Consider the following 144,179-nt stretch of genomic DNA (forward strand, 5'->3'; position numbering starts at 1 on the left):
TTGCTGCTGCGACTCGAACCGGCGTCCGTGCGTCTGCTGGTTGGCAAGACAGCAGAGTTACCACGCAGCCACGACAGCTCCGTTGATACGATGTCTTCGGATGGAAACTTTCAACCTCGTCACGGAGAGCGCCAGATTTGGTGTACATGTGTAGACCTGCTGTCGCAATCGATAATCCTGGTGCCGCATTTCAGCCCACGCAACCCCAGTCCCCGACATGAACGGTAAAGTTCGTGATGTACACGAAGTCGTGTTTGACAACCCGACTCGGAGCTCGGAGTTTGTTCTATACTAAGATTGTTTTTGGCTTTACCCATGATATTAAAGAGTACAGGGGGATCAGAGGCGGTGCACAACAGGCGGGTTTTACTTTTAGCGAGACCAAAAGAGGAGAGAACAAAAAAATACAAAACATTCAAGTGTTTAATTACTGGCGGCGATTGCAGCCATGGGAATTTGGAGTAAAACATATATTTGGCAAATAATTCCGCCGAGGAGATATCGTTTTTCTACCGAACACGGTGAACAGGTGGTATGACGTGCTGTTGTACGGCCGGAAAAGCTACAGAATCAAAACAAGTTGGATCGTATTCATTGATAGGCCTGCTCTGTACGTTCCTAGTGAGATGACTTCGGATGCTTTTATTTTCATTTGGTTTTCCATTGAGATAACGTTTGGTTTCACCTTTGACGTTTTAGAGCACGATGACGTCCACAGCCGTTCACACCTCGGCGGTTTTAGTATTGAGTAGTCTTTACTCTTTCCAATGTCGACTGCGGACCGTATGAACATATGAACAGTCTTGAGAACCAAGGGCCCAAGATAGGAAAGGAGGGGCATAATGAGACAAAACGTGTGCCTGATAAAAGGAGTAGAGGTGACGCGACTTTTGTAAAAAAAAAAAAAAAATCAGAAGTTTTCTCTCTGCTAATCCCACCAAAAAGATGGCACATTTTGATGAAATGCAAGCCACACGGAGTTAGTTATAGCTCAATTTAAGTTCGAGATCTGTGGCACCAATATAAGGACTTTTAACTGAAGAGAAAGGAAATAAAATTGTCGACGCAGATGTAAACTTTCTAAAGTATACCGTATTATTATGCAAAAGGTAATTTGCTAGGTCCCACGGGCGCCCTCATTCGTTCTTGTCTGGTGACATCCCGATTCAGGGGCCAGGTCGTTGTCGTGATGGACTGACGTGCCTCATCCGGGACTCGAACCCGTGACTTTGCGTTACCAAGGTTGATGACGCTTTGGATGTCTCATTTACATCCATGCACGCTACCGACTGCTCCGTGACGGACCCGCCCACCCTCCGTACGTGCGAGTTTCCTCTTATAGTAATCAATCGCAATTTTTAATAAAAATCAATTCTGGCAAAAACACTCACACCGTTGCTGCTGCGACTCGAACCGGCGTCCGTGCGTCTGCTGGTTGGCAAGACAGCAGAGTTACCACGCAGCCACGACAGCTCCGTTGATACGATGTCTTCGGATGGAAACTTTCAACCTCGTCACGGAGAGCGCCAGATTTGGTGTACATGTGTAGACCTGCTGTCGCAATCGATAATCCTGGTGCCGCATTTCAGCCCACGCAACCCCAGTCCCCGACATGAACGGTAAAGTTCGTGATGTACACGAAGTCGTGTTTGACAACCCGACTCGGAGCTCGGAGTTTGTTCTATACTAAGATTGTTTTTGGCTTTACCCATGATATTAAAGAGTACAGGGGGATCAGAGGCGGTGCACAACAGGCGGGTTTTACTTTTAGCGAGACCAAAAGAGGAGAGAACAAAAAAATACAAAACATTCAAGTGTTTAATTACTGGCGGCGATTGCAGCCATGGGAATTTGGAGTAAAACATATATTTGGCAAATAATTCCGCCGAGGAGATATCGTTTTTCTACCGAACACGGTGAACAGGTGGTATGACGTGCTGTTGTACGGCCGGAAAAGCTACAGAATCAAAACAAGTTGGATCGTATTCATTGATAGGCCTGCTCTGTACGTTCCTAGTGAGATGACTTCGGATGCTTTTATTTTCATTTGGTTTTGCATTGAGATAACGTTTGGTTTCACCTTTGACGTTTTAGAGCACGATGACGTCCACAGCCGTTCACACCTCGGCGGTTTTAGTATTGAGTAGTCTTTACTCTTTCCAATGTCGACTGCGGACCGTATGAACATATGAACAGTCTTGAGAACCAAAGGCCCAAGATAGGAAAGGAGGGGCATAATGAGACAAAACGTGTGCCTGATAAAAGGAGTAGAGGTGACGCGACTTTTGTAAAAAAAAAAAAAAAAAAAATCAGAAGAAAGGAAATAAAATTGTCGACTCAGATGTAAACTTTGTAAAGTATACCGTATTATTATGCAAAAGGTAATTTGCTAGGTCCCACGGGCGCCCTCATTCGTTCTCGTCTGGTGACATCCCGATTCAGGGGCCAGGTCGTTGTCGTGATGGACTGACGTGCCTCATCCGGGACTCGAACCCGTGACTTTGCGTTACCAAGGTTGATGACGCTTTGGATGTCTCATTTGCATCCATGCACGCTACCGACTGCTCCGTGACGGACCCGCCCACCCTCCGTACGTGCGAGTTTCCTCTTATAGTAATCAATCGCAGTTTTTAATAAAAATCAATTCTGGCAAAAACACTCACACCGTTGCTGCTGCGACTCGAACCGGCGTCCGTGCGTCTGCTGGTTGGCAAGACAGCAGAGTTACCACGCAGCCACGACAGCTCCGTTGATACGATGTCTTCGGATGGAAACTTTCAACCTCGTCACGGAGAGCGCCAGATTTGGTGTACATGTGTAGACCTGCTGTCGCAATCGATAATCCTGGTGCCGCATTTCAGCCCACGCAACCCCAGTCCCCGACATGAACGGTAAAGTTCGTGATGTACACGAAGTCGTGTTTGACAACCCGACTCGGAGCTCGGAGTTTGTTCTATACTAAGATTGTTTTTGGCTTTACCCATGATATTAAAGAGTACAGGGGGATCAGAGGCGGTGCACAACAGGCGGGTTTTACTTTTAGCGAGACCAAAAGAGGAGAGAACAAAAAAATACAAAACATTCAAGTGTTTAATTACTGGCGGCGATTGCAGCCATGGGAATTTGGAGTAAAACATATATTTGGCAAATAATTCCGCCGAGGAGATATCGTTTTTCTACCGAACACGGTGAACAGGTGGTATGACGTGCTGTTGTACGGCCGGAAAAGCTACAGAATCAAAACAAGTTGGATCGTATTCATTGATAGGCCTGCTCTGTACGTTCCTAGTGAGATGACTTCGGATGCTTTTATTTTCATTTGGTTTTGCATTGAGATAACGTTTGGTTTCACCTTTGACGTTTTAGAGCACGATGACGTCCACAGCCGTTCACACCTCGGCGGTTTTAGTATTGAGTAGTCTTTACTCTTTCCAATGTCGACTGCGGACCGTATGAACATATGAACAGTCTTGAGAACCAAGGGCCCAAGATGGGAAAGGAGGGGCATAGTGAGACAAAACGTGAGCCTGATAAAAGGAGTAGAGGTGACGCGACTTTTGTAAAAAAAAAAAAATCAGAAGTTTTCTCTCTGCTAATCCCACCAAAAAGATGGCACATTTTGATGAAATGCAAGCCATACGGAGTTAGTTATAGCTCAATTTAAGTTCGAGATCTGTGGCACCAATATAAGGACTTTTAACTGAAGAGAAAGGAAATAAAATTGTCGACGCAGATGTAAACTTTCTAAAGTATACCGTATTATTATGCAAAAGGTAATTTGCTAGGTCCCACGAGCGCCCTCATTCGTTCTTGTCTGGTGACATCCCGATTCAGGGGCCAGGTCGTTGTCGTGATGGACTGACGTGCCTCATCCGGGACTCGAACCCGTGACTTTGCGTTACCAAGGTTGATGACGCTTTGGATGTCTCATTTGCATCCATGCACGCTACCGACTGCTCCGTGACGGACCCGCCCACCCTCCGTACGTGCGAGTTTCCTCTTATAGTAATCAATCGCAATTTTTAATAAAAATCAATTCTGGCAAAAACACTCACACCGTTGCTGCTGCGACTCGAACCGGCGTCCGTGCGTCTGCTGGTTGGCAAGACAGCAGAGTTACCACGCAGCCACGACAGCTCCGTTGATACGATGTCTTCGGATGGAAACTTTCAACCTCGTCACGGAGAGCGCCAGATTTGGTGTACATGTGTAGACCTGCTGTCGCAATCGATAATCCTGGTGCCGCATTTCAGCCCACGCAACCCCAGTCCCCGACATGAACGGTAAAGTTCGTGATGTACACGAAGTCGTGTTTGACAACCCGACTCGGAGCTCGGAGTTTGTTCTATACTAAGATTGTTTTTGGCTTTACCCATGATATTAAAGAGTACAGGGGGATCAGAGGCGGTGCACAACAGGCGGGTTTTACTTTTAGCGAGACCAAAAGAGGAGAGAACAAAAAAATACAAAACATTCAAGTGTTTAATTACTGGCGGCGATTGCAGCCATGGGAATTTGGAGTAAAACATATATTTGGCAAATAATTCCGCCGAGGAGATATCGTTTTTCTACCGAACACGGTGAACAGGTGGTATGACGTGCTGTTGTACGGCCGGAAAAGCTACAGAATCAAAACAAGATGGATCGTATTCATTGATAGGCCTGCTCTGTACGTTCCTAGTGAGATGACTTCGGATGCTTTTATTTTCATTTGGTTTTGCATTGAGATAACGTTTGGTTTCACCTTTGACGTTTTAGAGCACGATGACGTCCACAGCCGTTCACACCTCGGCGGTTTTAGTATTGAGTAGTCTTTACTCTTTCCAATGTCGACTGCGGACCGTATGAACATATGAACAGTCTTGAGAACCAAGGGCCCAAGATAGGAAAGGAGGGGCATAATGAGACAAAACGTGTGCCTGATAAAAGGAGTAGAGGTGACGCGACTTTTGTAAAAAAAAAAAAAAAATCAGAAGTTTTCTCTCTGCTAATCCCACCAAAAAGATGGCACATTTTGATGAAATGCAAGCCACACGGAGTTAGTTATAGCTCAATTTAAGTTCGAGATCTGTGGCACCAATATAAGGACTTTTAACTGAAGAGAAAGGAAATAAAATTGTAAACTTTCTAAAGTATACCGTATTATAATGCAAAAGGTAATTTGCTAGGTCCCACGGGCGCCCTCATTCGTTCTCGTCTGGTGACATCCCGATTCAGGGGCCAGGTCGTTGTCGTGATGGACTGACGTGCATTATCCGGGACTCGAACCCGTGACTTTGCGTTACCAAGGTTGATGACGCTTTGGATGTCTCATTTGCATCCATGCACGCTACCGACTGCTCTGTGACGGACCCGCCCACCCTTGTACGTGCGAGTTTCCTCTTATAGTAATCAATCGCAATTTTTAATAAAAATCAATTCTGGCAAAAACACTCACACCGTATTATTATGCAAAAGGTAATTTGCTAGGTCCCACGAGCGCCCTCATTCGTTCTCGTCTGGTGACATCCCGATTCAGGGGCCAGGTTGTTGTCCAATTTTGAGTATTTAAGTACTATTTTGGTTGGAAAGCGATTACAATGAATGATGATTTCTTTCACTTGTTTTATGTGTACCAACTGGTAAAATATGTTGTAATTACAATTGACAAGACATTGGTTTCTGATAGTGATACATGAGCATCGATTTCAATGACTGTTGAAAATTTGACTTTTTTAACGATTTCAATGATCGGTGAAAATTCAACTCCTTTAATTAATTACTTAATGTAGCGGAATAACACGAGGAAGAAAATTTATGTTTCTTCATAACTTTATTTCAATTCTGATCAAGTCGTATATACATTATATACATCTCCCCGTTAACTGACATAGCATGTGTATTGTACATTGCTGACATACAAAATAAACAACTTTTAATAGATAGTATAATGTGAATAATACACTGTTACTAAACTCACCATTCTTTCTAAGTGAAATATGAATAATGAGTACAGCATTATAAAAGCTCTGTGTAGATATGTAAACTGATAATACCTGAAGAGAATCAACTTTGAGAAAACGTGATCGGCAACAAAATATTTGGGACATATCTTAAATGTCCCTGGTCACAGTGATCTAATTATGAAACAACATGGAATAAAACTCAAATTGTGTGCGTAAAAGTTTCTCCGACTTCAATGCCCTCTTCTCATTTCAGCTTTAAAATGACTATAAAATATGCGGTGCAGTGATCTGGATGGTGAAATGTAAGTAGAGAAATGGCACCGTGTTTTTTAAAATCAAGTGTTTGTAGCTTAACATTCACTGGTAAATCAAAACAATGACTTACAAGACATTAAAATAGCATATCAGTTTCACTGTGTCGTGCACTTTTTGTCGCATACTTATGCACTGTTTGGCATTTTAAAAAGCAAGCAAATAAAAAAAAAATCAAGCAAAAATACATTAAATTTGTAAAAAAGACACACTTCTGAAAAAGAACTTGCAGCAGAACGCAAGGCATGTATTTTGACAGGCACCTGACTTCTTACATTTGAACCAAAATAAAACAGAACACAGTTCAAACGTGACCATAAGAATAAGAAATTACACATGATTACAATGGTATACTTTTCTACACATCTAACTGATGCAGCATTTCAACGAGCCCATTATAAATTTAATGAATAAAAGCAGGAGTTAGTATTTATTATGAAAATTGCCGTTTGACAACACTGCCCTCTTTCTTTATACAGCCCTCATAAAGCAAAATACAAAAACCAAATGAAGAAGTTGACTGCATTACAACATGCAGAGACGCTAATAAATTATTCTGCTAAAATCACATTAAAACCAAATGAATGCCACCTAGTTTTAGTTAAAAAACTGGATCGTGCTGAACGCCAGTTGCTGTAAGTGCAACACAGCAATAAAGTGTATGCCAGTCCTGGATAGATTAAGAAAAAAAAAAAAAAACACTTTGGTACAACACTACCTACAAATGGCGTATCAGTTGATAGCTCTACATATAATGTGCCAAGTCTTCTTTTATAAAGCAATGTGTCATGTTTTTTTCAATAAATCCACAATAACAATGGGACAGTTAAACATGGTCCATAGTAACCAATTATAGAAGAGACGTTCCACTGGCAATGTTGGATGGACACATGACTCTATAAAATATACCATAAAATATAATACCACCTAATAATGATAAGAATAATAAATCTATATTGAAATCAGCTTTGTTTACTAGAAGCTGAAGCACCACTGCAAGTTATCACCCAATATATCTTCATAACTATACAAATACTTGTATCAATCAATGATAAAATTAAATATAAGTTCTTGACTTCCAGTTACCTGCTGGTGTTATGAAACCAAATTTACCCACTTTGCAGGCGAGCTCACAATTTTTTTCTGAAACGTGGACTGCAATTTGTCTTTTTTATGCTCAGGGCCATTATCTTCACTGTTTATGTTTTAATGCAGTCTAAAGTATCCTGAATATCAGAGCACATTGCAGTTTGACTGTTCCCCATTTTCCAATCTTTGTTTTCAATCCTTGTTTTATATAAACCTGAGCTAGAGTGACAGCAGCTGCTAGTTAACTGTTACAAGGTAGATGAAGGAGACAGACTTGAAATTTTACTCGGTATGAGCAGGGCCCCATCCTCAGCATCTCTATTACCCTGACCCATCTCACCATTTAAACAGATACTTATTTCATAATTCAGAAACTTCATTGGCATATGTTGGTTCATATCATAGATTTTTTCTGCAATCCAAGCCCATCTTAATTTGCATGCAGAAACAATATTCTTGTAATGAAAAGACAGTGTAGCAAGCTTAGGCTTGTGTTGGTACTTTAATAAATGCAGAGCTTATGAAGCATTTGTGATTAGCTTTTGCCTACACTGTAAACCCCCACGTATGGGGTAGGATGCTGGGTAACATTACATTCTTTTATGGTGTTGCAGAATTATCAACACCATGGTCTGAATGCCTTGGGTTTTGAGACCTCAGTCCTGCTTTAGTGAAATGGTTTCACCACTACGAAGAGGGCTGTGTGCACACAAAGAAGCTGGTATATAGTTCGAAGCAGCATCAAATGTGATTTATCCTCTCCTGTTTTGTTCATTTTCAGCCTGCAGCAATACCTTGCCTTTCACCCATCATCCAAGATTGTAATGACTAGGCTTACCTCTTCACTCAAACAAGCAGACCCCATCAACAGTCTTACCAGTTCTTACAGGGCAGTTGTGCTCTTATTCACATCAGTTTGGCAAACATTTGACTGTCTTGTTATCACTAATTCACTAATTAAATGAATTCCACCAATCACTTACATATTTCCCATTTCCTGGACAGCAAGCAGGTTACTTGTTCTGCATCTCCAAAGGCAATCCAATTGGCTTAGATTTCAACCAATCATTTACCCATCTGACATTTTCTGCACACCACATGGCAAAGCATCAACACACAGGTAGCTTGTTCTGCATCATCTTTTCCTCCTTGGGATCATAACCCATACTCTTCCTCTGCAAGAACATGTGAATTTCCTTGAAAGCTGGACGTTCCGTTTCCACGCGGTTCCAGCACTCCTTCATCAAGTCATATATCTCCCGAGGACAACATGTCGGTTGAGGGAGATACTGGATTTTGCCATCGTTGCGGTAAAAGTGACCGCAATTTTCAATAACCTGTTCATCAGTGTACATTTCAAATGGTTGCTCTTTAGCAAATGTCAGAATTTCCCATAATGTAACTCCAAAGGACCAAACATCGCTCTTGGTGGTAAATTTGCCCTATAAATAGAAAAGTAATATTTGTGAAGTGCATGTTTACAACTTTCATAACTTCTGATCATAATCAACAATGAATGAACCCAATGAAGGTTTAAAATGCAAGTAAAAGGTTTAACACAGGATGTCAAACTGTAGTTAATCAGCATAAGATGATACACTTTAACATGTAAAAATAGCAAAGATGGAACTACATCAACCACAACAACAAAACACTTGTATCTTCATTATATAACAATAAAAATATTCATTTGCAACTTTTAGCTGGATGTTACAGTTAAATTTATACTAAAAAAACAACTTTGAATCTACAAGCGATAAAAGGAACACTTCTATTTCTGAACTTGTATAATGATAAAACATTTTCTCACGTACCAGCAAAATACTCTCCCATGCCATCCACCTAATGGGTAATACAGCCCTGCCCTCTATCCTGTAGTAGTCCGCACTGTACAAGCTGCGACTCATGCCAAAATCAGCTATTTTGATAGTGTAGTAGTTGCCAACTAGACAATTCCTGGTGGCTAAATCGCGGTGGACCATGTTCAAGGATTCCAGGTACTTCATCCCAGATGCAACCTGTGCTGCCATGTAGACCAGACCACCATAACTGGAAAGATAAAGAGGGAAACAATGGCAGTCAAACTGATAATTTATTGTCCAATTTGATTCTCATTTACTTTCTTAATTTTTTGATGATCAATTTATTATTTATCCAGTCTTTGAAATGACCCACATTTCTGCTGCTATGTTCAACTTTTACATCACTCAACTCTACGTAACATTCCAGAACTAAAAACATTTGATTTTAATTTGGCAATGTTCACAAGTTCCACATGACTTATTCATGATAAATGACACTTCCAGTAATGAGGTTTTAGACAATGTACCCAACTAACTGTATATATACATATCAGTTCTAGTTTACCTGATGGTCTTGGCATGGGTCTGCCTGGCCAAGGTGCTCTCTGCCACATGTTCTGCCAGGAACTGGTTCAGATCTCCATACTTCATGTACTCCACAATCATACACATGGGCTCATCATTGGTGCACACACCCAACACGTGGACAATGTTGGGGTCCTTGAGTCGGGACATGAGGTTTATTTCTTTCCTAAAGTCATTTCTGCAATGCACAAAAACCATATTGTTGTATTACTGCATTGAGCTAATTGTATATTAATATCGACGGCAAGTTTGTGCAGTTTTCATTCAGGTTGGCAGACGACAAATGCATTCTGTTCAAATGTTATTAAAATTTCAAACATTTTGCATCTGCTAGCCCAACCAGTAAATATATCACGCATCTGATTATTTTAATGACAATACTTGGAAATAACAAGAAAATAGTTCAAAATTGTTTGTTAACAAATAGTATTCAAGCAATTTAAAGTTCACATTGTTTTCTAAAGCATCCAATAAGAGGATGTTTAAGTTCTAAAATTTAGACCAACCCACTAATGAAAGGCATGCACATGTTCAACAAACAAAGTAAACAGGCCTTTTTGAAGACAAATTTAAATGATAAAAGATGACTTTTTTAGGAACTGGTAAGTGCAGGATATAACAAGATCTAAATACTTGCACCTGAAATTTTGAATGGGAACACAGCTAATTCTTACCTGGCTGTTTCATCAGCGGTCTTTCTTAGCACCTTGACAGCCACTAACAGAGACTTGGAGGCCGTTCTGTTGGAATGATAGTCATCGCCAAGCAGCTCATTCAGATGCATACACTCACACAGATGGACCTGGAACACAGGAAATTTAATAAATAAATCAAGGTTTCAAATGTAATTGGTTAAAATTGCTTACCATACAATATTTTAGTCTTAGATGAAAGAAATTTTAATCCATGTAAAACAAATTTTAACTTCAGTAATTAATATCTGAATTAATGTGAAGGTTCCTTACAAAAAATCTCTATTTGAATGCAAAGAACATCATATCGTCTGTACTCATTCTATTTTGTTTGATTAGGTAAAATTTTCAGTCAAGTAACATGACCAATAGCTGTTGACAAACTCTTTTCTCTCTGTAGATTATGCATCATCCATTTCTACATTTATTTTTCATCTCAGAACCCCTACCTCTCCAAACTGGCCTTCTCCCAGTTTTTCAATAAACTTCAAATTTTCTCTGGGTAGCTCCATGACCGTGACATCCTCCCTGTAGAGGAAGTCTGGATTGGGAGCAGCATACACATTGTTCCCGCTCACCCCCTGAATGTTCATGATGTCCGTCAAGTCAGCAGTAGCATAGAAATTGTTGTCATCTTCTGCAGACAGGTTGTTCTCTTTTTCTGGGGGGAGGGCGACGATAAGTGGCCGGGAAAGGTCTGGCACTGCATATTCTCGGGACGTGTTGGTGCAATCTAAGATATAAATAACAAATGGTTTATTTTTTAAAATTTTGAACATTAATAAGAATGTACCGTAACTGGACTTTTGAAAAATTGAGAGACAAATAATGTCAAAATCAAAGAGCTACATTAGGATTTTTACACATGCTAGTCTGCTTGTAGACATTTCTACATAACTTCACAGTTTTTTAACAAAATATCTTTTTCTAAATAAATAAATAAATAAATGAATAAATATAACAATACAGTGGGACTATACCTGAAGAATATTCCACATTATTTCTAGGTATATCTGGAAGTTTACGATTCTGTATACAATCCTTGGGCTCATTGTATATATCAGTTTTTGACTTCTCTGGGTCAGAGTCGGCGTCACATGGAGGGACACAATTATACACAATCCCATTCATTACTTTCCCATTGCCAAACGGCTGGCGCAGGTCGTTCAGGTTAACAGCCACTTGGCCGTTATTGCAGGGTTTGAGTTGGCGCTGAGCATTTCTTTGCTTCTGGCGCCGAGTGTGACAGATGATAATGGCGACTACTATTAAGATGAGCAGCAAGAGTGCCCCCAGAGCTCCACATATGCTCCCAATGAACTGGTCGTCGATGGTGTTTGTTGGACGATGGACAGTAGGGGTCTCTGTGGTGCCTGAACAAAGAACATCCAAAGAACATTAAAATGTTTGTTTACAAGATGACATATTTGAGCTGAAACCCCTTTTTAGACAGGTAAATAATGTCAATACAATTTCTCTAATATGAACGTTATTCTTTAACTGCATTCACTGAAAGATATCAAAACACTGTACACAACAAAAAAAATGTATCTGCAGAAATCTGTGTTTCTGATTACTGAACAGATAAAGTCTGAAATCATGGTAATAATTACCTCCTAGTGTATGGTCATCACTGGCACCCCCTTCACTGCCTTTGCCTCCATCTTTATCTCCAGCGTATGGAGTGGAATCAGATCCTTTGTGTCCTGCTACTGTGGTGCTGGGGACAGTTATAGACATGGGCCCCACCTCCTCACTGACATTGATTTTTACAATTTCTGAAAAAATATTGAAAATAATTAATATAATAAAAGATTAAATCTTAAATGTGCTGTGCACTGCAGGTACAGGAAAAGTGGTAGTGAAAGAAAATAGTTTTTCAAAGTAATTTGTGTATTAAGGACACAATAACAAAATTGAGGAGATGTTAAGATTTGTTTCACTAACAGACGTCAAATATAAAAGTTATTAGCTTCAGCTCATAATATCATCCATAACATAGGTTAAACCATTTAATTACCTGATGAGAATGAGATTTCACTTATCATGAGCCACTTGGCATCGAAAAACAGCTGCATTTTGACATATTTTCCAATACGGTTGTTGAGTTTGATAATAACAGGTCTGGCATACTCCATCAGCGTGTCTCTCATGTACTCGAACCTCACTGGTTCCTGGTTGTAATACTTCCCTCCAACGCTGAAATGAATCACTGCAGACTTGAACACACGGACTTCCTTAGAGAACATATTGTTACAGTGAAGCTGGACGGATGTAAAGTTCCGCACTGCGTCAAACCTGAACAGAAACTCCACAGGTCCTGGAGTCGTAGAGGTGGTATCGTTTTTCCAGCCCACCCACTCGTATCCCTTCATGCCCAGCTCCTGGGGGTCGAGGCGGAAGTTCGACTGACCTTCTTCACCATCAAATAACTGCCCCATTCCATTGGACAGGTAGTTGTTTTCTGTTTTACCATCATAGGTGAAGTCATACAGATCCACTTCCATTCCTCTTCGTTCGCCTTGAGCAACATTGTATGACACCACACCCTCTGAAAAATAAACACAACATTTAATACACCTTTTCATTTTACTTGACTTACGCCATGTCAATTTAAACTAAGTGCTGTATTCATGATATAAATTTTATCAAAATAACATTCGAGTACTACAAAAATGTAACATCAGGCTTTATTATTTGAAACTGAATTAAGATTTTATCAAAATTAGCAAACAGTATTAGTTCTTTCAACTGTAAAACAAGACAGCATTTAATGTGTGAAGCATTTCCATTTGTACTAGATCTTCTTGGTTGCATTTGATCAAATTATCAGCATCTCAGCACAATTTGTCTCAACCTGATTGCATTCCCCTCCACAACTAGCATCATTAACTGGCTCATTTTTCCCTCCAGGGTTTTTAAACTAAGTTTTGTTCTGCAGACTTGTATCTGCAGTATCATGGCTGACACATTTCCCCTAAAAACCGTCCATTATCAACATATCAATTTTTCAAGCAGCTGTTCCGAGGACAAATGATCTTAGTTAGGTTGTCTTAAATAACAAAATTGAATTTGCTTTATTTCCTTCACAGATATGGGTGACAGCTAATGTAAGCCCCTGAGCTTTTAGAGATGATAACGAAGTTACTGTTTTGAATAGACACCTGCTTTTAAGGGCTTTTTTCCTCTCATTTCCCATCAGCATCTATTGGAATCAAGAATAAAAACTGCTGGCTAAGATGCTAGGTCATGGGGAGACATTAACAAGTCACAGAAGTTGTAATAATTCTCTTCAGATCAGCAGATTGTGTTATTTGGATAGTTAATATTTGAAAGCAATTCTACATTTCAAAATTGACAAATCATTAAGTTCCTGTGTGTCACAGTGTTTACATACAATCCCAAATGTGTAACCCAAAACCAGCACCACAATGATGAACATCTTGGGTTATAATGACCAAATTTCTCTACATGTCAAATGGGCTATTTACATATTAAAATTATACACATAAGACTGTCTCCAAACAAAGCCCTCAATAGTATTTGCTGGTCAAGAATGCTGACTAAAATAATTCAAAATCCTTAAATCCAACTTCATCCTGAGCCAACTTTCCATCACTCTTCATCATCACAAAATTGTGATTTTCTTTCTAGCATGATGGATGAATGTAAGAATCAATACAGACAGCTTGGGTCCGTGGAGAGGCAGAGACTATGGAGAATGCCAATACCTTCTGGCAAATCCGAGCTGTTTATGTCAAATTTCTTCTTATACAACACAGTAGTCTATTAACCACAGAAAATTAAAATCAACATCATTTCTGAAGTTCTCTCTTTTCTTGCTGTGCGAGTACATAAAGAAAAACAAGTAGTTTAAGAGGCTGTTAAGTGATAGCCCTTATTTGATTTTAATGATGATCCCTATTTCACACAGCACCCCATTGTGACTGCATACCTTGAATTTGACAAAAAATTAGAATCAATACTATTGTCTGTCACTGTTGACGATGCCTCTTTTTTTCAATAACAGCAACTTTCCAAATAAACGGCAACTTTCCTAATAATCAATTTTTAAAAGCAAAATAATGAGATTGACTCTGTTACTAATTAAATAATTGGTTAAAATTTCTTCCTCAAATATTAAAAAAAGGACCTTTTACAGCAAGTGCCATGAAACCTTGCACCCATTCTGCTTCAGGTCAAGTCTGGCAACTTGTTTGTCTGGAACAGTTGTGACCACAAGACCAAGTGCCTTCAAAGTTACAATGAAATTTGACTGAGTAATCTTAGTGCTGAATAATGCATGTGTTTGTCTTGAGCAAATTTGATTTGATTTTTTTGAGGTTTGCTGTCTGCAGCATGGTGGTTTGCTGTCTCTTTCCTCTGGAGTTTTTTTAAGTGTAGTTTTGTTAGGACCTTTTACATAAGTGTGTTTTTTTTCTGCAAACAGCCTCAATGCTTGTATTTCATTGTAGGAAGCAATGCCTCCAAGTTACTATATAAGAAAAATCTTTTGCATGAATTTTTTTTTCAAATATCATACGAATCATATTTCTATTCAATAAAGGAACAGGTCAGGAAAGGTTGAGAAAACACAACCTTCAGTACTATTTATAAACTAATGAAAAAACTTATATGCCATGCAGACAACATGTTAAAGGTAATTCACAGAAACAAGAAACCTTAGTATCTTGGGCTATATAAGTGGCTATTAGGTGATTTAGCCTACCAGTGTGTTTAATGGACTGAGGATTCAAATATTAATGCAGAATTCACAGATCATTAGCCTGTTTGTCTAGTCTGGGCTGAAGCCAGGTCCAGGGCTATAGCACTCCCATTACAGAAGACATACACCTTAATATTCCTTCACTGGGGTCTCCTCAATAGCTGCCATGCCCATAAGCGTTGCAATAGTCATTTGGGTGTGGAAATCAAGTATGAAGATGCATGCAATTACAGCCATTTATTGGCTTGCGCTATTGAATGACATGAAAAACATCGAGCAGGATTAAGTTCTCAATGGCCCAAGATGTCCTTCATTCACATAAATTTAATCCAGAATTTCTTGACATTATCTAGGGATAATAATAGCCCCAAGATTAGAAGCAGCGCGGTTCCAGAGCTCCTCTGAAGAAGCTAAGAAAACAGGAGCCCGATCCAAAATCAGCAACCCCGGTGTCAGTGCCTCGCCTAAGTTCACCTCGGACTCTTTGTGAAAATATCAGCACGCTTAAGACAGTGAAACAGCAAATACAGGGAGTCGGTGGATCAGCTGTGCTCCTTGTGCCCGACTTCTCCCTGCATTATCAGACAGAATGCACATGTTTATGTTCCCTCCACACGATGTGGGAGGGCCCCTGATTAGATCATTGACTGGAGGCCGAGCATCCTCAAACACTTACCATCTATCATCTGAAACATGCTTTCCTTTCAAATGATCCAATTACCTACAAAATCTATTCCCCTCCCTTCCTCCTCCCCTACTTATTTTTTCAAATTGATTTTTCCTGGATGTCATGTCTGCCCCCTGTATCTGATCTGAAGATTCTTTCATCAAATATAAGGGTAAGCATCCCTGGGCTTAAAAAAGGTGACCAAATATTATAAGAAATACCATTCTGTAAAATGTTCAAATATGCCTTAGATTGTAATCGTAATGTACGCTTTTCATTTATTATATCAATCTTATTCATAACGTAAGACTGGTCAAGTTAGTTTAAATATTAACTATTCCAACGATCTTTTCAACATATAAATGAAACATATAAAATCTACAAAAAAAAAAAAAAAAAAAAAAGAATAAAAATGCATCAACCATAATGTTATTAGAAAAAAATTGCTCGGTTCACATTGGCATCACAGTCAAGACAAAATTCCTATGCCACCTTCTCTTTATAAAAAGGGTACAACAGCACACATCTACAAACTGACCCATCATGGCAGCAAGTGAGTCTCTGTGACAGGCATCACATTTATCATTTTAGAAAATACAAAACAAAACCAAAAAACTTTGTTCATAATCTTCATAATGTTTTCTCCTCCATACTGCAGTCTTTCCCCCTTGGGATACACTTCACTGTATTTCCAATTCATCTCAGTTTCTCCCCAATGCACTGAAGAACGATGCATCACCTCACGGCATATTGGCGCCTGCGGTCATAGAACGCTCTCTCACTGGGGAATGGGATTCTGGGTACTCTGCAGCCTTGTTCACCACAGAATTAAATGAACCACATAGTGTAATGAAATTCCTTATTTATTGTTCCCAAGATGCGTGGACTCGATAGCCCATGGCATATGTCCTTTGCCTACTTGTGAACTATGCAAGTTTCCACCCCCCCCCCTTTTCTCCCCAGGAGTGAACTAAAGCTAAGAAATGTTAACATCAATTTTTAACACAATGACATTATCAATTGTTCATGGTTATTCTTTAAAATACATATCCATCATAGTTCTCCAAACATATTCTTGAACAAGAACTTAGTGTTCAGTGATCAGTCAAAAGCTGATTGCATTAACTCATACAGAAACCTAGTGTGTTCCCTATAGGAAGTGACACATTCAATTTTGTCATTCACCAGTGCCAACTTCCATGAGATATTCTACAAAACAGCATCTTCAAATGAGCAAATATTATCTTTGGAAAACATAAGGCATAGAAAGTATTAAAAACATTTCTTTTTCCAAATATGAAAGCCCTAGTGAAATTAATCCTATTATCTGGCTTAATTTCTCCAGTGACTGACTCAGAGCAGCAGTTCCTATCACTGTTACATTCAATATTAGCCTCCCAGCCATAACACGGTGCATAACTAATCAAATTAGTGCTGCAAAAATAATCTGCCTTTTGGGAATCACGAAAAACAGAAAATCCAGTAGAAGTTAATGTTAACAGTAATGTCGTGAGGGGATGAGGGGGGGGGGGGAGAGGTGGGGGAGGGGGGGGTAGAGCGTTCTTTTCCTACCACACACACACACACACACACCCTTAACCATGTGCCTTGGTTACATATTGAATTACATGAAGACAGTTGCTCAATGGGCTTAAAAAAGGACCTCTATTTTTTAATGTATCTCCCCAACACCCACACACCAAATCATCATCCTGAGAAGGAACCTTTTCAACATTGTTCAACTTGCACAACCAGCGAAGCCCTAAAGATAGATGAGAGCACAAGATTGAAAGAAATTGAAAAGATATTTGGAAGCTGCTCATGCAAAGCCATGCATTTACAGAGAACCCAGTCTCCCATCTGAAAATCAATACAGCATTACAAAGCACGATTAAGTAAATTAAGTGAAATGGATATTGAAGCCTTCATAATTCCAGTTGTGAGTAAAGCCATTTATACAATTGCTTACACTTGTCAAAGGAATGCTTTGTTTTTTATTGGAACATATGATATTGTTGAATAATAAAAAAACAAAGTATTGGGTGACAGTCAGTGTGTTTGTCTTGTTCTGGCTGTTAGTTTGACGGACTTTGTGGGCAGCATTCAAAGCAAGCTAAAGAAGCTCAAATTAAGACAGTAACTGATGGCCAGTTATTGGGTTTCAGAGATGTTGAAGGTGGTATTCAAAGCAACATGAAGACAGGGAGGCAGGTACCCCCAGACTGGCAGCAATTGGTGAATCACAGATCAAATTCAGGAGACTAAGCTGTTAGGTAATTCAACATGGCTAGATGGTGAATCCCTAGCCCACAAAACGAGGTTTTGATTTTACCAGAATTGGTAATTGGACTGACATCTGCCGATCAAAATTAGAATATACATGGCTTTGATTTTGGAACCAACTGAGGATGGAAAAAATAGACATGGTGCATAAGTTGTAAACAAGGATTTGTCCACTAGCTTAAGTTTAATACTTTCCAATACTAATTATTGAACTTAGGTCTCTCTTGCAAATAAATATTTTTGAAGCTAATATAGTTCATGGTAATAAATGCTAGTAAAAATCACTTTGTCCCTGGCAACATTAGTTTCTGTGTTTCCAATACAAGTCTTGCAGTTTGGTGGCACAGTCAGGACCCACAACTTATCCAATTTCAAACCTGTCTGAACACGGCTATGCTTTCTCCCATCTATTTCTGTGCTACCAGCAATTGTGGATCTTTTTCTGTGTCAGGAGTCAGTCAGTCAGGAATATTTATCTTGCGATGGAGATAATGACTTGGCATGTTGTTGCATATTTAAATAACAGTATTGGCAAGTGGCTATCTCCGCTGGTCTCTCCTTAGGGAGGGTATGTTGCACATTATCAAATCAGCCCCAGATAAAGAAGGATCATCTCTCCACGAGGATCAGGGGGAAGACACTCTTTTTAGAAATTATCTGATTTGGTGAGGCAAAACAGGAGATGTGCCAAATTTTCTCTCCCGAGTTGCTCTCAATGATCATTTGTTTTATATATATTATGAAAAATGTATGAATGTGATAGAAAAAAATTTCAAAAATTATTTTGAAACAAAAAAGTATAAAAGTCAAAATGATTGGAACAGAAATAATATCAGAGAATTTGTCTACCATTCTCTTTTATCCTAGGTAAAAGAAAATCACACACACACACACACACATATATATATATAATTGTCTAGTATATGACTAATTTGGTAGAGATGTATTTAAAAAGAAATGGGGACTGCACAAAGGAAAAAATATTAATTTTTACCCTTGGTGTTGACAAAAACAAGGCACTAATCTAAAACTGTGAAAAGAAGCCCCAAAATGGCTGCCATGAAATGAAATCTCTGGCATATTGTAATGGGTTTTCTCAGTCCTGCCAGTCACTTATCTATCAACACTTGAAAGTTTCATATTGGTTACAGTGACAGGGGAATTGCTTCCTCTCATTCCCACATCCCTTAAAATCCCCTCATTTTTTATGCTTTCTAAATGTAAACATCAATATCAAAGAGAACAGATCCCTTTTTTTCCAATAATGACATAGACTAGGCCATCAGGCGAGGCCTCCAACAGTCTAAAAGTACATGACAGAGTTGTGGATGGTTAAATTTATCTGTACATTTATCAAATGTACAAATAATAAATTTTGCCCGTGACCCCTCAAACTTCTGGCTTTCCTAAATGTCAGATGCTTTTAATGCTCATGAGGTGCTATAACAACCATTTTTACTTCTTCATTAGCTAACACCTTGGTCTCTAAGAAACTTATCTAATCTTTCTATTAAATGTTTTCAAGTCATACTTGCAGTTTTTTCTTTTTGCCTGACGCAGAGCCAATTTATCTCCAATTCAATTATGAAATCACAGGAAGAAAAAAACAACCAACTCATTTTTGTTAAGGTTAATTGCATCGTCTTGGGGCATTTATAAAAATATATTTCTTCAAAAAAAGTGCTCTTTGCCAATAGCATTATCCTTTACTTGAAAATATTATACAGAGGGAGGGTGACGGCTCCCATGGCAATGCTGTCTGCAGCATTCTAGTGAGAGGAGTGGGTGACTGTAATCCAAAACATGTGATAAATACCCCCCATCCCCACCCTCTGGTGTCAACTGGATGGAGTCAAATAACAGGATGACACATTGATTAAAATTGACAGATGTTTCGATTCAATTAGCACTCACAGTTCAATACAAATGACATGTACTTTGAGGTATGGCAAGAGTTTTGGTGATGCTTTGATTCCAAAGTCAGTTGTCTGTGACCATCAGCCATTGTTTTCTCATTTGCCTGACAAAGAGGCAGCGGTGATCGATAAAGCTTTGCAAAGCTGTTCAGAAAACAATCTTTCTGCACTTTGGCATTAAGGTGGCCTGTCACAGCTGAATATAGTCATTAGTGATTTTTTTCTAAAAAAGTGGAGTCAGTTCAAGTTTTCAACAAAGTAAAGAAAAATTCTGCTCAAATCTGTAAAAAATGGGTTTCTAAACATTATTTTTCATTAGGACTGTAGAGGGCAAATGAATTTCACAGCGGGTTCCTATCACTGGATAATTTCAAATTCACATGCCACTGTGACACTATAATACAGGTTTGCATCAAAGTCCAAACCTTTCAATCACCATTTGCTCTGATACATTGGGAATGTCCGTCTGCCTCTAAATACAGCAGCAAACAAATCACAGCACGACCCTTTATGTGCCTGACTCTCACTGCTTGCTATCTAAAATATTTTGACATTCAAGTTTGGCATTTTTTGGGCTCCAATGCTAGCTACTGGATTTTCAAAGTTTTAAAGTGTGGTCACACTGGCAAAAAATAAAACAGTCTCTGAATTAAACAACTTGATGTTATGGTGTTAAGATAATTATAGTTAACAGCTCAGCAATAGTCCACCTGAACCCTTCGGAGTTTTAATCTCTCAAGTGAAGCCTTACTGGACAGCAGACTAACTGATCAAGACTAACTGATCACTAGACCTTCCACTCAGTACGGTTAAGAATTGGTTTTATCTTTGCCCATGTGAATGCACCTTTAAAACATCAATTCCGTCATCTTGGACTTTTTTTTACCTCTACAGCTGATCATATCACGCCTAATCAGATGTGCTCAGGTGCTCAGAGACAGTAGACGCTCACTCAATTACCTCCTTTTTGATACTGAGACCCTTCATTTCAGATTTTTCTTTTTTAATTTTGGAGGCAACAACTGCTCAGCTGTGCCATTATGGTTTGCAGGTGACTGCATTGAAAGATCGATGATGAGATTTCTTTCAAACGCACATAATGCCATAAGTAGTAGAGCTGCAATTAACAGAAGTCTAAGTAGTCTAAGTGCAGAAGGCAATGTTGAAAGGTTGCCTAGACACTTTTTGTGTTTTTTTTCCTTTCTCGCATTTGACATTTAAGAGCAGAAATGGATCTCCAGCAGAGAATCACTTGAACCAAGTGTAGTGTTTCTTAAAAGAGGGATTGGGACAATTGAATCTCATTCACTGCTCATGATATGAGTTTCTTCTGTAAATGTGTTTTAGCTTCATAAAAACTGAAATCAAATCTTTATCCAATCTTCCAATCTGTTGCCCCATCAACTTTGCGTAAAAGAACTTCTTCCTGTCAGCTCTTCAAAGTCAGTTTGCCAAAAACAGCAAGAATTATGTCTTTCACACAGCTATTTGACAATAGTAATAAAAATACGGATAAAAAATTTCCTCGTAATCTCCAGATTATCCAGGTGAACCCTAAATCAATATTTCTCCTTCTAATCCTCTTGGAGGTGTTACCTTTCCATGGGCATCCATACAGCTCCACCCTCATACAGACTGTGCGGACGTTGTCGCTGTACGGCACAAAGCGGATCTTCCTGGCTATGATAGGTGGATTCACCTCCCTTAGCTCTGCTATGTAGGTGTTGGTATTGCCTTGGAAAATCTAAAAGGCAAAATATGATTATTGTCATTATATCATTTACAAATTATCCAAAATTCTTTTTAGCATTGTATCGAATATGGAAATAAATTTCTATTGACATAGTGACTATGCGTTTAAGAAAATTTCAAAATGGCTATATATAATAATGGTTATAACAGAAATAGCTGAGTGCAATGCCTTGTGTATTGATGCACAAACTTGATTATTTCACAATTATATTCTGTTCATACACACTTTTTTCTCTGTACATCCATATATCTATCCTATTTAAATATTTGGTCTTCATCTCAATACAAGAAGGAACCCATCATACATTTACGAATAATGAAATGCGCTAAATAAAAATAATCAATAATCACCTTCATTAGACACGTTTCATGACAACAACATTAGGCACAAATCAATAAATCTTATATTCCCCACAGGTGACATTACATTCTGGGTACCTTAATTAAAGTCATAATAACTCTTCATTTTGGCCAAAAATTGGATTTTCCTGGAGTAAACGGCAATTTTCCCGTACTTACCAATGGTCAGCGACCCCATTCCTGCATTCAAAGTTAATCCAGGGTTTTTTTCCTAAACGTACGGTTTTTTGTTAAAATCTCTTAAGAGATTTTAACTGACGGAGCTCTCTCTGACATCGCATAGTCACTGTTGACCTACTTAAAACCGCGGGAAAAGCAGACAACAACAACACTATATAAGATTCATGAGATATATTCGTCTTTTTGTTAAAAATGCATTAATATCCACAATGTGTGCCGTTCTGGGCTTTTTGTTATCCGACGCACTGTACAAAAACTCGCAACTTACGTCTGCGTCCGCATTATAATGCATTTGGCGCCATATGTTATTTTGGTCTCGAATGAACGCGAGAATCCGCGTGACACCATTACGTCATTAGCAACGAATGCCTTGATGAAAGCTTCGAAAGCCCTATTGACAAGCACAGATTTTAGTTTTACTACAATAACGGCCGTTTTAGTGGTAAAATACAATAGAATATATTTCCATGCGTTGTTTACAATGTATTTCATGCGGAATTTTGAATCTCAAAGGAAGAGTTATTATTGCTTTAAATCAAGACGCATGGAATACAACACACGTTTTACTTACAAAGGTAAGTTTACAAAAGAGTAGAATCAAGCAGATATGCTGCATTCAGTTAAGCTTATAACTGAATCTGCTGTAGGTCTGAACTTTGAAACAGAAGAATCAGTTAAATTCAACAGTGTGAATTCCTACACCCAGTTTGCTTTACACCCCCCCCCCCCCCATCTCCCAATAAATGAATTTTGTAGCTTACATTCAAGACTAAAACCAGTTCAAAGTTTCGTCTTGTCTGAATGCGGTTAAAACAGATCGATACCTGAACAGGTAAGGGCGGTAAATCATCCATGACTTATTGTAACTGTAGGCAATACTTAAAGACAACACACCTACATAATGCTGTGTGTAATGGTGACAGGAGACACAGAGACATGATTTACACTAATGTGAAGCTTACTTCATATTGCATGATTACATGATTAGAAGAGTGGCATGTGGTTCTTTTTCTCTTTTTTTTCTGACACAGTGACAGATTCGTGATGTAGAGTATGACGGCAAGCAATTTTTCTGGGAATTTTCCCACATACTTCTGTGGGCCTCAGATGGTCTTTTCTCTTGTTTATGAGGGAAATGGGGTGACTTTGCTTCAATCTTTTTTGAAACCCCACCCTCCCTCTCCCCTGGATCAAATTAAGCATAAAATCACATTAGTTTCTGTAAAACTAGCACAGACCTTTGTGTTTGTTTTTTCATAATTCTTGGTGAACCTAACAAACAAACTGGTAATTGGAAGAGACACACCAATCTCTATACTGGAATGTGATCAGAGATCAGAAAGCATAATTTCATTCATTTCCAGCACAGCTTCAAACAGATAAAAGCTATGAGCAACACTGCTATTTACAATGCTAAACCCATCATTCTATCTCAGAGAGAAGGGATCCCCAGGGCCTCAGAGAAATGATATTTTCTAGAGAGAAAAAGGACCCTGCCAAATTGCTTTTTTACAGACTCGCTGGCTCCAAAGATGTCTACTGTGCACTGCGAACATCTTCAATTATTTGCAATGTCTGCAACCTCTCCAACAGACAGCATGGAATCAGCACTAATACCATGGAAAATTAGGAAGAATTGATTTTACACTTTCACTAAAGGTTAGAAAATGAAATATCAACACATTAGTTTGTAGCGAAGCACTGAGAAATGGAGAGACGCTAATGATAGAAATGGAATCTTCTGTTCCGTTATTACTCTTTGTCACCATTAACACATCTAGTGGGGCAAAACTAATGCACCAAATAAAGTTAGAACCTTCTAGATAACTAAGAGTAATGGGACTTTATGGGCCATTTCCTCTAGACTGCTGTCGTATCCGCTTCCACTCCCGGCTGTCATAATCATTATACAAACTTGTCTGCCGAATTAAACAAATTAGCCTACAGGATTCTGAATTTTTTTCTTCTTTGCTTGATTGCAGAGATATAATGAAGTAATTGAGCTAATTTCTCCATGATGAATGTTTCAAACTTGTTGGATTCAGCACAGCAAGTAAGCCTCTAACAAGTGTTGTGAGTCAATCCGCCAGGTGGGCGCCAACCAAAACACGAGACTGGCCGAGTCCAGAAATTAGGAGAGCATTTTGGATGCCTATCTCAACAAATGTCTTCAGGTTTAACAACATGTTCTTTCATTTCTTCACATGTCTATGCCCTACAGAAATGCTCGGACGTAACCCCTCCCAAGTAACCCCGGTCCTGATCTTAATTAAACACATTACTTGCCTGTAAGCAGAATTAATCTCTCTTTTATGATGACATTCTTTAAAGCAAATAATGATGTGTTCACAAATCAGCACCTGCAGCAATGACAGTGGAAGTAAACAACATGCTAACAGAAAATTTGCATTCTGGGAATCATGTTCATAGGGCAGCCCACACTTTGGAAGCGTGTATTTTCCAGCCAATCTCTTTGATCTATACAATATTGAAAACAAAAGAAACTCTTCATTTCATGAACGATGGACTTTACATGTGTGAAACAAAAATACTCATATTATGTTGGTGGTTGAGCCATGTCAACCCAATGTTGAAAGTCAATGCCAGCTGTTAGAAATCTAATGCTGAGTTGGGCCACTGTTGATCCAATGTTGAAAGCAAATGCCAGCTGCTGAAAGCTTATTTGTCACCACCAACCCAAAACAGCATGCACTTTTGTAAGAGACAAATAGCGACCTCTATGGTGAGAGTGCATGTTATCAGAGAGTTAGTCGCTAGGCCTACCTCGTGACCCTTTCTATCTCTGAAACGCATCCATGGGCCATCCTCCTCCCTCTTGTATTCCAACAGGTATTTTTCCATATACTCTTGACCCTAAAATAAAAAAGATGAAGAAATTGGTGAATAACATTAATCATCAATGTCACTTTCAACATACATAAATAATTATAAATTCTGGATTCAACAATAATAGTAACTACATGTATATAACAACCATTGAACAATTCTTTGCTCAATGATAACAATGTTTTTGGGCATAAATCAACAAGATAACATTGGATGTAATCAGCATCAACATCAGTATCATCATCCATAAAACGTTGCTTTTAACAAATCTGTTAAATGGTGTATTTACTAATTTGTATGGATTTTGACTGCCACTTATGTTTTTTATACTGTTGGCTGGTTATTCAATAATGGTATTCATCAATTATATGAAAAATTTTACCATGATGATTAAACAATAATTAGGTTGATCACATAACATTTGTCATTGTGTGAAAAATTCTACCACTCAAAAACATGCCACTGACACTTTAAGCATTATGTATCACTTATTTCATTCCGTCAGTGTTGCGATCACTGTACATTAAAGATAAAGTGATCTGTCCCACTCAGATGACTAACTCCATGACAGGAATGAGTTGGTTGCATGAGGACTGAATGAGGAAATTTAATTACTGGTAATATAGACAGACACAGCTATCGGGACAGGCACCTCTCCCTGGTGTTGCATTTGAACAACTTGTTTCTTTTTTTTCTATTTTTTTTTACTTCCTAATAATTCAGGGCTGGTGGACTCAAGATAACACTGTTTAGCAACACTGAAAATGTGGGTTCAGACCATTTTCAGCAAGAAAAGACAGGATTTTTTTCTTTCATTATAAAGCGATGGGTGTGATCATGTTTCAATACTGAAGGCATTGATTTACTGACAGTTTTCTGTGTTTTGTTCATCATTTTGCATGCAATGACTTTCAATGGTGATAAAGTCACAGCATGGTTATGTTGACATCTCATGTACTGACCTAGAACTACCTCTCAAATGCATTTCAGATTTTCTTACACAAAAATGGTTTTGCGGGGCATGATGTGTATGTCCATGCACATGTGGGGGCATGCATGCTTGTGTGTGTGGGCATACGTGCATGCTATTGCCTGGATGTGAGGTAAAGAACCAGAACATTTTTTAAAAAGATTTTTACTCTTTTTGTGTTATTTTAGAAACCTGAAAGTCTGAAATAACAGAAGCTTACCACACTTGCTCAAAATCATGGCTTATCAGCATGGCTGATTGATTTTTATTATTCTTTGTAGCAACATGTTGCAAAATGTGGAGGTTTTTCTTTGGGAATTAAGAAAGAGCAGGAAATTGCTCAAAGATCAAGATTCAACCTGCATTCAAAAGGAGGCAAGATCAGCGATTTGTTTGTTGTGATCAAATTTCTGGTCTTATAGAAGACTTCACTCATATTATCATTTTGACAACAGGAAATTCTTACAATAAGACATTTGTAGTTTCATGGTAATGAGTAAAACTAGCATTTGAAGTTACATCCACAATCATCTAAAATCTATATTAGAGTTTTAATATATTTCTGTGACATATGACCAGCTTTATGATATAATCTTAAATTTCTATGTACTCATTGAATCAACCTGATGAATAACTTCCAACATTTGAAATTTTAAGCTTCACCAGAAATAATGCATTTGGTCCAGCCATCTCCATAAAAATCCATTCCTCTGTTGCTATGATTAACTAAGCTGTGTTGTTTTTCATTTCCGTCCGTTTGATCCTCATTTTCTGAGCAAGAATTATGGATTTCCGCCTCAGGATTTGTGCTCCCAAAATATGCACAGAATCAATTCAGAACAACAGCACTGGTCAGCAAGGATATTGAGCCGAGAAATACTTCCTTCCCCACACCACATACTGATTCAAAATGCTCCAGGTCTTAATCTGCTTTTCAATATTTTTCTACTGGGGTTACAGAATTCTACAATGTACCCCATGTCACTGTGCAAGACAGAATTTGGATAGAAGTTGTATTTTTAAGCATCATCTAGTTGCTCCTTGGAAAACAATCTCATATTTCATTGTATCCCCAGTTATGTGGTCATACATGAAGTGAATTGGTGCTTAATCTCAGAAAGTTGAACTTGAGGAGGATTTTTAAAATTTGTCAGAATTTTAACTGATGAAATTGCAAAATTCATCATATTTTACTACATGCCCTCAACAGGAAAGAATGCATTCTGCATTGTTTTGCAATGTTATATAAAACAAATTGATACAGTCGCCATTACTGATTCAATACCCCACCTTCTGATCTTATTTTCCCTTTTTCAAAAACATTTTGAGCAATGTTTCCAGGTTTTCTGATAGTAAATTATGTTGTAATCTGATGCCTCATGTAATGTAGTTTTACTTCCAGATAATATATCGTCCAAACGGCAACAAAATTTCATGTAATCTGGCAAAATCCATTGTGGTGAAATAAAGCACTGGGATTTAATTTAAAGACATATTAGTCATTGTCTTGTATCAGTGAAACTATATATTTTCATGGCAAAATTACAGGATCTGTTTTAGATTCTTTCAATTATTCGGATAATTGTATCAACGGAGCATATGGCTGAGGCGCAGGGGAAGCTACTGCTGGCATGATAACTGTCAGATTTATGGTAGCGTAAATGTTATCGAACGCATAAAATTGTATTATTTTCAATAGGGGATGCTATCTCCTTTTCCAGTAGAGGTTTATCTTCTAACACTTGTGCTACACGGCATGAACTTTATCTGCTTACTGCAAGCAGACTCAGTGTTAAGAATCAGTCAGATGGAAATTCGTTTTCTTCTTAATAAAAAATCTTGATTTCTAAGATAATCATCTCCAAAGCAGCTGTTCTGAGAATTCTGCTGGGAAATAAACATATTTCTCAGAAGAGGTTTCAAAACACTGTTGAATACACAATGGAAAAGTAGTATTTATACACTGCTTACTTTTACCTAATCAAATTCAGCTTAAAGCTTTTTTTGAAAAACAAATACGATCTTGTATTGGCATTTTTGGATTAAAGGCTTCTTTCTTTTACAATTTCCTTATGGATACCATATAGGTTTCTTGTTAAACATGATGGATAATTTCAAATAAGGATACCAAAAATAAGAAAGGTGCCACATTATAGCACATTTGACACGGAGCGTTATACATTAGCAATTAATTCTGAACCAGTAAAATTACTTTTACCTAATCAAATTCAGCTTAAAGCTTTTTTTGAAAAACAAATACGATCTTGTATTGGCATTTTTGGATTAAAGGCTTCTTTCTTTTACAATTTCCCTATGGATACCATATAGGTTTCTTGTTAAACATGATGGTTAATTTCAAATAAGGATACCAAAAATAAGAAAGGTGCCACATTATAGCACATTTGACACGGAGCGTTATACATTAGCAATTAATTCTGAACCAGTAAAATTAGAGAGAATGAACTTCATTGTCTGGCTATAACTGTGGCCTCCATGCTCACTATGGCCAATTTTTTAATTATAAACTAAAAGCAAGAAGACCACTTATGGAAAATTTGGAAGGAAGTAAAACCCCTAGAACTGAATTAAATGTTAGGAGGTCTCAAAGTGTACCAGTATAGTCTTTATTGTGTACTAGTCAGAACTTGATGTAAAAAGGCATTCAATAAGAGGAATTCTTGTACCAGTACCCAAGTATCAAATGAATTCTATATAGGGACTGCACATATTTAAAACAAAATAAAACAAAAACATTTTCAACATATCCAGGGACGTTCCTGCATTATGTCTTTGCTGCACTCCTAAATAATGATAAGAAAAAGACATGGGTTTCCTTTTTGTGCCAAGACCTTGAGACCCTTGCAGGTGAGGCTTTGGTCTTGTCATGCGCACAGCTCCCCCTCAGGGGAGTTGGCACAAGCACTGGTAATCTGTACCAAGACAATTTCTATGTTCAAAGATGTCTCTAAGGACCCAAAGTTATTTTTCCAAATCCCAGTTGACATGCTAAGAATCCAGGGGCTCTTTATCAGAGAAATGTTTTATCACTATTGAGTTTTAACTGTTAAATTTTGAGTGTTTGTGTATAGGTATGGCATATGTATATGAACAAGTTTAATGGTCAATGCATAAGACAGAGATGCCCTTTGCATTTTGACAACTGTCATGCATAAATGTATAAGCAGTAACATAAATAAGGATGGAATAAAAGGAAAAAAGGTACAAAAAATATTATAAAACAGACAAATCCAGGAAAAATGAACACTGAAAATAAAAGCATCTTTCTAAAGCATTACATAAGAGTTATGACTAAATGTGAAAGAAATATGGCTCTTTTCAGTAAGAAAAATTCTGCAATACAATAAATAAAGAATAATTAAAACAACAACAACAACAATAGCATCTTTCCAGAGCGTGGCAGCTGTAAACTTCTGAAGGTTAATGCAGCTGGGTTCTTCTTCTATTGATTTTCCCCTGAAGCAATTCTGTTGCAATATTCCGTCCTGTAATATGCTGTCATTGACAGATGTGCTCAGAGCACAGACAACACTGGTAATTCACATTAAAACTCCCCCATCTATCAAGAAAATGTGGCATGTTTTCAGACTCTGGAACCCCTTGCCTGCAGACTTTTCTGTACTTTCTATCAAAGCAATGATTTTTTTTATGTTAAATGTTGGCCATTTCAATGCGCATGCATTTTCATTCCATGGTGCTATTTAAATTTCCACAAATTTAATCATTAAAATATAGTGTAAGAAGACCCATAATATTTAAATGTTCAAAGTATTTTATTGATAAGGTCAGAACTCAGAAGTTATCATGGAAAATCAACAGAATGTTTCACACAAAAAGAGATTTTCTACATGGTCATATTTGTTAAGTGTGTGTTAGCGGGTATCTGTGTGTATGTGCATGCATGTATCACTAACCTGCCCATTTCCAAACCGTCCCTGGGTCTCCACCAACGAAATCACGTGCAGAGACTGGAGGTCGATCTGAAGAAACTCATAAACGTCGGCCGAGATCTGATGGAGTGGACACCATGCGCCCCCTTTCTGGTCTGTACGAATTCTGAGAATACAGAAACAACAGAAATGGTTAAATCATAATTAATTTTGATAAAACAAATTAAAGCATTTACTCAAAAGTTTTTCAAACTATTGACTTATTGAATACATTCACATTTTATACTGGTTTCTTAAGGCAATATTGCATTTATATATAATACACAGAAATTATATATCAATATTTACAGAACAAATGTCAGAAAATATCGAGCCTTGACAAATTTCAGATCATACACATAAGGGACGTTGGTTTTCTTATACATCAGATCAGTCACTCATTCCATTATGATTCAAGAGCCGAAGCCGCTCAATCCATTAGGAGGAGGACGTCACGGCCCAAAACTGATTGGTGCCTAAACTCAATGAAAAAGCAATATCTTACTTATTCCAAGGAAGTTTCCAGGGATTTGCCTCATAATGAAAGAGGAAATCTATCTCACACTAAGGGATCCAGGGGTCAAGATAATAAGATCACCAACTGACCCTCAACTTCACTGAATTATCATTCTGCTACAAATTTGACACAGAATGTCAGGTCTAGAACTGACTACTAGCACAGATGGCCTCATGTTAGATTGTGGAGATCTGATGGAACAAGATGAAGATAGCGTAATCTCAATGAGATGAAAATAACCAACATTGGGATATTAGCCCAGGTGATACCAGAGTTATCTCCACACAGGGCATGTTATGTTATATAGTAATGTTATATCAAATTATTCAGAGAAAACTGCTCCTGAACTCGACTCATCTTCAATGCTCTACGAGATACAGTAAAAAAATGCTACGTGCAAAACAAATAAATGTATGTGTACCCTTACACATATGAAAATCACTTTTCAATCCAATTTTGTTTAGTGGCTATAAATTCATTGAAGTTTAAATTGGACCAGATTTGCTAATAAATCTAAGTGCCCATCTTCTGGGCCATCTCAGCCAATCAATAACCCTACTGAGACACTCGCCTCTGATAAAATGGCTTCCAAAACTCGATTATGATGAGCGGTGGAACCCCTGCCAATGTCAAAGCTCTGTGAATTCACCATCTCCATGTTCTAACTGATAGTGTGGCAATTGATTGGAAACTTGAGCCTAATATTATTGTCCGAAAGGTGAAACCAGGTAAACTATGCCCCATAAACAAGGACAGCTTGTGCTTTTTTTCTCTACAATTTGTAAACTGAATAATTATGGCTGGTTTTATGTATCACATCACAAAGAAATGTTCATAAAGGACTTTTTGTACAAGGAAAAAGACAAACAACATCAAAGTTATCGGCAGTAAACATGCAGTCCATACACATCAGTGAGGGATTCTGTTCACAGTATCATTTTAATTTTCATTACAGCCATTTTTTTTAGCAATCTCTAATTCTAAAAACCCTTCATACAATATTCTATCTCAGGGGAAGTACAGTATTTGGCCAAGTCACCAATTTTATGTATTTTTATTACCACGGAAATCAAGTTTATCATATTTATCATGAAAAAAAAAAATACTTGGCATGAAATTGTTTAAAGGAAGGAACTTGTACCAATTTAGTCACACATTAATCAAAATAAACAACATGAAAAGAAGTAAATGAGTGCACCTCTTTCATCCTCCATTATCGAAAAAAAAAAAAAAACAACAACAAAAGAAATGATATGAATTGTATCAAAATACTTAGACAAATAATTGTTGCAATCATTGCTGTAAATTGTTCATATCAAAGCCTTTGTGCAACAAACTCAATATTGCAAGCATGGAAGACTGCCATTGTATTCCCATTAATCACATAAAATGGCATAATCATTATCGATTAGTCATTAATACCATTATAATAATAATTATTGTTGTTATTATTCATTTCCCTCAGAAATCCCTGCCACTGATCAATGTACTTTTCTTTGAAATTAAGCTCTGGTCCTGGGCATTTCTGAGTCCACACAAAGAAGATAAAACCTAATCAGATATATATTGAATTTCTTGAAACCTGATAATCCATTTCATGTTTTTGAAAAAATATTGATAACTGATAGCAAAAATGCACTAGTGTATTCTTTGCATATCTAAACTCAACATTTGACCTGGTTTTTCTTACTCCTTTTTCAAGACAAAAAGAAATTGAAATGTATATCCATTTTAATTTGCTTTTATTTTGCTATACTTCATTTTTATTCACTGATAAAATTGGCATCATTTTTTTTTAATTTTTCACAAGGCAACTGGGTCTCCAGAGACAACACAGTCGGCACAGTTTTTACAACATTACAAGCATGACTTCCTACAACAACATAAAAATGTAATTATAAAGATAATTGCAACACTTGGCGAGGAAAGAGCAGCTGAGAAAATCCAGTTAGTTACATATCGGATGCCGTGCAAGGCATAACAAAAGGAAGTCCTTTAGTATCTCACCTGGGATGTACAGCTTCTGAGTCACGTTGACAGACAGATAATTGCATTTTTCAATTTTTCTCCTTTTTTCTTTTTTTTTCTTAGTTCTGTCCGAGAAAGTAACAGCCCTTTTCATTTAGCAGAAAACAGACTCTTTCTTCCCATCTTTGAAAACTGTGTTTATAACAACTGTTGAACTACCAAAAGGTCTTTACAAAAAAGTTTTCTATATGTCTTATTTTTGCTTTCTACAAAAGCTTCTCATATTCAGGATAACATCATACAGTCTCTATAAATAAACAATAGATCAGTAGCAATGACAGTAGCATCAAGTTCAATATTAACTGGGTTACTGTAGATTAATTTTGTTTATGGCGGCCCAGAGGGTTTGTAGCAAGAAAAGATGCATTCAGACAAGTTTTAAGTTACAACAGTCTAAATGACACCATACAGACCAAATTATACAGCAGAGACTAAAATGTTTGCATGACATTAGGTCTAAATGACAAAGCAATCCCACTTGATCTCCGGCATGCAAATCCCTGGTGAATTAATTCAGTTGTCTGCTTCCATGTAGAAACTGTTTTTAAGTTTGAAACACATCTAAATGCAGCTCAGTATACCATGAATTCCTAAAGCCACGGTGCTATTGATCATGAATAAATTGCATTTGGGGGACTCTACTGAGAAATCAGACATTGGGTGACACGTAAACCCAGACTTCCCCCTTAATCTGGTTGCGTATTAAACTGCTGACATGGGTGAGAACCTATCAAATCTCTGCAATTAGGAGGAAAGATTTACTCAAATAAAAAAGATACAGATTTTTGGGAGGCTTAAGGGCAGCAATGTCCGCAGTTTTATAAATATTTCCAGTTTCATGAAGGGTTTTACTTGGGATTCCTCCTTAATAGCAAACATTGATCATGCAAAACTGAAATTAATTTTTCATTTGTCATTTACACTGCTTGTCTGTCTTATCTAAGATGACTTACATCACAAATGTATTATTTAAAGAATTTAAGATAATTCCTTGAGTTAATACACAAAATGAGACATTCAGCAATCTTATGACTCATACCCTAAAAAGAGAATTTGAGCAAATACGAAAACACGAAAACATGAGCAAACAGACTGAGTGATAGCAGAGCCACAAATGCATCTCTTTTTGTAGGAAAAACAAACATGTCCTTTGCCTGGTTCCAAAGAGGTACTACTGATCAAAGAGGAGTATGTCAATTGCCTCCAGTTTATGTACATAGTGCACAAAACCTTATGGAGTAACAACAGCAAAACTCAGCAACAAAAACAAGCTTGAACATAAAAATTGCGTCTGGGGGTCCCTTTTTTGTGCGACTTAAACACCATGACCAGGGGGGAGGGTACCTTACTCTCGGTGGATTGTTCAAAATATGTCACCATGTCGTGGACGGTTGATCAAAGAGTTGGGAACATTAGTGAACATTCCATGACTTTTAAGCCACTGTTGTTCAACTTGTCCCATCTGATCTTCATTCAAGAAAAGATTTTATGTGATGGATGCGCCTCGGTTCTGCTTTCTGAACACAAGAGAAGAGATCACAATGTCATGGTACCCGCTGAAGAGATTCATATCAAAGTGTCTCTTCCCTTGCCCCCACATTCATCATGGAGATTTTTAATAGAAACTTTGGCCAGAATTCCCCCAAGCAAATCATCCAGGCACTTCAAAAGTCACTAGATTAAAATAATGATATATTTCATTCCAAGCACTTTGTGGTGAACTGTTTTCAAGCCAAATGATTGTCTTACTGCAAGTCCACGTCTTCTGGAAAAATACTACTTCATAAACACATTTTTTCAGACTGCGTATGTATGGTTTATAGCATTTTAGTGCTTTATATAAATCAAAGTTATTCTTTCTTTTAGATAATGCAATCTATTTTGCTGACATTCTGTCTCCCTAGTGAGCAGGAAAAAGCTAGTGAGAAGGCAAAAACAAATTTAAACGAAATCCATTTTTTTTAGCTCTTGGCTAAATTTTTACTGTGCGAATATAGAAGCCAAAATATAAATACGAAGAAAAATATGTTTTCTCTGCAGCAATACAAGTCAAGAATTGCACACACACTTATTGCACACAGACAAACATTAAGGTATCATCAGCCTTCTCAGTACAATGGGCCAAGCCAAATTAAATGCTGGAATTTAATGACCAGTTCTTATTTTTTTCTTGAGGCAACTGTAGAGATGAAAGCGATAGTTTGCTGTCATCAAAGTTGATAAAGCATAGCCATGACAATCTGATGCCCTCTTGGACAAAGGCTGGCTTTTCACTTAAACATCCCATAAGTAGCTTCCCCACTAACCCCAGGGCAGATCTGTGGCTCAACTACCTAATTTGCTGACCTTGGGTATTGGCACAGGTTAACTTCAGTAATGAAGGGTATGTCATTTTTTTCCACCAAAGTCAGCACACTTTGAGAGTGTTCCCATCATACAGCGCAGTATGTGGTCCTCTTTGAGGGACATCTTTGTTGAGTCTTTACCGGGTAAATGATGCATTCTTTCATCAGATATTTTATTCTCCTGTTTCACTTAGGCATTCAGAGCAGACATTTTGGAAGCTCCCTGTCAGACAAAACAGGCCTTTATTTGCAGTAAGGACCAGTCAATCAGTATTTAGTAAGGCAGGCTATTGTGCTAATCCTATCTGTTCTGTAGTACTCCTCTTCAAAGAACTTCCATCTCCCGTTACAAAATGAGCTTTTTACAAAGGTTAAAACTGATAGCTGAGGATCATGTGTGGGAGAAGGCTGGTCATGGGTGACTTCACAGTTTTCAGAACAGCACACAGATCTGTTTATCACTTTTCTCAGTACAGATCAAATGACACTTCTTTCTTTGGCTTTTTATGATGATGTCTACTAGGCCTAACAAGAGAAGTTTTTTTTTAAAGAAAAACTTGACTGAAACTGTGGGAAAGGGCCGCAGAAGAATATACCACCCTTCCCCTGTATTTTGTAATTCATCATCATCAACATTGTCTATAATAATTACACAGGTTAAGGCAAATTTCTTCTTGAAATAAATGACCCCATGGATCATTGACTTCTCAGACTTATCAATCTCCATATTCTAAAGAGTGCCGCCACTCTCTTGACACATGTAATCAATCCACTATTATCTTATTACAACAATGATCTACCTTAACACAACAACAGATGTACAAGAACTAAGCAGACTCATTAATACACAATTATTTCACAGTTCATGCAAAGAGCCATTTGTTTGGGAAAATTGCCATCTGATGTGAAGATTTAGGTGCCCATTAAGCTGCTGACCAGTCGGATTAACTCAGCTGGACGTGGGTTACCTGGGAAGATGGACTATAGACGACCATGTAGTCACCTTTCTGATATTTATTCTGGCAGTTGTGGACAACAGATTATGACAGTTTTGAGGTGGTTGCACTGTTGTCCTACCTGCAGTCTCTGAGACTTTCTGTCTCCTGTTTCACTTCCCCTATGACATATTGAGAATAACAAACTGGTGCTTCAGGTAAATGTATAAGAAATATCGGTCTGTAGAAATACTGCTTGTAGCTGTTTTCGATTTAACATGCCATACTGATAAGGAAAACTGTAGTACCTGTATATCATTTCCCATTTTATGTTATTTATGTGAAATTTTTTTTCTTGAAAAGAAAATCCATTTTACGCCATTACAAAAACAGACCTGTTTACATCCACTTTATGTTTTTTCTTGTCAAAAAATTCAATATACCAGCAGCAACAAGACATTTAAATGACAATCTGAAAATAAAAGATGGCATTGGTGCTCTACTGGTGTGGAAATGGGAAATGTCAAGGGGCCCAGTTTCCACATAAACCTTTTTATCTGCCTATTAATTCCCCACAAATTATGACCCCAGTGCAAGTGTAGGTGAAATAATAGGTAACCTTTCACTTGTCGCAATTACCAGCCCTTTATGAAGCAGATGTTTCACAAAGTCGGAACACATTTCCTTTTAGAAACTAGGGGCTTCAAAGACCAATGGGTGTAATTCTGCCATGAAATTGGCTCGGAAGGTATAATCTTGGCCCATTATGGAGAGATGGTTGCCCAGTCATACAAAGAATTATGGTTCCAGTGATTACCTCAATTGACTGCAGATAAAAAATACAGAGGACTTACAAATTTGTCAGACACTAGGGAAAAAAACTGTATTCAGCCCATATGTTCATTGCAAATTAATCTAATATTCACTTTTGTTTCATTAATTTATTACCTCATCAGATGGATAAATAAATCAGAAAAATATATTGCATTAAACCTAGGCATAATCAGAAAAGCTTTGCATAATTCTGAATCAAACGGCACACACAGTTTTTATTTTAAAACATTAATTTGAAATATTTTCCCATTTCAAAGTTAAACTACCCCTAAAAAGACTCCTAGCATTGTTAAAATGCTTACTGTTCTGTAAGAGAAAAGATATCATGTGTCAAGTCTGGGACAAGCAGCTGACATGCTGCTGATTACTTTGATGAGTTTCATACAAAATCATTGAACCAACTTAATTTCAAGAGGAGAAAAAAAACATAACCAGCTAGGACGGTGTTGAAAATACAGCAAGCATGATAAATGGGCAATTCAATGGGGAGGAAATTCTTCTCATTTTTACACTAATTAAAGTGGCAAAAGACTAGGGAATTTTTCTACCCTTTTTTCTCCCCTAATATTTGCAGCATGCCATGTACTGAAACAATGGCGTCTCACATACAAACTATTTTATGAAAAACATTCCTGTGGCCAAACGGAAGCCCATTAATTTTTCTTCAACTTGTAAGTTTTTTTTTTTTTTTGAATCTGCTTTGTCTTTATAATGCCAACATGGGACACACTGGGACTAAGACTCCTGACCTTCATAATATGTGAATCAAAATCTCACCCCTGATCTAGAAAACCCATGCCATTTTTTGCATCAATCTAATCATTGTGAACCCCATTTTTAACAATGCCTCAAAGCTTTGTATTTTAAGATCACATTCAATAGGCATGCACTAACAAACACCCAGGAAATATCATACATATCCTAACATACAGACATTTACACTATATATTGTATCACTGGATAGAAAACAGACCACCATGATAATATACACCCACGGTGATGTCATAGTGGATGTAATGACAGGGCTATCACAGCAAGTTAGCCTCTATACTGACCAGCACCTGCTGCCTAAGATGACCACTGTGCATCACTGAAGGCAATATGATGCAACATGCTACTTAATACAAAATTACCATGAGCTGGGAAATTACAGACAGAAGCTGGGACTCAAAACATGGAGATGACCAATTTCTTTTGTTTTTTTTTTTCTCCATTTTCCTCCCAGCATTTTAGTCATTTATTGCTGAGAAATAAACAATTCTGGTTATTTCTGAAGTCTGAATCAGTTGTGCCTGGCACCACAAATACATAAAACTCGCTCCCTTTCCAATAAATAATATGATTAATGAGATTCACTCTCCCTGCCTATCTATAAAACAGGTGTATGGGGATCACCTTATCTCCCCCTCCATCAATTACAACCTTTATCCATACCTCCTTCCACTGTGCACGCCAGCTCACTGCCAGAAAAATTATTTCTAATCTACAAATAATGTAGTTAGGATTTTCAACTTACAGATGGCAAACAGGCTGCTGATACTACAGAAAGAAAAAACTGCAGCTCACTCAGCAAAGAGGAATTATCCAGATGAAAATTCAACTCGGCAATATGCCATGAGATTTGAAAATTGTTTTGTCACCTGTTATGGGTTATCTTTAAGGTATCACTTGAAAGTCCAGATAAAAAAGATTTTTATCCTCTAGTATCCTGTGTAAGATATTCAGTAGAGTGGGCACCATTATGAAAGGTGTAAGGTGCCTTGGTGCATAGGAGTGAAATACGTAACCTGGGCCAGCAGGAGAGAGAGGAAAAAAACTGGAAGAAAAAGAAAAAAAACTAACAAGGCGGATATTCATTACATGCAGAAAAAGCAAATTACCCTACCTATCTGGATGAGGGATTTTACCTGTATTTTTCCTTATCTTTCATGGACCTTATGTACCTAAGGAAAGACCTCCATGATTTTTTTATCTTGGAATTAATGAAATTTATTATTTGCAGACTGATTCCGTCAGCGAGCTATCAGTACATTGCAGGTAGCTGAGAGGGTTAAAGCATGCCTGAGGTTGGGCAATCACTCTGTTATACAATCTCCACAGGATATTAGTTTCTATGCAGGAAGAAAGTGCATCTCCTTGATTTACACAAAATGCCTTTCCAAATGCATTTTGCAATTCTCTAAATGAAAATGTTCTCATATTTTTACTTGCTTTAATTTTATGTGATATGATGCAGGTAAATTTTTTTTGGAAATACCAAAATCTTAAAAAGTTCAAAATCTTTAGAACTTGTTAAATATCTGGAACACAAATGATACCCAAGTGTTAAATTAGTATATTATCTTCCAATGATCAAGATACAAAATCCATATTCAAGTTCTTTGTTTTCTTAAGTCTTGTCTGATTCAGATAAAGGTGTTGGCCATTCAGTGGCCATGTGTAATCTTCATACAGATTGGCACCTGTAACAAAGTGACCAGTCAGGAGATATCTACTGATCAAATTGTCATTCAACTCTCTTTTGCCAAACATTGTCCATCTTATTATATGCTTTATCGGTGACAGAAACTGGCCATGAGAAAAATTAAAATCTCAGCTTCTCTGACATACAGAGAGTTCATGAAAGTTGAAAAGATTCAGATTTCTGTAACTTCAGGAAGATGAAACACTACGCGCTTTTACTGGAACTGAAAATAACTGTTTCTCCTGTGACTGCACGAATACATGGTAATGTTACTGAAAAAAGAAAAGAAAAAAAGCCACAAAAATGTATTGATGGACAATTCATGACTGGTGCATCACATGCAAAGGAGTCATCAAAAACCAAAGAAATTGGAAAATAGCCTTTCATACCATGATTTATGGTTATGCATTCCCATGTTCTTAATTTACCAGTATACCAACTGACAATTACCTCAGAAAAAGAAAAGAAAAGGCCAACTTCTTCAGTCTTTATGCCGTAACATCCCACATCCTTCTTGGACTATTAAACTAACAATAGGAGAAGACATAGTAAGAAAGGATATCATGCAATATTCCATTAGGATGCATTCAGCTTAGTTCCTACTTCAGTATCTGTGGGTGCATTTCCACTGACAACGGAAAAATGGGTTCCAAAGAGTTCTCACAGATATAACACCCAACTGTCACCAGCTCAGCAGAAGTCTAACTTCAATTTTCAACTTTGTACCAGTTCTAAAGCTTGCAAGGTTTCTGAATGAAATTCACCTCTTTGTAGACATCTTCTTACATTATTTTTTATAAAACAATTCAGTTAAATGGGCTACCACTGGAGTGGTGACTACCAGTCATATTAATATGACAATCTGTGAGGTCACTTAAAATATTTCAAAACGTATGCATGGACCTTTACTATTGGATTTATCATATGTTCTATAAAGCTTCTGATGTAGTCAAGCACATTAACCAGGACACATCAGCTTCCAGGTGAATAAGTTATCAGATCCAGAAACATAAAGCTTGAGTGTTAACATGACATCAGATCCAAGATTGGTTCTATTATTACATGCCAGCCAGCCTTATCTGTGTTCAACACATAACATCTTTACCTTGTTACAATGTCATCTTTCTTCTGACAGGGTGACACCTAAGATAACCTGCAGTTTTAACTGCCATGGAAAAATGGTTTACCTAAAAACACCCATCTCTTCTGTCGCCATTTTCAGAACCATAGAAATATTATGCAGAGAGAGGCTTATATATATTTCGTATTAAAAAAGCAACCTAGACAAACATTTATCAACATTTTACTTTGGAGAGCCAATAAGGCTGACCAACAAGGAATTTTCTCTGCTGTTAATTTCTCTCACACTTCCTCAGAATTACTTAGACAATTTGTGCAATTAGACAAAAAGTGCACAAGCTTAAGAGATATATTTTCTCCACTATCATCAATGATACACGCGCGGTGACCTGTATGGTAAAAAACTAATAATAGATTCTCATTTGGGCTTTGATATTGCTTTTAATGTGTTATTGATAATGTTGATGTCGCCATTGTAATGGTATGGGAAGATTCTGACCATGACTTGGAGGCTCTTTATGGTTGATGTAAATCAGTCTTTGCCCAGACAGACTGACTAAAATGTTGCAATAATTAATTCTGTTTTCCTACAGACAGCTATAAAACTTCCACTGTGTCACAACATCTGGTGCGACGGGGTCGGTAAGACACCACTCCGCGGTAAGCGTACTTGACACATGTGAATGTAACATACGGACAATTTTTTTTCTAATTGAATCAAACTATGCTGAACCTACTGCGACAAGCTGTCCAATATTTAACATAATTGTACAATCATGACAGTAACGTGAGCCATGGTGGCAGTGACAGCACTGGTAGCATATTTCTTGATTATCAAAATACTGACACTGGTACTCATGAACACAACTATAAATCTTGATGATTTCATAATTACTATTATATCATCAAATTGGCCAGCATGAGACACTAAATTAATCACTTTACCATTACTGACTTTCCTTTTTAATTAATTACATTAACAGATGAAAACCAAATCTGGAAATTTTATGAAAAAATTTTTCATAAACTTCTAATTTCAGAACTAGAAGAGAGGAGTGAAAATTGTTCTCCTAGAGCATTTTTTATGCCTATGTTAACATCAAAGTAATCTATCATGTGTGGAGGCAAAGACAGTGTGGACATGGAGGAGGGATCCATCTACCACTAGCTAGACTCTGTTAATTAAACCCACCAAGAGATCAATACTCTCTGTTAATGGATCTCTCAGAACCAACCAGTCAAGCAATTATTTCGCAAAAAAAGGGAGGTCTGGAATGTTACTTAAACTTTACTTATATTAGGTTTCCACCTACGCTAATTATCATCTCTGTGGTAATTTTGAGAATAACACTTCTGCTTCTTTTTTTCTTTCATTTTAAAATAGCATGTTTGAATGTTTGATCGGACTTCAACCCAAAGGAAGGATAGTGTTAATCAGAAAACTCATTTGCTAATGTACTTCGATGAGCAAAATTCGACTTACCTTGCAAATTTTGCACCTACGCTCTCCTCTTCGAACGATGAGCTTGCTGTGACGGCAGAGTCTGGAATGGCACCCGACTGCATACCAAGAGGAACGCGGCAGTTTGCTGGAACAAAACGTGAAAAAAGTATGATCATTTTGATTGAAATTGTGAAACTGAGCTGCACTGCAGTTAGTGCATTATTCTGAGAGAAGTAAAAAGTTAAACTTAAGTTATTAGGCATTTAACTTTAAGAGTCAAGAATATGGAGATTTTGATCCAACCCCTCTCTCATTCAAGGACTAGCTGTATTAAAAAAATTTGGGAATCTCCAAAAGGGAATTTTGACACTTTGGCCTTTAAAAAAACAACAGTCATAGCTGTAATGATGTAAGGTTTACTGATTTTTGTTCCAGAATTGAATTATAATTTAAATATATTTATTTTAAAAATCTACAATTTAAGGAAATATGCCACCAATATGTTAACACATGCAACCAGCCTAAACTAGTCATATTCCATCAGAAACATAATGCCTTGGTCCATTTTCCCATCAGGCCATGGCACAAATCATACACAGCCACTCTCTAATTGATTTCTTATGTTGCCCAATACATACAAGGGCTACGGCAACATTTAGCCAATATTAAAACTCTTTCTCTCTTCTAAACACACAAATCCCCCTGCACTGCTTTTATAGACCTTCTTGTTCAGTCCCTCCCTGACCCAAACTCCCCACGTTCCGAACAACAGAGGCCCACACAGCCGAGACGAATTTCAATAATACCATACTAATGATTAAACAAACACAAGAAACATTATAAAAACAGGCAAATAATAGCAGAATTGCCGGCATCTAATTAAGCATGGACTTGCGACTGACTTGATTAATTTAAGCCGTGTTTTGATATCAACAGTGGTGTATTTATTTTCTAGAACGCCACCAGACCTATTTAGTACAGTTACCTTTTTCACGGTCAAAAGCTGATTAGACTAAAATTTAGGAGGAAAACCTGCTAGCGCACCCATGTATTATAAACTATACAAATATTCATTCCATACAAACTCGCAGGTTTTTTGGATTGAAAATCCTGAATAGGAGGTAATATGAATAGCTTATTAGTGCGCTTGAACGACTCATTTATACAAGAAGGTGAAATTTCATAAAAGAAACATGTCAACCAGAAGATGAACTGAAATCTTTTCAGACCAGGGGCGTTTTTTTTAGCCAAGCTCTTTCCCTGGTTGTCATTTACAAGGGTCGCTCATTTTTTCCTCGAAATATAAAACACAATAAAAACTTGGAAGTAAATGTCAGTCGAAAGAACTAATATGGAATTCATTTACATACAGTTGTGACTTCATGCTATTAATGCCCAGGTAATATGATCTGTTAGGGCCTAGGAGTACAATGCTTGCCAACACGAGTAATATTCCACGACCTTTTGTGCTGGCTTAATGCTATACTACCATACTACATCACACCCAGGATGACCGTTAACAATGTCCACTACTACTACTACACAATGATTTATATACATTTAATTACTTTATTTCCTACTGGCCACAATAGAATAATAACTGTGGTTGCAACATTGGAGAAATATCGGAACAAAATCTGTGCTCAAAACAGCAAATACTTGTCTCATGATTTTCATCGGAAAAATGCTCTCCCCACTTTCTGTTCATTTTTAGCCTTGCTGGTAGATTTTTGACATGGGAGAGCCATGAAAATGTGAATTTATATCCATTTTCACACAGAGCAGAAGGCAATCAGTAATGATATTGGAACTAAAAACATTTAACAATGTCAAAACACAATCACACCCGCCTCCTCTGGACAATGACAAATGCTACTGCACACTTTACGAGCCAAAGCATCTCATTAATTTTCCTCGGTCTCTGAAAGTGATGGAAGTACGAAGTACAGCCCTGTGAAACTTTTATGACACGTGGACTACAAAACTTAACGCATATCTCATTTGTCATGTAGATGAACTGAAGTAGGAAGATAAAATATTGACTGGAGTCTACTATTAAGTATACTTCATAGTGCTTTCTCCGCGGTATCAGAGTGGAAATCGGGGATTGCAGCATTGTCTAATATTCTCTCTGGCGTGTAAAGGCCTATATTGATCAAATTCATCTTTGTACCATTCTCCTAAGAGTTATGACTTTTTACTTGAAGGCTAAAATGATGGGACTTTCTAAAAGATGCCTGAAACATGATTAATTGTTTTTATATTGATAAACTGTATTCTCCTGATTTGCCTCATGCTTTTTTTTCAGTGTGTTCAACATGTACTGTTTGTATTGACTTCTGAGCTGGAATCCCAGCCAGCACATATGTCAGTCTCTCATATTGGATCATCCACGCCAGTGAACAGCATGAAAAAACCATACACAATGCTGATAATGGGGCATAACTGTGATCCCTTTTTTCTTCATGGTATTTTGCTTTAGAACAACTAAGATAATTTCTCATAAAAATTCTATTATCAAAATTCTATTTCTCCTGCATAATGAACGGAATAGAGTGGATTCAATATCAGAATTCTGAATATTCATAACATGTAATTGACTTCCTGTGAGAAGTATTTTTTTTTATTTTAAATTGGCTCTGTTAAAAGTTTGGATAATATATGTATCCGTCTACCCAATTATCTTCACAAAGGGCCTACAGTCTTCCTTTAATACCTAAATTTCTTTTTTCATTTTTTTTGCAATCTTCTGTTCTTTTTAAAGACCAATATCTCACTTTTATTTTTGGCGTGTCTGCTTTGCAGCCTGATTAAGATGATAAGACACGCAACCACAGGCTAAATTTTTCTGTCGCTTTCAAACAACTTTCATAAACACCCTGTGCATCATGTTGCCAATTTAGTAGAGGAATAAGCAGGAAGGTTTATTTCTATGAAGCAATGGCCTCCACTATAAATTCTTTATATCAGTTTGCTGGCCACAGTGGCTGACTCCATGGAAACCATCAAAAGGATGCATTACGCTCAGTGAAACTCAAGTCCAGTGCAAACTTATCAACAGCAGTTAAAAAACCATTACCACAAAGTTATAGTACTTAACTACTGAATAATGTTAATCAGGTTTTGTGGTTAGGGTTTTTGGGTGGTTGAAGCAACATTTTTCTAGCCTGTGTCATGTGCAATTTAGTGAACTGATCTAAATACCCTATGCTCTGAAAAAAAAAAAAAAAAAACTGCCAGATGGCTCAACTACAAATATACGCCAAACATGCAGAAGTCAGGAGGCAGGGCTGTACTAGGGGCAAAGCTGCAATGCAAAACACACTGAAAACCCAGATGCTTTGCCCCTGTGAACTTTCAAGCAGCTCATAAGATACCTAGCTTGTTTATAACTTACAGGTAACAAGATAACAAAATTCCTCGAAGAGAGGCCCTTGTGGCATCAAGGATGTGCTCACAACTGATCTAACTTAAACATGAAACAGTCTAAACGACATTATCAAACAACCTGGTTGTACAGGGATCCCCACCTTGCCACCCTGAGTTTCAGAGATAATAGAGAACCTTCACAGTTAGAGTGATGCTGAAGGTCAATTTCCAGTTATCACTGAGACTAAGGGTGCACCAACCACATATTTTAGTTCAAGTTACTCCAGTTGTGACAGGTAACTGAGGTGCCCCTATAGCAACTACTTGTAGAAGAAAACTGCCTTTGCTCGACCAGTTAAGCGAGGAATAATAAATCGTCGTTGTTATTCATCCCATCATCACATTGGCTCATGAGGAGACATGCTATCATCACATTAACCTAACATCTCATAAAGATGTCTCTATTATAACCAGGCATTTTGCTACATGGTTCCGTCACAGGTATGCTGAGTGAACACGCTGAACACAGGGCAAATAAATGGCAGCTGCACATGCGATGACAAATATTTGCTGTACGGTCTAGGTGATATTTGTATTGGAAGAAATTACCAATGTATGAGACCATAAGCGGATCTCTTTTCTCACTTTTCCCCCCTTGTTAATACCCTCAGGTGCCATACTCTCTGATCTTTCCTTGGTATGCAATCTAGGGTTCACATTAAGCAGCCTTAGAGGCTCATCTATTCATGAATACACTTTATCTTGCACGATGGAAATATGTACACATATTCCGCCTAGGGGAAATATGGGCAATAACCATATTGGTAAAGGAATATATTTATATTCTCCTCAATAGAGTGCTTACCATAAACTGAATTAAGGATATAGATTGATGATTCACTGACCTCATAAATTTAGTATTATCACGACGTCTACTAATTTTCCACTCGTAAGTAGATGATGTATTATCCACTTCTTGATCCCTAGCATGTTTTCTACTTTGTAAAGGCTTAAGGGGTACAGGGGTTATAAATGATGAATGGCAAAAAATAAATTACAACATATTTAACCAAAATGTTATCTACGCAAAATTCTACCTTATTTTCATTGAAGAAGAGAAGGATGAAAACATGATTTTCAGGTGCCATTCAAAATCAAAAATAAACTGAAGAACTAAAAACCTACAAAATTGAACCTCTGTACCATTTTCAATTATTTAACTAAGTAATTCAGAATTTCATGAAAGAAACTATTCCCATAAATCCATTTAGTAAATACCGGCAAAGAAAATATCAAACTGTTTCATTTCTAACCTCTTCCCTTGTACTCTGGCTTTCTACTCACCATATTTATTACAATTTCCAGGTTTCAAACTCAGTAGCACAAGCCCAAGGGCCAGAGCCAGCTGTATTTCCTCCTTTAATCTCCACATTCTGTTTACAAACTATGTACATCAGCGGTAGACAGCACAGTAAACACACGTTTCTTTTCTAATTGGATATCAAATATATCTGACATTCCACAGGACTCAAGTTCAGTGAGTTCGTAAGTGCACGAGGCACTGTCTTTAACTTTCCCTCAGTTCCTTTACTTAATGAGTAGATATTCCGTATCTCTAACACACCACTATTCCTCCGGCTTCCTGAGCCCACTGGTCCATTATCCAATTTGTGTCAATCTCTCCCCAACTTTATGAGAGCTGTCTCCCAGTTAGCGTGACAGTGGCTGCTTTGTTACACTGCCTGCCACGGCTTTCCTCACTAATGTGTTCACTCAGGTGTCCGCTGCCCCCTGTCAGTAAAAGGGGGAGCCACAAGCTGTCGGCACCTCTGTGTGTGGAATACTACAGTGACTGCCTGTCTTCACCTCAGGTTTCAATCCAGGCAACTTCCTAATCATAAAACCAGTGTTGAATCCACAAGTATTTCAAGCTGACTCCTGTGCTTCAGCAGAGACCTCTATGTTTTAGTATGGCCACTGTAAATTGGCTTTTCCTTTTGTAAAGCAGTTCCCTAAAGCTGATTCAAGTTGTAATGTTCTCTATCTTCTGCCCATCAATATACAAACTGAGCACCCTGTGGGTGAAGGGGTGTTTTTAAAACTGAAATGGAATCCGTGACACACGGGTTTGTAACAGTGCAGCTTCTGTGACTTGTACAAGAAGTGTGCTGAGTGTCAACAATACAGAGCTGACTATTGGGTAACTTATGCCAGCTCAGGAGAATGGAGAGAGAAATGCGGGTATTTTGATAACCGTTTCATGAAATGGTTGTGTCCTTGTCACAGTCTAAGCAAGGTGTGACAAAGCACAATACGACCTCAACCACAGTGTTGCTTTTGTCTGCCTGGATCAACAAACAGAAATTTTGGGATATTTACTTTGTTATCAATTGCTGACGGCAAATTATGAAAGGTTTTTTCACAACCTGTCACCCCTCAACTAGGTAATACTTCCTCCCAGTCCAGCATGACAAGAGAAGTCCCTCCACACAAAACCTTTCATATCACATACCAATGAAATTACTAATGAAAGACTCAGGAAGTGTAAACCCTCCTCGTGTCAAATTTGGGAAAATATTTCGTCTGTCTCGCTAGCCAATTACAAAATCAACTTAAATCACAGGTTGAATTTTCTCTTGACTTTTTCCACCCCAGAAGAAGGCCACCCATACCACGACAACAAAAGAAATGACAATGATCTACAAGCTGTCATTGTTCAAGAACATAACCCCTTTCAGTCACTCCCTTTAATTTTGTTCAATTATCTAAAATGTGTGTTTTGGAGGCGGTCCCTCAATGGGATGCGAGGAAGACTTTCTGTGAGTCGTCAACATGGATGATAATAATAAGCTGTTCTTGTCAAAGACCATAACACTTTCTGGTCACTCCCTTTAATTTTGTTCAATTATCTAAAATGTATGTTTAACAAAGTGGTAATAAAACATTAAACAGGTCACACAGATAAGGTATTTTAAAGCAGAGACGGGGGGGGGGGGGGGGTCACCTGGAGAAAGCAATCAAGGCACAGGTAGAAATAAATAATGACTGAGAAATAAAGGACAAACTGATAAGCAAAAGGGAGCACTCTACATTAATCAATGGAGTAAATATGTCATCAACAAAGAAAGGACAATCCATATCCATCATACCTGTGTGTGAGGGTGCTTTGAAGGACAGTAACAATGACAATTTCATTTCTATTGTCATCATAGGAAGTGGCCATTCCACAACAAGATGAAGATCACCCAAGTGAGCTTTTACATTAGCCTCCCCTTTATATACCTATTATCATTTAATACCCGCAGGAGGCATAAAAATATTCTGCCCACAAAATAGTAATTACAGTCATCACAGTGAATGTTTTATTCCTCTTTCTTGTCCATAAGCAAAGATTTAACTCCAATTTAAGAAAGTCCACTGGTAAGTGGGGTTTATTCATAGGATATTAAGCTGATAATATCTATGAAAAACAGAGTATACCTTCAACATGAGAGAGGGATAATGTCCTGCATCAGCTATCAGCCAGCGATGTAAACATTTGCCGTGTATCTGCCAGGTTCATTTCAATGTTTATGCAGAAGGGAAAGAAATGAGAAAGTTTGGCCATTTTCAAAGCAAAATTCCCAGTTGGTGTTTTCAAGCAAACATGCCGTTTCTCGCATACTAAGTTAAATGTTTAAACAGCCAAAATAACAGGAAATGGCACGTGATGATAATAATATCAGAAATCAGAAATTCAATGTCATTTTTTAAAATATTAGATGGCATAGATGCACCACAGCATGATTTACCAATGATGGTATCTGGATATTGGGATAAGGAATTTGTTTCACTTCATCAACACAAAAATTAGTTTTTTACTAGAAATTCTAATGGAAAAAAAATCTAGATTTTTCCAAATGGCAGTCTAAATGGGGTATAATATAAAAAGTGAACCATCTGCTGAGACATCTGTAACAGACACTTGAATATGAAACTGTAGCAAGCTGGCAATGATGACCAGGCTATAAAAATATATATAAAATTTCCATTCATAAGTTATGTAATGAAAAAGAAGTAAGGGGGGAGGGGCGGAGTTAACTTCAGGTGTGTTTCCAGTTTCAGGTCAAGCAATCAACTGACTGATAGCAATACACTACTATCACATTGTACAATATCCAATTTAATGTTTCAAAAACTATGTTCGCATGCATAACAATAAACTATACAGGGGCTGTGAAAAGTAAATCACTGGCAAACTTTAAATGTCTGTCATATAAATGGCCCATAATTCATACCAGATTATCCCTGCAGGTGGCTAATTATTTATTCATATCAATCCAAGGTGCTGGGGAAGTCTGCGTAATCCGACAGCAGATCTCTAGAGCAATAATTCATAGTGAAACGTGTACCACTGTGTCCAATTCCACGTATTAAATCAGAATGCAGGTTTGTGAAACCAGGGAGAAAATGTCTTTGTTAACCTTTATAATAAATTTCCAAATGGCTTGGATGTTATTGAGATCCCTGCGCTGATAATGTGGCATTTTGTATAAATATTATTTTCTCTTTTTTCATGTCAACACATTGAAAGGATGGGAATAGACGGCAAATCAAAATTGACCAAAAGCTGCAAAAAATTGTTGGTCGTGTAATTTTCTACTGGATACAATATGTTTTTCCACTTTCAAAATGTGTTCATGTTTCTGTATGTGCACACCTAAATGATGCAGCCAGAGAGTTATATAACCTACAGTAGCACTTGCCCAATCACCGCATCAACAAACAAACCTATCACAAAAGTCAACAAAAGAATTTCTCAAATAAATAAACAAGAACAAAATTTGATCTGAGCATATGAGCAATCACAACAGAGATAAGGTGCCAGTCTAATCAAAATAATTCTGGTGGCAAATTACCTTATTTTATACACTTTCTAATTACACCACAATTCATGTCATGGGAATTCTTCATCAAACAAAAGCAGTGGCAGGTTGCAAATGCCCAAGGGGGGGGGGGGGGGGGGGGGGGGGGAAGGGAGAGAGAGAGAGAGAGTCTGTAGAGTCTGATCAGTTGTAATTTCCATTAATTCAGAAAAATTACAAACTTCTTCAAATTTAGTATCAAACAATTTTTAAGTAATCTTGCCATAACATGTTTCTTATATTTTTTTTATGATTGAAAATACCTCTTCTTATTAAGAGAGTCAAACTGAAAAGGGAAAGAGGAGACCTCAATAAAATTCGACCAAAGTTTATTCCAATATGATCACTTGACATTCTCATTTCTGAATGAAGGAGTGAAGAAAGGATAACAGCCAGAATAGTCACCAGGGAAGCACTTGGCCGAACAGCTTCATGATAAATCAGCTCATAATCGGCAGTGAAGACTCCCTATCTACCTGGGAAATTACCACCATTGTTCCTATCTCTTTTATCTGACCACTGAACGGAGGTGTGCTGCCGCCCATTACACCAGCCACATCAGACCAGATCAGTAGCCTGGTTTTGTTTATACTAGTTATTAGTCCACTCGCCTGACCATCACTTTCACCCAGTGCACATGATAATGACCATGTCCAGTAGACTTTCCCTGGCCTCCTCTTTGATGTTCACCATAGGGGGTTTTCACATAAAACTCACTTAGGCCCATTTTGCATTGATCTTTGCCATAAAAAGATCCTGTCCGACATTGGTGATTGCAATTAACCTGTTTGGTACACAGCATGGGTGCAGGAAATTAATCACCCATCAACAATTAATGTTGACTCATTGCTTTATCAACATGCTGTGCATCTTGTGTGTTAATTGCAATCAACTCAGGTAAGCTAGTTCAGACTTGAACCACTTCAGACTGTAATAAGTTCCAAAATGTGTCATATTAAGACAAAGGTAATAGTGGTCTGGACTTTTTTATTCTTTGTTAAAAATCTAGTTGCCTAACACCACATCATCACAACCCCCCCCCCCCCCCCATCCCCTAACCCAAAACCAGTAACTCAAGAATATTTGTTTCATGGACCCCACCTAGACATATCACAAAGCAAGAAGCATGGCCCAGGTAGAAGGTTTGGGACAAGTTTATTACTTCTTCCCAACTCCTCTTCCTGATGACCACCCAGAATAGTTCTTTACCTGGAGTAATTAACTGGAAGGGTTTTTTTTCTAGAATCATTCCCATCTGTGAATCATTCTCATCCATAGTGTAGCAGCTCTTACTAGATTTATTCTTGCTGCAGCAGACCAATATTTTTGCATAAATCTCATATGAAAGGTGAATTAGGACTACCTTGTGTAACTGAACACTTGCGTGTTTCAGGTGTTTACAACCCCTGCCACAAGATTTGGAGATAAAATTTTACATTAAAACATTAAAAGGAAAAAATGAAGTTATTTGATAAACATGAGCTACCTTTTCTCCTTTCTAAAAAAACTGATCATATGACAAACATCTTTTACAAAATTTTATTAAATGATTTCATATTTCATCACAGAGCTAAATTAACACTTGCAAGTACTCAAAATCATTGCTTTCGTTGACTCAGCACAGATTTATAATTGAAAAGAGATAATCTTTCTCATATCTCTAATATATAATCCTCTCCGTAGGCATAATGCACTATGTGACTGGTGATCAGTCATCGCAGAGTAATATCCACCATAGTGGACACTCACTGGACACTGAGTGGACATATCTCTTCTTCTCAAGTATGCTTGGACTTAGCATGAGAGGGAAGAGGACAAAGGACTGAGCTGTCTAAGACGGGGGACTTGGTACAGGTTAGGCAGGAAACCCCTGTAAGATGATGGCAGACATGCTACATACAAAAGAAGGGAATTTAAAACCATGGTGGTCCTCTCTCCACCAATACACAAGAGAAAGAATTTGGATATTTGCCCATTTAAATAATTTCAGTCCACTGATTATCAGGCCTTTGGCCAGTTATTTCAAAAGAATTCTTTTCTGTAAATGTGGAGCTTTCGTCCCCAACTTAGTTGACCCAATGTGAAAAATGGCTCATAGCCTAGTCAAATTTTGATTAAGAGAAAGCTAGCCTAGATCAAATTTTGATTAAGAGTAGACTATTTCCAACCAAAAGGGTCATTCTTTCAAACCCTCACCCCAAACCATGCTGTCAATGCACCCAGATAATTGCAATCTGTATCATGTTTGTGTCTAAACTAAAATGATTTGACCACCTTTGACTTGAATCATAATATGTGAATAAATCTTAAAGCCAATGTCTCAATGCATGTAACTCTGAGAGCACAGAGGTCTTCACTTTCTTATCTTCATTCAAAAACCCAGCAAGGTGAGAGCAGGTAAAACGTAGCTAAGATTTATGGTCAGTACACAGCATGGGATCTGTATCTGATAGAAAGACCAGCGGTCATTCCTTGGTCATCAGTGGTCAGAATCCATGCACACGTCCAGTTGTCACCCGCCTTTAATCAGTGGAAGTAGCTGTAGCGCTGATGCACTGATAACAGCCAATTTACATATTCATCATTTCATCATCAGAGGCCATTAAAGTCCAATATGTCCATTGTGATGCTTAGATAGGGTAATAGGGAAGCTGGTTTTGAATTTATTCAATTATTTCAAATGAGCCCTTAATGTGGCAAAGGTCACTTTATGGTCAATTGAAGGAATTAGTCTGATTTGCTGTACATCAAGGCTGACAGGTCAGGAAATTCAAAGGTAATGTTTTAGGTAACAGTTGGCAAAGTTTTGGATGACTTAATTTTGATATATGGAGGTAGAACTAAATGGATTAGGAACAAAGCAGAGAAATTAAATGCCAGATTGTCTAAATAAACTTTTTTGTGTGTCAGTTTATTCTGCTGAAAATATACCTTGTCGCATCCCCCATCTATTTATTTATTTATTTGGTTTTTTATTTTTATGTTGACAGAAACAACTAAGAAATGTAACCACTGTTTATTCAGAGATGAGATTCTCCATCACAGCACTTGGATATATTCTGAACACACATAACAACTGTCTTCCCTCTCTATTTCTACTCATTTCTTTACTATCTCTGCTACCCGGGGGCTGAGAACTTCACTTAACTTTCATCATATTTATTGACAGACCACTGCTCCCCTTAAGTGGATTTTAATCACTTGTTCAAGTAGGTTCCAACCCTCTTGTTTATTTAATAAACATCCCATTATCCTGGACCCTACCAGATGGGTCTTGTGATATAATACTTGCATAATGCTATCTGGTCCTCGGCAGAAAGTGTTTTAACCTACTAGTTCAACAAGTGCCAGAGATGAAGTGGAGGCAATACTTGGAAACATTATGTTAATTAATATCACATTAATATACACATTATATTATCATGATGAGCCAACATGGGGAACCAAATGAGGGAAACTTTGAATGGATTCATTCTAATGGCTTAATCTCTATTCAAATGGTGCTTGAACAGGCGCCACATTTTATTTTAAGTACAGTCACTATGGAAATTTGGCAAGTAAAATGCCGTCAAGCAGGATGAATCATGAAAATTGGTGTCTATTCTTTAATGGCCCATGCACAAACAGATTTTCTTTTTTTTTTTTATTTTAACACAATGTCATCTAGGAGTATTTGGAAATGTAGTGGCAATAGTGGTTTTTATCCCTCATCCCTCAATATGACTTCTTTACATTTTTTTTGTCCTATTAAATTGGTTCAAATGGACTGGTTGGCAACATTTTACATTTTTATTTTAAATGTTCCAACAGCGACCAAAATCAAGTCATTAAGAGATCACTTCACCCCCTGGGCCTAGAGGTTATTTGTCCCAGGGAGCCTCTTATTTTGATTCCAGATGGAAGCGTCTTCAGTTTTCAGTGATGGAGGGTCAGATAATAAAACTACCATCAAGTTATGTCACAATAAGGTCTCCTGTATCAAGACACTTTTAGGACCCCAAATGCTTCTTCTTTATAGCAATAGATAACAATGCATAAAAGGTGAGAATCTTCCATTTTCTTGTTTCATAAAAACTTTTTCTTGTCACAGTGGATGCTTTTTGTTACTTTTTTTACCCTCTTTTTTCATTTAATGCAACTCCTGGTTTCTCCGTCAACTTGACTTTCACTAATCACCATCTTTCTATTTAATTTTATACCAACAAAATTCTTCAAATGTCTTGTCTGCCCCCTAGATTTACATCGCTACTCAATCTGAACACTAAGAAAACAAATTAACGGGACCCCTGATATGAATACTTTTTAAGAAAAACAACGAAACATTCGGCTTAACTCCAGAAGGCCTCATTCATCGGTGTAATAATTTCTCCTTCCTCACGTCTGCTGTCCTCAGGTTACAGGAAATCAAACTACTTAAAATTTCAAGGATTCCAAATCAATTCTACCACAAAAAGTCAGGTAGTGCTAAAAACGCCTCCTTTCTGGTGTACAGTTTCCAAAGTGCCATCGCCTGAGCCAAATGACACCACCAAAACACTACCAAATATGGCTACTCCCCTGAATCTTTATGTCACCCTGCATCAAGCCAGTAGTTCATTCACCAACCCACTAAAAATTGTGCCTGAATGTCAAGTTGGGTTATGAGCTTAAGAGTAATTGAGAGAATTCACAATACTGAAATCCTGCCTTCAAAGCTCACTGCATTTTTGTAAGAAGAAAAATCACCCTGATAAAGGTTCTGTCGAGTTGGGTTTGTTGGGGCGGCAGTTATCATGTCTTCCCACTGGGAAAATGTGCACATTTTACAAATGGACTGTCAAACCTTGTAAATGTGGGGCACACAGTTGCCAACTGTCCCGGATTATCTGGGAGAAACCTGCATTTTAATTAAGCATCTGACAATGAAGTCTGGCTTAAACCTTTCTAATAAAATACTGAAAGTACTTATTGACACCATGCTTGATATTTGTCACCGTCCCAATTCTAGTTACACTCATTGTTTCCTGACCCTGTTTTTTAGAATTAAGACCAGTTCCCATTTCCAATTTACAAACATTCTTCACCAAAAAAACATAATACAATATATATTACCCACATTCTGTGCAAAAATATGGTCAGAAGTTATTAAACAATAATGATGATAACAAGTGTTCATATGAAATGTGTCACTGCACAAGTGAATCATCAGTCATCAATATGTGATCTACCTGTAGGTTCAGCACATGGAGAAGCTGCAGTTGCGTATTGTGCTTGGTGAGATTCACAACCATTGCATTAGAGGTGACATAGCCTATTGCAAGAACACAATGACTTAGCTGATAGCCGTCTATCAGGTATCTTTAGCCACACTGTAAGTTATCAAGTCTTTTCATATTAGACAATAAATAATCTGTTTAGTAATTTGCTTCATTGGTGCAAAAGGCAATGCATCATTATTGCTGTTATCATGGAAATGATGATAACAAGAAAAACTCCTGTTATCTCCAGCTTCCTGAGAAAAGTTCCATTGACTTTGAACTACACCTAAAATAGGTGTAATGTGTTCAAACTCAGATAATATCACCAAAACACTTCCTATATATCTACAATATATTTGAAGTTCTTAATGCTTCTAAGGAAATTAATTTGAAAAGACAGATGATTATAGAACCAATTTATGGAAGAAAAAAGCGTAGGGGCATTATCTGAAGTGATAGATGACTTTATTGATACAGGTTTGATTGGGTTTCTACAAGGCTCTGTGACAGTGGACATATCTCACTGCAAGGTTCCCAGTTATTTTATTGTGTTAAATACCTACACCAGAGTGCATTGTATTGGGCTTGCAATAAATATCATGTTTTGATGATTGGTCAGGAATGCCTGACTATGAGCATCTCACGCTATAGCCAGAGGGTCAGCGCGGACAAGATTGCTATAAATTGTCCACATTCCTCAGACTGGGAGACCCTATAAATTAGTAACTCTGAAGAGCTGGGGCAGACAAGAGACAAGATTTTGACAAAGAGGCCTGAACTGTTTCTCACAATCTCACAATTCAAATGTGACCGGTAAATTTAATCAGACCCAATCCAATAAAACCTCTCTTTGTATGTCACAACAAAATTAAATACTTTGAAATGAAATTAAGCTGCAATGAGTGATGGCCAAATGTGACCAGCACAGCCCACATACTGGTTGGTCACTCTTGTGTCCACTACCCATGTGACATAACGGCCATGTGTATGCATACCATATACTGCTATTACATGTTGGTCATCTACTCATTGGGTCATTGAGTCCATGCTTGGAATTGCAATTGAAATATTTGACAAAGACAAAAAAAAATTCATTTGCTATAAAAAGGCTCAGAAAATGTATGATTTCTTGGTAAAGTTACTTTAAACCCAAAACCTAAATTTATCAATGAACTTGATTCAAGCTCATGTTCAGGTGAACTGAGAGATAAAATGATAAATGTCTCTTTAACAGTGGTCAGCTGGACAGGTGGGAGATTACCTGGACCATCCATTCATTACTCCCACCTGTCCACTATCAAGATGGAATAAATTATGACTTTTCTTATCAAACTGGTGACAGAATCCCATCCCTTCCTTCAACAGTAAACCTGACTGTTTCACACTGTTCTATCTGTACTGGTCAGTTCTCTTATCTATCACCCCCATAGGTTGACTTCCTATGATACAACTTAATGACATCCTGCCAAAATTTGTATATTATGAAAGTTAGTGGAGTTACTATGGGTATCAAGATTGGAAAAATATTTATGTATAAAAAAACGAGAAAAACCACCTGAGATCTGCTTCAGCATTTAAAAAATATGCTTATAGCACAGAACATTTATTTTACACTTCAAAGGAATTTTGCATTCCATTTCATAATTACATGGCAGAGATTTACCCCCATTTCAATTTAATGAAAAACAAAGGATTTCATATCTGTACAACTCCAAATACTGGTACAAAAGTATGTAAAGCAATGGGCCTGGTGGCAGAACAGTTGTCTATGAGCAATGTAGGTAAATTTTTGGGCTTTTAAAAACATGGGAGATTATGAACAGATCCTACAGGCAAATATATAACCTTCAGATCAGTCAACAAATATGCCACTCCATCTGTTAAGAAAGAAAATAATTTCATCACGCCTGAATAAATACACATATGAAATTGATGATCCGCCATTGCGTCTAACAGCACACATGATTCTCCTTTATTTTTTTTTCGACCATCAGTTCCCTTTGATTTTCAGCATTATTGACAAAAAATATCAATAATTATGCAAGATTATTTAATCTACCTTTGAATAAGATTCACAATTGCCAACTTTATCCCTTGTCACCGCAAGAAATTATGTGGTTATCGATCAGAGCAAAAACTTTCTTTTCTTGCCATATTTGTGAAGAGGCACAAATAACATTATAACAACAGATTTCCCCAATATAAGTACTTTTCTGTTGGTAATCCTCCAAATAAACATCCCTAGCTGCTGATTCTGGCCAAATTAGACTGGCATCCCTCTCTGTCTAGGTGGTCTCGTTACTACCTGTGGTTCTAGGCACCCGACCCAAGTGATACACAACAACAACAGACCTGATGCAGAACTGTGCAGACGTACTTTGTTGTTTTCTCAAGTCTTGGACAATAACAGAAACGGCACAAGGATTGCTGCACAATTTTATCTCCGGATGTTCTGCATATACCGTTTACTGTCTAGTTTCGTTGACTTAATAAAAAAAGAAACAAAGAAAACATCAGGAAAGGTTTCATCTTTTATGTAATTCCAGTTCCCTGTATATTTCAGCTCTACCCCCCACATCCTGTATCACCCAGGGCACACGCCTCCTGTGGCAGACCAAACACAAAACCAACCATGACTCCTTCTAGACCATTGCTCCAATGTTCCCTTAACCACCCATGCCAAGGGCCCTGATATCAATCAATACATCACAATACATGGATTATCCAATGATCCTCATCCAAAACAGTGGGTATAGTTCATGTGGCCCTGGATGTGTATAATTAAGAAGGATTTGACACTGATCAGCTCCAGAACAAGTACCTTGCTCTGATGTAATGCTATGTATACAGGTGACTGAAGAAGGGATTTCAGGGGCTCTTCAACTCCCTAATCCACAGATCAGTTGACTAATTGCTCTGCAGGGAGATATGGGGGATGGTATATCTATTCCAAGATACTTCTAATTCAATACATCATACAGGTTTACTGAGGCTTTTCTTTTCTTTACTTGATTTCTTTTCTATGTTTAATTTCTTTTTAATCACAAGAATAGCTAAAAAATTCTGGGAAATTCTATAAATTTAATTTTTATCTACCCTACTTTAAAGTTTTGCTTTATTTTTGTCAAAAAATACTTCACAATTATGGTAAGAAAAAAAATCATGCCGGCTTAATATAACATCACAGGGCCTTTGAATCCACAAAAAATAACAAGAGTGTTTCAAGCCAAAATTTGAGAAATTCATCGTGGATTCTTTTTAGACTTCCAATACTTTTGTAAGATAAAATCCCATATCAGCTACATTCCCCATTTACTGTTTTTTTCTATGAGTATGATACCAAAAATCAAACAAAAAAGATTTAATACTTTCAGTCCCCATGAAATAGAGACATTTGATAGCCAACATTTTCATTCCACTGGTAAGTTATAGTTTTTACCGCAATTACTTTTTGATTTAATGCCATTGGATAATGTTGTTTGATCTGATAAAAGTAATGGTTTATTCCAGCTATGTTATCAAGTGTGACTGGCTGGCGTTAAGCTCTCCATACAAGATATCATTCAGGATAATAAATGCCTGAGTGGAACTCTCTCTCTCTCTCTCTCTCTCTCTCTCTCTCTCTCTCTCTCTCACACACACACACACACACACACACACACACACACACACACACACACACATTCTCCTGCACAAAGAAAGCATATCCCTACTGAGGAGATCTGTTTTGCCCTGCAAAAGAAATCCAGTTTAACTCTCTCTTTTTCTTTCGTTTTAGTGAGTTTCTCTTTTTCTCTCGAGATTACTTCCTAGATTGCCTCCTAGCTCATTTCAAAATTATTAGCTAAAGATCTCACCTATGAATGCACATGCCTGCCCTTACATAACATTGTGCAGTATATCAAGATGCCTCAGAGGTCGAGCAATATTTCATCTACAAACTATCAGACTCACTCAAAAAGCTACAATTAGCAATTCAGATTACACCGCCCTGGCACAGGTGAGAGGAAATGTGTAAAATGGAGAAATATGGGGGGACGGTTATCAAAATTATTCAAGGGTTTCAAGGAGTGTGCCTTTTGAGATCCCAAATCCATATTTCTCAGCAGATGTTTTCTTGTCTTTTCAATCATCATATTTTGTGGCTGCAAACAGCTTTAGATCTTGTCTTATCGCCTATTTGACATTTATGCAACTTGCAACACACGTAAGTGGTATCTGGACTCGCATCTCTGTATTTCTGTTCACGTCCTTCAAACTTCAGTTTTCTTTTTATCTAGACACACATTAAGCATTCCTCAGTTTGAGGTTTCATTTGCACTTTTATGTATCATGTTTAAACAATGCAGCTTTATTCCTAATTTATCTGCCATCAAATTCAGATATTTAATTAATCATTCAAATTTTGACCAGAACTTTTCAAGGTCACATCTGTTTACAGACATATCAATTAAGCTCTGTAAATTTCCCCCCTTAAATTAACTTTTGTGAAGAATCATGTCTGCAATGTCTCCCATTAAATTGTCTTTTTTTTCCTTATCAAAGGTAACATGACAGTTAACCTGAGGAGCCAGCCCCCCACCCGCCACCAAATATCAAATAGAAAGAGCCCATAATTGGTTCCCATTCAAGAATGCATCATAAATATTCTGGTTTCTAAAATAGCAGACGTCAACCCTGCAATTCTGTCACATACATTTTCATTTTTCCATGATATAATCTTTTTTGCCATCCAATTTTTCAAACTTAAGTGCGGTAGTATATCTGATATAACAAAACACAGCTATTATCCCATATTGTTTATCTTTCAGAATCTAAAAGTCTATTAAACTGTGTCATCACTCCAATGGTGGATAAATCTACCTGTTCTCCTCCCTGACAGGTAAGTGGGGAACATTGTCATAGATAGCAAAAACAAACAGTCTAATCTACAGACACACTTCAGACTTCGGCAACCATTTGTGTGCTGTTGTCAAGGATGTAGAATTTTGTTTGAGGAATCGAGTGAAGAAACGTGTCGCACGAGCCGCTGAACAAAGATAACTCAGTACTTGCCACCACGCTGGAGTTCCTGCCAATACAACTCGCAGTAATGACCCATAAAAAAGCATTGTAAAGATGGAACATTTTGTTCCCATGTCAAACAAATAAAGTAAATATTTTAGTCTCTAAAAAGGTCCATCTCTGGAGAGAAAAGATCAATTCTTGCGCCTATTATTTCTAATGACACCCTTGAATTTCTATTGCAATTTCATACCTGCAGCAGATGAAGTGAACCAAACAGACATTTACAAATTACAAACCAGATGAACTTGATCAGGACTTCCTATGAAGGAAATCGAACAGCTAAGCACGCTAACAGCACTTTGTCCCCACTGTGGTATCATCTCATTAGTGGGATTCAGTCATGTGACACAACATGGAGAGTCTGCACCATATTTTATCACCAGCTACACTTAAATAATAATAGCATTTCCAACTTATAGTTTTCATCATTATTATAGCCTTTATCAAAAAAACAAAAATTAAATTAAACTCTTTCTCTTAGATTCATTTTCTGTAGAAACCTAGGAATAATGCACTGTAAATAAAACACATCAAAATTCTACTAATACTAACCTATATTTTACTGAACAGTTTCTGTTATTTAAAGAACAATTTTGTTCCTTAAAACATTTTTGTATATAATTACTAACAAACAGACTAATGTGTTTCCAAAAATTGTTGTCTTCCATCTGTCTTAATATTCAATATACAGTAAGCTGCTGCAACTACTCTACATAAACAAATCCTAGATCTTTTTCAAGTCTAAGCCACCTCCATAAAATTCAATTTGCGCATTCCTAACAAAGATATCTAAACCTGTCATAAAAGAGCATAAAAAAGGTTAGTTTACTTCTTATTGAACATCTGCTGGGTTCATTTTTACAGTGCAGCCTGCCTAAAAACATGACTCAGAAACTTCTAAACATGGGCAGCCAAAAAACATACCAAAATCAGATTCACAAATCATGCCAATTCAACTTTTTTCAATTTCAGTAAATATCAATTTGCAGGAGGAAAACTCAATTAGGTGACTACAATAATGCATAAAATTTCATCTGAGATGTTTTTCCCCTAATTTTTATTCAATGAATTCCGTATGTGTCCATTATACAAACAGTGGAGACAAAATTCAACATGACAAACAGCAGAGAGCATCTGGGGCACCAAAGGCACTTCATCAAATTTTTATGACCACCCCAAATCATAAAACTTTTAGGTGAATTAGGATTGGGATTAAGGCTGTCAGGCTGCATATTTTCCCCACACAGAAGTTGTAAATAAGTATGATGATCAGAGTCAAGAAGGCACATCACCTGCAAGGTACTATCAGCTGTGGTTTCTCCAGCCAAGGTTTCCAACAGGGATTCCTTCCAGTGTGTCTGCTGACATCAAACTTTACCCTCAAGATCACCATTAATTTTGATCAACTTTACTTGATTCAAACTGTGTGATCTTTAGGTTTCGAGCCCTGCTCAGCACTTAGATTTTTAGGGATATGTTTGGGATATCAGTGTGGCAGTTTTAACCGGGTTTTCTGAAGTATGCTCAAGTTTTCATTTGTTTCATGACATGAGGTGATGTTTTGTGAAGAGCAAGAACTGGTACAAGCAACTGGCACTTACTGGAATAAATATGTTCAACCTGCTTCTAGGACACACACACACACACACACACACACACACACACACACACACACACACACACACACACACAGGCATACACACACATACACACACACACACACACACATAGCAAGGCAGACAAACTTTTTCACCTTCTCTACAGATCTATTTTCTTCATTATTTTGACAGTCTGTCACTGTGTCCTGCATCTGTTTTATTTTACCACAATCAACCCAGTAAACTCATGGCAACCATGTGTCCAAAAAGTGAGAAAACAATTGAAACCAAGTCAACCTCTGGCTCTCAATGTGGAAAAGGTTGTTCTGCTCAATCACAAATACAGGGGCAAAACAAATATGGTTCCAGGGACAGGTTTCACAAAAATACTGAAGGCGGAAAGTTGGTCATCACTTTACCAGAAGAAAATTTGGTCTATCAATATTCTGGAAAATGTAAAACAACCATTGATTAAACATTTCTTTCTTTCCATAAAACAGGAGCAAAATTCTATTTAAAAAGACTACTATAGATTGACTTCTTTACAGACTTAAAGTTCAGACCAACATTCAACCAAAATTGTTTGGAAAAAAAATCTCAAAAACCTCAAGCATTTTTGAAGACTATCTTTTGATAGCCAACAACATAAGTGGTGACATTCATCACCATGTTTAAAAATGTTGTAAGTCTGTCCAAACTATGGCTACTATTTGATTGACTGATAAAAAAGAATTCAAGATCAAATTTCCAGCTCATTCTAGATTCCCTGGAATGGAATCAGAGAGATGTGGAACAAGAAGAAAGGAAAACAAGCCCAAGACCAAAGCAATAAATTAAAATACGTAAACTGCAAATGTTTGAGTGGTTGCCCTTTTCAAACGATGGCTGGCCAAAGCGCACAAGACCTAATAAGGCATCCAGCAGATAAAAATCATGCCATAGATGAAGATTCCTTTCAGTTGCATAAGTTTACCTTTGATATCTGACTCACTTCACAAAGAAATGGGGGGCAGCATAAATTGTCTGATTTTTCCCCATCAACCAATAAATGTGACACTTTATGGAGTTGGCGAAATATTTGTGGCATGTAAACCACATTTCTCTGGCAGTGATCAGAGTTCAGAAATGATAGAACATGTCAATGGCGGACAGCTGAATGTTCACACAACAGCTGAGCAGAGCACTATGACAATAGAAAGGCTGTTTTACCAGCAACATTTCCAACAGGCCTTAAAATTTTGAGATTGTGTTTGCCAAGTAGGGGTTTACTTTGACCAATAAAAAACTTTCCTATTTTCATGGATCAATCGCACCAATTATTTTTCAAATTTACAAAAATCCCATTATACCACAGCTGCACCTATGAGAAATGTTTCAGTGCTTTAGAATTATGGGATGTATTAAATCCATGGTGGTCCTTTCAACCAGTCAGAGGAGAAAATCAAATTTGACAAAAAATTAAAAATGAGGAGGGAAAACGGCCGCTGAGGTCAGAAGTACAGGTGCCATGCAGTGGATCATAACCGCCAGGTAGAAACATTTTACATGTTCAGACAAAGACAAACTCTTGTGCTGGCTTTATTCTGTGGAAGAGAGGATAACTTAATTACACTGGCATTTCATTCAGTTACTAAAGTGATTCTTGAAATAAAAAGTTATTTTTCACTTTAGGAATTGGTGTTTTACTTGTCCCCCACCTCCTGCCAATCCTTCTGAAACTCAACCTCAAGGCTCCTTACACTGACCAATCAAATCGAAGATTTCAAAGAGGATTGTCTGCAAGGGAGGGAGAAGTAGACATCAGAACCATCTTCTTCTATAAATTAAGGCTAAAAACTCTTTTTTTCAAACCTGACTCAATGTGGCATGAGACCAACAATCGTAAAGATTAAATTGTCGTCTGCAGAAGTGAATCAGTCAAGTATCTGGTCCATACTGGTCTGTAAAAACTGCAGGAATAAAAAACACCAGCCGAGATAAGATAGCAAATGTGCTTGTAAATATGTATAAATATATCCAGTGGTAAGTTTAGAGAGCTAATTGTATGAAATGCCAGAGTAATGAAGTTATCCCGTCTTCCAGGGAATGAAACTGGCATTTAGACCAGGATGCTATTCCTGCACTGTGCAAACAGAGAGTGTTAAGAAAACACCCAGAGACTTCTGTGAACACAACACTACTACGTATAGAGAACATAGGTATGAAAAAAGAGTACCCAATGTGCAGAGACTGTGCACTGTACATGCAACGTAACTAAACTAGTTTGTACTATATGAATTCAGAGGGCAATGACACATGTTAGAACAAGCTTGCCTCAGAAACTTCTGCAATGATGAGTTTTTTCAAACTGATTTTATTTTCACAACTGAATCATTTTTTTCCTCCATATCACAGAGGCTGGCATTAGAGGCATCCTCACGCAATCACACCTCTTTTTTCCATACAAAGTCAGTTACATACATATCTATGCTCAGCTGCTAAAGTATCAGCCTCAAAAAGTCATGAATGAAAAGCTCCATTAGTTTTATATTAACATTAACTACGAGGTAATTAAGCCCTAGGCAAGAAACATTAAAACTCCACAACTCATGTTTTGTTCTTAATCTCTTGTATTCTTGATACAGGAGACCACACTGTGATTTCACATCCTTGAGAAGGCAGTTGAGGAAAAAAATGAAATTGGAGACTTTGTATGAAATAGCTAGCTCATTAATTGTTTTTCAGCATATAACAGGTAATAGTGGCCATTAATGATGAGCTCTTCCTGTGACTCACACAGTCTGTCTGATATAAAAAACCTTTTTTTAACTATTTTGGTAATATATCATACCCTCCTCAGAATAAAGATTTTATTGATTTTTCTGTTTTACATTTCAACATAATTCTCCATTCTTCTCTCTCTTCTATTCTTGTCTCTAGTATGTTCCTCCCCATCTTTTTTTATCTTCTGTTCCCTAATCTCTCTTTTCTTTTTGCTCTCTCCTTCTCTCTCTTTCTCTCCCTCTCTCTGTCCTTGAACAGACACAAGCCTACATAACCTAGTCCACAGTCTATCCACAGGATTCCTCCAGTGCTACAGAAGAGTGTAAGGTCTAAGGAAGGTTACATTTGACACACTGCTGCAGGTGGTGTGTACAGCATCTCTCCATGTCTCTGGGATATGGAAGGAAATGCCACTCTGACAACAATCTGGTCCTGCATCACATAACAACCCTGTACATACAACTGTTTATGTGTTCCCTATGTGTTCACCATTGTCTCTAAGAAAATGGTGTCCTGGATTTATCCATCTCTCTCTCCTCCTCCTTTTTCTCCTCCCATCCTGTGTTTGATAATGAGACAGGAAATAAGGGCTTCCTTCCTTTTCTCAGGTAGAAGATAAATCTTTATCAGTTTGGAATGACATCTTCAGCGTGAATCCTTTTTTTCAGAAGTTTTCATGGTGGCATCAACATGTAGCATACATTAATGGAATCGGTGATCAGAAGTATTTTCTTTTTAATTTGCCCCAACTCAAACGACTGTGTAACTAGATTTCAATGACTATGATTTTTTTTGACTGAAAAGCTCAATATTTTTCAATCTTTTCAGCCCAATCAACAAGATAGCAGTACAAGATGACACCTTTGGAGCTGTCATCAGAAAAAAAATGTAGTGATAAAATTTTAAAAAGTGTAGCAGAGCATAATCTCGTGATGGCAATCTCCGTGGCCAGTCAACTGGAACCTTAGTAGTAGTACATATACATAAGAGCGCATTCTCAACGAATTAAGCCAGGCTTTACAAAGCCGATGACCTAAAAATGGCGGACGTACATGAAAGAAAAACCGCCTAATCTTTTAATAGTCTCTCCGCCTCTCACACGCCTCCCCACACGTCGTCCCTGCGGGGTACAGTAATTAAATCTCGGCTCCGAACATTAATATTTCCGTGAATATCTCTGGTGATATTATCTCCGTAGATAGAAGATTCATTGCTGCTCTACGGGCCAAATTATTCCTTTTTCGTCTCTGTTTTCAAAGATAATAGAACAGAGAGCTTTTTTCCTCCGATCGCCTTCAGCTGCCATGCTTTCTTCACCACGAGTTTAACTGATGAGCATGCGCACTTAATATTTCTCAGGTAGCTTCCGCATGGCGAACGGAGACGCGATTTAATTACTGTACCCCGCAGGGACGACGTGTGGGGAGGCGGCGAGACTATTAAAAGATTAGGCGGTTTTTCTTTCATGTACGTCCGCCATTTTTAGGTCACCGGCTTTGTAAAGCCTGGCTTAATTCGTTGAGAATCCGCTCTAAGAGACTGTTACTACCCACTGGACATCAAAGCCCATGTCCTATCTCTGATCAACTATCTATAATCTGACCACTGAACAAGCTTGGGGGAACACAGTAAATGGCTCAATCCATTTTATCACCCAAATCTCTCCACACTGACCAGGACAAGATACATAAAACATGAGATGAGTGAGCTGTCCACTTAGCAGCAGGACCTTTACAAGATCTCAGATGACCAGGAGGATTGATAACATTTGACCACGCTGATAGAGGCTGTAAATTATACACTTAAATCCCCTTAACTAAGGAGGTGTTATGTGGGATAAGAGTTAAAGAGCTGCTCTGTGTAATTTTAATCCCTGCCCATTACATAGTTGGGGGCCCAGGTTTCACAGAAGAAAATAAGATAAAAAATTGGTCTAAACCTTCAGCCCACTTCCACCCAAGACAATTCTGTAATAGTCAGATGAAAGTGAAATAATAAGCTTTAAATAACATGAAGACACCAATATCGATTTATACCAAATACTGTTCTCCAACAGACAACTGCAGACTTATCCTGAATTGCATTAAAATTTTGAAAAATTTTGTACGATAGTTTAATCGAAATTTCGGCTGAATATGGCCTATTAAAGCAAGGGGATCAGAAACAACAGCCTATCTCTGCCTCATCAGTACTTTATAACTGGGGTGGAGCGGGCAGTTTACTGAGATAAGGAAATATTCCCACACTAGATACATTTGTGTACTTCATCCTCTATAAAAGTTCTGAGTTACATAACACCACCTATAATAATCATTATGAATGTAGATGTTACATGCAGATAATTATCTCAAAATATCCTTCTGGAAATTTTATCAATTAAAATTGGTGGGATAATGGCCAGGAATCAATTTTATGGATATTAGCAGTAGAATTTATATGTAACTTTAATTACTGTTATGGAATTACACTCTCATCAGTTAAATTGTGGTATTTTTACAACTGGTAATTGATAAACTGAATATTTTCACACTGTACAACACTCAAACATTTTAAACAAGATTAGATTACCACCAGAATTTAATTCATTATTATTTGAAATCCAGTGATAAACAACTCAATAAAAATCTTAGACTCCTGATCATGTTGCTCCTACACTGCAAGTGGTTAATAAAACCTCATTTTTTTCAGGTGTTGAACATCAGTGGACAACCTGTCTACCTTGACCATCATTTAAACACCTCTACTTTTTAAATAGTACTTTGTCCCCCTTTTAATGACTTAATCCATGCATCTGTATGGGAGGTCATGTTAAATGTCCATGCTTGGGGCCAAGTCACAAGTTATGTGACAGTCTTCAGAGGGCACAAATACATTCCTGCATGTTATTCCCTACTACCTAACTTAATGATCCACATACACCACACTGTCCTCTGCACACACTGTGGTCAAATAAATCCATTTTCTAGATTATTTTCTGGGTTATCTATTCAGTGATAAAATATCATAACCTTTGAAATGTTATAGAAAGGTTATAAATTTGTCTGGAAAGCATGTTTTATTTCCAGGATAAATCTTTACATAAAAAAGGGGATCTTTTTCCACAACATATCAGCTGAAGCTAGTGAAAAATACCTTCACTGTGATTCCAATCACAATGACGTAACTTCACATTTTTTAAAAATTTGAACAAAAAAGAAAGAGAAGGCTATTAAAATGCTAGACTGACCATTAACCCTTTCCTCTAATTAACATGGTCAGTTGAAATGATAAGCTGGTGAAAGACAAACCTATCAGGTAAACTGACCCTCAATCACCACAGCCAGCTAGGAAACATGTAGTCAATCAGGAGGTGGGCGGCTGATTACTCTGGACAGTGATGGATACTCTGCTGACCAGTACATTCTTGTCAACATTCCATACTCTCTCTTTCTCTCTCTCTTTATCCTGTCATACATACGTTCTCTCTACATTCCGATAGCAAGCAATCACTAGTGCAAAACATATGTATCTCAACAGCAGATTCTGTATTGTACATACACACTCTAGTAAAACAAAACAAGCTTCCTAACAAACATTTCTCTGTTATACATTGTGCATATGGAAACCACTTCACCATACAAACAAGTGCAGTTAATCCAAACAATACAAAAGTTACTTACCTAGTTCAAAAGCTTGACCCTGGCTGGATAGGAAAATGACCAGCAGTAAAAATGATACAATCCACTGTGTTTTCTGAAATCCCCCTTCCTTGCACATTTTGAAAGTTCTTGAAAAGTTCCTTGGCATTTTTAATAATCTCAGATATTCTCAGTGTAGTAAAATTTCTTGGGTTTCCTCTTCATTCATTGATGAGTAAGTGAATAAGTCCTCAGTTTGTGAAAACGATGATGTGAGATATCTGCTGCTTTTCCATACCTTGTGAGAAGCCTCAGTGATCCTCAGAGATTGAATCTGAAAGTAGAATGAGAAAACAGAGCTGGTGAGAGGAGACCACTTAGACTTGTCCGCCACCAGGGGAGTACAGGTGCCATATTGAGGCTATCAGGCGGAGGATGGGAGAGTCCATTAACACTTAAATATACCATTGATTTCCCTGATGTTTGGACAGTGATCCCGGTTAACTGTTTTACCTGGTATTTAATGAAACAATACAAGAAGATAGCAGAGACAATATTTTGGAGCAGGGGTTCAGAAATACAGCTGGACTTTCCCAACCAACACTCCCCTGCCCTCAGGAAGTCTCTATGGGCAACAGGGGATGTTTGGAAAGATATGTGACTGTGAAATACCATAATTACAGGTTGTCAGCAGTGCCCATTGAGGAATCCACAAATAAACTCCTGGCTAGATAGCCAGAGGGCAGTTAATCAGTCCCCACTGGTGATGTAATCAGCATAGGATAAACTCATGTCCTTAAAGTAGAGGTACAATACAATGTAACCATTAGCCTATTATACCTGTATATCAATTTTAAGGGCCAGGAAGCCCTTTAATTCATGCAAGAGGTATATATCATGGAACTGACTAAGTAGATCTGGAGAACTTTAATTTCCTATTACTGCAAACTCATTTATTTGCAATTTTCATGTTTCTTTTAAAAGTTTAATTCTAATTTTGTATAAATGCATCGTCATTTTTCAAAGGATAAACAATGCTTATTTTCAATAATTATGCATTTTCAAAACTTATCACACATATTTGACCTTAGTAAATATTTACTTAGTACATCTTAGATATGTAACCTTTTGTGAAATAACATGTTTATACAGGTGGATCTAGCAAGCAAGGTAGCTAGGAATAACACAACTTCATTTTTTTTCTATTCATTAAATAATGTGTACATATACCAAGAGCAATTTAAAGAGAAGGCAAACTATTTCCAAAAAATATCAACAAAGCCCAGGTTTTATGAATGAGCTGGGTTAGGAAAGGAAGTACTTGTATCTCACTAAGTGTATCTACTTCAGTTTCCACCTGGTCTCACTAACAGAAGTAGAAGTTATCCAAAGGTGTGAAAAAAAACAAAAAACAAAAAAAAAAACATATTACAAAATATTTTTTAAAGGTTCAAAATATCGACTCACTTAAACCATCATATTTTTAGCACAAATTCTGTTGGAAAGTCAATTAAATGATTGACAAAGTATCAAAAATATATCATCGATTATTTGATTTAATGGGCAATGTACACCACTTTTCATTAAATTTTTTAAAAAATTAATTTTACTGTTTGCAATGAAATTAAACACTGAAATCACATCCAATTAACTTTGATGGATTAATTCTTAAAGATATATTCATTTCGTTTCACAGATCTTTGCTCTGCTCGTTAATGAATTAAGATATACATCAGTTACCCTTCTCTCCTGATCATCATAAACAATGTATACCTATCCACTAATAACCCAATAAACAACAGATCTAATCAACTTGAGAACTGTGGTGTTGCTAACCCATGTAAAATTCAAGCTCATCTTTCCTAATCTGACAGTTTATGTATAACCCCGACTAAATTGACTTACAAGTATCAACCTGGTTCATAGCCATTAGCCAGTCTTGGTGTTACTGTATTAGTTTCCTTATATTTGGCAAATAATGGCCCGACTCACACCATGAGCCCACAGGTTTGTTTAATAACTGGTGCAGAGACTGTATGTTTAAACTCTGGTGTGTATTTGCAGTGAGATTACTCACTGTTACTCATCCCAGGATTTCCTACCAATAAATCTTGTACTTTATTGTAAATAAACAGTAAACCCATTGACACATTCTTTAAACAGTGTTGCAAACCAGAAAACTGTACGGGAAGTCACACTGGCTATGAGTTGAAAGGAAAAAAAAATCTCAAGCTATTATTATGTTATTTGATGATCTAAAAATGTTCTGACTATTTTGATAAAAAAATATCACCATTTACATCTGACTTAATTACTGTTTTGTTTACTGTTAAAAAACATCTATTGTTTATGGTTAAAGAAGTTATTTAGTACACTTGCATGCACCTTAATATAGAAATCTATAATCCTGTCTTGTGAGTCAAACACCCCACCTGACCTCTAGTGACACAAAGATTTTCTTTATTTGCACACCTTCCACCACACATTAAAGATTGGGTTGAAAATGAGATCAACAAGACTTGATTCTGAAGAGAGATTATACCCGGGGAGATTTGGAAGCACTTGAAGGATTTTTTTTCTAAAATCAGGATAATTTTACTTGCAAGTCACACTAACACCTGCATACAGCGATAAAACCTATTGTAAAGTAAATAAAGAAAGCTAAAAGCTTTGCTTTTTTTATAAAAAAGAAAAAAAAATGCTCTGAAGCAACTTAAGACTCATTATCCATTACAATGCAATTACTGTGACTAATAAGGACTACATAAAGACCATAAAAATTCCATCCTCTATCACAAAACTATGCAACAGTTAAGGTACACAGACACTGCACAAAGAACTGGGAGGAGTGAGTCTGCAACTGGGGGGAGAGGGATCTGTGATGGGGGGGGGGGGGGGATGTCAGAGAGGGTTATCTGCGAGTGGCACACTGAAAAAAATAATCAGTTGACAAGGCACAGATATAGATAAAGACAATCTGGTCACACCACCCCAGCCACACCTGTCATTATCATCCTTACAGAGAACAAACCAAGGTGAGTAGCACACCCTTCAAACAGCCCTTTATCACAGGAGCACTTAAAATGATGGAGGTTTTTATAAAAATGTCACTCTACATTGTGCTGTTGTGTGTCTTCTCCTCCTTTATCAACCACTTCAGACAGCCATGTTAATCTACCTCTTACTTCAAGAGGACTTAGAATAAAGAATGTCCCCACCAAGAATAAAGAAACTCTCGAGTTGATTCAGCAGAGACAACTTGACAGTGATTTTGCCGGATGAATTCAAGGTTATTCCATGTGATAAAAGTTCATAAGTGAATCAGGGAAGTTAATGCTTTTAGAGGAACAGACAAAAATTGAAAGAGGAAGAATAAAGAAAAAAGAGAGAGAAAGAGAGAGAATGTGGTAGTGAAAGCTGGCAGCTATTGTAAACCATTACCGTGCAACCAAAATAATTCCCCTCCCCAAAACCAACCCTGTCCATCCCTGTTCAGGTATTGTCATACACAGAGATACCGCCCCAAGTATAAAATACTTCAGACCACTTACACAATAAGACAGCTATGCGGAACCACTTCTTATCTCATATTTACAATTCTTTTACGAAAAATCATATATTCATTCATATTCCCTGGCCCAAACTAAAGCCCTAATTTTTTTTATAAATATAAAAACATAATTCTTGGTCTCATATTTGGGGTGAGAACAGAAAACCCACCCAAGCACCCATTTTCTAATTGAGGTTGCAAAGAACAGTTCATATGAAAGGCAATGCTCCATATCAAAGAGTGATTTATAAAAGTAAAAAAAACTCCATGCCAATCAGTAATCCAAACTCTGCCTTCGCTTCAGTCCTGTTTATCTCCTAGCACTGCTGGGTATCAGGTAGTCACCGTGGTGAGAAAGAGGACCCCCTGAAGATAGACAATCCACTTACGAAGTCTTACCGGCTGGGACTTAATCCCTCTGTCTGAGGCCTTAATTGGCTTCATTAGGGGGTTGACAGGTAGCTTATCTAAGCCAGTTATACCTGGACGGTTGTGTACATAAACACTGTAACCTTACTGTCAAAGTGGATTATGCTGGTAGCTGATCAGTAACTGTAGGGAAATTAACTATGATCATGGAGATAAACAAAGTAATAAATAAACCATTAGATCATAGCTGTCCAGACAGTTTTTAATATAACGAACAATGTGTTATGTAACTATGTGATTATTTTTATGCCCAGAAGGCTGCTCCAACCATTATATATACTCATTTATATATTTAAATAAACAACCAGAAGATAAATCAATTTTCTCAAAGAATTGTCCATTATTCTCCCTCCAGGCTCAGTCTAAAATAACAACTGATTCTAGTTAGTTGACCTGTTATCACCAAACCAGACAAAAATATCATTTAAAAAGTTATTTATAAGTTATGAAATGAGTTACACATATACTGTATGCAGATGACTTGGTTTTGATTTCTAAAACAAAAGATGGCTTGCAAACACTGTTGAATAAACTTGAGAGGTATTGTGAGAGATGGAAATTACGTGTAAACGAAGAGAAATCAAAAGTTATAGTTTTTCATAAATCTGGTAGAACTGAATCACTTAATTTTGTCATAAATGATAGACCAATTGAAATAGTAAAACAATATCAATACTTAGGGGTAATATTTACTAACACGGGATCACTAAAGAAAACTTTGGAAAATCTAAAACAAAAAGCCCTCAAAGCAATCTTTGCCTTAAAAGGAGCACTAGCATCAAATGAAATCTCCTCTCCACTCCTTACAATGTCACTCTTTGACAAAATGATAAAGCCCATACTACTTTATGGGTGCGAAGTCTGGGGACAAGAAATATTATCACAAAAAAAGATGACTTTGGAAAAACTAAATAAAATGCCTTTCGAGCAAGTACACTTGAAATTTTGTAAGTGGGCATTAGGTGTAAGGAAATCTGCCAGCAATAATGCTTGCCGAGCAGAAATGGGTCGCTTCCCAATATATTTGGACATAGTAAAATTAGTCTCAAAATACAGTGCTAGACTCCAAGAACTCCCAGATAACAGAATTGTTAAACAAGCATATAACAGGGAAAAAATAGAAAATGGAAGTAACTGGTATCAGACAATGTCAAATATTAAATTATGTTGGGAACTTAATACAAACAGACATAATTGCGAAATCCACAACTACCCAGATCTTGAAATAGAAATAACCAATGAAATAAAACGAAAATTTTGGGAAGAAATCCATAGAAATACCAACAACAAACTCCGCACCTACAGCAAAATTAAGAAATCCTATGAAGCTGAGCCATATTTGGAATTAAAAGTCCCTTTTACACATGAAAAAAATCTCTAGCCAAAATGAGGGTCAGTGACCACGAGTTAGAGATTGAAAGAGGCAGATATACCCACCCCAAAACAAAAATTGAGGACAGAAAGTGTCCTCACTGTAATGCAGTGGAAGATGAAGCTCACTTTTTTCTTGAGTGTACTACTTATAATCTAGACAGAGAAACATTATTTGCTGCCTTACCAGAGGTAAATGTGCAGGGTCTAGCAGACGATACACTATCCGCCCTATTAAATGTGTCAAATGAGAGAGGTGTGTCCGCACTTGTAAAGTTTATAAACAGTGCTATGAAAAAACGGAAGCTATCCAAATTGAGATAACACCTGGTATTATACTTTAACTTTATTATTACTATATACATGTATTTAAACTTAAGTATATTATAATTAGTAGTGTAGAGAGCCTATAAATGTACACTCATTTCATGTGCTCAATAAATTATTATTATTATTATTATTACTTTTTACCAAGTGTGACTGCCTTCCACTTCTTTCTGGACATTCAACTTAAAGATTCTCTGGCAATTGCGCCACTTTCTATGCTGACATCTGATATCTTTTTCTGTACTTTAAGTGACAGGTAAATGTCATGAATACAGAAAAGATAATTTCTGATCATTTACGTGATAAAAACATTTTCAACTCCCATGTATTGCATGTGCCAAGAACTTAAACGTTATCGCTGACCCATCTCAGGAACTATGTTCCGTCGTTTGGCCTTATCTGTGCTTTATTTCAAGGAACTCCTAACACATGTTACGCAAATTTACTTCAGGCAAATTATTTTTAAATGTTATCTGATGCATGCCATGTAAGTCTACAACTTGATTACATTTCATAAACCACAGCTTTTACACTAGACCTTTCTTGTCAGTTTGAAATGATACTAATAAGGATGTAAAAATGAAAATATAATTGATAATATCAAAATGGCTGAATGACTTTTAAAAAAAGTAAACTACTATATCAAAGATAAAAAACATATACATATGGATAATATTTTTGACATCCAACAATGAACTTATACCAAATACCACAATTATATATTTTTACATGATTTCTACATTAAATGAAAATTAAACTGTAATTTCAATTCTTAGACAGAAAAAGTGGTATGTGGTAATCAGCCAACTTAGTTTATGTTTTTTTAATATCAAAAGCCAATAAAAAAATCCAATACATTTCAAGAGACTGCATCAGCATTGATTGAAATTCTGAATGCTTTACAGGGGCGGATTTGGGCCATCTTCAGGGTCTTCCAGAAGACGGTCAGATTTTCAAGTTTAGATTGACGGGTATCTAATGTTTTCTGTCGGAAGACAGTCAAAATGGAGAATGGATCAACAAAGATAATTTGGAAGACTGTCAGAAAATATCTCTGGATCCGCCCCTGCTTTAATAAAGTCTTCTGGTGATATGTTTTAAACTTGATAAGATTAGAGATTCAGAACAGTTTGAGCAAGGCCTAAGAGATAGATTTACTTACATAAGACTGAAGTTACTAAAAGCACTCAACTTGCTTGCTTATTAATAATCACAAAAAGAACAGTGAATTGTGTGTAGACAAACACTGGTCTCTGAACCTATTAAATTCACTTCTTTATTATAATTCTTTCAGAGATGTTCTTAATGTCTTGCCAAGTAAAGTTATTATGTCACAAGGTTTCACACACAGAGTGTAACAGTAGATGCACACCAAGTGCGGTAAGTGTAACCGCTCTAACAGAGCAGAATGATGTAGCGATGTAGCCAGACTGAGAGTGACATAAATCAAACATGGTTCCGCTATTAAGAATATACTGGTTTACTTTAATTAGGCATCTGTTAGAAAATTAAGCTTTTTAATGAAAGCAGATGCGGGTAATGAGGGGGAAAGTACAGCCACACAAGGACTACCAGTATAGCAGAACATTATCTGAAAAAGATTAAGAAGATACTTACAGGGCATCTAGTGAAAGGGAAAAGAAGAATGCAAAAAGAAAAAAAAGAAAAGAAATTCTGCATCACATAAAAAAGAAGGAAAAGAAAACGGAAAAAGAAATGCTTGCCGTGTGGCGTTGTCAACAAGAACAGTAGAATAAGCCAGTGGCAACACAGCATAATCCCCCCAAGCAATCAGCTTATTGATTTGGGATAGAGAAAAATAATATAGCCACTTGATTGCAATACACCTGAGATGCAGCATGTAAATGCAGTACAAGACAGTTTATCACCCAGAACAACCAAGCTGATCAGAAAATGGAAAAGTCCTCTAGTGTAACAATGCATTCACTATATAGCACTCCTAATTTCTGTACAGATTGTCTTCTATAAGAAATACCTATCTGTTTAAGAATAACACATTTGCACATAATTAAGACTAATGACAAGGGAATTTTTTCTCAGCATGCAGTAGAGACTTAGATGTACCACAGTATAACAGGATTACTGGTTTTTGTCTCATCTTGCTCAGCTCTGGCTCCATACACTTGTGTGAAATTTCAAATGTATAAAAATCTTGTATTGAGGCAGTAGATGCTGTATAGTACCCACATCTTGTTTATACTGAGGCTGAGCAGCTTGGTGGAGAATATCCAAGAATATAAAGATGAAAGTATGTTAGGTATCTGGTTTGTGCTGTTTTATTTGTACCTTATTCATTTGGAGCCTTTACTTCAGATATTGAGCTTAGCAACACATTTTTTTCTGAATTTAATTGTATTTAGATATGACTAAAAATATGTGATTTACGAAGGCAAGATGATATATTTTCATTTACTGCTCTGTCACAAATACAAACCTTGTACTTTGTAGAACAGTAACAGCTAATTCTTTTACAGGCCAATTTCATGCACAACATCCAAGGAAAAACCAGATAATGTATTAAAACAATTACATTTACCTGCCTTCGTTCATCACTGCTGCCTCAACTGAAAATAACAAGCTACATACAGATAATCACCCGACTTTTTCAAACCTCTTTTTTTTCAAGATTAATCAATCCTTCTGACTCACAAAAATATACTCTCCAGCAAAGCACCACATGACTTTTCAACCATTTCAAGCATCATATTTACGTATTGCTAAAAATCATAATTTTTTTGTTGGAAAACTATAAATTTGTTTTGTTCAAATTTTCAGAATAAATATCGTACCACTAAGTCTGATACACTTCTTCTGACAGACACAGAAACAAATGGATCTCATCAAAGGTCATTACCATAATGGTCATTACATCAACAACACAATGTCCACTTAATTCCCTAACTGACCGTGGCAAACGGACAGCAATGATTAATGATGAGTTGGCCAATACTAAAGAGCTTTATCTCTATACAACATGCAACTTATACTTTTGAATAATCTCCATGATTTCCTTAAGATTGGTCAAAGATGATTTTGACTGATGTGGTGATGATTACATTTTTGTTTATTGGGATATAAGGAGTGGTTTCCAACCATAAAACTATTTAAAGAAATCTGAGAAGAATACTTTTTAAAATTGTACACCTTGAAGTATTTTAATTGCATCTACACTTGGAAGGTTTTTAATTGCAGAACATGTTGCTAATTATCCATGTTTAATCATATTCCACAGACTTCTGACCAAATCCAACTCATTCCTTCTTGAAAGATATACCATACTAGTACACCCTCAAGTGGAAATCTTTAATTACTCTTTATATTTGGTACCATACAGTATAATAAAGGCTTCATTCACATGCAATGTCTATTTTCTAAATTCTATTTTCTATTCGCGGTATGTTTTATGATCACGGTCTGTGCCCTGAATATCCCACGGCGTAATTACTGGCAGCGCGAGCCAGTTACTATAAGTAACTGGCTCGCGCTGTCAGTAATTACGCGGCGGGATATTCAGGGCACAGACCGTGATCATAAGATAGCGCGAATAGAAAATAGATTTTTAGACAATAGACATTCCATGTGAATGAAGCCAAAGACTGTCACCCATGCAAGTGCACTCCATATTTAATCATTATGCAGAATTATCCTGATTGTGTTCAGATGTGAAAAAAATAACAATAATAAGCAGTACAACACAAGCAATAATGGCATGATATGCTCATTATTCTGAGTAAATTTCTAGATTATTCTAAACTTACTAAAAACATCAAAAGGATTTAAAATCTATAGAATCAAAACTTTTAGATATGAGCTTAGCACTCCTTTCACAAAGAACTTTAATACCTTGTGCCAACATTGCAAATCTACTCAAACACGTAATATTCAATAGACTTTTTTTTCCAAGAGCTATCCCCTGTCCCAGTCTGTATGTTACCACTATTGCAAAGATATAGAATTAGATTGTCTTTATCAAATAAGTAGCTTAAAGACGAGACAAGACAAGACATTAGTAGCATTGCCACATGTTCTCACACCTAATTAGCACGGGAGTATTATGCAAATTAGATATTCTAATTAGAGAGCCTGTCATCAAGCACTAGGTCGCATTGGAACAGTTAGTGTTTTCACACATAATTAGTGCAGTTTTAGAGCAACTGATATAAATAATGCACAGAAGTGGGCAGCTATTAACTCTTAATGAAATGGATAAGGAAATGAGTTGTTGTGGTAAGTTTTTCTCAAAGAGAGAGTTGTCTACAAAGGTATCTACATATGGACATTGCTGTTAAACTATATGAAGTATAAGGTACATCATGCTTTAGCAAGGAGTATGTAAATGTGAGATACGCAGTGTGTCTTATGCTTAAATGCATCTGATGTAACTTATACCCCAGCAGATGTCTAGAAAACAAAAGAAATAGACATGGTGGATTTCGCTTTTATGCGTGATGCACATGTGCAAGATACACTACCTCTGAGTCTATTTTACCAAAGCCCACAAGATTCTACATGCATGCTTTTCATCAGGTTCCGAAAGATAAAATTGACATGTACCATATATCAGTTTCATATTTTATTGTCCCCTAAATATGTGAAATCGGCACATGCCGCACTTGTTGTTTATCATTATTATTTTTGATCATTAAGTATTAAAAAATACATTTATAGTTCTATAATAGTAGGTGTTCTAATAAATATGGAATGTTAGATATGTAAATTTGAAAGCACCATGTGATGAGAGAGAGAGAGAGAGAGAGAGAAAAAGAAAGAGGGAGAGAGAAAGAGGCGGTGCTGTGGTTAAAGGAGGAGAGGAAATAGGAGGGAAAGTCTACCTCAAGTTCCTGATTTCTCTGATACATGATTTCTGCAAGCAACGTATCTATTTTGCAACTATTTAAGTATACACCTTTAAAAACACGCTTGAAAATAAGCTAACCTGCATTTTTGGTTTTCTGTTCTTTTCTTGAATATTCTACCTGTTATACCGAACAATTCATGTTATTTCACAATGCCCTAGAGACAAAAATCAACAAAGATATCAACTTAATTTTAACAAATATTGATTTCAATTTCATGGATTTTAGACACTTACAATAAAAGTCGCTGAAATCACACTGGAAATTAACAGAACTATTTGTGATCCACCCTCACCTTCAGCCCATAGATGAACAGAAACTGAGAAGCCAGCATATGCATCACGCTCTCGACATTAACCTCACGACATTGTCTTTGAATAGTCTGAGTCTAGACAAACGGCAGCCAGCTTTTTGATAGTGAAATTCTCTCCCATCCCGCAGCTTTGATACTGGAGATTTTTGATTGAAAAATCCAAATAACAAGCTAACAGAAACCATTACATATTGTATGGGACAGTTAGCTCAGTATTGATGGCAATAGAGAACAACAAGAACTGAGTTGTGATTTCATTTGGGCATTATGATAACTAAATGATGCATTCACCTTCAGACTTTATGTGAGCATAGAGTCAAAATGGCTTTTGTCAGATCGCTTAGTAGAACAAAAACATTCCCTGTTTTATTTTCCTAATTGATTTTTTGCACTGTTTGCTCATAACTGAAAAGCAATTGAAATCGGAGTTAATTCCCTGAGTAAGCTGCCGTATTCTTCCAATCAAATGATGGATGTTGTTGAAACAATTTGAGCAAAATTTGGAGGAAATTAAATCAACTCTCAGTGAATAAAGCCAAGAATCTTTGATTTTCAGATGTTAGAACACTTATCCAATTTGTTTTTGTTACAACATGACAAGTAGAAGAAATGGGTTGGAAAATAATTTTCTGGAGGGGTTTAAAGACCCACAAGCGTGAAATAGTTTCCGGGCAAAATTTCAATTCACATTCTTTAAAACTAATTTTGTTAGCAATCCCATAAAAACAATTTTTTATCCACCCAACTTGGACTACACCACAAATTCATCATCTGCAAAATACTTTTCTGCCTTTTATCTCTGAGCAATTTTTATGTCATAACAAAACCAATTTAGACACACATCCTCAATATCCTCCTTTTCTTTCCAAAAACAAATAATATCTAGATGATGTTTCTTTCAAATAAATCTTGGGGTTAACATTTTTAACTAAAAGTGAAGACTGACATATATGTGCCTTATTGCTTTTGATCTGACCTCTGTTTAAGAGCAATACCCATCTGGAAGTGCTTCCTCTCTAAATCCAATAAATCTCAGAGAGAAAAAAATGAAATAAGCTACCCTAACCACCGGGAATGAAAAGGTTTTATTAGCAATGATCCTGAATGACTTTCATGAAAGGTTATTAAAGTGAGAGTCATGTTGAGCAGTGAATGTTTCCTGTCTGCAGCGCGCTCATCTGACCCGTTCAAATGGGTTTCACAGATGAACGGATCAATTTAGCCATATGGTGACAAATCTTACAAACTGTTTTAGTTTAAAATCCGTAAAAACAATTAAGGAAGAGGAGGAAGAAATGCAACTTATCATATCCATGTTACAACAAATGATATAAACAATTAATTTAATGTTATTTAAAAAATGCTCAACCACTTGTTTTTTACACAAACACACCAAACAGTTAACCTTGCCACTTTTGCTCTACATTTTGGTTCTATTTTTCATTTGATGATTATTCAATAGTATTATACTTGGATTTAACTTATTAATACATAAGCATGTACAAAGTTATATAGTTGCTGGTATTTATTTATGTAAAGACTTTTAATCTTTGCTAAGAATCCACCCATTTGTACAGTCTTATCAATTGTAATTTAAAACTATTTCTATTTCGTTTCATTTAACACTTTAAACTGGCTATAAAAATATTCAGCAGTTGCATATGTACTAGTCTCTACTAGCCACTATCAATCTATTGCAACTTATGTCAATAAGATGTTTTTTCACTATTGTTGTTGTAGTAATGATTCCATCCATTAACTATGCTGTCCTACCTGCACAGAAAGTCTTTGACAATTCCAGCATGGAGACCCCAACCCAACACTATGGGTCTATATGTTGATACTTTGTTTCAGTTGCAATTTCTGAAACACCTGTATCTCATTCTGGAAAACTGCTGCTATGTGGTACCTCATATTTCAGTAAATGTGGACTTCTAACAGTTTTGTCTCATTGCAGAAAACAATGACTTTCAAAAATTCAATCTATTCCAGTAAAGTGAAGCCTCCTACTCCTGAATATCATTCCTATAACATTGATTTTTTAACATTGTCTAATCCAGAAAATAGTTTCCAACTGCCACGTGTCAGTCCAAGAAACATGGTATTTAAAAAATCTCCACATCCTAAGGAAAAAGTTGTCTTGTACCAGTTAGTACGAGTTTTCTTTCTCTATTCCATTTCAGATCTGAAAACTGCTCGGAATCACAGTTGGTGTCATTCTTGAAAGCTAAAGTGACACCATTTCTATCACATTTCCGTGAATGACAACTCTTGGTTTCAATACACAGCCTCTATGTGTTGTAATATTTAAGAAAAGACCTCCCAGAGAAGACATTCCAGTGTCCTGCAATCAAAGGACATTTGTGTTTTGTGACAAGAAGCCAAATGGGATCCGTTTCTTACCACACCGTCAGTCTCCACGGTCATCTCGGCTCTAAATGAACTGACCATGCATATGAATGGCTGGCAAATTAACCAACCCTAGGGGAGATAGTGACCCAAGAGTGAGACTTATGATTCATAATAAAATATTGAAGATATAGTAACCCGCCTGGGGAAAGATTTCACAAATGAATAAGTGAAGGAGTGGAAGCTTAGTTTACCATATAGCCTGTGTTTAGAGTATTAGTCTAGCTGTGACACAGACCCTTATGTAACAGACATTGATGGTTTGTTCAAACAAGCGGACTGAAGCAAGTGTGATACCTCGCAGTCAAATTCAATACTACATTGTTACTCATCGCTGTTCTGGAGCCGATATAATGTCGCAGAGTTTTTTTAAAGTTCCAGAACCGGAACTGTCAAGTTCTTTCTTAACCAAACAACAATGGATTTCAAATGAGTTATTGATATTTAAACAAATAATTTGTCTTTAAAAAGAAAAAAGAAAAAAAAAGATTAATTAAATGCCATTATAGATCCTTTCATAAATACACTTTATGTCCGCTTCGGTAGTTTTCTTTGTGATGCGAAAGGGAACCATATACAATAAAAAACAACATTTTTCACAGTGGACAAGTTTCATGTTCAGTACATCCATCTATTTAAACAACACATCGCAATAATGAATAGAAATCCAATAACCATCCACAAGCAGAATAAACTATAGCCATTCTCATCCCTTGGTGACCATCACAAGAAAGCCACTGGAGAGCAGTTACCTTGGTGAGAACAGCCAGAGATGTGACGGAGTAACTCCAACATAGCCCCGGCAGCAATAAATGGGCCTAAATCGAGTCCATGTATCGGTGAGAGTAGATTATGACAGCGACCAAATTAAATTTAACGATCTAATGCCTCTGTTGTAAGTAGAGGAGTACACAAGCTCCAAGATCAATAGAAAAGTGACCAGGCAATATTCACTGCTGCTCCGACAAGATCTTCTGTCCACTTATTTAAGTATGCATAAATGGTGCCCACATGCTTTTAGAGGAAAATAGGCAGAAAAGAGTCATTACTCAAAGTGGCCATAGGTAGAAAGTTAAATGAAGTGCGCTTTTATCTGGCTGTTTAAGTGGTTGAATTATTAATGGACATGAAACAAAAGAAACACATGCTTAATTTGGCACCACTTTGAGCAATGCCCAGGATAGATTTCTGATATGTAAAATCAACCCTACCTTAGATGTAATTAAGCCGCTTAACCACAACAAAAGTGCCCAAGTTCTGTGCCAAATAGCATGATCATTGTTCCCAAAGTTCTCCCTTCATGTCTTGGTCACGTATGTATTAACTAGCAAAATGGAGATCAATGACAACACAGACGGAAGAAACCTCAGATTTCACAAGTCTCCAATGAGGAATCAATTTTTGACATTTTCCTGTAGAAGACGGAAAAAAAGCAATGTGTGAGTCACTGTTTTCCTAAATTGCCAACATAATCTTAGATGACTTGGCTGCATGTAGTGGAACAAATGAACATCTCCTGCTAGGTGGCAGATGGGTGTTTATCTTGCATGATTATGGTACCACTCCATGGTAACGTTCATACTAGACTAAAAAAGATCAAACCCAATCCAATACTTAATGGCTCCAATATGGTTCATTGTAATGAAATATGGGCATCAAAACGCCCATGATAATCTTGGTTGACTGCAGAAATCCTACCCTTTTTTTTTACAGAAAGGGGGGGGGGGTCAAGCTTTGCAGGTACCTGGTTAATTGAAACAGGGCCATCACCAAGATCATTCCTATCTATTTCATTATAATCTTATGTGAATGAGGCCAGAATTTTCTCATTCTTGACTCCAATGGAATATCAATTTGCCCTAGTCTTCCTGCATCTACTGATAAAAGAGCAGGCAAGTTCACAGAGATATTATAGACTCGTGTCCATATAGCAGCCATATAAGAATAACAAATTGGTGAAAATAGATCACCTTTTATCACCATTGAGCAGACAATGGTCTCTTTACCCTGCTCCAGTTTCCCCAGTTTGCCCAATTTCAAGGATTGCTCATTTGCCTTGTGTTGGCTTTTATGAACCTTATGTTGGCCTGGCTTTCACTTATATCAAAAATTCATAAACCTTTGTGAGAAACTTTAATTTTTCTCACAAATACTTTCCATAAATTATCAACTAGAGGATCAGAGAGGCGATACCGCCTCCGAATATTGTACCACCAGCTGGAGCAAGCGCATTCGTATAGACCCCCACATACACAAAATAAGGGACACAGCCACCAGTTTTGTGCTTGACAAGCTGTAAAAATGCAATCAACAAGAATTTTTAAACTATTGCAAAAAATATATATGGTACAATCAAATTTAAGTTCTTTGTAAGATAGGTCACGGGTCAATTTCAAGGTCACAGAAAATTGCCAGTATATGACTTCCTATTCAAGTTCAAGAGTAACTATGGACCTATCTCTGTCAAGTTTGAAGTTAAAAGAGAAAGAAATTAGCAGAGTTCACTTCATGATAAAAAGTAGGTCAAAGGTCAATTTCAAGGTCACACTTAGATTGCCAGTATAGGACTTCCTATTCAAGTTCAATAGTAACTATGGACCTATCTCTGCCAGTTTTGGAGATAAAAGGGAAGCAAAATTTGTAAAATTCAGTTCATGGTGAAAAGAAGGTCAAAAGTCAATTTTAAGGTCACATTTAGATTGCCAGTATATGACTTCCTATTCAAGTTCAATAGTAACTATGGACCTATCTCTGCCAGTTTTGGAGATAAAAGGGAAGCAAAATTTGCAAAGTTCAGTTTATGGTGAAAAGTAGGTCAAAGGTCAATTTTAAGGTCACATTTAGATTGCCAGTATATGACTTCCTATTCAAGTTCAATAGTAACTACGGACCTATCTCTGCCAGTTTTGGAGATAAAAGGAAAGCAAAATTTGCAAAGTTCAGTTCATGGTGAAAAGTAGGTCAAAGGTCAATTTTAAGGTCACATTTAGATTGCCAGTATATGACTTCCTATTCAAGTTCAATAGTAACTATGGACCTATCTCTGCCAGTTTTGGAGATAAAAGGGAAGCAAAATTTGCAAAGTTCAGTTTATGGTGAAAAGTAGGTCAAAGGTCAATTTTAAGGTCACATTTAGATTGCCAGTATATGACTTCCTATTCAAGTTCAATAGTAACTACGGACCTATCTCTGCCAGTTTTGGAGATAAAAGGAAAGCAAAATTTGCAAAGTTCAGTTCATGGTGAAAAGTAGGTCAAAGGTCGATTTTAAGGTCACATTTAGATTGCCAGTATATGACTTTCTATTCAAGTTCAATACTAACTATGGACCTATCTCAGCCAGTTTTGGAGATAAAAGGGAAGCAAAATTTGCAAAGTTCAGTTCATGGTGAAAAGTAGGTCAAAGGTCAATTTTAAGATCACATTTAGATTGCCAGTATATGACTTCCTATTCAAGTTCAATAGTAACTATGGACCTATCTCTGCCAGTTTTGGAGATAAAAGGGAAGAAAAATTTGCAAAGTTCAGTTCATGGTGAAAAGTAGGTCAAAGGTCAATTTTAAGGTCACATATAGATTGCCAGTATATGACTTCCTATTCAAGTTCAATAGTAACTATGGACCTATCTCTGCCAGTTTTGGAGATAAAAGGGAAGCAAAATTTGCAAAGTTCAATTCATGGTGAAAAGTAGGTCAAAGGTCAATTTCAAGGTCACATTTAGATTGCCAGTATATGACTTTCTATTCAAGTTCAATACTAACTATGGACCTATCTCTGCCAGTTTTGGAGATAAAAGGAAAGCAAAATTTGCAAAGTTCAGTTCATGGTGAAAAGTAGGTCAAAGGTCGATTTCAAGGTCACAGTTAGATTGCCAGTATATGACTTTCTATTCAAGTTCAATACTATTATGGACCTATCTCTGCCAGTTTTGGAGATAAAAAGGAAGCAAAATTTGCAAAATTCAGTTCATGGTGAAAAGTAGGTCAAAGGTCAATTTCAAGGTCACAGTAAGATTGCCAGTATATGACTTCCTATTCAACTTCAATAGTAACTATGGACCTATCTCTGCCAGTTTTGGAGATCTAAGGGAAATAATGTTATAATTTTGGAGTTACCATAATGTGCCTTAAATTTCGTACAGAAAAAATTAATTAAAATAAAGAAAATGTCATTTTGGTCAAAATTCTTGAAATAGGAGGTGCCCTGAAGTTTCAGAAGTTCAAATTTGATGAAATAATGTCATTTTTGAACACAAGTTGTCTGCTTTGCCAAGCCATATGTTTTATTTTTCCAGAGTTCAAAATTTATTATCCATTACCGTACTGCACATTTTGCTTTTACCACCAATATGTACTTTTTGATACAGCGTAACTCGAAAACCGTATGGAATACAAAAAAACCGAGACCACCTCCAGTGTTGGGCTTTACATGCTCTACAAAATGCAAAAAAGAATGGGTCTCTAGCATTAACGGTTCCCGAATTAGAGACAGTTTTCAGTTTCGGTATCTTATGGCCGCTACTCCCGTGAAAATGCACCGATTGACCCCAAATTCATGGAGATGAAAGATGACCTGAAGGGTAACACTTTCCAATAATATTATTGGTTAAGTCTGCATAGTGTCTGAATAACAGGGAAAAAAAATTTTTTTTCGTAAAAAATTTCATTTTTTTGAAAATTTTGACCCATTTGACCTTGAAGTAAAGGTCAAAGGTCAAATCCAAGGGTATATTTGAAATCTACACATATGACTTTTGGAAAGCCGTCTATAGAAATTTTTCCCATAACTCCTTCCGTAGGGTAGATAATTAGCATTTAATTTTGCCATTTTTAGACAAGGGTGCATTGTAATGAGTGCCACACCCAGACCCCAATACCGACAAAGCCCAAATTTTACGTGGAACGAGTTGAGATTATAGGTGACCTAAATCCATGAGATGGGTACGGGGGCCCTTACCGTCTAGGAGCAGAAGCGGTAACGGTAGCCGTCCGGCGGAGCCGGCGGAACGATCCGGACGGGACCGAAACCATGTGTACCGCCAGCGCTAACGCTGGTGGTACAATAACCATTTCACACTTGATTTGAGAGGCTAACAGAAAAATTCAGTTTTAAACAACTCATTACAGTAAAAAGGTTTTCTGTGAAACAACAAAAAATGTTAACTAACAAACATCACAAGTTCCAAAAAGTCTTTCAGAGTTCCAATACTGCTGGTAGTTTTTTTACAGTAATAAAAATACAAGGTGCATGTTATATGTTATATAACAGCATTTTAGTCTGATCCCCTCTAACTCAAACATGGTGCCAACTGTTCCTCCCAAAACACGAGCAGCATGCCTGTTATTACCTTAACACTGAATAACAACACCCTACAGGCAAAAAACAAATGGAAAACAATGAACTACTTTGGGGCCACACATATCTTTGATAATCTACAGTAATTCTGTACAACCCTTGTCCAACAAGATGAAATGATCTGCAACGCCTATTGACTGTTCTCAATCTTATGTATTGGAATCATTTTCTCCACCGATTACCTGTTTTGTTGACTGCTTTCAAAAAGGCATAGACAAAAAAAAAAAAAAAAAAAAAAAAAAAAAAAAAAATGACACTATAGATCTATGTGAACCAATCCAACTCCATAGGAACTTTCACTGAATGCAACCAGATTAACCATACGACACGTCTCCTTCTTGGGTAGAATACAGAAAAGCTGGTGAATATAGGAGTATGTTGGAAACAAGAGGGAGAACATTAATCTGCTAAACTGATTGCAATCAGCAAGAGTCCCTACAGAGTTGGATCAATCTGGGCAGACCGATAGTGTCATTGGAATGAGTCTGTAGACTTTCTAAAACATTTAGGAACAAGTGCTCTGTTCATCTCCATTATCTCATTAAACATTGGTGTCAAAATTTTGTAAATCAAGCAAATATATGTAGACATGATACAGGCTAAGGTGTGAAAATACTTCAAAAATGAAAAAGCAAAGATAAAAAGTAAAATTTATTTAAGCATATTAACTATCTTTCCATAATGTATAATTTAATGGACAGTTCCCTAAAATGTGTGCATGCCTGCTTGCATGCATGAATGCTTGAGGGTGGAATTTACCACAATTCATAAATATATACCTGGCTTATAAAATATGCCTACAATCCTACTAATAAGATATCCTTCTGGAATTACAGTATAAAGAAGCATCAATGTGCATTAGCAGACTACCCCCAGAACACATTAGTGAAAATGTGTTTACCTTAAAAATGCTCCTGGCATCCTTTAACTGGCATTTTCAACAGAATGTTTGTAATTTCAAATGTTCTGCAATCAAATGAATAGGAGTCCTATTGTAAATACAAATTGAAGTATATTACCCAACCAGAAAGACTTTACCTTCGTTCTTTTGATGAAAATTACCAGATACCATACTTAAACATCATCAAATAGAGGAAAAAAGCAATTGTCATTACAAATCGGTATGAAATACATTCGAGCTGCCATCAAAAAGCTATAAAAAATGATTAGTCAAATTCTTTTCATCTGGTTTCAGATACAAGTTTTCACTTAAAATATCATCAGAGGTATCAGATGTTGATCAAATTATTCCCAGAAATAATCAGCTCATAACTATCAGTCAATCTATCACCAGCTATCACTAACTAACTACAAAAAAGTGAAACAAGCTCACAAAAAAAGAACCGCCACCCGACACTGATGTTTGACAGACATAAACAGTAAACATTCAGTCTGCAGCTGAACAATCCTCCATTGAACTTTAATGGAAGTTTAAATGTTTCCAGTTGGTTGTGGAAGTAAACTTTGTATGGCGTCCATTAGTCATGGACTGCCTGAGCATCGCCCTTGTTGCTCCCAGTTAGCGCTGCCGTCCTCTTCACCAGGGGCGACAAGGGGGGACGAGGGTCAATGTGCAGGGCAAAAACTGGCCCACAGGTCACTGATAATTTGACAATGTTTTGATATCTAATGATTTTTAAATATTCACTTTTCCTGACCTTTTCACAACATGAGAAACTTCAGACTCCATAAAACTGTCCAAATATCTGATATCTGAAGTGTTTTGATGTCTGTCTCACATTTTATTGGAGATCCCTATTCACCCTCCTTTCATCCATCTGAAATGCTACTTTGCTTTGGAAATTCTTATGTAAGAACCAAACCCTAGGTTACACTCAAAAGTCCTAAAATGTTAATTATTGCCATTAGTATTATTTCGTGACAGCTGATGAATAATCAAAAGGAAAAATGTAATCGCTCTATTTTTCCCCAGATGCATACTAACTTTATCAGGACTGGTTTGTATTGTCTAAATTGAGTGAAAAATGCAAAGTGAAATCTACAGGAATATCTTAAAACACATAAATAAAGTTGACTTTGATAGGTTTACTAATTGGCCACTATTAAAAACTTGTGAAAGAAACTTTCAAAAAATACTCCTTGAAGTACTTCCCCTTGCCATCCTGTGTTTTCAGCAGTCTCTACAAACACCTTCCTTCAGATGCCACAAATGTTTCACTCCTTTTTTTTCTGGTATTCTTTCAACACTGGCAAATATCAAACACTCAGACTGGATAGAGCTTCAAAGTATCTTGGACAAAAAGTGCCTGTTTTTTCAGATGCTGGGTTTATAAAACAGCAACTTTGCATTTCTTTTTACCTAGTGATATCTGGTGGAAAAAAGTGGCACCTTCGTTGCAGGTAGAGAGAATTCCAATTCCCTAAATGCATCCCATCAAACAAAAACTTCTTCCAGACCCAATTTATTGGACAATTATATTTTGTTAACTGTTATTGATGAAATAACATTAATGCTTTCTGTTACCCCACAAGTGGTGTTGTAGATAAGGTATAATTACATGTCAATATGACGAGAGATAATTTCAATTTATATGCTAAACATGTATTATTGCCATGTCAGCTTTTAAACATTTTTTTTTAATAGTGATGATAGAAAATCACAATACTCACTATAAGAAAAGAAAAATCACTTTTTCATATAATATACCCAATTTTAAGTGTGATCTTTGGTCATACTCAGAGTGAGTAACAACACTCAAACAAAGTTGGCTGAAATGAAAAACTTCTCTCTCTTCTAATTATGTTCATGTAATGAGCGGCAGCACGACATGTTAGGAGTGCCATGCCCTGACCTGGACAAGCTGTACTGCAAGGTAGAGAGTTCTCCACCTGAAACATACAATTCCATTATCACTCAGCTACAACACTTCCTTCACTACTGGTCAATTAACCCATCCGTCACCAGCGCAGACTTCACACTCCACTCTTTCTATAATTAAAAATAGTTGCTGCTGTGCCAGCTTAGCCATGATCCTAGATCTTATATACAGGGCACTTAATACCATTCAAAAGATAAAATAAAATAAAAATAAATAAATTTTAAAGTTGCATCAAAGCACATCTGCAAATTAAATTTTAAATAATTCAAAAATTGACATAATCTTTACAATAATGAAGTGAATGTTAAAAATTCTAGCTTTAGTCATTGTTTAATTATAACAGCATAGAAAATGTTAAAATTTATGTTAAACACAATGAAATCAACCGCAAGAAATAAATCACAAAATTAACCACGGATAACTGGATGAATGAAAATAGAAAACACTCGAGATTTATTGCCAAATTTATGCAAAAACAATATCAGCAAAGTTAAACTTGATGTTGCTATGTGAGACAGCAGGTAACTATGGCAACCATTCTCTAAGGGCATACAAACAAGCCCAGTTCTTTCCTCCTCATGCCTCCATTCTCTGAAGACGTACAAACAAGTCCAATTCTTCCTCTTTTCATGCCTCACATAGTTCCCAAGTCACTGGTCCAGCTAGTAGATATTTTATCTCCGGAGATCACATGGGATAGTTCATGCATGATTAAGTTATCTGGGCACCTGTATTTCATGGGGCAGCATGACCTTATTGAAAACCCACATGGCAGTTCAGACAAAGTCATACATAGACCGAAAACTGAGCCAAATTATGTTCCTAGAGCACCATACTGATTTACCAGGCATCTCAATGCTTGGGTTGCTATGGATCTATCTGTTTTGATGATAGGGTTTATTTGATGCAATTACAGTTGCTGATGCAGGCAAGGTGTACACTATATTCATTAGACTGGTTAACTAAGGACAAAAATGGCTAATGTGCAAATATGGATCTGTAGTCATATCACATTTCTATTAAACATTTCAAATGGCTGATGTTTTTTTTTTACATATTTTCTGATAATTCAAAATCATTCACTGTGTTAAATGAGCTCAAACACCTTTCACTCCAAAAAACATAGTTATCTGCATGGTGATCAATATGTGAGATTAAGATTTTCAGTACAAAATAGTAATTGTTTGAACACATATCTTATAAACTCATGTCGGGATGTAAAGAATGCCCAACATACCAGCGACAAGTTGACGAGACATTACTGTTCATTAAAGGTGGATTAAAAGAGGGAAGGCATTTGACAGAAATTCTTTGAAGGCACAGGATATTTCTCAACAATTGCTTTTCACACAGACTTTAAATCAAGTGCTAAAAGCCAAAAATATCTCCCTCACTTTCTGATGACTTAAATTATGGTCTCTCTCTCTATTATATAAGTATATAATCACAGGTTTAAACTCCTTACAAGTAGCTGTGAATAGCAGGAAGAAACCCCTGTAGGTTTGGTAAAATACATATAGTTTGTGAACTATTAATAGTTAAAAACACTTGTTTTTACATATGTAACTTAAGGATTCAAATGGCTGGAGAATCCCCAAATCCTTTGCCTCTGTATTCCTCTATCCCTTCATCAGTGCTTCATCCATCATATACTTCAATATAAGAGCCAACCTTTCTCATAAGAATACAGACGCCAGCCTGTTATCACTGTGTACAAGATGCCTCATCAAAAATGCCCATTTCCTTTCATCTTTATCAGCTATCAGTCAGATGAAGAGCATAAGTCCACCTGATATTGAATGTTTTCGTGGCTATCTGACTGGTCACAAAGGTCAGGTTTGATGGGTTATCTTCACAGGTACGTTACCCCCTGTTGCCATGTCAATCGTGGACATTCTCCATACCTGACAATGATTCTGTTTACTTAAGGGTGGTTCCAGACAGGCATTAGCCGGGGGGAGGGGGGGGGGGGAGGAGTTGGAATAACTTGTTGCAAGACTTTTTTCACTAATACATACATAGTTCCTTTTTGTCTACAATATATGAAATCACTTATCACAAGGGTTTATTTTCTTTTATTTTTGAAACAAATGTCAAAAAATTTCACTTTTTCAATAATAGTAATACCTAGATCCCTTCTGTATAAAAATATTTTATGTTTGTTCCCTTAAAATAGAAAGAATGTGTGTGTGTGTGTGTGTGTGTGTGTGTGTGTGTGTGTGTGTGTGTGTGTGAGAGAGAGAGAGAGAGAGAAAGAGAGAGAGAGATAGAGAGATAGAGATCCACCTATGCACTACCCAGACATTACATCCAAGGCTTCAAAGGAATAATAGGTATTTTAACCAAAAACTATTACAAACAGTTGCCCATCTGTCAAGCTTTCCATTAATTTTTGGTCTTAAATTCCTATTATCTCTGTAGAAACTGCCAGGTTTCTCTCGTCAAGTCCAATTTCTCACTAAGTATAATGGTTTTGAACTTATTGAAATTTCATCTGTTCTGCTGCAATTTCCACACCAAGGCAATAACTTTTCCTCATCTATTCTCATTTAAAAGGACAAGAAACGTGCAAGCGGCTATTACTTTTCCATAGATTCAATTTGGTGTTGACTTCTAAAGTGAAGTACAAATCTCCTCCCTGGTAATGGGCCTCAGCACTATATCCCCTTACACATTTAGCCGCACATTATCATCTTTAATAAAACCCACGATTCAGAAACAGTTGTGCCAGCTCACTGCCAGTTGAAGACTTTTACATTGTTTGACAAAAATTACCAGCAGTATTTATAGTGTCTGCTTGTTTTATAGATTTCATATTTTACAGGCGTGCAACTACATGTACATCAAGGTTTATCTTCTCCCTTCCCTTGGGAGCTTTTTTTGTGAAAACTTACTACGGTTATGGTGAACAAAATATTAAGCGATGCACATATTACGCTTCTGAGTATACGCAATCATAGGGGGTAAATACTATAGGAACCAAAATATTTTGAGATAAAATGCAATGTCAATCAATTGCGCACCAAAAGCTATCCAAACATTCTTTGAGACACAAAGAAACAATAAAGCAAAAAATAGAATTAGCTAAATGCAAAGCAAGTGTAAGAAAGAAATTTACAAGCCAGCACATTCATAGCTGTTTTCAGAGATGAGCGAATTGCAGTCATGCAAGAAATCTATGATGTGATACTGTGTGCTAAAGCAAGAAGATGACTCCTACAGCGTGAAGCGCAGATGGCCAGTTGAAGAGTTCTAGCCAATGAAGGACCACAAAACAATCAAATGTCCCCAAAAGCCATTGATACTGGCACCATCTAATCTCATAGAATGCCCCAGAATTCAATAACTGTCATGGTTTCTTCATTTTTTTTCACACTAATGAAGCAGAACTAATTTCTGAGCCCACAGTGGAAAGACGATAAGTTTAGAGGAAATTACGCGAGAAAGGAAAGAAGCAGGCTTCCTTTGGTGGCAATACATTATTGACGTGCTGTAGCATAGTTTTTAATGGTTTCATGTTGCTTGAGGAGTGTGGCAGAAGAAAAGCTGTGTAAGCAAGAGACAGGTCATATCCGTCAGATATTAGTTAAAGAACTCAACACTATATATGCACTCAGCTTTCCTTAATACCACCAAGGATTGCCCAGCGACAATATAATGCAAACTGTCAGTGGCAGGAAACACTGACTTAATATCACATATGAGACCTTATATATATATATATATATATATATATATATATATATATATATATATATATATATTCTAACCTAAACAGCTGAAAACAAGAGCATGTCATTTCAAAGACCTAAGACCAGCCAATCTGAGTGGTATCTTGTGCAATTCTCCAAGGAAGTCCAAAATAAAAGAATTAAGTTAACAAAATTTTGATATTAGAATTCACATAAATTTAACCTATACACATTCAAAAGGAGCCATTCTATACCATTTGTTAACAAGAATCTCATGTGATATCTTTTAAAAAGAAGAAAAAAGCTCCACTTACCTCAGTCTATCACAGAGAGCCCACTGACTGAAGATTGCAGTAGAGGAACCTCCTGAGTCTGAAAAACAAAATCAAATCCTAATTTATTCTGGCAGACATGCACTTTCTTAAGCTGTATTTGCAAATAAAGTGGGGCTGCATTTTACAAAACCTCACAAAGTATCAATGAAAACAGGGGCCTTATGGGCTAGTAGTCATCTCCACATTATGTAGAATATATATATATATATATATATATATATATATATATATATATATATATATATATATATATATATATTAATAGAGCAGTAAACCAAAATATTACGTACTGTAATTTCTTTATCAAAAGAGTGTAAAACTGGCACTGCAAGAAGAAAACTGTACAATTCTTGCAAACAACCACATAGTTTAACTTTCCTCATGATCCCCCTTTTTTTCTCACAATTCACCAGTCAACTGGTATCTGGATCATTCAATTCTATAAAGAACAACTTTTCTTATTCCCTAACTTTACAAGCCAAGTCCCAAGATTATTAGACTTACATTGAATTTCTTGAGTAAAAAAAAAAAAAATAATAATAAAAAAATTAACTAGAGGATCAGAGAGGTGATACCGCCTCTGAATATTGTACCACCAGCTGGAGCAAGCGCATTCGTATAGACCCCCACATACACAAAAGAAGGGACACAGCCACCATGCAAAATTTGCCAAGTTCAGTTCATGGTGATCGATTTCAAGGTCACATTTAGATTGCCAGTATCTGACTTCATATTCAAGTTCAATAGTAATTATGGACCTATCTCTGCCAGTTTTGGAGATAAAAGGGAACCAAAATTTGCAAAGTTCAATTCATGGTGAAAAGTAGGTCAAAGGTCAATTTCAAGGTCACATTTAGATTGCCAGTATATGACTTCCTATTCAAGTTCAATAGTAATTATGGACCTATCTCTGCCAGTTTTGGAGATAAAAGGGAACCAAAATTTGCAAAGTTCAATTCATGATAAAAAGTAGGTCAAAGGTCAATTTCAAGGTCACATTTAGATTGCCAGTATATGACTTCCTATTCAACTTCAATAGTAACTATGGACCTATCTCTGTCAGGTTTGGAGTTAAAAGAGAAAGAAATTAGCAGAGTTCAGTTCATGGTGAAAAGTAGGTCAAAGGTCAATTTCAAGGTCACATTTAGATTGCCAGTATATGACTTCCTATTCAACTTCAATAGTAACTATGGACCTATCTCTGCCAGTTTTGGAGATAAAAGGGAACCAAAATTTGCAAAGTTCAATTCATGATAAAAAGTAGGTCAAAGGTCAATTTCAAGGTCACATTTAGATTGCCAGTATATGACTTCCTATTCAACTTCAATAGTAACTATGGACCTATCTCTGCCAGGTTTGGAGTTAAAAGAGAAAGAAATTAGCAGAGTTCAGTTCATGGTGAAAAGTAGGTCAAAGGTCAATTTCAAGGTCACATTTAGATTGCCAGTATATAACTTCCTATTCAACTTCAATAGTAACTATGGACCTATCTCTGCCAGTTTTGGAGATATAAGGGACTAAATGTTACAATTTTGGAGTTACCTTAATGTGCCATAAATTTCCTACAGAAAAAATTAATTAAAATAAAGAAAAGGTCATTTTGGTCGAAATTCTTGAAATGGGAGGTGCTCTGAAGTTCCAGAAGTTCAAATTTGATGAAATAATGTCATTTTTGACAACATGTTGTCTGCTTTGCCAAGCCTTATGTTTTATTTTTCCAGAGTTCAAAATTTATTATCCATTACCGTACTGCACATTTTGCTTTCACCACCAATATGTACTTTTTGATACAGCGTAGCTCGAAAACCGTATGGAATACAAAAAAACGGAGACCACTTCCAGTGTTGGGCTTTACATGCTCTACAAAATACAAAAAAGAATGGGTCTCTAGGAATAACGGTTCCCGAATTAGAGACAGTTTTCAGTTTCGGTATCTTATGGCCGCTACTCCCGTTAAAATGCACCGATTGACCCCAAATTCACGGAGATGAAAGATGACCTGAAGGGTATCATTTTCCAATAATATTATTGGTTAAGTCTGTGTGGTGTCTGAATAACAGCGCAACTAATTTTTTTTTCGTAAAAAAATTCATTTTTTTGAAAATTTTGGCCTGTTTGACCTTGAAATAAAGGTCAAAGGTCAAATCCAAGGGCATATTTGAAATCTACACATATGACTATTGGAAAGCCGTCTGTAGAAATTTTTCCCATAATTCCTTCCGTAGGGTAGATAATTAGCATTTAATTTTGCTGTTTTTGGACAAGGGTGCATTGCAATGAATGCCACACCTAGACCCCAATACTGACAAAGCCAAAATTTTACATGGAACGAGTTGAGATTATAGGTGACCTAAATCCAAGAGATAGGTATGGGGGCCCTTACCGTCTAGGAGGAGAAGCGGTAACGGTAACATGGCGGCGGAGCCGCAGGAGCCGGCGGAAATGGACCGGACGGGACTAAAACCATGTGTACCGCCAGCGCTAACGCTGGTGGTACAATAAATAAAACAATCGGGTTTCCTATTGCCAAGGAGATAGTTAATTTAATCTACAGATCTCTAGATGATCAAGATTACTCCTCTATACCCCCCCCCTCAAAAACTTTTTTCAATTTTTTAAAAACTAAATTAAACATCCCATTTCTTTCATATCAAAATCCACTGAAGTCCATCTTTTCCACCTCAGCCCATCTCTCCCACTTTATCCCATATTTCCCACATTATCCCATATTTTCCTGATTAGTATTATAGACAGCCATGGTTCTGCCATACACGACTACCTGCCACAGCACGGACTGTTCTCTTTACATCAAATCAATACTAAAGGAGCCCAAATCAGCATGTGTTGGGTATATCCGTTAATCCTCAATTGTCTAGTTTGTAAGAAATATATGCAATGGCAAGTGAAAGTCCTCCTTTGGGGTAATCCTTCAATGGGTCCAATCAACCGAGCTATTCCCCACGTGCAGGATTAGGACTTCAGTGTTGCACATATTCCCCGTTATCTCTTTATTGCTACTTTTGAATTATTTCAATACCCAGGCATGGATACTGTAAGTGATGGAGGGAGAGAAGCCCAAGAAATGAACCGCGATGAAAACCGATGACAGTCATTACAGCCATCAGGGACAGCCCCAGATACGGCCTGCAGTTCTACGACTTCCTTGACAGAAATTAACAGGAAAAATTGCTACTGCTGCTTTTTTTGTGCTGTTTTTAATTATTCTTCTACACCTCGAAAATGATAACTTCCATTCAAACTCATCTTTGAATATCACGCAAAGAAACGGAAGAATGAATCCCTTGAGGGCCACACCTACAGTGTAGAACTTATATCATTGTTTTTTGTGCTGTATTTAAAATTCTTCACCACTATGAAAATAATAACTTCCTTCCAATTTAATCATAGCAGATCATGCTAAGCAATGGGAGAAAGAAGCCCCTAAGGGCCAAACCTATATCTATTTTTGTTCTTACACGTGTGCTAGAAAATGTTAGAGTTTAATCTTTGGCTAGTATGACCTTAAAATCTAAAGTTTATTTCCCCGTTTGAGCAGAAATAGAAACCGTAGCAGTACTACATGGGGGAATTAAAAATGGATGCCTGGTTGAATAAGCTTTGACTTAATTAATATATATACATGTAGCTATAGAACATTTTTAATATTTGCTACAATCTTTCCTCATTGTTCCTAATGTGTTATCATCTTATATCTAGTCTAAAAAGATAAAATTTAAGTTTTAGCATACCTGTATTATAAATCTGAATAAATCTGAAAGTAGGGAACATCTTACCGACCTTACGGACTACTTAAAAGTAGGCTCACCTGCCTATTTAAATGGAAAGGACATTGCTAACATTCCACACCATTATCAGTGGAACAATTAGTCACAGATTAAGAATAAGAAAAGGGAGCATACTTTGCTGAACAGTGTGGACGTGCAGATTCTGTGTGGGGGCACTCGGAGGCAACAATTAGTCCAATTTTTGTTCCCTAAGTGCTGCCACAAGTGCCATATTAAGTGTAATAACAGATTTATCAACTCCTCACTTAACAAATACTGTGTTAATTACGTAACAGCTAGAGACACTGATAACTTTCATTGTCCAGGTGTGGTCACTGCAAAGTGACCTAAAGGCTGACCTCTACATATCTATATACCACTTAAGGAAAATTTCATTGTCCTCCTCTTCAAAGCCAATAAACACAGGATTACCACCAGAGTATCTTTAATAAAGCTTGATACTTTGTAATAAGACATTATGTAACCCAAGGTTTATTGAAAATTATTATGATCTGGGACTTGTGTCAATAATTAGATCTTCCTCTCTTCGACTTACGACGCCAATATTCCTTGTTTAGAGCATTAGACGGTTTCGTGTGTGGATGTGAAAAATCTCACTTGCCTGTCACGTCCCAGAGAGGTCTATTCCCTCTTGTAATAAACACACGTGTCCGTCCTCCATGGTCCTTTTAGTTAAATATACCTTTTGACTTAAGGAGTCGCTCTACAAGCAATGACACCTGTCATCTTTACAATCAAAGAGCAGAGCAAATAGTGGAGATGCAGAGCACATTAAGCATGCCACTGTATCTCAACTTGAATTATTAATTAACACAGCACTCACTCCATGATTAAAATTTATTGTAATTTTGTCAATTATAGTAACTCATCAATGTACTTCAGTAAAAAAAACATCATTAAAAAATTAGGAAATCAGGAAATGAAAATTAAAAATTTAGCACCTTGTGTATGTGTATGTGTACAATGCTAGCTTGATTCAAGGATCTAAACAAGTAATTTTTAAAACTCATTTCATTCTCACTCTCATAACCATGCCCGACACTGTTCACCAGATCATTGCAAATATGTGAAAAAGTCATTTACTACACAAAGTAGATGCTTCTTTTCACTATAAACAGACACGGAGGCAGCATTTAACCACCTACGTTGACAGAGAATAAAAGCCTTAAGAAGACCGACGTCTCCCATTTCACGAGGCATATTGTTCCATCAATATCACATGTTACTAATACCCCTTAACTTAAAAGAAAAACTGGCTATTACCCTTGACTAACCTTCACTTTACAATTTAAAGATTACAAGATTGATTGGCTACTTACAGTGATAAAAATCTATCTCACCTATTTTACTAGTCCCTGGTGTAGTAAACACAATTTCTCACGGCTAAGAATGACAGATAAAAGAGAGCAGTAGCTGACTTTGTAGTATACCTTATGCAACGCTCTCTTACCGAAGCCCATTGCTGGCAGTAATAAATCATTACCTTTGTCAATTAAAGAGCTTACCTGTTCCTGGCTGCTCAATGACATGAAAAGCATCAGAACCCCGTCACTCTTTTTCAGCAGAGTGACAGGTGAAACCTCAAGCCTTAGATCAACCCAAATCAGACTAAGTTTCCTGTCTACGATCCCCTCTAACCCCAAATCAATGATACCTGTCCGGCAATCAACTATTCATTGATTGCTGGGATGTTTATAAAGGCACTCTATTACACAGACCCAAGCCTCATGGCTCGGGAAGGTATTTGGAATTGGGCAGAGTCAATATTTGACCTGCCCTATCACCTGGTGAGACAGAACAACACCAACAAATGGAGAACATTTTTGGAATATACCCAGTCGATTGGTGACTAGTTAGAAAGTATTGATGAGCCTTCTATGGTTAAATGGGCAAGCAAGCCCTCCAGGGTCTACGCCAGTTGATTGTTGGTGTAACTCTCTAAACACGGACTGAAACCAATTTCACAGCGACAAATACGCGGGATAAAAGAGCTGATGTAATCATTTAACTGGTGTTGGGCAGAGAGAATTGTGTGAAAACAAGAAAATTGGTTTCATTAATGTATGGTTTATCAGGTTACTGCTGTGGTCACAACAGTGTCATTGGACATATAGAGAAAAAGGTTTAAGATTAAGATGACTACAGAATTTAACACTTAAATTTAACAGGGATATAATGCTCACTTAGTGGACTCAGGAAGTTGAAGTAAATGTGGTTTGTTAAAAGGCAACAGTCTGAACACTAAAATACTTCACAAACATACAATGAATACGCGTGGAAATACGTTTATAAAAGGTGTTTAGTTAAGACAATCTTGTAGAATCTTACCTTATAGAAGGCAGGAGAAAAAAAAAAACAGCCTAAACCCTGACTTCAAACTTTTAACTACCTTTTTTTTCTCCTAACATGAGTAATTGAAATTAATTAAGCAGAAATACATGTATGTAGGACAAGCTTTATGAATGATTAATTAGAGTTTGGTTAAATTCATATTACCAAGCCAAGGAGTTGATGGATCCTGTCAAATTCTTTAAGTTGCCCACAAATTCTAAATACATCAGAGATGCTGTCCGCCCACATTCTCCCAGCCAAAATTACCAATGTCAGAGTACGACTTCATGGAGCCACATCAATTTACCTTAGCTCAATAAAAATGTGCTTGTTTTGTATTCATTTTCAGGAGCAAAATCTGAAAAAAAAATCAATTTGCGAGCGTGGTTCACTGACAACAGCCCCTGGAGCAAGCCAGGAGCAGAGGAGGCCTTGGGTGGCAGCTGAGAGAGAAGAGATATTAATGTCTAAACTGATAAGTTCACATTTGAGAAGATGTTCTCACATCCCATTAATGTCGTACATGCTCAAATACTTCGTAATTAGCTGCCAGATACTTAATTAACACTGGCTACATGTTACCTGAAAATATGCAGTAAACAACTACTGGTTTGTTGCCATTTTTTTTCTAATTTAGACTGGTTTATTTTTTAATCTATCTTGTAGTAAATCATTATCTACTGCCTTTAAAACATTTTTTAATCAAAGTCCTATTATGTTGTTCATTATTGCCTTTTTATCTTTAATATCATGTGTCATAAATTCTATCCCCATATTCTTGTATAAAAAGATCAGGCACCCATCCTAATGAATCTATAAAACAACAACTTTCAACAAACTATGGAAGACTGAATTCCAATCTATTTTCCGCACAACACAAACATCATGACAAAAATAATAATAACGATTGTAAGATTAATGAAATAATAAGTGGCATCCAAATACTGGATACAAAAAAGCTGGGATCTAATACTGCATTCACAAAAAGAAGACAGATACAAGAGCAGGGCCCCAGGAGCAGACGACACTCGCAACCCAATGAGACAACAAAAGCAGAAGATTCTAATTACTTCCTACGTAACCCATCATCCCCTCTGGGAAACCCTATTTCTTCCTTAATCAAAGTCTTCTATGAAAAGTTAAACAGTGCAGCAAGTTTTCCCTTAGAGTCTTCCATTTTCACACCCTGATCCACATGCACGTCTTTGTCCCCACAGCAAATTAACCACTGTTCATTGGTGCTTTTATCTGCCTTTTTTTGCTAGTCATTAAGGCTTAGTCTGGCGACTGTCCGCTAGCACAATTAGTAAGGGAATTAAGGCAGCATACTGGTGAATAGGGGATTATAACAACCAAGATTCTGATTGGAAAAAAGAATTCCCTTTTAGTGGAAGATTAACAAACATGGGGTTAAATGCATATTGAAAAAAGTTCAGTTTTGGAGAGCAATTGTATATATTTTGATACTAAGCAGGGGAAAATTCTCTAGTTGTTTAATTTTTTACACCTATTCTCCTATAAAAGCTGAAATAATTGAGAAAAATGACTTGAATGACAAATATAATTCAGTTCTGTGTCACTTTGACAATCTTTATCTATCTATACACTGCTGCTATTCACTGTTGAGTAATTAAAAACAGCTATATCACCCGAAACAAAAACATTTGTTTAAAATTTGTTCATCTAAAAATAATGCTACTAGAAGGACTTTTCTCCGAGTTAGCTATGACACTAGTACACATTATATCAATTTTGCAATCCCTTAATTTATCCAACATCTTCCTTCAGGTTAAAATCTATACACTGCACTAGCAATACTTTGAATGGACTTCAAGTACTTCACATTTCCAATACTCCTGTATAGTGAGGACTGATAAAACAAAACCATCCAACCTAAAAGCAGCCAGCTATACCATCCAACCTAAAAGCAGCCAGCTATACCATCCAACCTAAAAGCAGCCAGCTATACCATCCAACCTAAAAGCAGCCAGCTATACCATCCAACCTAAGAGCAGCCAGCTATACCTCGTTTTCATCCATTACAAAAACATTGGCTAAATTTCTCATAGTGCTAATACAGACTGGTCACCTTAATTAATAGACTGGTAAATTGCTGACCATTTTTTTTTTTTTTTTGCAACCTGTGATTCAAAATGCCAAAATAGAAAACTCTTTATGCATCATTGTTATTTTGTTTCTATTGTTTCCTTATCAAAAATGTAATACTTGCATTTTATTTGTATTTTTTTCTCACAAAGATTCCAATCAATTTAACCCATTGTCTGAGGAATAAAGTCACTGCATTTTTATTTTTTCAATGATACCCTAGAATCTGTTTTTACATCTGTGAACATGTATATGATAACATCATAACAGGAAGATGAATTCTCGGAACACATTCAACAGATATATTCATTTTAGAAACGTAATTCAAAAGTTGCATGACTTGCATGATACAATTAAAAAATACGTGACTAGTGTTTCTCATTTATAATTTATAACTTATTCTGTGAGAGAACAGAGTTTGGAATTTTTTCTATACCCACATCACCCATGGTATGTTTTTTTCATTTCCCAAAGGCCCAGTTACATGTTGTCCATTAATCTAACACTATTACAGATATTTATGTACACACGTATTGTTCATATATATACAGGAGCATACACGCAAATACAGACAGGAATATGAACAGACAGACACTGATAGATTTAGGTTCTCCCTAAGGAAGGGGAAGGATCTTTGTCTCCAGGAAATAATAATATACAAAGTGAAGGGATTCAAATTTCTTGGTTTTATCTTTTTGCTTTCATTACATGTAAATACATTTTCATTGAGAGAGAAGGGGTACAGTTGAAACCATTGGTCAAGCCCCCTTCTCCCAATCTGTCATTAAAACACACATACAAACACATGCGCATCCACACCCACAAGCACATGCACACACCCACATACACACACGCATGCACACACACCCACATACACACACACATGCACACACACCCACATACACACACGCATGCACACACCCACATACACACACGCATGCACACACACCCACATACACACACGCATGCACACACCCACATACACACACGCATGCACACACACCCACATACACACACGCATGCACACACCCACATACACACACGCAAGCACACAGGTATACCATTGCCCAGTCAGATTAGATCTCTCAGGCTAAGAATACATCGATTTTCCTCGCCAGTCACCTAAGATGTTTACCAAAGCCTGGTGTCGAGGTTTCCCTTCACCTGCCACGCCATTAGCTGGTTTCCTGAGGTAAGTTGACAGGAAAAATATCTGCTTACAGACACCACTTGCTTCATGGACTGCAGTCACTCTCCAAATAACAGAAATGACAGATTTTTTTGAAATTTGAAAAAAGGCCAACATACATACTGGTCCTAGGCAAAAAAGGGATTGAGATCCCAAAAAGAATTTAGGTAACCAAGACCCTAAAGAGGAAATGACCCCCCCCCAAAAAAAAAAAAAAAAAGTGACAAATTCCTGAGACCCTAGGGTAGGGACAGAGCAGAGGAGGAGGGTGACCCAGACGCTAGGAAGGTGAATGAGACCACATCTAAAAGATAAAATTAATAGAACCCCAGGGAGAAAGTGATAGTCCCTGGGGAGAAGGCATCAGAGACCTAAGGGAGAAAGTGATCATGGTCCCAACAAGAGTGAGATGAACCCCAGGTGACCCAGGCCTTTAAAACAAACTGACATTCTACTAAGAAGAGAAGATGACAAACGCCAGGGAGAGGGAGTCAAGGACCCAAGGGAGATGTAGTCAGGGACCCCAGGGAGAGGGAGTCAAGGACCTAAGGGAGATGTAGTCAGGGACCCCAGGGAGAGGGAGTCAAGGACCCAAGGGAAAAGGTGACTGAGAACAATTTCAAAACTAAGTTCCCTAGAGAGTGGTTGACAGATACTGTATCTTGTAGAGAGCCTGGTTTTCATACTAACAGCTAAACCTCAAAGGCGGGTTTTATTCTTAGTCCTTGTTACAATGATAAATGTAAAAAAAAGAAAGAAAAAAACTAAGACCCCTGAAAGATCAGAATCTCCTATTGTGCTAAAATATAATTGTCCCACTAGAACTGCTCCTGACTGCCAAGTATATCCAATTATGTCACAATTCCACATTTTTTTAGTTACAGGCAATCTACAGAACAAAACGGCAAGTTGAATGAATTAGGAGTAAAAAATGCAACCAATCAGTGCAACCTATCCAATTTAACCACACATCCATACAACTATGCTCAAATTGCTAGCGAAACTAACAACAACATTTAATAAAAGCCAAGGGTGTGTCGTGGCTATTTACTCCACTGCTATTTAATGGTTCATGACATTAACTGCTACAGCTACTGAATGGAATAATACCACAATAACGGATGATGGTAATCTACTTTGAAAATGCAGCAAGAAAACGACCCAACTTTGTTAATTCCTCTGGTGCCGACTTAATGTGTCCTGTCAACGGTTAAACACATAGAGTAAATCAGTTGATTTTTTTTTTGCTCAATTTATTTTTCAGGGGACCTATTTGAGGAAGGTTGCAAAGTGTATCTACTTTGAATAATCATTTCTGTTCCATTCTCTTTTTCTGAACTCAGTTGACACTGCTCTCTTTTACTACCTCTTACTCTGATTGGGTGCGGGGGGGGGGCATCAGTCACGAATTTCATGAAATTTCATGAAATTCACTTTGTTTTCATAATTTCATATACCCCAGTACGTACCCATAGCCCATATTGGCAAGCCTCTAGCTTTTAACTTTAAAAGCGCCCCCCCCCCCCTTCCAAGTAAAAAAAGCATAAAAAAAATAAGCTATCTACCCAAGTAAAGTGATTGCCTCATCACCAACATGGTCATGCATTGTTAATCTTATCTATACTCATCTATAACCAACAGAAGGAACATGGATGCCTAATTTTATCAGCTAGTTCAAAAGCAAAGGGAAAAGAATGATCTTCTCAGTTCGTCAACTTATCTACCAGACCAACCAATGGAAAGAACATTGGCATTCCCAACAGCTATAAAAGCTGAAAAGCGTGACAGTGCTCCTCGTGAATAATTTGAGAAGTCTTATTTTCTAGTTGGCTTGTGTCTGCTTGTTTGAAATGTAGAAAAAATGATCTCCATAAATGCAACTAATGACCCCTGAAAGGAGTAACAAATACACTGGCGCCCCAATTTGTCTGGGCAGGGAGTAGGGGGCGCTGCTTTACTATGGGGCACACATCAAAGTTCATGTCATAACTTTCATAAGTCGTGCTGTTTATTCACATGGGGCTTTCTGGTAAAAAACAAATAAATACCTCTAATTGACAGGATTTGACATCTTGAGTATGAAATTGTTTTCTGGTTTAAGCTCTGGAAAATTTTTTTAGAGAAAACTTGCCCGTGTGTCTGGAAGGGTGCTACGACTGTCAATCATTGTTTGACCTCCATGTGAACTCAGTTTTTTTTGTGTCTAAACCGCAATCCCCTCTTTTATACAGAGCTCCAATAATGATGAAGATTTTCCTTTGAGCATCCTTTTCTTCCAATTTTACTCCTTATCAAATATCAACCAATTTTCTTGACATATCATTTCCATTGTACTTTCTTACTGACGTGTAATTGGTTTAAGGAAATACAAAGAAAAAGACAGCAGAAATGAGGTTTGTGATTTGAAACTTGTGTCGTAATCATGTTTATAACACCTTTTTGTGCTTATCCATGATCAAAAACATTATAGTCATCAAACAGGTGTGAGTTTTTTTCAGAAATACATTTTTTTTTCAATAACCAGCTAATCAAATCAACTCAGTCTGTGAACGCTGTATGTAAATCACATCGGTTCATTAAATGGGCATCCATTCCAGCACTTACCCCTTCTTCCAATTTCCTCTTTACTTGCTCCACTTCCCTCACTTTGACTCAATCTGCAATGGAAATATATCCACTTTAAGCACACCACTCCAATAAGTTCAACAAGCTGACACTAATGCACAACAACAAAGTTTCCATCTTGCATGTTACAACAGTCATGCCCAAGTAAACTCGTTTCCTCCTTAGCTCTCCTTTTTTTCTATATCCTTAAAACCTTAAACACCGTCTTTGTCATGCAATATAGGCAACCGACAACACATTAGCACCTCCTATCAGCTGAAAGAATGTGTTCGTTCATTAGGTGGAGGTTACGAGCTACCATCGGTTGTAATCAATATACATGGAGCCATTGATCGTAGAAGCATGTGTATTCCGCATGCATTCCAAACATCCCCAGTCAAGGTGTATGCATGCTGCTGAAGGCTGGAAAAAGGGGTGTGTGTGGAACAGCAGGCTCTTTCCACACCCAAGCACTTGTAAGAAAAAAGGGGAGAAGGTGCACATTATTTCTAAGTGCCAAAGTAAATCAGTGAGAACAACCATTCTATCCAAAAATAAATATATTTTTGAAAAATATAAAAAATAAAAGCATACATTTTTCATTCTTCTCAATTACATTTTATACTGAATCAGAAAATCAAAATCAAAATCATCTATCACTAATATTTTATAACACTTGAAAGTTTACTGAATTCACTCTCTTCCACTTTTAATGTCACTGCCAACCCCCCTTTTGGAGTTTCAACAACCATGCAAATCCTAAGTAATTAATTCACAGAAAAATATTGATTACAGCACATTGGGACTGTGGCTTGTATAAATATTTTAACTGTTTTGGTGAAGATGAAACACCGCAGCAGGTATCAAACACAAACTTGTACGAAGGGGAACTCCTGGTAATAATGTTTCCATGGCGTGAACAATAATTACAGCAAATGTTGATTAATGTGCGTTCGGGTTCATTTTCCCCCTGCAATTTGTAGATGTCACAACTTACATAGCATTTTTATGTAAATGTTGATTTTTTTGTAATATGATGTGGTACACAGTCAGCTCACTATCCTCCATGATAAAAAACCTGACTTAATTTTAAAAAATGTTTCAAGCCTGACCACAAATTAAATCAACTATAAGTTCATGTGTAACAGTTAAAAATCCACTATTTGAGATACAAAAACAAAAGCTCTTTCTCTTTCTCTCTCTCTCTGCATGCATGCACTTGAGCATCCTATAGACCAATACACCATAAAATACACAATGAATTCTGCAAGTAACTTAAAACAAGTCACTGCAGCATCCGTGTTTAAAAGAACAATAGCTAGATCTCAACATAATGCCCAGATGTGGACAAAGAGAAATTTTTCGATAGCACGAAGTGTTCCTTTCTCTCTACCGGATTATTAGATGGAAGATTATTATTATTATCAGCATCTGGTCCAGCTTAAAATCTTAGCTCAGAGCATAGGGGTGAAAACACTTAATGATTCATAAAAAGAACAATATCTGCTTAATATTAATTGCCGTTGTAAGTACTGGTATTAATCCAGCCATTGCAATTAATAACCATGTATATATATTAATATCAATTATTCATTATTTATGACGATTGGCCATGACTATTGACACTAATACTTCAGATCTGTTAACTGATATACAAAATGCAAAATTATTTCCTTTATTGTATTTAATATTATATCAATTCTTAACTTACATATGTTAGATTAAAATCTGACCTCTTATTAGTAAATATCAAGGTACACTGCACTTAAATGATTAGTCACTGAAGCAAATCTAAATGCACAATAACATAACAGCAATGTTCACAACATCAATATCAATAATAACAGGACAAATAGTGACTTACAATGTCATTAATATGTCGCTTTTCTATTCATCACAAAGACATTCCTGTCACGATTCATTAGCATCCATTTCATCAATAAAGATTCCTATTTGTGCACTGAATAAATCTGATATAGACATGCTGTACATGCTTGGAACCGTTTTCCATGGTTTTAGTTCATTATAAGTGGCTGATCAAACACAAGGTCCTTGCTTGTTGCCTATCTCAAGTAGCTCTAACGTTTTGCCAGATGCTTTGGTTCCTTGGTAAGGAGCCTGGCGTAATAGTACGAGTATTGATGAGGTCATCGCTAGAAGATCATCCATGAATTGGGCTTGTATGACACCATTACAATACCCCAACACTATTTTGAAAGCAATACAAATATAGTTAATACATTACCTTGTTTGCCATGCAAAATATTAATCATCGTTATCCACACTCTCATTTTTGTCACAATCAATTTTTTGTTTCTATTGGAGTATTACTGTGGACCCTGACTGAAATCTGTTTTGTAAGCAATGAGTCATGGCTTTTTTCTGATATTTGACTAATTTTCTGTACAAAACATCAGGGAAATGACACGGGAAAATGGAACTGTAAAGAGCAAATTGGCAGATGCTTTTCCTTATTTTCCTGCTTAAAAGATTTCATTATATTTTGACGTAGCTTCCTTTAAATATTTGATAATAATTCAACAATAAAAACAAAACACACACATATCTGACTTCACTAACCTAAAAGATACACCACTTCTGGCAAATTATTTATCATAATAGTCTAAACATCCCATTATTACCCGAGATTATCCTCTCTCTCTCTCTCTCTCTCTCTCTCTCTCTCTGTGTGTGTGTGTGTGTGTTTGTGTATAAATATATATATCTTATATTGCTGATTTGCTAACTTCATTTGCCCTTCATTTCAATGAATATCTGATACATCAAACTATTCAAGACCTGCATGGCATAACTTGACATCTGGTATGATAAAACTGTTACACTTCTTACAACTGGCTATGAGCTTAATCACTGATTAAAATCTATTTACTTGTCTTAATTGCGAGACTATCAAAATGCCATTTAACAGTCCAGTATTCAACTCAAACAGCAGCCACCAAGGGTTGGTAATTTACAAGGTGGAAAAAGCCTGAAAAGCAATCAATGGCCCTACTTTTTCTCCTTGGAACTGCAGCCCTAATGATAAAATGATGAACAGTCATTTGTTAATAAGAGACTGGCTGGAGAGAAACCCCTGAGGTTTATTCCAAGAAATACATGAACAGAAAACCTCAAGTCTGCGGCGCGATAACTCGGGGTGCTCCCACACAAAAGATTTTTTTATGGATCCCGCATCGATCTGAAGGACAATTAACCCAGCTAGCTTTTTAGTCTTCTTGCAGTTAACCCAGTTATGTAACTGATGGGAGGCAGGTCCCACTCTTATCATTATATACTATGTGTAAGTTAATTGATTGGAAAAATGCTAGGCACCACTTGTTGTTTTTTATTGCAATCAGCACTGGTATGGCAGAGTGACTTGGATCTTGTATGAATGCAGACATACACTGTCTAACCGCAGAGTTTCTTTCAGGGTTCCATACATTTTATGGGAACAAAGTTTCCTGATATTTCTCTGATATGGCAGTTAAATATTTAAGGATAATAATTATGAACTATTTCTTTATTGCTTTAAACATATTCCATAAGCTGCTAATGTAGAGAAAAGGAAGCATTTACTTTAAGGGCTAGTTTCCATTGAAACAAGTGGTCTCCATAGAGCGAGCCAACTCCCTGCGAACCCTCGCAGAATGCAATCAGTGCAACAGATAAACACGCCTCCTCTTGTGTCCAACATACTCATATAATCTCCAGCTATTCTGTATTCTACTTAACAGCAGGAGAAGGCGTGTGAATCTGTTAAACTGTAAACATTCAGCAAGAGTTCCCGCGGAGTTGGATCAACCTACATAGGCCAACTGTTTCAATGGGGCTGAGCCCTAAGCTACAGTACTACAAATCCACCACAACTATGTTATCATCCATAGACTTTAAAAGGTTCTTTGGTAGGATCGAGCCCAAGCCGAGAAGGTCTGACCAAACAAAAGTATTGGACTTTTCCCTGCCTGGAAAAGGAGACATCATTTTCCAGGTTTTCCTTGATAACCATGCAGGTAGGGTGGGAACTTTGATCTCTGAAAGCATGATGGCAGAAAAAAAGAGGGGGGGGGGGGCAAGACTTTAGTTGCAGTGTACGATAGATTGCAAAGATACTACCACCTCCTTCACCAGAATGGTAATTAATTGCAAATGGAAAAAAACTTGTTTTGTAATAGTTCACCTTTACTGTTTTCTCCAGTTACATGGAAAAAGTACAATGTTACATAATCATATACAGGATACAAAACATAATACATCGGATACATATTATGTTGTCAGAAGAAATTAGTATTCTCTCTTCCCTTGGGACAAAACAAATGACAAGGTTGTACTTAGACTCACAAATAACACATACAATATGCCTGCAGTAATAGAAGTAGACAGTATATGTTACCAATATATCCTTTAAGATGTTCATGAATAAATGAGAAAAACGTACGATAATGAATACCTTTGACAGGACGATGATTAAAAAGGACATGTAAAATATCTGACATAAGCAAAATAAGTTAACATTTCTTCACTATTTTTAATCTAATATAGTGACATCTGGCACTTTACCTCCTATGAAAAGAAACAAATTTAAAGTTCGAGTCTGGGTCTGATATGAATTTGAGACGACTTGTCTTTAAGAGTCTTTAGCATTCCGCAGCCCAGGGCTCTGAATCGATAAGCTAATTGGGTGCAGTGTCTCTGGGGGTGTGAGGATCATTAACACACAATGTCAAAAAATAATGAAGGCAGACATTGTAACCCCACCACAACAACGGCTGCTAGCTGAAGACCAGAAAGTGTCTGACTTAGAAAAATTTTCTTTGTAATTTTGGAAGACAAGGACTTGGTGATTACTTCATTTTTTTTTTATTATTTTCTTTTTTTGTTTTATTTCATGTGGGGTGGAGAAATAATTCATATGTTCTTATTTGAGAGGGTCTCTACACATAAAAAATAGATTTGTGTGTGTGTGTTTGTGTGCATGCATGCACACATGAACACATAAGCATGAACATTTGCAAGCATTTGGTTATCTCAACTTCATATTATATAATTGCATATGCAATCCTTTCACTCACTTTGGGAAATTGTTTCTGCTCTTTGAAAACCCATGCCATTGGTGTCCATGTGGAACAGAACTCATGAAACATTCATGTAACTTGATGAACTGAACATACTATTTTAAGACTTTGCTTCTTCAGAAAAAATTGATCTAGCAAATACGAGTTTCTAAATAGCATTTTATTTATCAATTTACTTCAGTAAATCATCATGCTCATTTAACTACAGGCATGGCTTTGCATCAGAAACTTTTGGACTCTGCTTTCATTTCCTGTATACTGACAAACTCACCTGTGATCAAAATCAGCAAGTCTCTTTTGCAGAATTACCAAGAAGCTATCCTCATTAACCTGTAGCTCAATTGTGCTTTGGAGCCATTCTTTCTTTCCGCAGAACATTGGCGGTTTCTACAGCTCACCACTGGGGAAAGTTAACCTTTTCCTAATTGCAACAAAGTTCCTGAAGTGGAAGGTATCAAAATGATGCCTGACAGAAAAATGAGTTTCTTTTTTATCAGTGCTTCCTTGCTACCTTTGAATGCAAACGAAGAACCAAGTGCTTAAGAACTTTTATAAAAATCTGTATAACTGGTCTGCTGGTTTGTGTTTCTTATTCACAAACAGGGCCCAGTGGTTGGAATAAGGTCCAAAACATGCACACGTATGGGCATTCTGAGGATATCCGTCTTGCAGTCAACATCCTATTATCCAGGGAAATGTCCCCATTCAATTATTGCCCATCTAATATGTTTTACTGTTGGTGCTTTTAAGACATGTTTTGGCATATTACTGGGTAATTAATCTCTGCTTGGGTTCAGACAACCAGGGGTCAGCAAATGGGAAAGTTGCATGACACTTCGCATTTTTGGGGGAAAATAAAGAAAATATAATCTGCAAATGAAATAGCACACCATGGGCCTTGCCAATTTTCACAATCAAATCTTTTTGTTTTCAGGTGCTTTTCTCTTATCAATGTCATACTGTGTTTTACGTGGAGGATCAAATCTCTTCGTAAAAATCATAATGCCAGTGTGGCTCTGGCATTGCATGTGAAGATCTTGGGTTCTTGATAACTGTTTGTCGTATATAGAAATCTCCCACCACTTAACACCTACACACCGTATATATTATTGCTGATGCCATCCGAGACCTCAATGTTATTTCTCTAATGAAAGAAAACAAATGCAAAAAGTGCACAAATTGCTGGGGTGTCCTAATTGCTTTGTACTAGAATGACAGTGAAAGTGACAGTGACTGGGTGCAAGGCGTTCTGGTGAGTTTTTCTTTTTTTAGCAAAAATGAAAACCCAGGTAATAAAGCTTGGTCAGGCCTGTGGTCAGCAATTTCAAAAGGGGGAGGGGTCTTTTCTAAAAAATTGCCCCACCCCTGCCCAGCTTAGATGACCCCACTTGTGAAATTGCACAGATCCTCGTTTAACTTTTGATTCAACTGGACTTTTTTCTGACTAAAATGATGGTTCTTTTGAATCCCTGAACCCCCATGCCTACAAGTCTGTTGATGATTTACCTAATTATTTTATAGAAAATTTCATTAGCATGCTAAAAACATGCATCTATTCTTTAAAAAGCTTAAAGCTTTAAGAATTAGAGCTTGAATTATCAGTTATCTCAGAGAAAATGACAATTGGAAGATGTAACATAACTATGATATCTCTATACCATCTACATGTACATAAACACATGCACATATACATGCACAAATTTCATACATTAATGTATGTACAAAATACATGTGTCTTGATTTATCCTATCACATCTGGACGGACACACACACACACACACACACACACACACACACACACAGAGTATCCCAGACATACACACATGCCTAATTAACTTCATAATGCACTTGATCATCACACCCAACCATAAAGTGACCACAGCTGCTCCACTTGACCACTGGTGACCAACCGCTGGCCACATACCACTTAATCTCTGTCATCCTAGCAGTATCCCACTTAATGAGTTCCTCAGTATATCTCACCTGGACAGACTCAGGTATGTGTTACCTGCAGACATGATCACATGTGTGGCACGCAGGCTGCGGTCAGACAACCTTAACAACAACACTAAAAAACATTTTAGTTCAGATTGCAAATCTTTTAATCACATAATCTGAACTGCGGTTCCTGGATTGAGTACCAGTAGTCAGTACAATTAGTATCAGAACCAGAATAATTTATCTTCTTCAATCCAAATATGTCGAGAGAACAATTTCTAAGTATGAAAACACGTTGAAGTGTTGCAAAACTGATCCAAATCATGTTCATTCTAAACTGTAACAAAATATTCACCACTAATCTCTTAAATTCTGAGAAGACAACTTTCAAAGATGTACACCAACAATGGCAGAATAACAAAAACATAGCCAGATTGTAATGGGAAGCATCTGAAATGTATGCAGCAATGAATAAAGTCCCACAGACATTTTCTAGTTGATTTCTCTCAAGTTGTGTGGAATACAAAAATTCTATTGCACAAAAGTACAAATTCACTGTTTTGGACACTGCTTTTGTATTGTTTTCTCAGAAGACTATATAGGGGCATAGAGTTTCAACTTCATTGCTGAATAGATAACATTAATAGATACTCCCACATTTTCCAGTGTTGTATGATATGTCACAGGGTGCTGACAGCCTTATTTAAGCTCACATGATTTCCCTTGGTGTAGACTTTCAGAATTTGAGGCTAGAATGTTTTGGCTAAAACTGACTGAATGTATCCATATCACAAGTCCATCACTTTCGATTAATTAAAGAATATTTGCACACTTTGTCATGTGCACTTTCCATTATGTTTGTCCATTGGATTATGTTGGAGCTTCAAACTATTTATTTTCTTTAATATTTATCAACTCTACAGCATTATATGCAGCATCTGGTTCTGATGTTTGTTTTTATTCAATAATTCAAGATAAGTAAGTAAAGTGACACAGGAAAGACAAGCTTGCCATCACACTTAAGCCATGCTGCTTTATAAAAGCTGCAAAAGATGAGTTATCATTATTTTGAACTACCGTGACCCCTTTTTTAATTCAAAAGTAAAATTATATACTATAAGCCAGGTATTAACCAGATAACCATCCAATCAAATGTACACTCATGAGTGGCCACAGTGGTCAGAATCCACTCCCTCACACCTGCAGTGGACACGATCCACTTGACAGTGACCACTGGCTACCCTGGGTCAATTTATAGATTAATTCTACCTGAATGAGGATTGTCCAAGATAGCCTTAGGTCTTGCCTTAGATAGCCTCAAGTTTCAAAACTTCACTTAAAATAAAGCAAAATTTTGTAGGATTTCCAGGAATGGGGTTAGAAATAATGGCCGACTAGTTTGTGTGGCGCTGCAACAAAATAAAAGCTTAAAGAATATTTGCACACTTTGTCATGTGCACTTTCCATTATGTTTGTCCATTGGATTATGTTGGAGCTTCAAACTATTTATTTTCTTTAATATTTATCAACTCTACAGCATTATATGCAGCATCTGGTTCTGATGTTTGTTTTTATTCAATAATTCAAGATAAGTAAGTAAAGTGACACAGGAAAGACAAGCTTGCCATCACACTTAAGCCATGCTGCTTTATAAAAGCTGCAAAAGATGAGTTATCATTATTTTGAACTACCGTGACCCCTTTTTTAATTCAAAAGTAAAATTATATACTATAAGCCAGGTATTAACCAGATAACCATCCAATTGTCTTTTAAACTCTTTATTTCAGTTTTAGATTGCATTTTTTAGATATTTATTAATGCAGTATTTATGGAAAATATAAATAGCATGTTTCAATGCAAAAATGAATTATGACTCCCTATTTCCAAATCCTGAAAAAAGCCTTGTTGTAAGAGTAAAATTTTATTCAGAATTTGTCTGAAATAATGACATGGAGTAGATAAAAAAGTATGATGTTTTTTACGGACAAATATTCCTGTACCTGATCATTTTGACCAGGTGGTGGTTTACTATAAAGCAAATACTACAATTGTCACAAGAACTTGACACCACCAATATCATTAATCACCAATGAAAGAACTAGTAGCTTTCCAAACTTTTTTTTGTTAGAAAAGGGGCGTTTTTTATCATCTATGGGTCAGCAGTTTTATGGCCACAATAGATCACACTATTGATTGATGTCCAGCTGATGTTAATGTCCACTGTATTTAAATAGAAAAGAAAGAACAGTGTCCATCCATCATTAATTTGTAATTTCACCTATCTGAAATTTAAATAAGTTCACTGTCTTGCAGGGTGGTCAGTGATGGTCAATTTTCTCATCAATTCCAAATCACAATGTCCACTGAAAGGGTCAAGGGCATGTCCAGAGAACTGACAGAGGAAAGAATGTACACTCATGAGTGGCCACAGTGGTCAGAATCCACTCCCTCACACCTGCAGTGGACACGATCCACTTGACAGTGACCACTGGCTACCCTGGGTCAATTTATAGATTAATTCTACCTGAATGAGGATTGTCCAAGATAGCCTTAGGTCTTGCCTTAGATAGCCTCAAGTTTCAAAACTTCACTTAAAATAAAGCAAAATTTTGTAGGATTTCCAGGAATGGGGTTAGAAATAATGGCCGACTAGTTTGTGTGGCGCTGCAACAAAATAAAAGCTTAAAGACTTTATCCTGGGATATTTATTTTAGGATGATGTCCATTTGTCAGGAGGGTCAGCATGGTCCAGCTCACACCTGTGTGACCTATGACTATCAATTTTCAGTCAAATCATTTATTTCAAAGCCTAAGTCACAGACTTTTTTGTTAGGCTAAGACAAATGGATTTTTACCCCCCCCCCAAAAAAAAAAAAAAAAAAAAAACCTTCCCAACATGATATATTTTTGTGATTTTTTTTTAATCTCAAAAACCATCTTCAAACAATCATATCTGGAAGCTATATTTTAATTGCTGCAACATAATTACATCTTCTTGAACTTTAGGACAACATGAGAACTAAGTCACTTGACTTTTCAGTCTTTGTGCGGTTTATAAATATGATTCTGACTATATTTTATATTGCTATGTAAATTGCCTTCACTGAAACACCATTTCGTTATGATTCATTAAATATTAGTCAACATTACACTTACCTTTTTGGATTCAACTTTAAACCTAAGCTGAATATAATAAAAGTAACTTCTGCATTAAATATATCCTATTTAAAAAATCACCTTGTTTAAGAAAAAATCCTGAAATACTCCTTCACAACAATCAAGGTCTCTTGGTAGATATCCCTAAATCACAGACTTCAGTCTCTGAGGAGAAGAGTTCCTTTCCATTCAAATCACTTTTTTTGTTCTCTATGCAGCAAATATGTTTCCATGGCAACAGTACATAAATATGCATGAGTGACAAGTCATGCTTTTGAACCAAGTCGACGCATCTATCCCGGCTTGCGCCCAAGACGCCTCAAATACTGATAGAATATTGATGGTTTGGGATTTCAGAGATGACAAAAGTGTAATTGCCATTCAATACACAGGACTTTTTAATTGATTCATTAATTAGTGTTATTGATATGGTTGTCTTTCGCCTCAATCTGCATTTTATTCATGTTGGTTGCAAGGCTTTATAAGACTCTAGCTGGTAACAAATGGCACATTTGTCAATTCTATACACTGGAATGCATTCTGTTCATTTTCTACTGTGATCCTTCTGCATGTACCAATGAACATTCTCAGCTAGCATGCTGAAAGAGTGCATAATAATATTTTTTATGCTTACTCCCTTCCAGACATCAGATCTACCTTTATTCATGCATCACTTTGAATATCTTTCCGATTTCTACAATTATCTATTGTGTCATAAGCATAAGATTGTTTCATATTTCCATCTCCTATGAGTAATGTACAAAGACTGGTATCTTTCATCAGTGTGTGACAAAAAAAAAAAAAATCTGCATTGTTGTTCGAAATTATTGTCTCTAAGAAACCATGACTCAGAGAAAGTTATATTTTATTGAACAATATGTTCTTACAGAAGCAGACAATGATGGGTACATGAAGGGGGGGGGGGGGGGCGCAGAATTAATGTAGAGAAACTCTCCCTCCCCTTTCACCTTTGGAGGTACACCCCTCCCGAAAAGAAAAAAAAATAATAAAAATGGTACAATGGCCAAATGAGACAAAACCAAGCAATGATTTAAGCCTTGTGTCCCCATATTGTGACGGAATTATTCTCATCTACCGTTTCATATTTTCCAATTAAGTGAAGGGAGAAAATTCTTATCCTCCTCCAGTAAGCAAAATTCTGGATCTACCCCAATGACAGCCTCTATGAAATTTTTATAACACAACACACAACCAAGAGAAATGCACTGGTTCTTATTAAGTTCTAAAACCACATAATGAAGTAAGACTATGAGATCAAAACTTGAAAGTACACACGTAACAAGAACATTGGATGTAATTTAATTGGTCATAACAACATGAAATGAAATGAGACTAATATATGAGAATGGAATTCTGCAAAATCACACGAAAGAAAGACATTACCTGTAATTTGGTGGTAATATAACAAACAATGAAGTAAGACCATGAGAAGAGTACTTTGTCATTTAATTGTATTATGTTCCTCATTGCCTGCTGTGGTTTACAATTGGCTGTTCTTACAACATGCAATGAGGTAAGAACTAAGAGGTAGGAACACAGGAAAAGAACAGCACAAAAAAAAACTCCATGCAAATAACTCAAAAAAAAAGAAGGAGAAAAGTTTTGTATGTATTTTCAGTGGACCAGCTGATGCCTGAGAGAGAGAGAGAGAGAGAGAGAGAGAGAGAGAGATGTCAATAACACTAAATTAGAAGTCCAATTAACTATGTAAAAACCTAAATCTATGTAAAATAAGACTGGTGCCTTACATACAGAGAACATGCAGGTATACAGCTGTAAGTAAACAATTAAGCTCATCATGTAATATGTACAACACCGTGCAAAACAACTGCTTTCATTTGTAATAGGTAATCAATACAGACAGTAAATTCCTTAAAACAGAAATTTAGTGCCATTTGAGTTATCTAAAATGGACCAAATCAATCCTTTTACACTAAACATACTGCATCTAGGATATGTCTTTCACCAATGAACTCAAAAATGCAAATACAGGAACAAAAGCTACAAAGGTTCATGGCATAAAAACTCTGGCTGGATTTAACTGACAGATATTGGGAAGTTGAGTAACACCTTATATAGGTTATAACCTGAGTATTTCATTCAAATAAACATGCAAATTTAAGAACTTTTAGGCCAATGACAAGTGGAAATTCAAGTTTCTCTGCTGTGGAAGAAAAAAATGAAGTAACAGCTAGATTAAACCAGCAATCAATAGTCATTACATAGACTACATACAGAAATAAAGGATATTAAAGAAAAAACAATAAGAAATAACAGCTCATTAATTACAGTAATTTTTCTGTCCTGAAAGACCTTTAAAAAACTACATGCCATCTTCTTCATAAATAAATATTTTTCTCTAGCTAAATTCAACCAGTATGAAAAATAACAGCAAACTAATGCATGCACTTTATTTGAAAATCCCTTCACTATTTTCTTCCAAAGGAGTATTTGAATACTTGATTCTAGAAAAAAAAACTTTCACAAACTGCCCTTTGGGCAGATGGCACAATCCATGGCCATGTTGTAGGCCCAGGACCTCACTCACATATTGCTGTAGGTGTCCACTAAAGAAAAAAATATCAGCTTTTCCTTGGATTTTTGTCCTTTAAGTGTCCATAACAAACTTTTAGTTGAGAACATAGCCCCAAGGCAATTCTTAAAATGTCCTTGTTTTCACATGTGAATTCAAGTTTCTAATGTCATAATTGTGCAACAGCTTAAAAGAAATATGATGGAATCGACCAAAATGACAATTTCTAATAAGCAGGCACTGTTAAGATTGTATTTCTTTTATAAGTTCTTGAAATTTATTCCCATGCCTTTCAAAATATTTTGTTTCACACACACATGCACGCACACCAATTTAGATTCTTAAAAAAAGCTGGAATCCTGTACAAGTTGTGTTCAGACAAGGACCAGGTTATAGAACAAGACACACAGTAATACATCTTAGGCCAGTTTCCTGTTTAAAATAGTCTTGGTGTGAACACAACTTAATTATCCAGTATGCTTTTTCTATATCCTTCTAACATTTCTTTGATCAATCTGGGAAAGTTAATCACAAATTAATGAGAAATTACTTTGAAAAAAAAAAAAGATGAAGCAGTTTAGCTTGCAACTAGTCCAAAGCACATCTGGTACTTTAGTGCAGCCTCCTAATAAATTACGCAATCTTTTTGTTCAATCTAATAATCAGAGAATCCCACAAAGGCGGTTTGCTCTACAGTCTGTATTTTTGTATATTCCTTGTCAAAATGACACTGCTGTAATTTGCTTAAAATGTCAGCAATCAATTACCTACATTCCTGGAAAAAATGTTACATACATCTAGCCTCCTGTTTATCTTTTTTTCTTAAAAACCATAACTATACTCTAATATAGGCAATTTTCGAAAGATATCATGTAAAAAGCTAACACGTACTACATCTTTACATAAAGAACGCTTGGCAGAATAAAAAGTTAACAGCACTTTTGCAGCATTATTACAGCAAACTAAAAGTTTGCAGCAAACAGTTTGCAAGAAAAATCTTATTGCTGTTAATTTGCAGCCGTATTGCAGCAAATGTGTTGTAAATTTGCAAGATGGAATTGCAGTTTGCAGCATAACTGCAGCAAAATTGCTGCAAATTTGCAGCAGGCCTGATATTTTGCCCAGGGAAGCAGAAAGCTTGCCAGAAAGATGTGCAACATGTCACTCACTATCCAGAATTCTTTACTAGCACTTATTGGACATTTCCTGTATCTGACCCAACTATCAGGAACACCCGATATCTAATAAAAATGTTGACGAGGCAAATTAATGCAGTCAATTTTCAGGAATAGCTGTAGATAGATTAAATATGCCAGCGTTTCACTCATCTGTCTCCTGGGAGGAGATGAGCTTCCATTGATCTCGGAAAGGTCATTGGGGATTTACTTTAAGAAACAAAAGTTACCCGTGACATTGTTCTAGGAAAATCTCCTAATTCACTGGAAAGCCCAAGAATTAGATAAACGGGGAGTTATGGAGTGCAGGAATGAAACAGATGCACTGCAGATGAATCTTCATATACTGGGTACTGAAGAATTCTCATAGATTGTGCCAAAGATATAACAGATTCAAACAAAATTTCAAATACAACAAAATTAGCCAAATGAAACAAACAAACATAAATTAATAAATGAGCAATGCTGACCCTACTTTCACAAAAAAACTTGTGTTGAGTTCCCTGACAAAGAGCTTGGTTACCAACGTAAGTCCATACGTCACTAAGTCTCATTTCATGAAAAATCTAAAAGGCTGCTTACTTCGTTTTTTTCTTAGCTGCTAGTTGAGGAAGCCTAACCTCCTAGGCCCCGTAACTCGAAAACATCGCGTATTGCGAATAGTGATATCACATAGAGGCTACAATGAATTATATGGGGCGAGTATGGTCGAGTTATGGAATTGAGACACTTGCGCTCGGTCGCAATGCTTTCGAGTTTCAAAAAAAAAAAAAAAACTGCCTGGAACCTATTTGAAGTACTTATTATTATGATGAATAGATGTTCAGATAATAACAATGTTCATTTCTGCATTAATTTATTTGCTAAGGAAAAATTCTAATGTGCATAACCCCCTTAAGTTGTCAATCTCTCCGCACCATTTGAAAAAGCCTTTAAGTAGGGCATAATACTATGATAAGGTTTATTTGGGTTCATATCTGAGGGACTGTGGAAGTATTCTATTCATACCTACTTGAATGAAGTCAAAAGTAAAAGATGTGTTGGCATTCATTAGGTGTGTGTGAAAGTTATATTCCAAAGTTTCTCAATGGAAAGTAAAAGAGATAAACATGAAAAATGTTATTTTGGCTAGTAATATGTAATAAATATCTGACTGAAACTGAATAAAGCCACCTTTTTGATTTTGGAACTAAGACTGCAGTTCTGTTGTTTCTGACACCGGCATCGGTCGCTGATAATACTGCTCAATTCTGTACTTCAATCTGGCTCCCGTACTACCACTCACTTGGGTGAGCACCACGCCATTCACTCTTTACTAACACTGATCAGGATCTAGAATAAACCCAACAATGTCAAACTATTCCCCAAGGGCTGAAAGCTTAGACTGCACTGTACACCACATCTAAAGGCAAATTGCGTCTCTCTTTTTATTTCATCCTTGCTCGAATTTGTTTCAGTTTTGTCTAGCTTGGCCTATAGTCCATTAGAGCCAATTCTTTGTGAATAGATCTTCCCTGGTCAGATTTCAAAGCAACTCAGGCAACACTATGGATACCTCTGTAGTAAATTATGGGCACGTTCACAAATATCTCAATTGGATTTTTTCTTAAGCAAAGTATATTGTTAAATTAATTACAATAAGTGTTTATGGATATTCACTATATACATGTGTATACATTATCCATCTGATCATAAGGGAGAAATGTCTAATCAGGCTTTCATCATGGACTGCAAGTGATTCAAATGACTCTAGTCTGAACACGACTGGCAAAGTTTCCATTACGCAGAATTCTGGTGAAGTTTATTTCAAAATCTAAGACTGAATCAAATTTCTAAATAATTTTGAAAAAATAAATCTTGGAATTTTGTTTTTCACGCTGCAAAAAGAATAAAAATAAATTTTTTAAAGTGAATATGATAAATGCATGAGATCTGCTCTCTGATTTTCTTCCTATTCCTCTATACAATAGGGACTGTTCTGGAACTAAAATACTACATACAGTTCTATCAGTTACACTGTCACATACAGGAACACTAAACAAAATTTTAAAAAGAAAAAAGAGGGGAAAATTGGGAACATGAAAACCAATAAGAACCGAAAAAATTGTCTACCTTATAAAAATTAATCCAACATTTACCAACAGTCCTCATTTTATGAATTAATTCTTAGAAAAAATACGCACCTCTTCCATGTCATTCAAACAATTTTTCAAGTAAAATATCCAACATATGTAATCCATCTATCAATCAGTTTTTACCTGTTAAACCTATGTCCTTCTCCCCAGAAATGGCCATCCAGTACTTACCTTATACACGTGTAGCTGTAGGCAGCAAGGTCTGGGCTGTCCTGTCATGCAACTCATTAACTTAATTAAGTATGTTTTTTAAGCAGCCTTGAGTGTCTTTACTCCTGGAGGCTGGTAATATGCTACCTATAAAATGTCCAGGTTAAAAAAGCTGTCTCCATACATAATTATACATGAAAAAAATTGCATTCCTTTTACATACCTGGTCATGTACCCAACTTGTTGCTGCGGTAATTCTTCAATAAATTCAAACATCATGAATTAATAATTATCCTCTCTTCGCTTCTCCAAGAAAAGTTTAGTTAGTGACACTTTTAAAAATGTTGATTCAGAGGTTTTGAAAAGTTGGTTGATTTTGTGGTAGAAATTAGAAAAATTTAGTGATTGTCTCAAACTAAAAGATCAAACTAAAAAAAGTAAACTATTAGCAAAAAATTGAGGAGTTTGAAATTTTAAGGAATTACCACAGCTCCTGTTTGAATTATACATGCCTTGTGTTCCACTTATTGGAAAGTAATATCCCTGCGCCAACATCCCCCTAATAGACTTCTCTTGTAGCGAGGAAATCAAATGCCAGAGTGGAGACATTTTGTTTATCTCTCTCTTAATCCCAGCATCAAGGTGTGAAATAAAGCCAGTACAAACATGAATTTCTACCTGTCAAGAGCCGCCTGTGTTTTATTTTTAATTCAAGGGCAACTACTTAGAGCTGACCTCTAGTCCGTCTAGTCACACAATCGTTAAAGCATAACCCTGGCCAACTTTATTTCCTTGCAGTGACAGCAAGAACCTGCCTGACATTTTGTCCTTATTCTACCTTCAAGGGACCGAGTGTCATTCTTTGAATGCCTTTTTTCTGACCATTATTGTGTGCTTGAAAAGTATGACCCTGAGGCAATAATAATTTCTTTATGTTCCAAGTCACTGTATTGATTAAATGTGTTTTGGGTATCATTTTTAAGAACAGGAATTTTATTTGTTTTTGTTGCGTGTGTGCACATTGCATGTGAACTGTTAGGAACCTTCAAACAATGGACACATAAGTTTTGACCTGTCAACATCAAGATTTGTATTTCACAAAAAAAAATATTAATAATTTTCTTGCTTAAATCATCAAAATCTGAGATCAGGGCTCAGATTCCAGAGAGTTGCGTGCCCTACTCTTAATGCACACTAATCTGAAATTATTGATTTAATTTGGGCACTAAGCTTATTACTTTCCTAGTTTCCAGACCAACTTAAACCCTTTCATGCAATTTACCAATCAATCTAAGCAGGTAGAAAACTTCCAGCTGAAAGCAAACAAATAATGAAAAAAAAGTAAATTATTTTGGAGCACCTGAGATGACTTTTACATGGATCTTGTTCTAATCCTTTATCAATTAGCCCTCTATATTGAAGGAGGGAGGGGAGGATAGGTAAAAGGAATCCATTTCCCTTTTAGTTATAGTTCTGCAAAGGGTATATTGTTCACTAAATGCAATATTTTTTCAAAAAAAATCTCTGTTGGTTGATCAGAAAAGCATGCTAATGGTCTCCTTCAGCAGAACCCTAGTCTATTAGATAGTAAAAAGAGAGAAGGACATCCCTGAGGCCTATTTCACAAAAAAAATTTAACCCCCAAATTTGTACAAGATAACAGTGGTTTATCTTGACACAGTGGGCCATAGCCTCCCCCCCCCCCCCTTACCTTCAGAGATACCCCTTTCTACTCCAATGCTCCCCCCCCCAAAAAAAAAAAAGAGTAAAACAAATAAAAGGGGACAAAAAAAAAAAATAAAATAAAAATAAACTTGGCCATCCCTGTGCTCACTGTGTCTGTAAAACTGCCTTTTCATTCTTGTACCCCCCCTCCACACACACACACACACACAATTCAGTGGATTAATTCTTTTTTAACTGGACCCTATGGGTTAATCTTAAACTGAAGTAGGCTGAAGTTTTGCCAACTTTCATGCTGAAAATCTTTTAAGAACTACAGCCTAGAGGGGCTTGCTGGAATGGCTACAAGAGTGCAGTGTTACTGAGACAATATTGACAGAGCTATTACCAACTCTTGGAATTCAGTTCTGCCGTCTGGTTATCACTCTGGATGCAGAACGTTTAACTAATTTCAGGGTGGGCCATAAAAAAATCAACATTTACATTCCAAATAAAAGTTTGTTGTAAGATTGAATTTGTTGTTGCTTTTAAGATAAAAGTCTGATTTTTGGTTAAGTCAATCTGACAGCAGTCATGATGTAGGCAATTAATCTGTAAGGAAGTTTGTAAAGTTGTTTGTAATGAAAATATTAACTCTCTTTTAAAAGTTCTCTTCCTTTTGTATCAGAGCTTTGTACAGCTGGAATAAGGTGGCATGCTGCTTATTTTCATGTAATCTCCTAAAAAAGCAGTTAATTTTTCATAAGAACCTATTGAGCGATTAAATTCAATTTTTTTTGTCAGAAATAACAATTTCGTAAACAAGAAGTCCAGACACTGGACCTGTTTATGTACCCTGTGTATCAAAGTCTTCTGAAAACAGGTGGGATAGAGTGATGTCAAAAGTGTTCTGAAATTCAGGGGTTTTCACATGGGGTTTTCAGCCTACCTCTGCCATATACTAGAAACCACAGAGGCACATACTGATAGTGGGGTAGGGGGGGGGGGGGGGATTCAGTGACCTCTTCAACTCTGGGCAATGGCAACAGAAGACCAATCAAATTATTCCTCGCTTTGATTCCTAGATCAAATCACGGAGGATCTCAAAGGTACAGCACAAAGATCCGAGTTTCTGTTCCAACATATCCCTTCTCAATCAGGGAATCAATACATCAGATCAGGGCAAGTCTTAATCAATAAGCCAGTGACTTCATACTGATTTAATCCACAGACTCATTACCAGGATTTCCTCCCCACTTCCACTGCACAATCAGCTATTATGCAATTAATTGGGTAATTTAGGGTTCAGACAATCCGAAGTGAGGGCAAGGCATGCCATTATTAAATGATCTGTGATATTGCTTTCATTATCAATTAGTTTCACTATCACTTTTGCTTCTGCTACTGCGCTGTGAGAGATGGATCTGATGGTGAAATTTTAGCCAATTATCTCTGCAAAGGTGGTTTGATTTTAGGGTCCATTTATTTGTCTGTCAGCTCATCTGCTCTTCTGTTTATTTACTAGCAGCATGGTTATAAAAATATTCAGTAAATTTCCAAAGTTTTTTTATAGACCTGACTGAAAATTAAGAATCTATTCTGAAAATTCAATACTGAAGAAAGCATTTTAACGTTTTATGGCTTATTCATATGTTACTTTTCACTTTGCAAGTATGTGTGTATTTTTGTGGGTGCACATGTGTTAGAAATGATGATTCTAATACAATAAACTTTCTATTTTTGTATGTTCCATCATCTACTTTAATCCAGACATCTCTGGGGTCCAATCACGTAAAGTACCTGTAATTACACAAATTAAAAAAAATCATGTGAAATGGGAGCATTCTGACATTCCCATATGTCTTGTTTTTGCCAATAATTATTCCCATAATTACCATAACAGGCAAATCATCTTTTCAAAAGTGACAGGCAGCCAAATGTCAACTCTTCAACTTGATGGGCCCAGAGTGTCCACTATTTGACTGTGATGGTTTCAAATTTAGCCACATGTGTGTGTGTGTACTCACTGGTCAGATAACCACTTGACCAATTACAGTTGTACCACAGAAACTGACCAGTGACACTGAATAAGGGTCTGCTACATGTATATATGCCTTTTAAGGGACTGACTGGCCAATTTGCTGAAGTCTGTTAATGTCTCTAGTATATAAATAGTAGAATGTTTAAGCAGCATGCATCTCGTAGCCAAAAAATGCATGGCACAGTGACCAATTATCTCTGAGTCAGCTCAGTCGTGGCACATTATACAAACCAGTAAAATGGGCGAGACAAAACCTTCACTCCATTTCCCATTTTACCATAGTCACCATTACATCTGTAGAGAATAAAATGAGCCAAGGGTCACTACCAGTGCCATGCAAGCCTACCTTATACATGAACCCTAAACCTAAGTTCAAGTCCTAAAATTTCAGAAATATTTCCAATAAATGCCTTTTTTATGTTGTCATCTATTTTCTCACTGCCCCCCCTGCACTCCTGCATTCAATAACCCCCAACTCCTGAGTTAACAAGCGTCTCATCTAGCCTGCCTAACTGCAATTTCAATATTTCTCCTTGATATCTTACATTCTTTTCAGTCTTAAATAAAGTAACTACAGGTCCCCATTAAAAGGTGTCTGGTCTGCCACATAATCTGCCTGCATACAGTCAGGAAAAGTCTGGCCGAGACACCTGAGAAATTGAGCTGTGCACGCCACCTGTCATCTGAGCTGGAGATGCTGGTGCTTTTCTTTAGTTCAGACTCCTTGTCCATGATAGGTATTAAAAACAACCTCTCTCTCTTCTTTTTTGAGAAATGGTGTTGTTAAAACCACTGATTTTTAGTTTTAGTGAATATATTATCATGCTCAAGGTTTATTTGTGAACGAGTGCAACCTATAATTGATATATTATCTATATTGATTGGATATATCTTTAATAAACAGATTTGATCAATTTTGAAATTTTCATTTCCTTCACATGTTTCTATTCTTGACAGTGCACTGTTTGAACTGAAAAATTGCCCCCCCCCAAAAAAAAAAAAAAAAAAAAAAAAAAAAAACTGATTTTAATGCACCTGGCCAACACATTGGAAGAGACAGGTGAGAGCAGAAAGTTTTGAAAAACAGTATATGATTTTTTTTTAGTTTCCTGAAATTTTTGTCTGACAAATTGCAAATATGGAGATTAAGTGCTGAAACAATATTTTTACTCTTCGGCTCTTTACAATAAACAACCTAGTGAAAAACTTAACAGAGTACTGAATAACCATTCACCAAGTAGTAAATTCTAGTAAAACACTTCTGCTCCAGTGAGTTGACTCGCATGATCTGTTTTATTCCATTTGGAGCATTACCATGTGCTGCCTGAATTTCCATGCAAAACATGAAGAGCGGCGAACATTTTTCCTTCTATACTCTGTTTAACACATTATTTCCTGTCCATTTCCTGAGACCTGACTATGATTCTAGGGGTATTAATGAAGGATTACCATAATCAATACCGGCAAATTGATATAATAGTGGCGTAGTCTGCACAGACACCCTCTGATCTCTGTCATGTCATTGGGAAAGCAGACTTTCAAATTGCCCATTTGCAAAGAATATATCCAATCAATAGGATCAGCCTAAAGTACATGGAGTACAGTCTGGACTTAAATACCCTTTTTTGTTGATATTTAAGATAACTTTAAAAACCATACAAAGAAACATCCTTTTTCTCAAATGGAACACAAAAATAACTTAATGTTAAAATGAATGGTTTTAAAGTAACAATTTTCTTGGCCATCTATTTTATTTATACTAATTTCCACTCATTTTTACTGCTGGGTATTTCCAGTGTATAATTTGCAGCAAAATTTGTCAAACTAGATTGCTGCTTACAGACTTGCTTACACCGTCTTGTTATATGACCCACATTTCCCTATGGCGCCATCTAGACAATTGACCAGACAGCACCTATCACGCATCGCACCAGCGTGCATGAAGTGGAGTTCAAAAATTGGCAACTTATTAGATATTTCTTGACCATAACCACATTACATCTGCTGTGAAAAATCTCTTAGCATTAAAAAATGACATGTTGATGCAATTTTGTTGCACTGAGCCAATAAACATTCCGTTCTGCATGGTATCTTCTTTCTCAACTTCAGTGAATTCTAGATTCCCACAGAGCAAAGACTGCTAAAAGCACAATTTGATTAATACACTGGAATTCTTGTAAAGATTATCTGAGTGCACACTTAAGTTCAACAGGGCTGCCTTTTGTACATGATGTTTTTTTCTATTTCAAAGTAGTCTTTATAAAATAACAACATTTAAAAAAATCATTATCACCCAATAATTTCCAAAGATATGAATTAAGGCACCAACAGCATAAGCTTGGCTACTAGAAAGAGCACAACAAACAAACAAAGTCTCCACCAAAATGTCACTATATCCAACTCATCAAAAACAGTCTTTATGGTAAATCAAGAGGCAAAAACAGAAGTACTCTCACTGATCACACTCCTCCCCATTACAGGCACCAATGACAAAAGCACTGTCAGAAAAAAATCCACAAGTCACCACTTTCGGCACCCTGACATACAGAGGCTCCAGCTTTAGCCTTTACAGACCACTTCCAGGGAAATTTACACAAGCATTATACATACAGATAATATAGTCTCCAATTCAGGCACAAATAAAATAGACCTAAACACCAGTTCTCAGAGTTCAGGTGCTAACAGGCACCATCAGAAATACACCAATTCTCAAAGTTTAGGCACCAATAACATATATTGGTACCATCAGCAAAAACACCAGTTCTCAGAGTTTAAGCACCAGTAACATAGGTACCATCAGCAAAAACACCAGTTCTCAGAGTTAAAGAACCAATAACATAGGTACCATCAGAAAAACAACACCAGTTCTCAGAGTTCAGGCACCAATAACATAGCTACCATCAGGAATAACACCGGTTCTCAGAGTTCAGGCACCAATAACATAGGTACCATCAGGAAAAACACCAGTTCTCAGAGCTTAGACACCAATTACATAGGTACCATCAGCAACCACAGTGTTCCTCAGTCTTCAGGCAACTATAATGTCTTGAGACACCATCAGCCTAGAAATCAATTTCCAGTTCTGGAAGCAACATTACAGGCACCATCAGCACATATTCCAGTTCTGTCACCAGAAACCAAAGTACTCAGAATACAGAACATCTCGATCTTTGGTGTGTCAAAGAAGAAAAACACCTGACTGAAGCTATGCATGCATCTAGATGAAACACAGACATCACGACAGTCTAGTCACCAAGGGAATTAGTTACACCAATTAAGAAAGGATATAAAGTGAATTACAGAAATATTCTTCCTGTCTACAAAATGTGACTAAGAATAAAAATTATTCCGGCCATACATAATTAATCCATCGAGCTGGTGGCACTGTAAGTCCTGTGACTGATCAAGATAAAATTTCTGTTAATTTCACTACAGGGACAAGGAAGCATCTTGCATGCAAGGTGGCAATCATATCAAGCAGTTTCTCAAGCAGAAAGAATTAGAGAAAACACAACAAGTGGAGAAACTCTGCATACGGCATGCAACAAGGAAATCTAATTGTCGCTCTGTGGTTCCCCAAGGTCATGAAACATGGTTCAACTCAATAATCACGGGAAATGAGAGGAAGTTCGCAATAAATTTGCGCAGCCTTTCAAACTAATTTTGAAATAACCTTTTCTTTATTCACCATTTTTTCTTCCCTCAATTACTTCTCTTTTAGATAATTACAGATGGATCATTCAGTATGATAATAACTTTGCACAGCCTTTGAGACCTAGCTTGTAAGACGACAATGCCTGCTTTATGTTTCATCTATTTTTTGCTGCTATACAGTTCTGGTGAAATCATGCCAGACCAAGGTTGGCATGTAACATGCAATATGAACAGGAAAAAAAACACCATGTGTTTTACAGAACAGATTGCAAATATGGGATGGAACTTTGTGTTAAATATGTGGTAAATGTTTAAAATGATTATTCAGCAAAGTGTATAGTTGGGGTACTATGGTGCCTCTGATATAAAAAGTAGAATATGATAAACCAAAAACCAAAGATCAATTGCTGGAAATTCCATTTACCCAATTTGTATCTTATAAATATACTAGTACAATGAAGGACCTTAGTAAATTTCTACTTTATTAGCAAATATCTTCAAATGTGCTACCTATCTGAAACATAAATATATATACCTCATTTGTATTCTTTAATTGGTAAATACAGGAATCAATCTTTAGCATTTATACACAATTTTACAATGATAATGTAATCAGTAAAAAATTAAGAGCATTCATTTGATGAGAGAAAGTGAAACTACACATGACAGTGCATACTAATATTCACTTTGTTTTGAAGCAATTTACTTTGTCAATCATCTTCAGAAGATACGGAACACTGATATCAGCTCTAAAGCCAATTAAATATCCCATATTGTTCTAATCCAGTTATATGCAGTTTCTCAGAGGCAATATTTCCGCCAGGAATTGGTATGATGTTTGTGAAAAGCACTGGAAAAAAACAGAAGTCAAGGCTTCAGAGCGTACACCAAGGCATGCAAAGGTTTAGGGAAATGATGCTGAGTACTGTCTCTCTCTCTCTCTCCCCAATACCCCCACCCCTGCTCACAGTTCCATTTACTCTCCCCAGCCCCCATATACAGTATACAATCTTCAGTAATTTTCAGGTCTCTTGTAAACATGCAATTTTCCATTTGGTAAAAAGCAATCATTTTATATGAATTCCATATAGTGCACAGCTCAGTGTAAGGGGGTGTCTGCACTCAGGTGTGACAACAACTAATGGGCACCGTTATCTCGTTACCTTGTGTGAAGCCTCGGCTATGGTGAGAAAACTGATCATTTCCCTCAAAAATGTTGTAATTTCCTTGCTGTTTCTGGTTTCAAAGGTGTGTAGTAAAGCAGTGTGAAGTGGGGAGTGAAACAGGAGCTGCTGTAGTGCTTGTTCAATGGACTGTCCATAATGGCACTGTGCACCCCGTAAGACAACACAATAACACACAGTTAGACTGGGTTTCAAAGCAAGACTTCTCTGTGCTTTGGAGAATGCTTTAGACCTCAGACAGACGGCTCCCCCTCGCTCTACACTTTTAAACACTATCTGTTTTCTTGTATTATTTCTCTTTTCTTTGCGTGAGAATAAATTTAATGAGTCTAGCGCTCATATTCCATTCTTCTGCATCAGAAGTATTCAAGAACCTAGGGCGCAGAGAACTTTACACTTAACATGGATGGTATTAAAAAATAGACGAACTGAAAAAAATCAACAAATGTGGTTATACAGAATTTCTTCTGCAGAAAAACATCTGTTTCTCTTTCTATTAAAGTACCTGTATTAATGTTTTAAAGCAGTGCAATTATTTTTCTAAGACTGCTTCCTCACTTCTTCATTATTAGTAGTCCAACAATTTTTTAAAACCTTGATAACTTAAGTCCTGATTTTACGTTTAATGACAAAATGATCTGACAATGCTTAAACCACAATAAAAGTTTTAAATTATTCTACTTCAATTACTTTCTGCCCACACCTCCTTAAATCTATAGAATTTGCAAACAGTCATTTCCTTCCAATTCACTAAGTCCTAATGTGACCTCTGATTATAGTTCAAAGCTTGTGGTAAACTTTTTCCAGATATTATTTCATTCTAATTCGAAGTTGCGCAAACAGTATTCACTTAAATCAGCAAAGACAGTCTCCCGCCCTGAACACCCAGCAAGTAACAAAACAAAAGCCAGGAACAATTATGTTTCTTTCTCTGCCCTAAATGGTATTTATACCTTTTCCCGTTCAGGAAATCAGAATTTGGTTGTGTGTAAATTGACATAAATGTGTCGCGGTGCCCCAGATGCCCCTACCTCACCTGTTCTGGACGTGCTTCTATGTTAAATCAACACCGACTGTGATTTCTCAAAACAGTCATCCAATCAACTGGCGTAACAAATGATTTGTTGAACATCAACAGACAGCACAATGCTGCAAAACTGAGGCGTTGTCTTTGCATAAACATGTCAGGTAGAAGTGTGGAGGAGGAGAAACAAATAAACTTCATTATGGCAAGCACGGTTAGCGAATTAAATTACACAAATCTGGGGCCTCATTTTGTTAAAATGTCATATGGCTGCGTTATTTTAATATCAAGGCTGAAAAGAAACCAAGCCATGTGAGCAGGTGCCTTGAAAACTAAGACATAGCGTGATCTGACCTTTTAATATCACTGCATGAATTGGTGTTTTAATTGACAACACGTATGAGTTAATACTTTTTAGCATTGGCAAAATAGTTACTAATTGGACTTACAAAACATTTTGACATGTACACCAACGAAATCTCTCAACCCAAGATAACATCCTCACCTTTATTTCATTCCTCCACAAAAGGGGGTACAAATCTAAACAGAACCTCTGACCTTACATGTTTATTGGCCATGAGCGTAACCAATATGTTTGCACAACTAAATCAGGCAAAAAGGACCAGTGAGTCTTATGGTTGAGCTACTGGGTTATAGTTTGCCTAAATCTCAATTCTGACCATAAAACAGCTTACCTGAAAACAAGGGAGACAAAAAGCAATACTTTCTTCCTTCTAGGTAAAGACAGGTCCCAATAACTCGGAATGTTTTTTGGTCCTAAGGATATCTTATTTTAAGTACAATATGGGTTCTGGTCACAAATATATTTTTCTTAGCAAAAAAATTGAAATAGCTCTTACTTCAACAATATTTTCTTCCTCAAAGGCAAATGCACACTTAGACATTTAAGGGAGAATCTGGTTTCTGGTTTCAAATATTTTTTCTTGGCCAACTTTGAAAGAGACATTAATAGAAAAGACAATGTTGACAGAGGTCTATACATGAGGTGTAAGTCTGGTGGTTTTACAATTCACAGTTCTAATCAAAGTTGACATATTTAAGAACAGCCACCACTCCATTGGTAAATAACAGGACAGACATGGGAAATAATGCAAGTAAATAAACCATTCTGAAAGGTTTCAAGATGAAGAGGAATATAGCCTATGAATACATTTTTACAAAATGAACAAAAATAAGCTAGTTAATGTCAGTTCATTGATTCCATATCAAATTTCGTATCCAATTCCGTATCAAATCACCTGTCAATTGCTAAATATTTCCACAGTACAATATTGAAATCAGTTTATGATGATCCTTTGAAATACTCCTTCCAGACACCAAGCATCTAGAATCAAATATTTAGATTAAAAAAAAAAAAAAAAAAAAAAAAAAAAAACTATCAGTAAATTTTAAAATAACTGAAAGAGTTTCTACAACTTTCATATATTCAGGTCCATCAATGACATGTCTTTGGTTTAAATTAAACCAATTAACTGCCTTTGTAAGCAGGCCCGTAGCCAGCAATTTCAAAAGGGGGGTTCTTTTTCTGAAAAAGTGGACCATTTTCTATAAAAACTTCATGTACCTAGATAAAATTTCATCCAGAGTGGACCTTTTCCCAGCAAAAAGGGCTGTTCTTTCTAACCCCCCTGGCTATGATATACCTTCTATGTCAAATTAAAATCAATATAATAACACCAAGTTACACATTAAATCTTTCACATAATGCAATATATCAAACAAAGCAAATAAAATATGAAAAGCAGATTCCACTGAAATTATACTTTATCCCAGGAACAACCCCCATCCCCCCCCCCCCAAACAAAATAGTCAATTAAAAGTTAATTCATATAAACACTTACCTCTGAAAAATAATTTTGAAACTAAGTTCCACTATGAAGCGTCTCTTTCATGAATCAGTTGCCATTAGTATATCATGATCTTACATGATCTGTTTCCACTGTAGTGCAACTGAAACCAAAGCCTATAGTACTATGTAGCCGCGTTCACACTGGGGTCAATATCAGCCCAGATCACATAGGGACCTCTTTTGAGACTGATAAGTGACATTACATTTTTGAAGGTGGTCTCTGACAGCTAAGTTGGGCTGTATCCACTGTACCCTGTATTAAAATTAATGTACTAACAATCTGGGGTCTGTTTCACAAGAGATCCTAAGACTGAAAATTAGTGTAAACTTATTGACCAATATCTTAGCCTATTTAATAACTTAAGATCAACATTTACTCTCCTCTAGTACACTATTGTAAAGTATTACATGAGCTGAAGTTTTTTAGAATTTTGGTCTTACCATACGTTTTTTTTTTTTTTTTTTTTTTTTTTTTTTTGTGAAAATAACCCTTCAGCTGGTGCTAGACTTTACCCTAGCTATATTAATTAAATCTGATGTGAACACGACATGCATGCCCTGAAGTGACTGCAATAACATGGTGCTAGTGCAGAAGAGAAGTACCAGTATATATACACATTACATCAATGGGAAAATAGCGGGGAATCATATTTCACACTGACATTTATCATTTTTTAAAAAATATTACTTGATGTACCTTGTTAAATATAAATTCTCATGAAACGAGATGCACTTCATATGTGTGACATGTAGTAATGTTATTATCAGCATGGGGCTTGATTAATAAGAGAATATTAAAGAGATTTCAAATCAATGCGTACACTGCTGGAATTAGCTAAATATACATCATATGAAAAAACCAAGCACAAAGTCACAATGAAGATGAGCATTTATTATACTTGACAGCAGTTTTTTTATGGGGTTAAACAGAATAGATGCATGCTATGAAATATTACAGGGTAATTAAATTATATGTATGCTGCAGCTTCTATATATCTATTTCAATTCAATTTCCAATTTCAATTACAATGTTTCAACATTTCTGAATATATATCATGGCTCTGTACAACATTTATTTAATTATAAATCTATAGCATAGAATAGTCTTAGGGCCCATTTTCAATGAAACTATGGTTCTACATAGATCAATCCAAATCCATGGGGACTCTTGCTGAATGCAATCAGGTTAACACTCCTCCTCCTGATGTTGAGTAGAATACAGAAAATAGCTGGTGTTTATAAGAGCACGTTGGAAACAAAAGGACACATGTTAAGCTGTTAATCTGATTGCATTTAGCAAGATTCAATGGGGAGTTGGGTCAATTTGTGTAGAAAGACATTTTCATTGGGAATGAGTCCTTGGTGTCACTATTCCTTCATAAGTAACCCACTATATTCATACACACAGTTTTCTTTTCAATCCAGAGAAAAACTAATATCCAGTGGCAGTGTTGGCTGCAGAAGTCACTTGACACTCGTGTCCACACGGCTTTGGACACAAGAGTTTGACATGGATTCAGTATCTGAACACAGCTCAATAACATGGTCATCAACCAAGTAAATACCTCCAAGGAAAATAAGCAAAGGACACAATCTTGGTTGTATCAGGTACCATGCCTTTCTTCCACACAAACAGAACTAAGGACTTATCCTTCTCTAACATAAACACTGTGACAGATTCATTACATTTTTCGCTAATTTTTCAACTACCTTTAATTTTCATTTCCTTAAATTGGTTTCATGAAAAAGAAAAGAACCCCAAACAAATATGCAACTAAATTGCATATATGGTATCTTAAACTAAATAACTTATATTGTATAATATATTGTATTTATATTGTATTTATTCATAGTAAGTAAATGCACAATGGATTAAACAAAACTGATTTAAGTACGTGGATTTATAGCAATTCAAGTTTTAAGTTGAACCCTGCAGACAGTAAAATTCTCAAACCACATTACAGAAACCTGTTGGCCTACAACAGCATGACACTTTTTTTGGTCAAGATTAGAAAATTAGGAATGTTCTTACCGTTCTAGTTTTGGCTTTTGTCCCAAGCACCCTCCACACACCTAAACCCAAGTGGTGACTGGCTTCAGAATAAATAGCGCTTATTATTTTTTCAACTCTGAATGCACTCAGAGCCCCCTGGTGGCCAGTCTGCAACTCGATGCCATATTGTTATCTTCCCAAGGCCTAACCTTCATCAGCCCTTATGATTAAAATGCATGAGGATCCTTATTAATTGTGCTTCATTGAATAATCTGCTCATAAAATACAGACTAGCTGGAAAACTGATTGGCAGTCATAGCCTCCATATATAGTAGAGAGAGAAACAGGAAATGTTAAATCCCTTGAGGAGATATATTAGAACTTATATTTTTATCCAGGGTCTTTTTTTTAATCTCAGACACGAATAGACCGTATTTTCTTCTAAGACTTCAATAATAATGTAAATGGTTTCCTGACCCAGGGAGACATATTACAAAGATGGCTGTCATCACGGAGATAAAATGGAACAATTAGTCGAGTATAATAGATTTTACCTGGAATATGGATATTACTATTAAGACTTCATTTCTATCAAGATGTATCATGAGATTAAATAAAAGATCTAAAATATTCACAGTATTGTTTATAATCAAAGTGTGCTGATGTGGCATGTCTAGCATCAATCTAAAAATAAACAAATAAATAAATAATGAATGAATTTCAAAATCATAAGATAAGGACTAATCCAGTAACTGTCCATCTACTTTTATTACCTTTTTTTCTACTAACAGAATTTTTATCAAATTACCAGTAGTTTTTTTATCAATGAATAAGAAAACATCATTTTACTACTGAGACATCATAACAAATCATATCGGTTCTCGTTGTAGAATCTGGAAGTTTCCTTTCTCTATACCTTCATTAAATTGCAATTACTAGCTAACTTATTGGGGTGATTGGCAATCAGAATAGAAATGAAATTGAGGATAATCTTTCAGAGTTGACTTCACTATTGCAATGCATCATTTCACTCAAATATCTCATGTCTCATAATTTTCTGATTATTTCTTAAATTTGATGAAGCAGTCTTACATGTAGCCACATTACACAACTGGGCGTGTTTATAAAAAGTATGGAGTCGAAATGATTATCTTCATTTTAAGTAAAAAAAGGTTGTAGTGAGGTTTGAAGCAGTTAAATGTGTAGTGCAGCACATAAAATGGATTTACTGTCAATACTAAATCTGTGCAAATTACATATGGCATATGGCATCTTTTAAACAACAAGCATTCTCCATGTTTCGCCATCTTTTTTTATTTTCTTTTCAACAGTTTACATAGGACATATAAATATACCAGTACATTTGTGATATCAGCTATCAAACATTCACTGAACTGCTGTAAGCTATACCAAAAAACATTTCTTCCTTTTAAGACAGCACAAAAGCACACTGTATGAAATATAGGCCCACACATTCATTTCACAGGTTGTAATTCTCAGTTTCCTTTGAAGTTGCTTCCAACTTGTAGCAGTCACTTAAATGACCAACATTTTCTTCAACAGAAACCCAGCAAAACATCAATCTCTACTGCACTAGCTGGTTGAAATACGTGAAGTACAGTACGTGCAAATCCAGAAACCACAGGTAACAAGAGGACTCCATCGAAAAAAATCATTTCCATTGTGCTTAAAGGGTATTAGGGCAAATATTACCATGGTCATATGGTTTTCAAGATCATATGACCAAACACAGAATGTATTATTGTATTTTCAGAGTTTTTACTATTTCCACTGAAAAAAAAAAAAATACTGGATGGTATGGTGATATGAACAGATTTCTATGTATCATATATCTTATGAAATAAATTTTCTTTTTCAGTGCCATTAACATATTTTTTTATTAGTTCAAATTTGTTAGGAAATATAAATAATGAATATGAAAAGAGTTTATAAGTAAATAAGAAAAACAATCAGACTTGATAATCAGTAAAATATATTCATCAAGAAAAGATACAATGTAACAATGCTGACATATCACCAAGGATACTGCAGTGACCTCACTGACCACTGGGCAGAGTATGTTAGTGTAATGAGGATCAGTGCTTGGACATTGCAGAGTGTCTCATCCATAATGAATTTAAGCCTGAATTGTCACTTAATGAATGGGAACAACGTGAGACAGTGTAAAACGAGGCCTTCTGCACTGCGTGATGTCATGTGAGACTAGAAATGATGCGCAAAATTGCATGTGAGGTTGACTTTTTAAAAGAAAAAAGTTAAACTCTACATGCGTCAGGAATGTCTCCATAGAAAGCAATACAAAATAAAAGTGACACCTAAAACATGGTGAATTTGCTCTGTTGTGCAACTGATTGATTTTTGTAATTCCACAAAACTTGAGAGAAATTAACCAGAAAATATATCCATGGATAAATTCTGCCAGCTTTTTTTCACACAGCACTCACTAGTCTGCCATTATTTCCCACTCCACTCCCTTCCAAATCATGCAAAATCTCACTTGATTTTCCTCTTAGTCGTGAGACTTCAGGTTAGCTATTCCGGATGATTCCCACTGACCAGAGTGTCTGGTCCACAATGAAAAGACTGCCCTACCTGTTTTTTAATTAAAATGACCACATGTCCATCTGCTGACCATTTCAGTCAAGAATCACATAATGGCGTGTATGTGTGTGTGCAGGGGTGGATCCAGGATTATTTGAAGGGAGGGGGGTCTACAGATGCAAAGCTGACCCTCCCCCCCTGGCATGGGGTTTGGGACCTGCTGGAAAAAATTCGGTATTTTAGAGGGCCAACATGCCATTTGGTATGTTTTAGAACTATGATTCAACAAGTCAAAATTCTAATTTCGGGGGGGGGGGGTATTAGTGTGATTTTTTCAGAAATCGAAGGGGGAGGGGGGTAGAGACCCCCCTGACCCCCCCTCTAAATCTGCCACTGTATGCGTGTGTGTGTGTGTGTGTGTGTGTGTGCATGTACATGCATGCATGAGCAAACACATAGTCTAAAATGTTTAAGCATTGGATGCAGTGACAGTTTTAAATCTGTTTGGAATCATAGGACTATATGCAGGTATACAGGTAACTCTGTACAGTAGTCATGGAGAATTGAAATTCAGAAGGCATCCCATCTGTGTTTGTCTTTTACCTTACTGTGAAGGATTGATGAGGGGACACAAATAGGTTAACTAGGTGACACCCTCTCTCTCGTGATTGGGAGCACACATACTCTCTCTCTCTCTCTTTCTCTCTCTACATGTAGAATGTTTGTCATATAGATCAAGTAAAATAACTCTTGAGATTTTAAAAATCTTACCTTTTGGCTGATATTTATCTTGTTTTTCAGTTGTCATCACTTAAAGAGTCTTAAAATGTCTGTCCTGAAAACAGCAATAAAAACACATCAAGAAAATTAACGCATTATAATAATAAATATATATATATATATATTTACTTTGCATTTTCAATAAGGTTTCTTACATATAAAATCAACTATAGCATACAGTGTGCAGCCAACTTATACTGCAATTTTTCAGAGATACTGGTAGTATCAGATATACAGCTATCATTACAACATTTCACAAATTCTCTATGAGAACTTTACAAGTCAATTAAAATTTATTGCATTATCTTTTTATCCCTACCCTTTGAAGTCACTGCTTTCTACAATGTACCAAGTTAAAAACAGAGATAAATAATACTTGTCCATGTAGGTCCACCCTCTGTTTACACCACAAAGAACACAGACAGAAGGACACTTACTCTATGTTGGATGTTTTGTGGATACTTAAAAAGTCTGGTATAAAGTATTTATATCTGCATGCTCTATGCGGAGTATGATACAAAGTTCTATTGAAAAGTAAATACGTAAATGACAAACACTAGAAAAGTTGATTGATAATTAGCAAATCAATGCAGCTTTAATCTACGCTAACCTAATTGAAATCTTACAATTTGTATTTGTATTTTCTAGCTCTTTGTTCTTTACTAACATCTACTAGTAAGCTCATAGGTCATTATCTGCCTTGGTTTTTAAGTTCTCTTCTCAATTACATAAACTTTTGAATAGTAATTTGTTGGGTTAATCCTCACTTGCAAAATTCCAAAAAAAAAAAAAAAAAAATCATCCAGCCCATCAAGTTAACTGTTAGCTTAAGCTTTAAATCTTAATACTTAAACAATACCCATTAAAAACAACTACACTTAAGCTCAGCAATTTCTGCCCAATTTAACTTTCTGACCACCCCTTTCTTAAACATTCCTAAATCTGCCACTGACTTCCAATAACTATGACAAAAGATGCCTTTGTTTGCTATGAAGTAAAAATACCAGTAAGATACAGAACTGAGTAAGAAATTGCATTCAAAAATTAATGCTCTGGATGAATAAATAAAAATTGATATAAACTGTAATTATGGGATCTTGAGACCTACCCGGATAAGTGTATCCCTCTACAAGCCTCTGCTCTCTTTGTTAAAAACTGAACTAAAAGAGATTTCACAGTGGTTGATCAAATCATTTTCAGAACCACCTTTGCCATGACACTGGCAAAATGTCAACTGCCAATCACACAGCTATTTGGACATTATGTTTAAAACAATACGTCTGAATCATCAAACAAAAAATGAAAAAAATGGGAGAAATAAAGGGGAAAAGCGCAGAGGGAGAAGACATTTTACATCCAAGGTTTTATCAGTGCCCTGATAATTTTTATCTGTCCTCAATCCTCTGTCTTCATTGGGAGAAATCCCAGATAACCTAAACTCTCAATTCAACAACTGCTCATCTGAAAAATTGCTTTCAGATTCTTGACAAATTCAGTGCAAAGATAAGGACCTGCAGCCGCAGCAGAAAACAATGAAAATGAACGGCACACTGGCCCCCACTAACCAAAGCTGGGTTAACCTGTTCTCTCTGGATCACTAAATCTCAATTAGAAGATAACACTGAAAGCATGGCTTTCTGCTGACATTTAATTCTAGCTGTCAAATATACTTCTCTCTAGTGAAAACAAAAAAGATACAGCCAGGATAGCACAACAGAGCTTCTGAATCATATTCTTTTAATTATCTGTTTATTGCAATTCTACAACTCTTTCAAAATCCACACACACACGTCCCATCACATGAATAACCCAAAAATATTCAATAATTCAAACAATTGGCTTAATGTTATACATAACAGGCCCCAGACGTGTATATCTGAAAATATCTGGAACAGAATCCTTTCAAGATGAGCCTTGGATAGTCATCTTCAACAATAATCAATAATCATAATTAACGGAAGATAAACAAATTCTTATTTAATAACGCAATGAATCAAACTCCTCCGCTACCATATGGTTGACTTTAACCCGGGAAGTGGTTAACAAAAGCCACAGAAAATTTAACAAGTGATCTTCTAAGATGCTACTTTAATTGATAAGGAAGCCACTTTATTATTAATTGATGGAAGCAATCACTAAATCAGTTTAACCTGTATTGCAAATTTTCTTCCATTTAGATACTTGAAAGTGGTCTTTTCTTAACTGCCAGATCCCAAAAATACTTAAAATAATTACTTTTTTTTTGCCATATTTGTTGCACTGCAGGCTGGTTGTATCCTAATTTGTTGACAATTTTGCTTCACTTTCACTTTTGTTATTTAAATTGCTAACCTGCCTGCTTAATTCTCTTCCCTTCCCTTCCCTCAGTAGGTGTTAAAATAAATCTTAAGTTATAAAAGTCATGGTATTGAAGTGAGAACTACACCCTGTTAATGTCAAAACAATTAGTGGTCTAAAAAAACAACTGATAGTCTTCTAAAAATAGCAGCAATAAGAAACAAGACACTTGGGCATAATTGCAATTTGTGCTGTGGTTTTCTTTTAGTTCTGGAAAATGGTTAATTCATCGAGGTGCTTTAAATAGATGTGCATACATAAAAAATCAAAGCAAAACAAATGTAACAACCATTATGAATTTTTTTTTAATTGTTAAGTCTCGGTGAACTGATTCCATTGCTTCAAAAACATTACCTGTTACAAAAAAAGTATATTCACAGTGGCTCACTTTAAACTTGAAACTTGGTCTAACTTAATTGTTACAGCTTGCCTGATTCCAGTGTGAACATAGCAACAGACTGCTAGCAAAACAGCAGATGCACAGACTTAAGAACAGACTTAGTTTGAAAAAAAAAAAAATTTCCAATTTCTCAGATACAGATATCGAAAGGTAAATCACATTTAATCATCCTATAACCTCTCCATATGTCACCCAACCTGGGCACATCATCCAGACTAGAGTGCTGGAGGGGAGACAGTCTATATTTTCGATCTTCTATCATCTTCAACTTCATAACCCATTCACCATTCTCACTTACATCTCTCTCCAACTTGCTGAGCTGACAAGTCTTTTGATTGACGCATATTAAGTCTGGGCTGAAGAATAAGGGTTGATTTCCCAAAAGGTTCCAAGATGGATCCATCATGATATAATTTCACAGTTATTTTCTGAGCAATATTCTCATTAATTTGTAATAAAAGATTCTATTGTTTTTCGTTATTCTTTCTTTTTTACGGGCTTTCTTTCTTTTTTAATGGATTTGATTGTAAAGATGATAAATTAAACACATAACAATGATTGTGCAAATCTAATTTGCCAGGGAATGGGGAGGGGGGTCACAAGTATTAAACCAAAAAAAGGGTCTATAGATAAGGAAAATCCATTATAATATGTATGGTATACAGATAAAGAAGATCAATTGACCTGTCTCCCTCATAATACTATATTTTATGTGAAAGGGGAAGAAAGTGGACCTCTGAAGCTGAGGAAAGAACACATTGCAAGCTGTGTCCACATGCACAGAACTGCCACTGGTGCTATATATAACATGGTAACTACAAATTGTTCTTTTGACTCAGCAAAGCAGCTGAAGCTTAAAAAAACATTCATCATTATACGGGTAGGTATATCTATTGGTGCCAGTATTTATTAAATACAGGATGGATTGGTACCATGATCTGTGGATACCAGGATGCATTGTTGCCAGGATTTTTTGGTACAAGGATCTGATCTTCTTATGCCATGATTCTGTTGGTATGAGGATCTCTTGGTGCCGTGTTCTATTGGTGCTATAATTAAAGGGTGCCATAATATTTTGACCTATTTATGCTATGCTTTAATGGTACCAGGATCTACTGGTGCCAAAATGAATTGGTACAAGGGCCTTTTGGTGCCAAGAGTTTTTGTTATCATGTTCTTTTGATTCAAGGATCTTTTCATGTAAGGAATATATCTGGATCAAAGACCTGACATAAGAAAATATATTGATATATAAAGTTACACTGGTGAAAGGGTCTTTTGATGTGAGGAACCAGAATAAAACAGGTGAGATTCAAAACAAGCAGTCTTACTTCCCAGCATGAAATAAATGGCATTTCTTTTTATAAAAATAGAGACATACAGACTTTGGTAAGTGTTGAAGACAGTGTCAAACAGATTTGTCAATGCCTTATCCAGAACAAATATCCTGACAAAAAAAAAAAAAAAATCAGAAAAAAAGAAACCACAATAGATAACCTACATGTATGTAATAAGAACACCACACAATGAATGCTTCAAAGTTGCATTGCAGATTATCCCGTTTCATTACTCTATCAAACAGATTTCTCCTAGAAACCACCTATCTTTCCATTCTCCTGGTAAAAATGCCACAAAGCTTTAGAAAATAAAGCAACTCCTGAACTATTAGATGACAGTAATAGACCACAGTTCAGGAAAATGTCACATTTGCATCCATCATTTCTCCTGTAATAAAAATCTGTTGCATTTCTTGGTAAGACAGGGTGGAGGTGAGGTCCTGCGGGAGATGCAGAGATAGTGGGACATTGATGTTTCAGAGTACGGCGAGGCCTCATATGGGAAGAAAAATATGAGGCAACTCAAAGTTATAGGATGACAGCAGAAAAAAAAACACCTTGGATATAATTTTTTTTGGAGGGGGGGCTTCAAAGGGGTTATAGATATACTGTATGGTCTTTAAATAATATGGGGATTTAAAGGACTAGACAGATATAGGGATTTCTAAGATTGAAATCAAAGTAAATACTAGCTGGTATATTGGGGTAGGGCAAGGTTTCAGTCAGGGTAAATTGTTAGGCTCTCAAACAAACTGTATATCTGAAACATACTGGTGCATTGCAGCAAGATGTTAGTAAAAGGGGGATTACGACAGCTCTTTCATGTGTTTAGGGGGGGGGGGGGAGGGGAGTAAAATATGAGATGGAATTCAGCCACCTTTAAAAGATCAACCAATGCAATTCCTTTACTGTTAAAACTTTCTCAATTTGACTGAAAACTGATAAATTTTTCCAAAATATTCTTTCTTCTGCATAATTACCCCCAAAAACATGATGCCAAAAATAAACAAAAAACTCATGACGAAGAAATCATGTTCTTGTGACCAAGCTATTCAAAAACTCATGTTTTTAAGTGACAACAAATTTAAAATCAGATATTTATAAGTAATTACCATAATTCTAGCTTTATATCCCCTAACAGAGTCAGACCCTGCCACTTGTTCAGTCTGACAGCCTTTTCAGAAATAAAATCATTTCACATCATAAAAGTGTTTCTAGAAAATTTCAACAGATCAAAACATGCCAATTCTTTTCCATTTTAGACACCAAAACACCACATCAATATCAAATAATTAAATAGTCTTTCAAGCAAATTCTTTTAAGTCTTTAGCCTCCACCTCCTCC

General features: G+C 36.6%; 1 protein-coding gene and 2 long non-coding RNA genes across 4 annotated transcripts; 1 reads left to right on the forward strand and 2 right to left on the reverse strand.

The window, feature by feature from the left end:
* Nucleotides 1-5,793: 5,793 nt before the first annotated feature.
* Nucleotides 5,794-70,196, reverse strand: LOC106152443 (discoidin domain-containing receptor 2). 2 transcript variants are annotated; one of them, XM_013526022.2, is made up of 14 exons: nucleotides 70,181-70,196; nucleotides 68,318-68,609; nucleotides 41,760-41,865; nucleotides 30,059-30,200; nucleotides 25,094-25,183; nucleotides 21,614-21,761; nucleotides 12,446-12,976; nucleotides 12,039-12,203; nucleotides 11,406-11,798; nucleotides 10,875-11,158; nucleotides 10,408-10,535; nucleotides 9,714-9,911; nucleotides 9,161-9,395; nucleotides 5,794-8,788 (listed from the first exon to the last, which is right to left on the reverse strand). In XM_013526022.2, exons 2-14 carry the CDS (start codon nucleotides 68,442-68,444, stop codon nucleotides 8,456-8,458), a joined length of 2,880 nt encoding a protein of 959 aa, XP_013381476.2. In that variant the 5' UTR covers nucleotides 68,445-68,609; nucleotides 70,181-70,196; the 3' UTR covers nucleotides 5,794-8,455. The 2 variants fall into 2 exon arrangements, with proteins under 2 accessions (XP_013381476.2, XP_013381482.2); XM_013526028.2 differs by lacking the exons at nucleotides 68,318-68,609; nucleotides 70,181-70,196 and adding an exon at nucleotides 46,434-47,531.
* LOC147762796 (uncharacterized) lies at nucleotides 52,513-61,176 on the forward strand. Its single transcript, XR_015333437.1, has 3 exons — nucleotides 52,513-52,769; nucleotides 60,042-60,112; nucleotides 60,494-61,176. It is a non-coding gene; the product is annotated as an uncharacterized LOC147762796 (long non-coding RNA).
* A 23,555-nt stretch (nucleotides 70,197-93,751) lies between the features above and the next one.
* On the reverse strand, nucleotides 93,752-108,333 carry LOC147762797 (uncharacterized). Its single transcript, XR_015333436.1, has 3 exons — nucleotides 108,054-108,333; nucleotides 105,809-105,861; nucleotides 93,752-93,809 (listed from the first exon to the last, which is right to left on the reverse strand). It is a non-coding gene; the product is annotated as an uncharacterized LOC147762797 (long non-coding RNA).
* Nucleotides 108,334-144,179: the final 35,846 nt, after the last annotated feature.

The sequence above is a fragment of the Lingula anatina genome, chromosome 3 (genome assembly GCF_051362555.1).
Source record: "Lingula anatina isolate TDL-2025a chromosome 3, LinAna3.0, whole genome shotgun sequence".
Taxonomy (NCBI): Eukaryota; Metazoa; Brachiopoda; class Lingulata; order Lingulida; family Lingulidae; genus Lingula; species Lingula anatina.

What these genes read in the sequence shown, in the direction of transcription:
- LOC106152443 (XM_013526022.2), bottom strand. Translation starts at nt 68,444, where the DNA reads ATGCCAAGGAACTTTTCAAGAACTTTCAAAATGTGCAAGGAAGGGGGA. An exon ending in GTATGGATGCCCATGGAAAG is followed by an intron (nt 12,977 to 21,613) that starts GTAACACCTCCA and finishes TTTATTTTTCAG; the next exon opens with AGGGTGTGGTGTCATACAAT. An exon ending in TGATGACCATACACTAGGAG is followed by an intron (nt 11,799 to 12,038) that starts GTAATTATTACC and finishes TTCTTTGTTCAG; the next exon opens with GCACCACAGAGACCCCTACT.